We start from the raw sequence: 115,485 nt of genomic DNA, 5'->3' as shown, positions 1-115,485 counted from the left end.
GCCAATGGATGTTTTCCTTCTAATCCCGTTTCTCTGCTCAGTTGACTTGCAGTCTTACTGTACAGGCATGATTTTTGTAACTTAAGCAGTTTCGCCTTTCTATTTTGTAATTAAGAGAAATAAGATCATGTGCGTGAAAGAGTTCTGTGAAAGGTGGTGCTGTCTGTGTGTAGGTTGTTTTCATTTGTAATCTTCATTAAAAATTTCTTGGTTCTGAAGCACTTTCAGTTATAAAAAGCTGTCAAGTAATAGAGTTGTGTGTGTATGAGACTCTTCATATGTTTTCCTTTTGACAGTAGGAAGCCATTCAGCTGACAGATTAGCTGCCTGGAAATAATACCACCTTCATGTTCATCTATTTCAGAATAATAGCTCACATATTTGTAATCCCAGGAATGCAGTTTTAAATTACCAGTGTTAGAGCGGTCACTCTATTGGGCCCTTTTGAGTTGCGTAGCATGCTGCCTGCAGCTTGCCTATGCTCAGTCTTTAGGCCTGTCTGCTCTGGTAACTGATGTGTTTTGCACTCGTGAGAGCTGGTTACCCTTTCTGGCCTGTGTCTCTTTCCCCTGACCTTCCTGAGCACCACCACCACCACCCCTTGCCCACCACCCCCCACTCCCACTGTTCACCTTAAAGCAGTCCTTATCTTTGTTGACTCTGAAAAGTGCAGGGTTTGTAGCAAATAGCTGCCTATGAATAGGCTTCTCTGTAAAGTATAAAACTGCATTTTCTGACTGGATGCTTGACATCTTCCTTAATTTTTTTCTATTGCTTACTGCATGCCTGTTTTAAAGTGGTGGAGCCAAACATCCATCTGTCCAGTTTGTGTCAACCATGATGCTGTAGGGAGCTGCAGACTTGGTCACTTCACTGCCACATTACCCTCCCCAGACCCTGAGCTTGAGCACACTGCTGCTGATTGTTCTGTTTTAGCGAATATTTCTAAGCCTCTACGCATTCCTTAAGTCCTCAGAAAACAACCATATATACTGGGCACTAGTATCATCCCGGTTTGCAGATAAGGAAGGTGATGCTTGGAAAGCTGTCACTTGGGCAGGGTTGCAGGGTCACAGAGTTGGTAAGTACTTGGGAGCACTTGTGTCCAGAGCCCACTAGCTCTTGACTGCTGTGGCATAAGCTGTGGGAGTCCACCATATTCAGCTTTGTTCTCAGTGAACTCAGATGGTTTGGATGATATGTAGTGAGCACAGGATAGAGCTCAGAAGTGCTCTCCAAGATGTCCAGGCAAGGCAGCCTGAGAGGGAGGAGACCTTCCAACTGGGAGCATAGGAAGGGGGCTAGCGTTCAGTCTGGTTCTTCAATGAGGACAGCAGAGGTTTGGACAGAGACCTGGACAGGTCTGAAAGCAAGTACCTGTCCCTTGGAGGTGCTCACCAGTGTGAGGAGACGGTCAGAAGAGGGATGCAGAATGCTGACTGGACAGGTCTCCTTTTCACCCAGACATCTGGTCAGTAAAAACAGTGCTTCCCTCCTGAGGAGTTTCCCATGAAGACATTCACAAGAGTGGAATTTAACTTCATCTTGAAAAAGTTTCCACTACAGAACCAAGTTGCCTTGATTTGGTTTCACTTCTATTTTTTCTTTTTCTTTTTTTTTTTTTGAGATGGAGTTTGGTTCTTGTTGCCCAGGCTGGAATGGAATGGTGTGGTCTCAGCTCACTGCAACCTCCGTCTCCCAGGTTCAAGTGATTCTCCTGCTTCAGCCTCCTGAGTTGCTGGGATTACAGGCATGCGCCACCATGCCCGGCTGTTTTTTTTTTTTTTTGTATTTTTATTGGAGACAGGGTTTCACCATGTTGGCCAGGCTGGTCTCGAACTCCTGACCTCAGGTGATCCACCGCACCGGACTTTCACTTCCATTTTTCCTTTTGCTACTCAGAGCAAGTCTGTGAGTATAGAAGCGGGAGGGTTGGGGGGAAGTCAGTAAACTGGAGTATGTCTTTAGTCCAGGTGCCCCAGGCTTGTTAAAAATATGGTGTGAACTGGATAATCTTTCAGGATTATGGTGAGCTTCTCGGTCTTTTTTGTTTGTTTGTTTGTTTGTTTTTTGAGACGGTGTCTCGCTCTGTCGCTCAGGCTGGAGTGCAGTGGCGTGATCTCGGCTCACTGCAAGCTCTGCCTCCCGGGTTCACGCCATTCTTCTGCCTCAGCCTCCTGAGTAGCTGGGACCACAGGCGCCCACCACCACACCCGGCTAATTTTTTGTATTTTTAGTAGAAGTGGAGTTTCATCGAGTTAGACCAGGATGGTCTCGATCTCCTGACCTCGTGATCCGCCCACCTCGGCCTCCCAAAGTGCTGGGATTACAGGCGTGAGCCATGGCGCCCGGCCGCTTCTGAGTCTTGAGGTGCTTTTTTTTTTTTTGAGACAGAGTCACCCAGGCTGGAGTGCAGTGGTGTGATCTCAGCTCACTGCAGCTTCCACCTCCTGGGTTCGAGTGATTCTCATGCCTCAGCCTCCCAAGTAGCTGGGACTACAAGCGCCTGCCACCACGCCTGGCTGGTTTTTTTGTATTTTTAGTGGAGATGAGGCTTCACTATGTTTTCAGACTGGTCTTTAACTTATGATCTCAAGTGATTCACGTGCCTGGTCCTCCCAACATGCTGGGATTACAGGCATGAGCCACCAAGCCCGGCCCTTGAAGTGCTGCTTACTGTAGGATAGAATTGAGTTCTAGCTCATGGGTGCTTCCTCCTCCATCCCCTTAAGGATTCTGTTTCCAAGAGAATTTCCTGCCTGCCTCAGGCACACCAAATGGGACTCAGTCAACATCCATGTCCAGTGCGTGTGCTGGATGTACTCGGTAATCAGACACTGTTCAGCATTCTGCATGTGCAGACACTGTTCTGCATTCTGCATGTGCATTTGATGGTGAACAGAGGGGTTTCCCGTGTGTGTCCTGCATTCACTGCAGACATGACAGTGAGTGAGGCAGGTGTTTCAGGGATCCTAATGTCTCCAGTGGTGATTGTTGCACAAGATCCTAATATCCCTGTGCTAGAAAGGTGGTGATTCATTTAACAGGTGTGCCATGAAGGATTTTACTTTTACATCTTTTCTTTGACTTTGTAAAATGACACATGATCTCATTCAGTAGGAAATTGGCTCTGAATACCTGTGGGGGAAAAAAAAAAAACCCAATCCAGAGAAAATGGTAGAAGTGGTTAAACTCCACACACAGTGCTACTAGTAAGCTAGTTGAAAAGTACACAATCAAAATAGAATAGATGACTGCAGCATGATTATGCTACCCTGAAACTGCACTGCATGTAGGATAAGACCTACTACACTCCTGTCATGTAGCACCCTGGGCTCCTGGGTTCTGTGACACACTGTTGCCTCATTCAGTTCATTTGATTCTTCTTCCAGACATCCCCCAAACTCCATTTCCTCCATCTTCCAAGGTCTGGTCTGGACCTTACTTATTTTACAGTGTACTACCCAATTTCCAAAGCAGTGCTGTCCAGGGGGACTTTCTGCAGTGTTGGGACTGTTCTGCAGCTTGGTTATCCGGCCTGGTAGCCACTGTCCCCTGTGGTAAGTGGGCCTTTGAAGGGGGCTTGGAACACTCAGTAGTGCTGTTGTCAAACCTGTTTTGACAGGTTTTAGAGAAAATGGGGTCACTTTAGTTCCTTGACCATGTGGAGCTTGTCGACATCCTCATGGATGCTGTCATTGAAGCAGTTGGATGCGCAAGCTTGGAATGCAAGGGTGGATCTAGACCAGACTTGGGGGCATTGGGCATCCCCAGGAGGATGGATGTGAGGGCTCCTCCCAATAGGACGTCGGAAATAAGAGTCCTAGCAGAGTCCCAGACTTGAGAAAGCCAGGCCCGTGTGTAGTAAGAACACAGATTAGTGAATTTGCTTTAATCTGGGGAATGGTGAAAGGCTTTTCTTTCCGAAACAGTGTGTCCTAGAGTGAACTCCAGTGACCTAGATAAGTATCATGTTTAATAGTTTTGTCCTCTGTTCTTGGAGCCTAGAAAATTCCCCACTTCTCTTTGGAATTTGCTTTGGCTGACATCTTTCATTTCATTCATTCTATGCCTCCACACCCCCACGTCCCCCATTTTGTGAGCAGAGTTTTGGGAGCAGGACTGGCTCATTTTGGCACATTATGTTTGTGTGTGGAAAATGTGAAGTGCAAATGAAAGTTCAAGCACATACTCAAGGCTGAGCTGTGGTACTAGAAGGTGCCAGTGGTGGGTCCACCTGGAGTGAGTCAAGCAGTGGTTGAGGTGACTTGAAAATACCCTGCCTGGTTCAGGCAGGATAGCCCCTGAGTTCCTAGGGCAGAGATTCTTAAATTTGGTCTGTGTAATCCTCCCTCTCCTTCATCATGGAGTTTTTCTGACAAGCACTTGATGTTTCTGGTTATTGAGCAGTTACTTGTGCTGAGTGCCAGGGATTGTCTAGGTGCTGGAGGTCAGCGGTAAGCAAGGTGAATGATGCCCACTCTCCTGCCTGCCCATTAGTTCATGTGCTAGGAGACTGCAGGGCAAATGATGCAGCCTGCTTGGCTTTTACTCCATGATTACAGATTATGAAATATAAATATTAATACATTAAATAGTTCTTACTAAATCATGACATTCACACTTTTTTTGAGATGGAGTTTTGCTCTTGTTGCCCAGGCTGGGGTGCAATGGCGCAATCTCGGCTCACTGCAACCTCCGCCTCCCGGGTTCAAGCAATTCTCCTGCCTCAGCCTCCTGAGTAACTGGGATTACAGGCACCCACCACCACGCCTGGCTAATTTTTTTGTAGTTTTAGTAGAGACAGGGTTTCACCATGTCAGCCAGGCTTATTAGTCTTAAACTCCTGACCTCAGATGATCCACCCGCCTCAGCCTCCTAAAGTGCTGGGATTACAGGCATGAGCCACCGCCCAGCCTTTTTTTTTTTTTTTTAAGGTGGAGTCTTGCTTTGTTGCCCAGGCTGGAGTGCAGTGGCGCGATCTTGGCTTACTGCAAGTTCCGCCTTCCGGGTTCATGCCATTCTCCTGCCTCAGCCTCCCAAGTAGCTGGGACTCTAGGTGTCCGCCACCACGCCCGGCTAATTTTTTGTATTTTGAGTAGAGAGACGGGGTTTCACCGTGTTAGCCAGGATGGTCTCGATCTCCTGACCTCGTGATCCACCCGCCTCAGCCTCCCAAAGTGCTGGGATTACAGGCGTGAGCCACCGTGCCCGGCCACCATTCACACTTTTTTTTGGAGACAGGGTCTCCGTCATCCAAGCTGGAGTGCAGTGGCACAGTCTTGGCTCACGGCAACCTCCACCCTCCGGTCTCAAGCTATCCTCTTACCTAAGTCTCCTGAGTAGCTACGCCCGACATCTTTGTTTTGTTTTGAGAGTCTCGCTCTGTCACCCAGGCTGGAGTGCAATGACATGACCTCAGCTCACTGCAACTTCTGCCTCCCGGCTTCTAAGTGATTCTCTTGCCTCAGCCTCCGGGGTAGCTGGAATTACAGGCATGCGCCCCCACGCCCGGCTAATTTTGTATTTTTAGTAGAGATGGGGTTTCCCCATGTTGGCCAGGCTGGTCTAGAACTCCTGACCTCGAGTGATCCACCCACCTCCGCCTCCCAAAGTTCTAGGATTGCAGGTGTGAGCCACCGTGCACAGCCTGTTTTTGGTTGTTGTTTGTTTTTGACGGGTTTTCACTCCTGTTGCCCAGGCTGGAGTGCAATGGTGCGATCTCGGCTCACTGCAACCTCAGCCTCCTGAGTAGCTGGGATTACAGGCGCACACCACCATGCCCAGCTAATTTTTTGTATTTTTAGTAGAGATGGGGTTTCACCATGGCCAGGCTGGTCTTGAACTCCTGATTTCAGGTGATCTGCCCGCCTCGGCCTCCCAGAGTGCTGGGATTACAGGTGTGAGCCACTGCACCCGGCCCCTTTTTTGTTCTTTTAGTAGAGATGGGGTCTCACCACGTTGCCCAGGCTGGTCTCGAACTCCTGAGTTCAAGCAGTGCACCTGTCTTGGCCTCTCAAACTGCAGGGATTACAAATGGGAGCTATGAGCTACTGTGCTTGGCCAATGTTTGCTTTTATTAGTAGCGGGTGTTTACTGAACACTTGCTTTGTGTAGCATTTCATTTGACCCAGCCCTGTGAGGGCATTTTCCCATGTTAGTATTGAGGAATGTGGCCTGAACCCATTTGCCTACATGCACATGCATGTGTTTCAAAACATAAAATGCAACATCCTAACCATTTTACAGCGTAAACTATATGCATATTGTTGTGCAGCAGATCACTAGAAAGTTTTCATCTTGCAAAGCTGACACTGTATCCTTCGAATAACTTCCTTTTCCTTCCTCCCCCCAGCCTGTGGCAGCCAGTCTTCTACTTTCTATGAGTTTGACTACCATAGTTATTCGTATAAGTAGAATCAGACGGTATTTTTTGTTTGTTTGAGATGGAGTTTCATTTTTGTTGCCCAGGCTGGAGTGCAATGGCGCGATGTTGGCTTACTGCAATGTCTGCCTCCCGGGTTCCAGTGATTCTCCTGCCTCAGCCTCTCAAGTAGCTGGGATTACAGGCACCCGCCACCATGCCTGGCTAATTTCTTTTTTTTTGATGTATTTTTAGTAGAGACAGTGTTTCACCATGTTGGCCAGGTTGGTCTTGAACTCCTGATCTCAGGTGATCCACCCACCTCTGCCTCCCAAAGTACTAGGATTACAGGCGTGAGCCACTGCGCCTGGCCGATTCAGACAGTATTTAGAATTTTGTTACTGGCTTATTTCACTGAGCATAATAACCTGTTCTCCAGGTCCATCCGTGTTGTAGCATGTCAGAATTCCACTCCTTTGTTGATGGAGTTGGGTTGCTTCCACCTCTTGGCTGTTGTGAATAATGTAGCAGTGAACATGAGTGTGCAAATATCCACCTGCCTATTGTTTTTTTTTTTTTTTTTTTTTGAGACGGAGTTCTGCTCTGTTGCCCAGGCTGGAGTGCAGTGGCACAATCTCAACTCACCGCAACCTCCGCCTCCTGTGCTCAAGCAATTCTTGTGCCTCAGCCTCTCAAGTAGCTGGGACTACAGGCCCCCTGCCACCATGCCTGGCTCATTTTTGTATTTTTAATACAGACAGGGTTTCACCATGTTGGCCAGGCTGGTCTCAAACTCCTGGCCTCAAGGGATCCACCTGCCTCGGCCTCCCAAAGTGCTGGGATTACAGGCACAAGCCCCTGCTCCCGGCCATCTTGCTTACTTTTTGAACACGTTAGAACTAAGAACTTGGGTGCGGGAGCCTGCTGGGGGGCTTTAAATTCCCCATATTCTGCCTCCACACGGAAACTGATTTTGGGGATGGATATTGGGCATCGGTGAAGAGTAGGCACAAAGGTACGGGAGATGGTTCAAACAGTGGTGCAGCCAGGTGTTTTTCAGGACAGCCTAAAGGACTGTTTAAGGCCAGGCATGGTGGCTCATGCCTGTAATCCTAGCACTTTGGGAGGCCGAGGCAGGTGGATCACCTGAGATCAGGAGTTTGAGACCAGCCTGGCCAGTATGGTGAAACCCCGTCTCTAATAAAAACTATAAAAATTGGCCTGGCACGGTGGCTCACGCCTGTAATCCCAGTACTTTGGGAGGCTGAGGCGGGCGGATCACGAGGTCAGGAGATTGAGACCTCCTGGCTAACACGGTGAAGCCCCATCTTGACTCAAAATAGAAGAAATTAGCCAGGTTTGGTGGTGGGCACCTGTAGTCCCACCTACTGAGGAGGCTGAGGCAGGAGAATGGCGTGAACCCGGGAGGTGGAGCTTGCAGTGAGCCTAGATCGCGCCACTGCACTCCAGCCTGGGCCACAGAGCGAGACGCCTTCTCGGGGGAAAAAAAAAAAAAAATCCAAAAATCAGCCGGACATGGTGGCATGCGCCTATAGTTCCAGCCACCCAGGAGGCGGAGGTTGCAGTGAGCTGAGATCATGCCATTGCACTTCAGCCTGGGCAACAAAGTGAGACTGTCTTTCAAAAATAAATAAATAAATACTGTTTAAAAATGGATTGGATCTCACCCTTTCATCAGCTCCCAGGGGACTCATCCTGTCAGTGGGTTTCTCACTCCTACCCACTTTGTACAATGATTTCCACAGCAAGTAGTTTGTCTTGATGTCACCTTGAAAAGGCTCACAGAATCAACATTTCTTAACATTTCTCTGTGCATTGCCTCAGAATGTAACCAGAAAAGCTTAGGTTTTGGAATGTTTTAAGGGCGAGGGCGCTTACCAGCTCTTGAGCAGACAGAAAAGAGGTGAGAGGAGCCCCCAGTGAAGCCAGATTGGCAAGCTCTGCCTCTCTCCGCACTCAGTGTTCTGTGACTTGTGCCTGTATGACTTCATTGCTTTGTCCTTCACTCCGGCACAGTGATTCTTGGGTACAGTACCTCAGTCCTTGGAAGGGCAGCATGGAGCCTCAAAATTGATTGCCACACTACATGGTTTGCTCCTTGAGAAGGAAACATCTTTGATTCCCTTCCCCTACCCCCAATTTCAGAAAATCTGGTTGTATCCTTAGAAATGACACCATCCGTTCATCAGTTCATGGATATTTTGGTTTCTAGTTTTTGGCTGTTATGAATAATATCTCTGTGAGTGCCTACACACACTTTTTACGTAGAAATGTTTTCCTTTCTCTTGGCATATGCATAGGGGAGGAATTTGTGGGACATTCATTACTTATGTTTAACCTTTTGAGGAACTGCCAGACTGTTGTACAGTGGCTGCCCCATTTTATATTGCTGGACATATGAGGGTTCCAGTTTCTCCACATCCTTGCCGACAATTGTTGTGTTTTAGATGATAGCAAAGATTCCTTTTAAACTTACCAGAGATTTAAAGTTTGTTGATTGTTTTGTTTTGTTTTTTGTTTGTTTTTTGCTTTTTGTTTTGAGATGGAGTCTTGCTCTGTCACAGGCCCAGGCTGGAGTGCAGTGGCACAATATCTGCTCACTGCAAGCTCCGCCTCCTGGGTTCATGCCATTCTTCTGCCTCAGCCTCCCGAGTAGCGCCCACCACCACGCCTGGCTAATTTTTTGTATTTTTAGTAGAGATGGGGTTTCACCGTGTTAGCCAGGAAGGTCTCGATCTGACCTTGTGATCTGCTCGCCTCGGCCTCCCAAAGTGCTGGGATTACAGGTGTGAGCCACTGCACTCAGCCCTAAAGTTTTTGTTTTTGTTTGTTTGTTTGTTGAGATATGGAGTCTTGCTCTGTCTCCCAGGCTGGAGCGCAGTGGTGCAATCTTGGCTCACTGCAATCTTCACCTGCCGGGTTGAAGCAATTCTTCTGCCTCAGGCTCCCAAGTAGCTGGGGCTACAGGCGTGTGCCACCATGCCCGGCTAATTTTTTGTATTTTTAGTAGAGACGGGGTTTCACCGTGCTGGGCAGGCCAGTCTCAAACTCCTGACCTCATGATCCTCCCGCTTCGGCCTCCCAGAGTGCTGGGATTACAGGCGTGAGCCACCGTGCCCAGCCCAGAGGTTTAAAGTTTAAGAAGTTTCAGCCTATGTTTTTTGCCCCCTTTTTAAAAATTTATGTCGTCAATTTTTTTCTTATAAATTTTTATTTTTGCCACTTTCTTCATCCAGTGTCACAGCTTATACTATTAATTTTTTTTTTTTTTTAGGTAGACTCTCGCTCTGTCGCCCAGGCGGGAGTGCAGTGGCGCAATCTTGGCTCACTGCAACCTCCGCCTCCTGGGTTCAAGCGATTCTTCTGCCTCAGCCTCGTGAGTAGCTGGGACTACAGGTGCACGCCACCACACCCAGCTAATTTTTGTATTTTTAGTAGAGACAGGGTTTCACCACATTGGCCAGTCTGCTCTCAAACTCCTGACATCGTGATCCACCTGCCTGGGCCTCCCAAAGTGCTGGGATTACAGGCGTGAGCCACCACACCTGGCCTTTATACTTCTTATTCTCTCCCTTTGATCATCATTTTGAGCAGCAATTGCGGGATAAGTTCTCTGGGTTTTTTTTTTTTTTTTTTTTTTTAATTATTTATTTTCTGAGACTGTCTGGCTCTGTCATCCAGCGTGGAGTGCAGTGGCATGATCTCGGCTCACTGCAACCTCCAGTTAAAGCAGTTCTCCTGCCTCAGCCTCCCAAGTAGCTGGGACTGCAGGCACCTGCCACCACACCTGGCTGATTTTTGTATTTTTAGTAGAGACGGGGTTTCAACACATTGGCAGGCTGTTCTCAAACTCCTGACCTCAGGTGATCCACCTGTCTCTGCCTCCCATAGTGCTGGAATTACAGGCATGAGCCACTGCACCTGGTCTTAATAATTTTTAAAAATATTTTTTCTGTTTTTTATTAATTTTTCTCTTTTTTCTAAAAACTCAGCAGGAAGTCGTGTTTTCTCAGTGGTCTTGGAGGCTGCTCTTGCTCAGGTGAGTCTTGTCAAGTGACATACCGATTGCAGGGTGGCTGTGTGTGCAGACCTGAATGCCATGGTGTGGTCAAGAGGTAGAATTTTAAGTCTCTGTCATGGGAATTTTTTCTCTGTGCTTTTAAAAAAGATTTAATTGATCTTTTTAGGCAATACAGTGCTGACATGTTGGGAGTAAGGGTTTCCAGTCAACATCATTCTCCCTGTTTTTTGCTCACAAGCACACTTGTGTACCTGAGGGTAGAGATATATTTCAGAACCCATTTCGCTCACTGTACTTGTTCCTAACAGATTTTGGTTGAGGGCAGAGAGTGAAGAGTTTTACAGGCAGTGCCTCATTGTTAAACTGCCACATCCTTTTTTTGTTTGTTTGTTTTTCTGTGTGAGACGGAGTCTCACTCTGTCGCTCAGGCTGGAGTGCAATGGCTCACTGCAACTTTGGCCTCCTGGGTTCAAGCAGTTCTCCTTCCTCAGCCTCCCAAGTAGCTGAGATTACAGGCTCCCATGACCATGCCTGGCTAATTTTTGTATTTTTAGTAGAGACAAGGTTTCACCATGTTGACCAGGCTGGTCTCAAACTCCTGACCTCAGTTGATCCTCCCACCTCAGCCTCCCAAAGTGCTGGGATTACAGGCATGAGCTACCACACTTAGCCACACCCAGCTAATTTTTGTAGGGACAGGGATGCACCATGTTTCCCAGGCTGGTCTCAAACTCCTGGGCTCAGGCAGTCCGCCCACCTTGGCCTCCCAAAGTGTTGACAGTACAGACATGAGCCACCATGCCCGGCCTAACCTCAGTGGCGCGATCTCGGCTCACTGCAGCCTCCGCCTCCCAGGTTCATGCCATTCTCCTGTCTCAGCCTCCTGAGTAGCTGGGACTACAGGTGCCTGCTACTTTTTTGTATTTTTAGTAGAGATGGGGTTTTACTGTGTTAGCCAGGATGGTGTCGATCTCCTGACCTCGTGATCCACCCACCTCGGCCTCCCAAAGTGCTGGGATTATAGGCATGAGCCACTGCGCCCAGCTTTTTTTTTTTTTTTTTTGAGATGGAGTCTAGCTCTGTTGCCAGGCTGGAGTGCAATGGTGCAATCTCGGCTCACTGCAACCTCCGCATCCTGGGTTCAAGCGATTCTCCTGCCTCAGCCTCCTGAGTAGCTGGGATTACAGACACGCGCCGCTTCGTCCAGCTAATTTTTGTATTTTTAGTAGAGGCGGGGTTTCACCACGTTAACCAGGATGGTCTCCTGGTCTCGTGATCCGCCCACCTCAGCCTCCCAAAGTGCTGGGATTACAGGGGTGAGCCACCGTGCCCAGCTAACCTGCCCTTTTAAGAGACAGGGTCTCCACTGGGTTGCCCAGGCTGGAGTACAGTGTTGATTCACATGCATGACCCCACTACTGATAGGTGTGGGAGTTTTGACCTGCCCCCTTTCTTTTTTTTCTTCACTACCTGACCCGCCCCTCCCGCCCCCGCCCCCCCCACCCCGCAACTTTTTTTTTTCTTTTTTTTTTTTTTTGAGACGGAGTCTCACTCACTCTGTTGCCCAGGCTGGAGTGCAGTGGCATAGTCTTGGCTCACTGCAACCTGTCTTCTGGGTTCAAGCAGTTCTTGTGCCTCAGCCTCCCGAGTAGCTGAGATTACAGATGCCCGCCACCCTGCCCAGTTAATGTTTGTATTTTAATACAGTTGGGGTTTTGCCTTGTTGGCCAGGCTGGTCTCGAACTCCTGGCCGACCTGGGCTGGTTCACCCCTTCTTAGGCAGTCTGGTAGTACCCACTCCTTGGAGGTCACCACACTGATGCCATACTTAGTGCGGCCACCTGATTGGCACCATGCGATATAGCCCAGAACTCCTGGGCTCAGGCCATCCTCTTCCCTCCTCAGCCTCTCAGGTAGTTGGGACTACAGGTGCTCACTTCCGCGCCCAGGCTTGTTTCGTTTTTGGCATTGTCTTGTCCCGGAAAGGGCATGAGATAGACTCAGTGTTGCATTTTGTGCTTAAAGATCTCTGTACCTCTGACGTGTTTTATGTGGGCAATTAGAACTTGCTGAAAATGGAATATACTACCTAAGCAGGTGCACAGATGAGTACCGTTATGGCTAGTGGTACTGAAGCTCAAAATGGACATTCACCCACTGGAATTCGGAGACATTGGCAGTGATCTGTAACAGGTTGCTTAATCTTTGAGCCTGTTTCCCTGTCAGTGAGATTGGGTAGCAGAAGCACTCCATCCACCTTTCAGGGTTAGCTCTGCTTGTTACTGATGAGGGTCAAGCACAGCAGAAGGAATTGCTCCTACCCACCCTGCAGTGCTCTTACTTCACTGAAGGTTCTGTAGGTGATTGATGGTGCAGTGTTTTGGTTAGCCTTTCAATTTTGAGTGATTCTGATTTGTTCACTCAACTTGAGGAGACTTGGCCTGACCAGTTCAGTCGCCTCTGCTTCCTGTGTGTGTTCCTTTCCCTACTTTGTTTCCTTGTCCATCCTGAATTTTGAGTTTACCAGTTTTGTGTTTGTTGCATGTGTATAGGTATACCTCGTTTTATTGTGCTTTGCAGATAATTGCGGTTTTTTTATTTACAAATTGAGAATTTGTGGTGACCCGGCATTGAGCAAGTCTTTTATCAGTGCCATTTTTCCAATAGCGTGTGCTCACTTCATCTCTGTGTCACATTTTGGTAATGTGACCAATGTTTCAGACTATTATCTGTTATATTTGTGATCAGTGATTTTGGGTATCATCATAGTTTTGGGGAACCACAAACCATGTCCATCTAAGAAGGTAAATTTAATCTGTAAATGTTTGTGTTCTGACTGCCCCAGCTACTGACTATTTCTCATCTCTTTTCCTCTCCTCAGATCTCTCTGTTCCTTGAGACACAACTATCCTAAAATTAGGCCGGTTAGTAACCCTATAATGGCCTTTGAAGTGTTCAAATGAAAGGAAGGATCGCGCGTCTCTCACACCAAGTCAAAAGCTAAAAATGGCCAGGCATGGAGTTCATGCCTGTAATCCTAGCATTTTGGCAGGCTTAGGTGGGAGGATCACTTGAGGACAGGAGTTTGAGACCAGCCTGCGCAGCATGGTGAGGCCTCGTCTTCACAAAAAAAATGGAAAAAGTAGCCAGGTGTGGTGGCACACGCCTGTGGTCCCAGCTACTTGGGAGGCTGAGATGGGAGGATTGCTTGAGCCTAGGAGGTTGAGGCTGCAGCAAGCTGTGATTATGCCACTGCACTCCAGCCTGGATGACAGAGCAATACCCTTTAACAACGATAAAAAGCAATAACATATTTTGAAAGCCAAAAGTTAGGCTGCTTAAGCCAGATAGTTAACCAGATTGTGAATGCAAAGGAGTTCTGGAAGGAAATTAAAAGTGTGACTCCAGTGAATGCCTGAGTGATAAGAAAGTGAAACAACCTTATTGCTGATATGGAGAAAGCTTTAGTGGTCTGGATAGATCAAGCCAGCCGCAATATTCCCTTAAGCCAAAGCCTAATCTAGCAAGGCCATAGTAACTCTATTCAATTCTTTGGAGGCTAAGAGAGGTGAGAAAGCTGCAGAAGAAAAGTTTGAAGCCAGCAGAGGTTGGTTCATGAGGTTTAAGGAAAGAAGCCATCTCCAAAACATAAAAGTACAAGGTGAAGCAGCAAGTGCTGATGGAAAAACTGTAGCAAGTTATCCAGATCTAGCTAAGATAATTGATAAAGGTGGCTACAGTAAACATTTTAGTGTAGACAAAATAGTCTATTGGAAGAAAATGCCATCTAGGCTTTTATAGCTGTAGAAAAATCAGTACTTGGCATCAAAGGACAGGCTGCCTCTCATTAGGGGCTACTGCAGCTGATGACTTTAAGTTGAAGCTACCGCTCATTAGCCATTCTGAATATCCAAGGACCTTAAGAATTATGCTAAATCTACTCTGCCTGTGCTCTGTAAAGGGAAAAACAAAGTCTGAGTGACAGCACATCTGTTTACAGCATCATTTACAGAATATTTTAAGCCTACTGTTGAGACGTATTGCTTAGAAAAAATATTTTTCAAAATATTACAACTCGTTGATAATGCACCTTGTCACGCAAGACCTCTGGTGGACATGCACAAGGAGGTGAGTGTTTTCGTGCCTGCTAAAACATCCATTCGGCAGCCCATGGATCAGTTTCACCCTTCAAGTCTTATTATTAAGAAATAACATTTCAGGCTGGGTGCTGTGGCTCATGCCTCTAATCCCAGCACTTGGATGGCCAAGGCAGGTGGATCACCTGAGGTCAGGAGTTTGAGACCAGCCTAACATGGAGAAACCCTGTCCCCACTAAAAATACAAAATTAGCCAGGCATGGTGGCTCCTGCCTGTAATCCCAGCTACTCGGGAGGCTGAGGCGGGAGAATCGCTTGAACCCAGGAGGCGGAGGTTGTGGTGAGCCGAGATCGCACCATTGCACTCCAGCCTGGGCAGCACCTCTGTCTCAAAAAAAAAAAAAAAAAAAAAATATGGTCTTAATTTTAATGTAGGTGAATTTATGAATCTTTGTTTCACGGTTGGTGGGAAGAACACTATCCTGAAGTGAAATATATTCTATATTTTCTTCTGAAAGTTGTAAGGTTTTGCCCTTCCAATTTATGCCCTTGATCCATCAGGAAATGATTTTTTGGGGGTATAAGGTAAGGAGTCAGGTGTGACCTTAGATGAATTACCGATTTCTTTTAGCATCAGCTTCCTTGGCTGCAAAACTGAGACCCTAATCCCTGCCCTGTGCGAGGTTCTTGTGACGTCGGAATACAGCATACAGACACATTGAGCCCCATGTCTCAGTAAGCATTCAGTAATTGCTTGTTGGTTTAAGTCCAACCTTCTTCCCTAAGCATGTGGACACTCAGGGAAAGTTGGCGCTTAACCGGGAAAGTTGTTGCTCGTACATTGTCTGCCAGCTTACTACAGGCATCGTGGCCAGGCTGGGTTTGGCTGCTCAGCACATCCCCTGGCAGGGCACTGGCGGCCTGGAAAATGTATAGCAGGCAGGTGCTCAGTCAGTCCTAGAGCTGATTTCATGTGATATCTGGTGCATTTATTATAGAAATGAAAGCATAAAAATGTGTTTAAACTGTTTCCTACTCTCCCGGCACAGTGACAAGGCTGATTCCAGGCACAGCTTGGTTAGGCCAGCACTTGTAACCATGGTGGGGAGCCTCGAGGCACTGAGTGAGCTCAGCCTCCTTGGGCAGAAAAGCTTGTTTAGTTATTGCCAGGCACACAATGTGTGTTCCTGTGGGCAAACAAACAGACGGCTGGAGATCGGGGGACCTGGTAGTCGTCAGCATTTATGTCACCACCGTATGCCTTCTGTGAATGACTTGCGGAAGAATAGAGTGGGTTGGGATTATATGGTAAGTGTAAAAAAGTCAGCGATCAGAGGGACTTTGGGTTTACCTCTGGAGAGGACATAATGAAGGTAATCCTTCACTGTGATGGATGAGTGGATATTTTTTTGTACCCTGAGCTCTTTCATCCTACCTTCGTGGTCAAATGTAAGAGCAAGTGCTTTGGGGCTCAGAGGGCATCTCTCCAAGCATTCTGCATGGAGTCTATTGTGGTGAATGTTCTTGCTGGCATCTTGATCAAGGACTTTGTCATAATTAGCCATCAAATGCTTGTTGGTCCTTCTCAACCCTGTAATGTTGATACTTGAAAAACTGGAAACATCCTGACAGAAACAGTTGGGAAGTGGTTGTGTGAGCTCTGGTTATTGCATTACAGTTAAAGTTGGCAGGTTCTGTATACAGTACCCCATCAAAAACAGAACACAGACTATATAAGGGGAATATTGTTTGTAAGTAACTCTGTGGGCTAATTGTGCAAATAGGTGCTTGAATGCTGGGCAGCCGCCTTCCTTCTTCGTGGCTTTGTTGCATTTTATTGTATTGTTGTATTGCATTTTATTGTAATGACAGTTACTCATTTTGATAAGATGATCTCAGTAGATAGGCTGAATTGTCCTGTTTAAAGGCTACTTTTCTCCTCTGAATCTGAAGGTGTTCGCTGTCAGAGCTAGTAGGGAGTTTTGAATTTGGCACTGTGTTGCCTAAGCGTCTTCCCCCCCCCCCCCCCCCGCATAGGCAAATAGTTTTACTAGTTTGACATTTAATCAAAATTTAAACATGGGGCCAAGGAAGGTCCTCCAGGAAGCATTAGTATGAAAAACATTTTAAACAGCTTTGTTCTAGCCACACAATTTGGATTTCTCAAGATTAACTGTCTGTACATAAACACTCTTGAATAGCTATGTGTTAATTTTTGCCTACTTTGAGCTGGGAATAAGCTTCTCTTCTCCAGTTGATGTGAATGCAGGGGGGGTAGTGTACCCCACATGGACTCTGTGTTACTCCTTTAAGATTGTTGGGCTTGCTGCTTTGTTCTCTCAGTGTAAAGCACAAGTCACAGAACCCATGGTTTACCTTAACTAGAGCCCTCCTTTCAGAAAAGCACTTTTTTTTTTTTTTTTTTTTTTTTGAGACGGAGTCTCGCTCTGTGGCCCAGGCTGGAGTGCAGTGGTGCGATCTCGGCTCCCTGCAAGCTCCGCCTCCTGGGTTCACGCCATTCTCCTGCCTCAGCCTCTCGAGTAGCTGGGACTACAGGTGCCCACCACCACGCCTGGCTAATTTTTTTTGTATTTTTTAGTAGAGACGGGGTTTCACCGTTTTAGCCAGGATGGTCTCGATCTCCTGACCTCATGATCCGCCCGCCTCGGCCTCCCAAAGTGCTGAGATTACAGGCATGAGCCACTGCGTCCGGCCCAGAAAAGCACTTTTTAATTTTTTAATCCTTTTTTTTTTTTTTTTTTTTTTTTTTTGAGTCAGAGTCTTGCTCAGTTGTCCAGGCTGGAGTGCAGTGGCACGATCTCAGCTCACTGCAACTTCCGCCTCCTGGGCTCAAGCAATTCTCCTGCCTCAGCCTCCTGAGTTGCTGGGATTACAGGCATGTGCCACGATACCCGGCTAATTTTTGTATTTTTAGTAGAGACAGGGTTTTGCCATGTTGGCCAGGCTGGCCTCGATCTGTTGACCTCGTGAGCCACCGTGACTGGCTGAACTGCTCTGTTTTACAGACAGGAAACACGAGGCTGACAACATCTGTTACTCGGAGTCCCCCAGGTTAGCATGGAAGCTCGTGGTTCAGACCAGGCTGTCCTTGCCTGCTGCACTTGCAGGTCTGTCTGCCTGCCTTCCCTGCAAAGCAGCATCTCCCAGTCCTGGGGGTCTCTTTACCAGGTCTGAAGGGGGTCAGGGTGGGGTACTGCGTGTGGTTTGTTTATTCTCTTAAGTTTATATGCAATAAAATTCCCTTTTTTTTTTTTTTTTTTTTGAGATGAAGTCTCCCTGTGTCTCCCAGACTGGAGGGCAGTGGCGCAATCTCGGCTCACTGCAACCTCTGCCTGCTGGGTTCAAGCAATTCTGCAGTCTCAACCTCTCAAGTAGCTGGAATTACAGGCCTGCACCACCATGTCCAGCTGATTTTTGTATTTTTACTGGAGATGTAGTTTTACCATGTTGGCCAGGCTGGTCTCAAACTCCTGACCTCAAATGATCCTCCTGCCTCATCCTCCTAATGTGCTGGGACCATAGGCATGAGACTCAGCAACTTTTTTTTTTTTTTTTTTTTTCTCTTTGAGATGCAGTCTCACTCTGTCGCCCAGGCTGGAGTGCAGTGGCGCAGTCTCGGCTCACTGCAACCTCTGCCTCCCAGGTTCACGCCATTCTCCTGCCTGAGCCTCCCGAGTAGCTGGGACTACAGGCGCCCACCACCATGCCTAGCTAATTTTTTGTATTTTTAGTAGAGATGAGGTTTCACTGTGTTAGCCAGGATGGTCTCGATCTCCTGACCTCGTGATCTGCCCACCTCAGCTTCCCAAAGTGCTGGGATTACAGGCGTGAGCCACTGTGCCCAGCCTTTTTTTTTTTTTTTTTTTTTTTGAGTTGTAGTCTTGCTCTGTCGCCCAGGCTGAAGTGCAGTGTGGTGCGATCTCGGCTCACTGCAACCTCTGCCTCTCGGGTTCAAGTGATTCTCCTGCTTCAGCCTCCTGAGTAGCTGGGATTACAGGTGCGCACCACCATGCCGGGCTAATTTTTGTATTTAGAGGTGGGGTTTCACCATGTTGGTCAGGCTGGTCTTGAACTCCTGACGTCGTGATTTGCCCGCCTTGGCCTCCCAAAGTGCTGGGATTACAGGCGTGAGCCACCGTGTCCGGCTGCTCAGCAACGATTGATCTGTTTTCTGTGTCTATGATTTTGCTTTTTCTAGAATGTCATATTAAATGGAAAATGGAATCATACAATGCAGGGGAGGTAGGGGTTGAGTCAGGCTTCTTTTCGTTAATATAGTTCATTAGAGTCATCTGACTACTTAGTGGGAGTGTTTCAGTTGTTCGTTTTCATTGTTGAGTAGTGTTTTATTATATGGATAGACCCCAGCTTTTTCTGCATTTCTCAGTTGAAGGAGACATGGGTGGTTTCTAGTTTTTGGTGATTCTTAATGAAGCTGCTAAAGCTGTTCACATGCAGTTCTTTGTGTGAACATGTTTTTCTTTCTTTTGGTTAAAGACCTGCAAGTGAGATGGCTAGGTCATTGGAATAAATACATGTTTAGCTTTACAGGAAACTCTCAGATGTTTCTGGAGGGTCGCATCATTTTTCGCCCTCATCAGCAGTGGATGAGAGTTTTAGTCATTGCACATCTTCACTAGCACTTGGTTTTGTCAGGGTTTTAGGGATGGGAAGCAGTGGAGTCACATAGTCTTGCAGTGGTATCAGTGTGGCTGTGATTTGTATTTCCTCATGACTAGTGACGGGGAGCATCTTCCCAGATGCATTTTGTTTCTTATTTTTGGTATGTATTTGTCTTTTTATTTTGTCTCACGGGTGATTGCCCTACCCCACACATGGTTTTGTTTGATTGATTGTTTTTATTAAGATGGAGTCTCCCACTATCGCCCAGGCTGGAGTGCAGTGGCACGATCTCTGCTCACTGCAACCTCTGCCTCCCAGATTAAAGTGATTCTCCCACCTCAGCCTCCCAAGTAGCTGGGATTACAGGCACCCACCACCACACCTGGCTTTTTGTATTTTTTTTTTAGTGGAGACAGGGTTTCACCATATTGGCCAGGCTAGTCTTGAACTCCTGACCTCAAGTGATTGGCCTCCTAAAGTGCTGGGATTACAGGGGTGAGCCATCACACCCGGCCCACACATGGGGTTTTATTTGTTTTCATTTATTTATCGGGTGAGGGTCTTGCTCTGTCGCCCAGGCAGCAGTTGCAGTGTCTGTGATGTCTCACTGCAGCCTCTGCCTCCCAGGTTCAAGCGGTCCTCCCTCCTCAGCCGCCAGAGTAGCTGGAACTACAGGCACACACCACCACACTCGGCTAATTTTTAAATTTTTTAGTAGAGGTGGGGTTTCACTATGTTGTCCAGTTGGTCTCCAGCTCCTGGGCTCAAGTGATCCTCTCACCTCAGCCTCCCAAAGTGCTGGGATTGTAGGCATGAATCACTGTGCCTGGCCAGGTGCAAACTCCAAGGGATTCTCTTTGTAGATGGAGAGGCAGCTCTTCATACGCTCTCTGTAGAACAGCAGTTCTATAGAGCAGCAGTTAAGTCATGTGTTTTGCTTATGAACCTTAACAGGCCTGGGTGGGTGAGGTGCAGAAGCGGGTGGCCACTTGCTGTAAGAACACATAGCACTGGAATGTTGAGCCCCACTCTCCTGAGTGAAGCCAGCTGGTTAATGCAGCCTTGCCTTAGGGAAGAGGAAACAGAACGTCATACCAAGGAATCCACTCATGCTGGGCCACTGCAGGAACCATGGAAACATGTCCCTATAAATGTGTCCGTGTTCTGTGTGTGTGTCTGCATGTGTCCATATTGAGAGTTGTGCTTGAAGCTGGGGATCACAAAATAAACCGAAAATTGTGTCGACCAGCTTCTTAGCTGGGCTTGGCCATGGCGGGGATGTCCCAGGCCTTACATGTTTTCTTCATTCACCCCCTACCCACCACCACCACCAAGGGACTCTTGAGTTGATTACTTTGCTGTGAGCATAGCATAGCAATCTGTGTGCGGAATGTGTGGAAGTACGTCAGGCTTTGATGGGTAAAACACTTTGATGGGTATATGAGCACATATATCATGAGAAAGGAATAGTGTGAGTTTCTGTGAAAGTTACAGAACTCTCCAGCAACCATTAGTCTTGGGGAATTCTTTTTAAAATGGCAGGGGTCATTCTGTTCATTCTCTGTGTGATGGTCACTTCTCATAGAGTGATGGGGCCTTCTCCCTTAAGACAGACACGTGGATCAGGAATAGACAGGACTGACAAGAGCCCCTCTTCTTTCCCAGATGGAAGACACTGCCTGTTTCTACAAAGTGGGGGATACCTAGCCACCCCGGTGGGCAGCCATGATAGCTGAGCATGTTTGCTCCCCGTGTGTCCACTTACTGCAAGTGTTTGTGGTGCCACCGTGACTGGGGAAGGGCTCTGTGCCAGCAGAAGAGAGTTGTTGCTACACCTGGGGTGTGACCTGTAAAGGTGACACGATGTGCCAGCAGTTACCCAAATGTCAGAATCCTAGGAAATTATCCTGGGCTGCTTGGGGATGTCTTAGTGTGAGACCTGTTTTCTTTCTTTGGGTCTTAGGCGGAGTCAGATTGATTATTTGAATGATTGGGCATTCTTTCTGTTAAGCTGATTTTCTGATTATGGGAAGTAGATTGTTATAATTTTGGCTTAGTTCAAAGTGTTAGGGAAGCTGTATAGAATTTCTTTCATCTCTTTTTCAGAGTGGGGTGAGGAGAGAAGGGAAATAACCACAAGATTTTTTTTTTTTTTTTTTCTTTTTTGAGGTGGAGTCTCGCACTGTTGCCCAGGCCGGAGTGCAGTGATGCAATCTCTGCTCACTGCAACCGCCACCCCCCGGGTTCAAGTGATTCTTCTGCTTCAGCCTCCCGAGTAGCTGGGACTACAGGCGCCTGCCACCATGCCTGGCTAATTTTTGTATTTTTAATAGAGACGGGGATCTCACCATATTGGGCAGGCTGGTCTTGATCTCCTGACCTCGTGATCTGCCCCCCTCAGCCTCCCAAAGTGCTGGGATTACAGGCATGAGCCACCATGCCTGGCCAACCGCAAGCTTTTATATTAAGAATGCAAAGAGCATTTTGCATTTTTCTTGAAAGCTATTGAGTTAACCACAGTCCTGTACATACTTAGCTAAGATTCAAGGAAAAACAAGCCAAATATTCCAGCAGTGCTTACGCTAAGTGTTTTTGTTTGTGGACCTCCACCCATGTTTGTGCCTTTTGCAGAGCCCTCCTTAATAAACTGTTGCTTATAATAAAGTCCAAATTTAGCTATGAGTCATTGGGCCTGCAGAGGCAGGCACAGAGGGATCTTTTCTCAGGATTATTGGGTGCTGCTGTAACCCTTGTGAGGCAGGCCATCATCTTGTGCCTCATCGTGGCTCTCCCAACTGCAGATTCCACTGGTCGTAATAGAATCTCCTGTAATGCTTCCTTTTCTTTCATCTTGCAGGCAAGATTGCAGAAATGCTTGAGGTTGTGGATGGCCACACGTGTAGGCAGCACTCTTTCACTGTGCTGCACCTGGTTCCTTGGGTTTCATGGGCTTGGTCCTTATATGCTGCCATTACCATTTCACCTGCAATTTTCCAGCTGGTTTCTACCTCTTACATCATCTGCTGTGACGAAGGTTGGCTTCATACAGAGGAAGTGAGGACTCCTGGTTAGAGCCCGCAATTGTATTCCATTTGCCAGCAGGTGGGGCATCTGCCACTAAACCTGATTCCTGAGCAAAGGCATGTCCAAAAGCAGATGAGATGTCAACTTGCTCTGAAAGAGGCCCATTAGCTCTGTAAATACAGAGCGTATCTTAGTTCTTTGCATTTGTCCAGTAAACGCTACAAAGAAATGTGTGGAAGTGCGTCAGGCTTTGATGGATAAAAGACTTGAAAAGCAACCGCAGTACCCCAAGGCGATTTTAAACCTCTGTGAAGCCAGGGTTTGGGGGGGTTCGGTGGCGGTGGCTCAGTGCTTCTCTGTATGGTGCGTACGTTGTTTATTCAGGAAGGTAGGGAGCAGCAGTATAGTCCATCAGATGTTTTCTTAGCAACGGCTCTCAAGTAGATTTAGGACTGCAGAAGGAGCAGCTTGGAAGGCTCTGCAGTCTGCGCAGCCTGGTCAACGGGAGGGCACAACTGGAGACCATGCCAGGCCTGGCTGCCATGCTATGTTGTGTCTTTTGTTAAGAATGTAGCTGAGGGCTAATGTAACTGAGGGCTACTGCTGTATCACATCCTGTGACTTTGTGTGTCAAAGGGGAAGGAACTTTTAAACATCTATCTGTTAGAAGCTATGCTGGCTGCTTTTTTGTATCTTTTGTTGACTCCTCACAAAGATACAAGGTAGATGTTACGAAATCCACCTAGAAGATGGACCTGGGGCTGAGGTGCCTCCCCAGGGGCAGGATCTGAACAAAGATCTTCTGGCTTTGAAGTATCTGTTTGTTTCATGTGGTGGCTATTGGTGGAGGGGCTTCTGCCGTCAGAGACTACTCTCCATGAGAGGTGGGCAGAAAGGGTTATATGCCTAGAGAACCAGGGAGAAACAGTTGCTCTTCAGATTAGAGAAGTCTCTGTCAGCACAACTCCTTTGTTAAGGGGATTTTCAGAGGATTTAGAGTAAGTTGATTTGTCTCCCTTTATGCCCCTGGATTTTCCAACTTAAAGCTCTGCTGTTGGACGGAGTGGTGCTTCAGAATCTCGGTGTGGCTGGACAGTCAGGAGACTGCACTTTGGGATGCTACCTCACATCCTAGATCCTTTTGGCTCCTTGTCCACTTTAGCAGCCATGGTTTACTCTCCGCGCCACTGCGGTCTAAAGACACACTGGCTGGTCTGCAGACATCATGCGCTAGCCTCTGCCTCAGGCTTTGGGCTTTGTGTGGCTGACCATCGTGGCTAATCTCTGGCTTTCTTCAAACACACATTGAGGCCTGTCAACCTGCAAAGCACTCACTAGATGCTGTCCACGCCAATATGCACTTGGAAGAAGGGGAACAAACGCGGCCACAGCATTACAGTGTGGTAGATGCTGTGGTTACTTGTAATTGTGCATTGCTGGTATATAAAGAAGCAGTTGATGTTTGTGTATCCCGCAGCCTTGCTTCTTATCCAGGAGTCTTCAGGAATTTTTTTTTTTTTTTATTTTGAGATGGAGTCTCGCTCTGTCACCGGGCTGGAGTACAGCGGCACGATCTTGGCTCACTGCAACCTCTCTCTCCTGGGTTCAAGCAATTCTCCTGCCTCAGCCTCCTGAGTAGCTGGGACTACAGGCGTGCGCCACCACATCCAGCTAATTTTTGTATTTTTAGTAGAGACGGGATATCACCATGTTGGCCAGGATGGTCTTGATCTCCTGGGCTTGTGATGTGCCCGGCTGGAATTCTTTACCTCAACAATCATATCTGTGAACAAAGACAGTTTTTTTGGGGGACTGAGTTTCGCCTTTGTTGCCCAGTCTGGAGTGCAGTGGCACAATCTCAGCTCACTGCAACCTCCACTTGCTGGGTTCAAGCGATTCTCCTGCCTCAGCCTTCCGAATAGCTGGGATCACAGGCATGTGCCACTATGCCTGGCTAATTTTTGTATTTTTAGTAGAGATAGAGTTTCACTATGTTGGCCAGGCTGGTCCTGAACTCCTGACCTCAGGTGATCCACCTGCCTCGGCCTCCCAAAGTGCTGGGATTACAGGCGTGAACCACCGCACGCAGCCCCCACAAAGGCAGTTTTATTTCTTCCTTCCCAATCTGTGCCTCTCTCATTTCCTTTTCTTGTCTTATTACATTAGTTTGGACTTGAAGTATGATTGAAAAGGAGTGGTAAGAAAGAATATGCTTGTCTTGTTCCAGATGCAGGGGGAAAGCATCTAGTTTCTCAGCATTAAGTAGACCCTGTGATTGTGATAAGGCAAATTCTGGCCACAGCAACAGTTGGGAAAGCCACCCAAGGCAGGCTTGAAATTAGTAAAAGTGGAGGACACACGGAAAGCCTTTTGAAGGAAAGATTTTAGCCAGATGGAGTGCCTTGGAGGACAAGGTATTCCCGGCAGAGAAAGCCTAGTGTATTGATAGAAGAAATCAAGGGTCAGGAGGCCACATGAGCTAGCAACAGCAAGTGCATCTGTGAGAGAGATGCGGGAACCTGTCTCTAGTCCCTGGGCTCTTGTTAGATGCCCAGCGCCCTGAGGTGCTAGGGATAATAGTATGCATAGACACCAGACATACACCGTGGCACCCCCAGGCTGCAGTGGGACATGGCACAGGTTTCTCCAGCAAGCTGGTTTTCTGGGATGGGCAGAGGTTCAACTTCAACAATATGGTTTGTTCCCTGGGCTGTTGCCCTCTTTTATGGAACCTTTTATTTAATAGCAGGCTAGAAAATTGTAAACAGCACAAAGTAGTAATATGGCGTTGAGTGTTTAGATGGAAAACATTCATAGCTGAACCGTAGTTTTTATCTTCATTTTGGAGCTGGTCATGTTCTTTGGTCTCTGAATGGCCTTCTGGGCGTGGGGCTTGGGACAGCCTGCACACCTTTCAGTATCCTTGACTGCCTGCTACTTCACCGCACAGGGCTCCAGATGCCCCTCACTGGCTGTCTGTGTCCCAGGCACCTTGAATGTCGGCCAGGCCCTAGGGACCCAGGCTCTGAGGAGACAGCGATTCTGTTCATTTTGGATTAGCCGTGGCACCCAGCCATCATTTACAACATTCTTCCCTGGGAACCTGGCAGAGAAGTCCCAAGAATTGGCTCGATGAACATTTGGATCACGATCCTCTCCTGAGCTGTTGGCTGCCTGTGGTGTATTGAGATTTCTGCAAAAACAGTGGGAAAGGGGAACAAAATTAGCCCTGGATTTCTGGGCCAGTTCTTTTAGTGTCATCCTCCCACACCTAACCTTCCAGGTGGCAAGATAACCGAGCTTTGCTTGCGTTCAGTGCTTGCTGCAAAAATCGCTTACCAACATTCCTCTTCTCATCCCCTTTTGGAGTGGAGAGGAAGCAAATGGGCCCATTCACATGAGGTGTTTCCACCTAACTGGCAGACAGCATCTTGAGGGCTGGGTGCCTGTCCTCCAGATGTGTCCAGAGCAGCCACAGTCTCTCTCCTCTGCTGTGAACTGCACGTCCAGACCTTTATCAGTTACAGCTGCAGAAATGCAAGGGAACAAGAACATTTCGCCTTGGCGTTTATGTTTTGCTCAACACAGAAATGTTTAGTTTCAGAGTATGAGAAAATCGTTACATTTGCGAAAACTCAGACTCATGGTATGTCCTAGCATGGTGCTCCATTTCTTAATTGTTCCTGATTGTGCTATCCAGGAGCCCCCAGCCCTCAGTCTACTCATTAGCATACAAAAAGACACTTAGCGTTTTGGGGATTCCAGGGAGTTGTATGCCAGGAAACAGTGAAGACCAATTATGTATTTTACAATATCACATGCTACAACTTGGATGAATCTTAAGACATTATGCTAAGAGAAAGAAGCCAGACACAAAAGGGCAAATATTGTGATTCAACTTACATGAGATACCAAAAATTGTCAAATACATAGACAAAAAATAGTGGTTACCACGAGCAGCAGGATTAAGGAGTTACTGTTTAGTGGGTAGAGTTTCTTTTTGGAATGATGAAAAAGTTCCAGAGGAGGATAGTGATGATGGTTGCACAACAGTGTAAATGTACTTAATGCCACTGAATTGTACACCTAAAAATGGTTAAAATGGCGGATTTTAGGTTCTGTATATTTTACAATAAACATTTAAAATATAGGTGTGCTTTACCCCTTCTGGGTCGCTAGCTTGGGGACACCTTACTATCAGTCATATCCACCAGAGACTGTAACGAGTGGTGCCTGCACGAGTCGGCTAAAGCTCTTACGCTCTGCCATGGCGGTTAAATTTTTGGCTGATTTTTCTTTTGGCAAAAGGACATAGCTGTCTGCTTTCCTGCTATCAAGTTGCCAGCTGTTGCTTCCTGTCTTGTGCCTTTAACTGCTACTCTCCTTTTAATGGTCTGCTTATGATCTGGTGTCCTGGGAACTGAGATAAGCCTGCCAGTGGCCTTACCCGGGCCACCCTGCTGGGTCTACCCAGTGCCACCCTCCTGGGGCTTCTGGTTTGGGCTCAGGTAGCCAGGAGCCCTTAAAACAACCACTCTAGTGTTTTTAACAAGCGAAACTGTATGGTTTCAGGCTTGTTTTTTAGCTTCGGTTTTTATATTGGCACCTGAGGTTCAGCTAATCTTTTTTTGAGTTAAAGATGACCTTATTTATTTATTTTTTTCTTTCAGCCTGGATGTCACTGTTTTGAGTGGTGCTGCCATTGGCCTCCTTGAACTTTTGGCATCGACAGTAGTCGGCTGTTGTGGAGACACCCAGGTGTGCACTTGGTGTGGTCTGGCAGGAAGCACCCTTTCAGGGACACTTAACTCCAAGAGGAGTTAAGAGGAGTAGGACATTAACTACCAGCAGTGTGAGCAGAGTTACCCTCCTTCTGTTGCTGCAATCCTTTCACATCCAAAATTGTGAGACCTAAAACTAGACTTTTAGTTTGGGGATGTTTCAGGCTTTTCTTTTCTTTCTTTTTTTTTTTTCCTTTCTTTTTTTTTTGAGACAGAGTCTTGATCTGTCACCTAGGCTGGAGTGCAGTGGCACCATCTCGGCTCACTGCAAGCCCCGCCTCCCGGGTTAATACCATTCTCCTGCCTCAGCCTCCTCAGTAGCTGGGACTACAGGTGCCCGCCACCACACCCGGCTAATTTTTTGTATTTTTAGTAGAGATGGGATTTCACCATGTTAGTCAGGATGGTCTCGATCTCCTGACCTCGCGATCCGCCCGCCTCAGCCTCCCAAAGTGCTGGGATTACAGGCGTGAGCCACTGCGCCCGGCCCAGGCTTTTCAAAGAAACATCTACAGGTGTTTTCTCATTTGCTCATGATGCCTTATTAGGCAGGTAGTTTTCCCCATAGTCCATTGTGTGGTCCAAATTAGTGCCAAGGGCTTCTGGGTCCAGCATTTCCAGCAGCAGAGACAGACCCTTTGGGGTTGTAGATAAGTCATCTGAGTCTGCAGCCATAATTGAGTGTCATGAAGGCACCTCCAGATGGCTGTGAAATGAAGCTCTTTTGCCTTTGGCCTATGAGAACTGTATAACTTCTGAGAATTCCAGGATACAGAGAACGCCAGGATGGGATCATTAAGTATGGTGGGATGTTGTGATAACTAGGGAGTCTCCTTTTGGTTTCCTTTCCCAATTAAAGGCGGAACATATTTGTAAAATGAAAAATGTGGCTTTGATTAGCTGAGTGGCTATCATTCAGCACTGCTTACAGTTTATTTAGGGAATCATTTTGTCACTACCTAGCAAAATAACTGGTATACTGGAAGGAATTACCATCCTTTTGGCTGTAACAATGTAAACCTAAGGGTTGCTGACATCATAACCTGCCTGAAGGGTAGAGTCAAGGATGACTGAACCTTCGCTTGACTCAGGAAGATACACATAAGCTTTTTATAATCAATGTCTAGGCAAAGTAGTACAGCATGCAAACCACTGAAGTCGTATGGGATTGCTTAATGAGCTGCTCTTTTACATATGTACATTAATTCTCAAAGGCATATTCAGTCCTTTTTCATTATCTTTAAAGATGATAGTATAAAGATGCTATCACCAAATGGAAGCTGTGGTTTTAAGTAAGCCACAAGCCCCTGTGTTCAAAATAGTTATATATCAGGGGAACCAGCTTTAGAGCAATTTGCACATAAATGAGATGTTCCAGTGGAGAATGTGTATATTCTCTGGGTGGACTGTTACCCTGTTCAGTGCATAATATGGAGGCAATGAGAAGAGATTAGGAACCACAGAGCCTCACTTGTGAAAGTCATAAGGAGTAGGAATTTTAAAAGTGCCATCCCATCTGCCGCCTACATTTTTTTTTTCCATAGGGTTTACCATCTCCTAATTTTAGTTGTTATTTTCATTCTTGATTGTCTATCTGTTCCTGTGAACCCACAAGGGCAGATGTCTTTGTGTTGAATCTCCTGAGCCCACAGTCTCCCAAGAGATGTAGTAGGATGAGTCAGAACTCTCAGTATTTTAATCTAAACCAGGAACATTTCAAATGATGGGGATACCGAATCATCCCCAGGCACCTGCTGGTTGGCTAGCCTCAACTAGGAGCTGATTTGCAGTCTGTTCTTCACCTTAACACCATCTCCTTATAGGCCCACTCCAGGAGCAGGGCATAGCAAGTCAGGAGCAGGCCCAGTAGACACATGTTAGGAACAGGATCGGGGTGGTGGTGGTGGGTGATAAGCAATGGTCAGGTCACAGTTACCATAACCCATTGACTTGGGGATTTTGCAGGGTCTGAAGTGCCATCATACCCACTTTCCATCTGGGACCAGTAAAAAAAAATACCATATGTGTTTTTAATGCAATAGACTCTTTTCTTTTTTATTTATGAAGAACACTTTTTAAAACCTCTCAGATGTCTCCTTGGGTTGAAATCAAATTTATAATAGCCTGTATATCATCCCCTGGAGATAGCAAAACCAACTCATGAGGGAGCCTGTGTTTATGAGGGAAGAGGGGGTACACTTAGGTTTTCATATATATGGGTATGAGATGGAACACACTGGAAACATGAAAACTGCAGGCTTAGATGAGAAGCGGGTGTATGTGTTGTGAGCTTTACCATCTGAGGCAGGGTCCCAGCCTGGCCATATTAGCTGTTTGCCTAGAGCATCTTTATATGGGTTGGTGTTCTGTATGTTGAAATGAATAAAATTGCTTCCCCGGGGCTGGAACACATCTGTTTGGGTGGTGTTCTGGGTGTATACTTGTACCCATTTATTATTAAAGGAGTGGTTTGAGTTTGTACTGGACCTGATGAGAGTTTTTCTTTTTCAGCACTCGTGATGCATTTCTTCACCTGAAAGTATAATGCGTTTTGATTTCTATGGCAACCAGTGAACGCCAAGGGAACAAATTCTATTTCTGTGTTCTAACGTAACAGGATTAGTGGAGGCACATCAAAAATTCCATTCTAAGTCAGTGCTGCGTTTTGAAGAGAATTGAAATGGTCTAGTACTAACTTTTTAACATTGACTTTGAATACACTTCTAATAATCCACATGTCAGTCAGCTCACTCTTGGTGTTAAATGTCATTCAAGCAGGAGGAGGCCTTGATGGGAGCTTCTTTTTAATCTCCAATGGATCCTCAGTAAAGTCCTTACGGATTTCATTTTCTGGGTTTCAGAAGTACACACACCTGTCATTAGGGGTTCATGTGCCCAGCATGTGACCCCCTGCCCTACCCTTAAGCCTAAGGCAGTCATACGGTTTTTAATGTGTCTATTCTGCCTTGAAACCAAACCTCTCCAAGAACTAAAACAAAAATGTGAATTACTCCTTGCCCTTCAGGCTGCTTCGTTGGAAAGCCTTCCCTCACCTGAGCCCCTTGCTGAGAGGCCTGTAGCACCCTGTGAAGTGGCCCCGTTTTCCTTCCTGTCTATGCAGGCAGGGACCTGGCTGTGGGTGTGGTGCCCCGTGGGCAGAACCCAGAGGCTGGGGGACTCCAGTGTCCTTACAGGCACACTTCTTCCATTGCTTGTGAGCCACATCTTTCCTAGCTTCCATTCTCCTGGTTTCATCAGATCTGTTAGGATGGTGCAAAAGTAACTGCTGTTTTGGCTTTTTTTTTTTTTTTTTTTTGGATCAAAACCACAATTACTTTTGCACTAACCTAGCCACCTTGAGAGTAGTTTTGAGTGGGAAGTAATACCCATCTATTTTCTGATTTATTTTATTATTTTATTATTTTTTTACTTTTTTTTAAGATGGAGTTTCGCTCTTGTTGCCCAGGCTGGAGTGCAGTGGCGCGATCTTGGCTCACCGCAACCTCCGCTTCCAGCGTTCAAGCGATTCTCATGCCTCAGCCTCCCGAGTAGCTGGGATTACAGGCATATGCCACCACGCCCGGCCAGTTTTATATTTTTAGTAGAGACAGGGTTTCTCCATGTTGGTCAGGTTGGTCCCGAACTCCTGACCTCAGGTGATCCACCCACCTCGGCCTCCCAAAGTGCTGGGATTACAGGCGTGAGCCACCGCACCCGGCTGTTTTCTGATTTTAAGTAGCTAAAGAGTCTAGCTTTCTACTGGAATCATTTGGAAAGGTCGTGGGAGAAACATCTCAAGCCTGCCTAGGTTGTCTCTTTAGGGCCTGGCCTCTGGCTTGGGCACTAGTTGTCAGAACCCAGAAAACAGAAGTATGGGGTCTGGGTCGGGGAGTGGGGTTACTGAACAAAGGTATTTTGAGGTAAAAGACGTGAAGCATTTCTAACGTGGTTCTGTAGTTTGCTTTCCCTAGGTTGTTATGGACCAAGAGACTGTAGCTGACTTTGTTTAGCTCTCATGTTCAGGGATGGAGGAGGGGGCTTGAGTGTTAACAGCCGCCTTGACACAGTGGGGACCTGGTGGCTGTGGAAGGCTGAGGAGTCGGTGTTTGCGCCTCTGAACTTTCCCTCCCCTCAGCAGATGGTACTGTTGTGTGTTCTCTCTGATGCCAGTGAAAGAGCTCATTCATGCCATTCACAGAGTAGTGTGCTTAGAACTCAGCCCTCCTCCATCTGCAGGGGCAGGCACCCGCCACTGGGCTTAGTGGCAACCCTCGGGCGTTGACGTCCTTCGGCAGCCCTGTGTGTCTGCTGGGCAGCGCACCGGCCTGTGTAGCACCAGCTGCTTGGCTGCTTTGGTAAAAACAAGGGAAGTCTGAAGCTGTTCTGTGCTCTGCACACCAGCAGCAGAAGCCAGCCGAGGGTGTGGATGGGCTTAAGGCAGCGTCTGTAGTTCCGGATGAATTCTGCCTGTGCCTCGTAAACAGCTTCTGGGAAGGAGCTGATTTTTGATGGGTGATTGTCCAAGTTTATAACTGGATCCTGTGTTTCACTCTTCTTCTTCTATTTATTTTTATTTATTATTTTTTGAGACGTGGTCTTGCTCTGTCACCAGTCTGGAGGGCAGATCATAGCTCACTGCAGCCTGAAACTCCTGGCTTCAAGCGATCCTTCCCAGCCCCCCATAAATCCTTTTAAAGTAAGTTGCAGATGTGATATTACCTTGTGTACTTCAGCAAACATTTCTTAAGGGCATTCTCTTTGAAAGCAGGAACTGAAACATATATTTGTATGCCCATGTTCATAGCAGCCCTATACACAGTAGCCAAAAGGTATTATAGAAGCAACCTGTGTCCATTGATGGATGGATAGATAGGCAAAATATGAAGTATTAATCAGCCTCTAAGAAGGAATGAAATTCAGGCCGGGTGCAGTGGCTCACGCCTGTAATCCCAGCACTTTGGGAGGCCGAGGTGGGCAGATCATCTAAGTCAGGAGTTCGAGATCAGCCTGACCAACTTGGTGAAACCCTGTCCCTACTAAAAATACAGAAATTAGCCAGATGTGGTGGCACATGTCTGTAGTCCCAGCTACTCGGGAGGCTGAGGCACAAGAATCGCCGAACCCAGGAGGTGGAGGTTGCAGTGAGCCTAGATCGTACCACTGCACTCCAGCTTGGGCGACAAAGGGAGACTGTCTCAAAAAAAAAAAGAAATTCAGAGGTGCTACAATGTGGATGAACCTAGAAGACATTATGCCAAGTGAAATACGACAATCACAAAAAGACAAATACTTCGTGATTTCACTCACGCTAGGTACCTATAGGAGTCACTTCCACAGAGACAGAAAGTAGAATGGTGGTTGCCAGAGGCAGGGATTGGGAGTTAGTGTTTAGTGGACATATGGGTTACAGAGTTTGTTTTGCAAGGTGAAAGAGTTCTGAAACGCCCAGTTGTGGTGGCTCATCTGTAGTCCCAGCACTTTGGGAGACTGAGGCAGGAATATTGCTTGAGCCCAGGAGTTTGAGACCAGCCTGAGCAACATAGCAAGACCCCATCTTTAAAGAAAATAAATACATAAATTAAAAAGTTCTGGAGCTAGATAGTGGTTGCATAGTAGCGTGAATGTACTTAATGTCACCAAACTATACAGTAAAAAAATAGTTAAAGTGGTAAATTTTATGGTACATATATTTTACCATAATAAAAATAAGATTATTAAAGTTTTTACTGTGTCTTTAAAAAAAAAAAAAGAATAAAGGCATTGTCCTCTAAAACCGCATAAACATTTTTTTGCATACAGGAAACTCAACAATGATTGTATCCTGTGTTGAGATTTCCCATATGTTTCCCCCATTCACACAAGTTCACACATCACAGGTGATGTGTTAATACTCATGCTGTGTTAATGTTTTCTTTTAAATAGATATATTTTAGTTGAGCAGGTTGATTTAAAGCACAGGTGGATCTGTGGGTGATAAAAGTGGTAGGTATGGAAACTGACTGGGTTCTAACCAGCCTGAATGTGTAGTATTCCCCATCCCTGTGGTCCCAGAGCAGAGTTCCTAAAATGCCTGCCCTTGGCCTCCTAGCCAATGAAACCTCTTAGATTTTCACAGTGAGGTCAGCACTAACCCCACGTGGCTCTTGAGCATCAAAAAATGTGGCTAGTGCTACTGAGGAAATGAATTTTTACTTTAATCAAATTCTAATTAATTTTCACAGCTGATGCTCAGTTTAGTTAATGAATCCAGATATGTTGGGGACACCTCGGGTATGTGAATCTACTTTTTCAGCTGCAAGTTTTATGGAATCTAAATACAGATCACATATTTTGCATGAAAATTTAGCACCTGAATTGTGCTGTGACTGTGGGGCATGCACACTTAGATTTCACAGATTTAGTAAGGAAAGAAATGTTACACGTTTACATGTCGAAATGGTATTTTGGGTAAGCATACCTGCTTTCTCTGTTAATGTGGCTCCTAGAAAATTTAAAATGGCATGAGTAGCCACATTATATTTCTGTTGGACATGCGCAGATGTGCAAGTATGGAGTTTCACTTTCTCCATGCAGCAGCCACCTTCCTCTCCCATGCCCTCCACCTGATGTCCCTATTACTTCCCTGTCTCTGCTGCTGAAGGCTCTTTCTCATCTTCTGTGCTAATAAGACCTCCAGCCTGTGAGTACCACGGTGCCTGATTATGGGCTTGCTGCAGCACTGTGTTGGCTTCTCCATGTTAGGCCGGCACAGGGGAGGGGCTATGCTGCTTCTCTCATCTGCTCGGGGTGGAGGGGACTGGACTGATTTGTGTTACTGGATACCTGAGGAAAGACCTTTGTCCCCCTTTGTCTGGCTTTTGGCCTTAGGTCCATAGGACAGAGGCATGGGAAGAATTGGTGGGAGGGTATTGGAACTTAGGAGAGGGTAATGGGGCACCTCCTTGATGTGGCTGCCTCCCTGGATGAGGCAAGCCTAGCATGGCATCTGGGAGAACCTGGGAATGACTTACGGAGCTAGGGAAGGCCAGTGGGCCTCATGCTGCCAGCCTGTTGCTCTCTGGCTCTCCTCACACGCGCCTCCTAAAGCAGTTACTAAACTCAGAGTGGGTACCATCCTAACTAAGCCAGGTGTCTCTCCTGCTGTGCTTCGTGCCCCCACCCACCCCTGGCCATTTAAGTCCTCCTTAAAGTATTTTTTCCCTTTAGTTTCTGATTGATAACTATGTTGATGGTATTTCAGGGAGTTGGAAAAAACAAATGTAAAAAGTAGTAATAAAAAATTAGCCAAAGTTATGTTATCTTGCCATCTCTTTTCTACTCAGGGATGTGCACTTTTTAAAATTTTTTCATTCTGTATGCTAGACCCTAGTCTAAGGCTTTATTTATGTGTGATGCACCTTATTTCTACATCCTTAGATTTTTTTTTCTTTTTTTTGAGACAGGGTCTCACTCTGTCACCCAGGTTGGAGTGCAGTGGTGTGATTTCGGCTCACAGCAACCTCTGTCTCCCAGGCTCAAGCGATCCTCCCTCCTTGGCCTCCCGAGTAGCTGGGCAGAGTAGCTGGGACCACAGGCGTGCACCACCACGCCTGGCTAATCTTTTGTATTTTTGGTAGAGACATGGTTTTCCCATGTTGCCCAGGCTGGGCCTGAACTCTTGAACTTAATCAGATTTTTAGTAGAAAGGTGGTGAGGCATTCCTAGGGACTGCCACAGGTTCCATACGAGTGTGATAGTCGCTGCCCTGGGTTTTGGTTTCTGTTGGTCTGAAAATTCCTTACCAGTTAAGTGGCTGTTACTCCTCAGTGGACTCAAAGGACAAGCTGGCCACATCTGCAGGGGAGTGAACTTAGGTTGTATGATGGACTGTTGAGTCTGCAAGATGCCAGCTTAGCTGCATCCGAGGCTTCCTTGTGGCACAGCACCCAGGGCTGCTCTGAGTGGCTGCTGCCTGCAGGGGCTGGAGACAGGAGGAAGGGTGTGCGCAGTGAGGAGATGAGGCATGCTCTGTGTCTTTTCTCTCCAGCACCTCCATGCACTCGCCTGTCAGTGTGAGAGTTGGGCTGCTTGACTTCTGTGGGTTATTTACTTTGTGGAAGTTAGGTGGAATTAAGGGCAAACAAGAACATGGTTCTCGCAAAGTGATTATGCCTGCCAAGTTTTTTGCTTCCTTAGCTGTTGTTGTCTGAAATGGTGTGGGTTTCATTTTATTCTGCTCATTTACATTCTGAAAGTTACTGAGATGAGAGGGTGACAGCTATTTACTTCCAAGCATCCCTCTCCAGCAGACTCAGTTCAATTGTCTGGACAGAAGTGCACACTGAATGTATGTGGAGGACCTCCCAGCAGTGCATGGAATGGGTTATCTGGGTGGCTTGCTTTTTTACCTAAGGGAAGAGAAGCCTGAAAGTGAAGTTAATGTTGCCTGGAAGGTGGGGACCCCTTGGCCTGTTTCCCTAGGACAGCATTGACCATCAAAGACTTCTGTAAAGTTGTAGGAATGGCCTTTTGTGTACCCTTGGGGGTGTGGATCAGATATAAATCCAGCACCTGAGACCCTGTCAGCTCTCACTGACTGGTCATCTTTGGGTCTTGGGTCAGTCTTCAGTTCCTGCTTTGTCAGCCAGGGACTTGGGGTCTTTGGAAGCTGGAAGCTGTGACATTAATTTAGCGTCACATTGTGTGTTCCCTTTTCTTCAAGAAAAGTGATGCCGTTCCTCCTCCTGATCCCCATAGATTGGATTCTGTACCTGATGAGTGGTGAGGGCAAGATGAGAAGAAAAGTCATCTTGTCTGAAGCCATTTCTTGAGAGTGTCTAGATATTGACTGGTGTAACGTTTTTTCCAGATCTTTCTCTTAAAATCACAATGACGTGCCCAGGGTAATATCATTGAAGAAAAGATAATCCCATTAACGTCAGCTCTTCATCGAGATACCCAGGCTTTGATATCTCTGGACCCTGAGTCAGTGTGTGCTATTGCCTTTCATGCATGTGTCTGTTCCTGGCTCCATCTCTCCTCGTGCCCATCAAAGGTCTAGTTTGGCTTTCCCACCCAGCAAGGGCTCTTGGTAGTCATCATGGCTAAAATGTTGCTGGTGGGGGTGTTGGGTCATGGTGTCTCTAAAAGCACTTGTGCCAGCCCTGTTCTCTTTTGTGTCCCCAGTGAGTGTGGGCAGGTTCCAGGGACACCTTGAGTCAGCTGCTGCTCTGCTGCTTTGAGAAGAAACTTAGAGGCGTGATACACTCTTGCTTACTCACCCGGGCTGCTTCCCAGTGGATGAAATTAGAGCAGTTGATTGGAATGTCACCTTTCCCACTCGTGGATCTGTTTCAGGAGTTCAGTGTTGTTTCCACTTACACGTAACAGGACTGTGTGTTAAGCTGGTGTGTTTTGGAACATTTCAGCCACAGGCATTGTGGTCATGAACCATGCAGATTGTCGTTTGCATTTCACTCATCTCTCTCTTGGCTTCCCAAATTCCCAAAGGGTGTGATTTTGACCACTCACATAGAAGTTGGCATAACATGTTTCCCTGGTGTTTGGTATATAGGAAATTTTTATAGTTTTAAATTTAAATGAGGATTATGAGCTTAGTTTTTATGCTTTTGTTTGCAATGGGAAAATTTCGGAAGACCGGTGTGATGTCATCCGGAGAAATTTTCTGATTGGCACCAGGGGCAGCCCAAGACTGTATTATCAGCTGAGTTTAACTAAACCTGTTTTTCACTCTTAAACTTTCTTCTCATTTTAATTCTTCGTGCCCTCTAAGAAGTGAACTTCCTCTCCCACTCTTGCTGCCTTTGTAGTCTTTCATTCTCCAAGTGTGTCCCCTGTGTTTCCTTCCTCCTAGGAAACACCCCTCTTAAGCAGAGCAAAGTGCCCAGCTCACTGCCAGCCCCTGCTTTGTGATCTACATTGCTCCCTGGCCATCTTGGAGTCTCTCTCAAAGGAGGGTTTTAATCCATAAATTCACAGTCATGTCACATTGTGTTTCATAATTTAATTATTTAATTTATTATTATTTTTAAAGACAGAGTCTTACTCTATCGCCTAGGCTGGAGTGCAGTGACATGATCATAGCTTAACTGCTGCAGCCTCGCTGAGCTCAAGCAGTGCTCCCGCCTCAGCCTCCTAAGAGCTGGGACTGTGTGCCAGCACTTCCAGCTGTGTTTCATATTATGGTGCGGATGAATCTCAGTGCCACATACCCCACAGCTCTGTTGAAAAAGATGAATAGCTGAAAAGGTGTAAAGTGAAGACAGGTAAAGGAGATGGGGAAATGGCTTTAAAGGAGTCAACAAGGAGAAAATGCCACTCTTACCTGAGTCAGTGGGAATGCATAGCTTGAATTAATGACATTTCTATCATAATCTTTCAGCCTGTAATTTGGCCAGGTGTAGTGCCTGAAGGGCCAACTTACCAGGTAGAAGTGGACAGACACCAAGAGGCCAGTACGGGCTTGGGGCTTGTCAAAGGGGATAGATTGCATACAGGCTGAGTAGTTTTTACATGTGTGCCGAGTGGTTGGTTGGTTGGTTTTCAGTGTAAGTAGGTATTGTCATCCACACACCTGCCACCACCTCCGGCTTCATTCTGTGGGTCTTTGTGCCCACCCACCTGGCATTGTTACCTAATTTCATCTGTAATTTTGCATCCTGCATTTCTAATGTAACATCACATTCTCTCTCCTTCACAAAGTCTAGAAATCTATGGAATGGGCTGCAAACTATGGCCTGCAGGCCAGTCATTTTTTTTTTTTGGCACACAGTGAGGCTCATTTGTTTCAGGATTATTTGTGGCTGCTTTCATTTTATGATGATGGCAGAGTGGAATATTTTAACAGGCTGTTTGTCCTGCACAGCTGACAATATTTGCTCTCTGGCCCTTTACAGGAAAAGTTAGCCTAGCCTGCCCCTGCTGGAATACATTTTAACCCAACAGTTTTTGTTTGTTTGTTTTGGAGATAGAGTCTCGCTCTGTTGCCCAGGCTGGAGTGCAGTGGCGCGATCTCGGCTCACTACAACCTCTGCCTCCCAAGTTCAAGCAATTCTTCTGCCTCAGACTCCTGAGTAGCTGGGACTACAGGTGCACGCCGCCATGCCTGGCTAACTGTTTGTATATTAGTAGAGATAGGGTTTCACTGTGTTGCCCATGCTGGTCTTGAACTCCTGAACTCGGGCAATCCACCCGCCTCGGCCTCCCAAAGTGCTGGGATTATAGATGTGAGCCACCATGCCTGGCCAACCCAACAGTTTTGATCTTGTCCATGTCAAAGTTTTGTTTTTGCTACATGCTTCTCACAGGAACATTTTACATTTATGAATCCATCCGCCCAGATTTAACCATCAGCAACATGATGTAACCCACGTGTAACAATGGATCCTTTCACTGTACTTGAGCCACTTGTCCCTCCAGCTGCTGGCAGCTTTTGCAGCGAAAAGATGCTGCAGCATTTTCAGTGTTACTAATTTAATTAGTCTGCTGATGAGTTTCAAAAGCAAAGAGACTGGAATTCTGGTTGGTGAGATTGTGGCCTGCCCAGTTTCCTGGTCCTCCTGGCTGCAAGATCCTTGTGTGCCTGTGTCCCCTCCAGTGGGGAACAGAGAGCTTGAGTGTGGCTCACACTTTCCACTAGCAGGAAGGCCGGTATATCTCTGCCTTGGCTTGTCTGATCCAAGGCAAGCTGCAGGGTCTGGGGTACTGCAGAGTCAAGCGGTAATGGGGCCCCACCACTTGGCTGGTCCAAGGGGTGGGGGGCGGGGTGTATACACAGTGCATGAAGGAGGATTAAGGCCTCTAAGAGCTGCCTCGGCGCACGGCCACTGGCCCGGCTCCAGGCGGCGCAGTCTGGCTGATGACACGAGTGCTGTTCTCACCAGCTGCCTGAGCCGGTCAGATGGAAAAGTAATCCTGTTTGTGCTTCCCCACTGACACAGATTGCACAATTAAACAAGCCGCTGTCATGAATTTGAAGTAGCTGCCACTCTAGCACCTAGGAGGAGAATAGACCTTCTGATATTGATGTTGTGTAATCAGCATTTCAGCAAAGATGTTTCTAGGACAAGATAAGATGTAAATTGCTGTAAATTGAATTGTATTGAGAAATTACCAGGTTTTTACCAGTCAAGGTCCCTCATCCTCTTGTTTTTGTCTCTGGGCAGAATCTAGCATTCCCTGAAAATCATTGTTTATTCAGGAGCCTTGGAGCGGTGGAGAGGTGACCTCCTCTACCTGAAGGGTATGTGTGACTGTGAACTTGTGATTTCATGAGGGGCTGTAGTCAGTTGGCATTGGCTGGCAGTCTGTATGGAATAAAACAAATTTAAGCCATGTCCCCTCAGGCATCTTACTGCTTGGGAAGCATAAATGACAACTTGGTGTCCCTTCCCCTTGCCCCCACACCTCATGGCTTCAGCACGGTGGTATGTTTTAGATTTCAGCTATGACACGGGATATGTCTCATTGTAAGCAGATGGCCAGGTGCTGCAGGGAGAGGTCTCGGCTCAGATTTGTTTATGAGGATGAAATTCTTTGGAAATACTACTGCTAGAAGTCTGACTTAAGACCCAGCTTATGGGCCACGTGGCACTCAGCTGCTTCTGCAGAGAAGGCAGGCCACTGATGGGTACAGCAAAGTGTGGTGCTGCTGGCCAAGCCAAAGACCCTTGTGGGATGACTGGGCCTCTGCCCCTTGTGGGTGTCGCCACTGTGCTTGGTGAGTGGAGACAGCTGTGGAGCAGAGGACTTGAAGCACACGCTGTTCCAAATGACGTCCAGCCAACCAGGCCACCATCCACTCTGCCTCTGTCACCATGGGGATGATGATGAAGATGATAAAGTCACAGCCTGCTTTTTAGGGTTGTTGTGTGGATAACTAAGCCAATACAGATGAAGTGCTCGATAACAGCATCAGCTCAAGAAGTGGCAGGTACCTCCTGTGGAGCTCTTCTAGGCCCTGGTGCAGGTCTGTGTGATGATGGCTTTCATAAAGCTCTGCTAAGTGTGGTTTAACCAGCCATCGTCTTGGTGACTGCTCCTGCCTTCCCTGGCGTCTTTCTGCCTGTGTGCTCCATCACTTTAGGAGAGGGGTGAGTCTGAACAGACCAGACAGAATGAAGGCAGGATTACTGGGTTTCAAGGGGTCCGCTGGGAGGCCAGGACTTCAGGTAGAAATACAAATACAAAATATAGCTGGTCCCAACCCATTGGTTTTCTCTGTGACTTGTGATGGACGGAACTGGGAACTGAATCTCCACCAACCAGCAGATTCTGGGTAGTTGTTTGTGGTCTTTCTCTTTTCCTCTCTGGCTTGCCTTTGGAGTCCCAGAACTAAGCCTGCCCTGCGTGTCTGTATCTATCTATATCCTGCTTTCTAATCTCCTTTCCTGGTCTGGGAACAGGTTGCTTGGGGCCAGGCTGCTTTGTGATGAGTGGGCTCAGAACAAAGCCTGTCTGGAGACCCTGAAAGCCCCTTCGAAGGATAGGAGCTAATTGGGGCGGGCGATGGAGAGAACTATGACTTGATGGAGGATACCAGTGAAGAGGGCTTGCTGCCATCCACTTTGGAAGTAGGGACTACATCATTGCAGAAAGTGTTCAAACTTTCTGAACTGGTTTTGGATTTTTTGTTTTCTATATCTTTTGTTCGATTTCTAATTTGTCTGAACTATTGACTAGATTGTAAATAAAGTTAGTCCAAGGAAACAATTTGTTTCCTGATCAAAGTTATAAAACATTACAGTTGTGTTCTCTGTTAAGTACTGTCTATCCCTAACATTTTCCCAAAATTCACTTAAATATTACAATTGCAAAGAACATCTTTGAAAACAGGCATGCTTAGCCGGGTGCGGTGGCTCACGCCTGTAATCCCAGCACTGTGGGAGGCCGAGGTGGGCGGATCACCTGATGTCGGGAGTTTGAGACCAGCCTGACCAACATGGAGAAACCCCATCTCTACTAAAAATACAAAATTAGCCAGGCGTGGAGGCGCATGCTTGTAATACCAGCTACTCAGGAGGCTGAGGCCGGAGAATTGCTGGAACCTGGGAGGCAGAGGTTACAGTGAGTCGAGATCACACTATTGCGCTCCAGTCTGGGCAACAAGAGCAAAACTCCGTCTCAAAAAAGAAGAAAGAAAAGAAAACAGGCATGCTTAATCAGAGGTCTATGAATTTAGAGGGAAAATTTCCATTTTTATTTTCATTAACCCTTAGAAGTTCCCAAATTTTCTTGGTTCACAACATCCTTAAACGTCTCAATTTTTTCTGTGATGCTCTCAGGCCAAAGGAAATAGCCAACAATATTGTTTATTAGGTGGTTAAGCACAAGCAGCAGAATAAGTACCAGTGTCTTAACAACTGTGTAGCTCTCTGAAAAAAACATAGGAATATATATTTTATCCTTACCTAACCATAGTTACTCTTTTTTTTTTTTTTTTTTTTTTGGCGGGGGGTGGGCAGAGTTTTGCTTTGTTGCCCAGGCTGGAGTACAGTGGCACAATCTCTGCTCACTGCAACCTCCACTTCCCAGGTTCAAGTGATTCTCCTGTCTCAGCCTCTGGAGTAGCTGGGATTACAGGCGTGCGCCACCATACCTGGCTGATTTTTTTTGTATTTTTAGTAGAGATGGGGTTTCACCAGATTGGCAGGCTGGTCTCCAACTCCTGACCTCAAGTGATCTGCCCACCTCGTGTTCCCAGAGTGCTGGGATTACAGGTGTGGCCCGCCATGCCTGGCCCATAGTTACTTTCTAATAGGATGTGTCTGCCTGTTGGATGCTGCACAAATCCTCAAACCTTAGAACCAGGTTGGATGTCACTACCTGCATTTCCTGTTGATGTTGATTTTTTTTTTTTTTTTTTTTTTTTGAGACGGAGTCTTGCTCTGTCTCCCAGGCCGGAATGCAGTTGTGCTGTCTTGGCTCACTGCAAGCTCCGCCTCCCAGGTTCACGCCATTCTCCTGCCTCAGCCTCCCAAGTAGCTGGGACTACAGGCGCCCACTGCCATGCCTGGCTAATTTTTTGTATTTTTAGTAGAGATGGGGTTTCACTGTGTTGGCCAGGATGGTCTCGGTCTCCTGACCTCGTGATCCGCCCACCTCGGCCTCCCAAAGTGCTGGGATTACAGGTGTTCATGTTGATTTTTATATGACCTTTGCTTTTTTTGTTTGTTTTGTTTTGGAGATGGAGTCTTGCTCTGTTGCCCAGGCTGGAGTATAGTGGCGCCATCTCTGCTCACTGCAACCTTCACCTTCTGGGTTTAAGTAATTCTCCTGCCTCAGCCTCCTGAGTAGCTGGGACCACAGGTGTACACCACCATGCCTGGGTACTTTTTTTTTTTTTTGGTAGAGATAGGGTTGCACTATGTTGGCCAGGCTGGTCTCAAATTCCAGACTTAAGATGATCCACCTGCCATGGCCTCCCAAAGTGCTGGGATTACAGGCGTGAGCCACTGTGCCTGGGCAATCTTTGTTTTTTATTACAGCAACTTGCTGATCAAGTGTTGCAGGCTGTGACACTGTTGAAAGGAATATAGTGCAATCTGGTGTTGAAATGATCAATTGCCTTGTGCTGATAGTTCCTGCAATGCCATCTGAGTTTACCATGACATCCCCAAGGCACCTGGGCACTCAGTTTGGGAACTACAGCATTGTCTAACCTTGCTTCATCCTTTTCTTCTACAATGGGAACATGATATAGGGTTTCTATTGGAAGTAGATACAAAAGTAGGACATCAAGTTCAATTATGTAGCCTTCTTTAGATTGGAAACAATAAGCGAAATTCTTTTCCTTTCCTTGACCTTCAGCTAACTCTTAACCTGGTGAATGGTGGCTCCTGCTTTTTGGCCACAGGTCAGTATGAAAATGGAGAGGGAGCAGCAGTTTTTAATCTTTTCAACGGAAAACTTGGAAGATGTTGTCTCCTGTTAACTATGCCAGGCATGCCTTCTCTTGCCGCTGCCTGCCTGACCCCCACCACAGAAGCGCACACACTCTTCCTCCGCCTCTGGTCTCATTCTCTGTCCCTTCTTCAGAGATGCTGCCTGTCCCTCGGGTCAGTGCAGATCCCTCTCCCCATCCATGGCCAGAGCAGCCCTGCCCTTCTCCTCCACGGTATTCACCCCATGTATTGCCTAATCACTCGGGAGAATGCCATGTCAACCGCTGAGTCCTAGGGCAAGGCATGTTAGGACCTGTTGCCTGAGCGAGCGACTGAGTCTGGTGGTCTCCACATTATCCATGTGAGAGTGTGAACTGTTTTGCTTTTCCAGAGCTTTGAGATTGAGCTGGAAGCCCCAGGATGACAATCTGGGTGTGGTCACTAAGGGTTCACCTCCTGTGTGCTGAGAAGATAAAAGTGAAATAAAGATGAGCCTGTCTTCAGGTTCCTAGGAGGCTGACCATGGAACTCACTAGATGGAGATGAGGGAAGCACCAGATGCTATGGGCCAGAGAGAGAGAGAGAGTCTGCGAGCCTATGTCTGCGTCCATCCATCTGTCTGGCAGTAGAGCTAGCAGATCAAAGGCTGAAGGTGACAAGGGTGGCTGACTTGTTGTTAGAGCCTAGATGCTAGGGGCCTGGGGCAGTGTGGGGTTCGGGGGAACCGCTGTGGGAAGAATTCGCCCAAGGAGGCTGACCTCATCAAATCTGGGCCTTAGAAAAGTCATCTGGCTCTCACATAGGACTTCTCACTGTACCTCTCTTTCTTGCCCCCTGACAGACTAAAAGTGGTTGGTTTTCCTCATGTTTCTTGTCACTGCAGTAAGAGTGGGCTCTTGAAGTTTCCCAAGGGTCTTTCTTTCCTGTAGTCATGGGAAGGCTGTGGGCATAGCAATAGGTCAGTGTGGTCCCTTGAGGTGCAGGTACTGCACAGGCCCAGAGTAGGTGCAGGAGTCCCAGGCATCTTATGGTGATCTCTCTTGTGGGGCCATGGATATCACTTTCTTTTCTTTTTCTTTTTTTTTTTTGAGATGGAGTTTTACTCTTGTTGCCCAGGCTGGAGTACAGTGGCACAATCATGGCTCACTGCAGTTTCCGCCTCCCAGGTTCAAGCAATTCTCCGGCTTCGGCCTCTCGAGTAGCTGGCCACCATGCCTGGCTAAATTTTTTGTATTTTTAGTAGAGATGGGGTTTCATCATGTTGGCCAGGCTCGTCTCCAACTCCTGACCTCAAGTGACCCACCCTTCTTGGCCTCCCGAAGTGCTGGGATTACAGGCGTGAGCCACCGTGCCCGGCCAGATGTCACTTTCATTGGTTATCTTCAGAGCCTCCTTAAAGAAACTTTGGGGTACTGGTAGCTACCAGATTTGTCTTATGTGTCGAACATGTCATACCTTCACATTTGAACAGACAACCTCCAGCAGTTTCTTTCCACAGGGACCTGGGTGTGTGTTTGTTAAGGATGGTGGCCACTGTGTCACAACCATCTGTGTTGGACACTTCTGATGTGTGTGTGTGCAGCTCACTGATGAGGACTTCCTTAATTCAAAGGCCAACTTAACTGTCCAGGAATCAGATGCCAGGTTTTGGGCCACTCTATCTGCTTAGACCTGGTGTTTCCACTCCTGGGTCAGGTACTTCTCTCTGCCTTGGTTTCCCTATCTGTAAAGTGGGGATGAGGCCAGAAGCAATGTTAGCATTTTTGAGGATTTAACTGTTACTGTGCATCACTTGTGAGCTGGCTGGCTAGGGAAGGGTGTTTTGGCTTTTGCAATGGCTTAAAACACCAAATGAGGCAAGGTTCAAGAGTCAGGTTTTCTGTAGAAAACTGTTTTTTTCCTCTTGTGAACAGAAAATTCAGCTTCTGTCTGGGCATGGTGGCTCATGCCTGTAACCCCAGCAATTTGGGAGGCCGAGGCGGGCGGATCACCTGAGGTCAGGAGTTTGAGACCAGCCTGGCCAACATGGTGAAACCCCATCTCTACTAAAAATACAAATATTAGCCAGCCATGGTGGCACACGCCTGTAATCCTAGCTACTGGGGAGGCTGAGGTGGGAGAATCACTTGACCCTGGAAGGCAGAGGTTGCAGTGAGCCAAGATTGCACCACTGCACTGCCTGGGCAACAGACCCTGTCTCCAAAAAAAAAAAAAAAAAGAAAAAGAAAAATTCAGCTTCCTCGGCTCAAGGGCCTGTCTAGGCCTGGTGAGAAGGTGAAGAAGAGTGGTCACTGGCCCGGAGCACACATGAGTTTTCATCCCTTGGCTTTGCTGCAAGTCTTTTTGGAAAGAGACAAGCATGGCCCAGCCTAGAAGTTCTAGAAGTCCTTGGCCTCATCTTGCCTCAAGGGCATTGCTTGGAGATTTCCAGAATGTCATTACTTAATGGAAAATTTATAGGGTCTGCTTCCTTTTGGGACAGCTTGGCTCTGCACCCTGGCCTCCTGTGTCCTTGTGGCTGGGCTGCTCCCGCCCCTGCCTGCCATCACTCACCTGGCATGTGCTTGGTGCGCAGCATCAGCTGTATGTTTCTGGAGCTGCTTTCTAGGAGAAATCTAATCATAGAAACCAAACTGAATGGCATTCCTTGGCCTTACTCTTTGTATCCTCCATCCCGGGATCCAGGCTTCCCCAGTGCCTTTAGGCCTCCCCTCCCCTTGACCCCATCACACTTGTCCCCATTGGTCACTTTGGACTTGCTGGTCCTGCTGCATGGAAGCCCTCTCCAGCCTACTCCACATGTGAGTGGGGTTTAAGCCCCACTGACGTGTTTCCTTGTCTGTGATGCTGTCCTTTTACCAATACTTGTGTCCAGTCACTTGGTGTGTCCTGTAATCTATCTGTGTCTGGACCAAGACTGGTACACTGGACCCAAGGTTCCCAGCAAGCTGATATGTGGCTGGTGTCATTTGTCTCTGTGTCTTCTATCTCACTGGCCTCCTTTCTCCACAGCCTAGTCCGTGGAGTTGCTTTATGTAGCAAATTCTCCGTTTGGAGCTTTTAAAATAGGATTATTTGCCAGAACTGCATTTACAAAAAAAAGTTTGTGTAATCCTGGTTTAAATAAATTACACAAAGTAATTCACTGGCAGCTAGGGTGCCTAGTGTGTGCTAGGCATAAAGCTGCTTCTGGACCCACTAAAAGTTCATCCCAGAATGATGTCTCCACTGAGTTCTTAGGTTTATTACTAGAGATGAAAAAAAAAAAATAAGAAAATGGTAGGTCTAGTATGGATTCATTTTTATCGGCAGTAAACATGCAGATTCTTTCCTCAGCAAACCTGCGTTATTTAAGTTACCCAGAAAATATTCTTAGTAAGTTTGTGGCTTTGCCCTGAGCACTTGGCAGTGGACTGGGTGGGCCATCCATGGGTGGACAGACCCAGCCTTCCTGCTTCTCCTTGCCTGGCCCACCAAATGGAATAACTGACGTAGCTCGATGCTTTGTGTGTGATAAATGCAAACAGTTTTAATGTAAATGTCATATGTGGGAACCTGCACATCATCCCCTTCCACACACAGGCAGCATCTCCTAAAAACTCACAGGTGGGAAAAGGGAGGTGCAGGTTTGTGAGACGTGGCTTCATTGTACATCCTTCCCCATGACCTTCATAGTTCCCAGAGCCTTTGCTGGCTCCTAGTGGGCTCTCACCACCTCACTCTGCCTCCTCTGTTGGTTTGTGGTCTCCTCCCTGCTGGAGGGGTAAGTCTTTGGGGAGAGGAGACATTGGAACCCTTTCATTCAAAGCATGGGGTGGCCCTTCTGGCCAACCTGGCTAGCTACCGCCAGGGAACTCAGTCCTTGGAGACCACAGCCAGAGGGACTTGTCATTCTGAGCGGTGCCCATCTGCTGACTGATGTCTCACGGGGGCTCTTCTCTTCCTTTGTAGAGTGCCTGGTGAAGAATGTGATGGGATCACTAGCATGTCTGCGGAGAGCGGCCCTGGGACGAGATTGAGAAATCTGCCAGTAATGGGGGATGGACTAGAAACTTCCCAAATGTCTACAACGCAGGCCCAGGCCCAACCCCAGCCAGCCAACGCAGCCAGCACCAACCCCCCGCCCCCGGAGACCTCCAACCCTAACAAGCCCAAGAGGCAGACCAACCAACTGCAATACCTGCTCAGAGTGGTGCTCAAGACACTATGGAAACACCAGTTTGCGTGGCCTTTCCAGCAGCCTGTGGATGCCGTCAAGCTGAACCTCCCTGTAAGTAGTGTGGGCAGGGCCCAGGGTGGCCGTCCTCGAGGTCTCCTCCTGCATGTCTCCTGGTCAGGGGGAGGGTAGGAGATGCATTTGGAGTCGTGGTGAGAGCTGCAGGGCCCTTAAGTGAGTGGTTTCAGCAGTTCTGATCAGTTGAAATCGGGGAGAAAGAACGAGCTGATTTGGCTTAACAATAACTGGTTTCTTAGATATTGGAATCCTGGGGGAAATTGTGTAGAGGTTGAAGCAGTGGGAGAAAGGAAGGCCCACAGATCTACTTCCAGTTCCATGGTGAGTTGAAGTCAGAGCACTTGGCCATCTTAGCCCCTTCCTTTCTCAGGTGTGGACGTAGTTGATCAAGGATAAGTAGACGTAGTTGATCAAACTATGCTAGAGGGGGATTGGCTTGCTGCAGTAGCGGTCACCTAGCATCATCATCACTGTCACCCGGAGCACACGGTGGGGAAAGGTAGTGGATTACCTTGCAGGGAGTGCAAGTACATGGAGGCGTCCCCAGTTGGAGAAAGGTGGCTGTGGCTGCAGCTGCACGGGTGGTGTTGCCCTCCCTCCCTCTGGCTACAGCACACTTGCTCTTGTGCTTTTGTGAGCCCGCCCCTCTTCTCTTTCCCTAGAGAGTTTTCCATTTGCCCATGTCCTTAGCAAACTGTTGTGCAAGTAAACTTGTATCTCCAGCTGAACCTCAGGGAGCAGATGGAATAAATGCTTTAGTTTTTTTCTTTTCTTCAAAGCACCAAGGACTAATTGTCTTTAAATTGTCCTTTGCTGTTTGCCAAGTCCTGTACACCCCCTGGTAAGTGCATTAGGTGGTTGTAGCCACTGACCCAGGCTGGTGTGTGCACACTAGAGCCACTGGTGTGTAGGAGCAGCCTTAGCCTCTGCCAGGCATCCTTACTCCAAAGTTTAAAGCCATTGTGTCTGTAAGAACTGTCTGGTGCTATTGGTTCACTGAATACATGTCACGCACTCGGGGGAAGATAATCAGAACAGGGCAGTACGTGTCTGGGTCTTGAAATGGCTCAGGAAAGGTATGGAGGCAAAAGAAGGGCCACACTCTCCATTGACCAAGATAAGGAGTGGAGGCAGTCAGCTGTGTTGGCCTGCGGGAGGGAGACTGTTGGGGGAGCTCACTGCACCAATCTCTAACTGGGCTGGACAGGGTCCATAGTTGAGAATGACATTCTCAGAGCAGATGCACAGAACCAGGAGAAAAGGAACTGGGGACTGGAGTGGAACCCAGAGCGCCGTGAGGCCCTTAGCGGTTGGAGGGAAGGCAGAAGGCCTGCAGAAGAGAGCATTTCCCCAGATTCCAACATCAGAAGCTACAGGGAGGTAAAAGAGATGAGGATTCCAACCTGACCGTCCTGTTGACCTTTAGGAGGGCATTGGTGATCTTAGGAAGACGTGACACAGAAGTAGAAACCAGATTTCCGACGGTGTGAAGGAGAAGGTGAGGATGTGAAGCCACCATTTCAAGAAGCTTGGCTTTGAAGGGAAACACATCAGTGCCAGAATAGCAGAGGGGTCAGCTTGTTACAAGAAAACTCAGTAGGAACTGAAGCAGGGAGGGCTGAGAAGGTGAAGACAGGAGAAGGAAGAGCTGGGGGACTTGAGATTGCTGAGAAGCAGCAACATCCCAGTTGAGGTTGAGGGAACAGTGCTGGCCAGCGGGACAGACAAGTATGGGTGGTTGGTTAGGCCATGGGGTTTGGGAGTTCAAGGTCAGTCTCTGAAGTGCAGGCTGGAGAATGGCCAGGACGTTCTTGCTCCAGGCAGAGTGTGAATCTACCTGTCCCTATGACTGTTGACGTCGCCCTCATTAGCACTGACATAAGAAGAAGGGACTGTTCCATGGTGGCCCTGATCTGATGTGTTCAGAGATGGGAGAGTGAGGAGCTGAGGAGGGAGCTTGCTGAGTGAGAGTGGTCTCAGGGCATTTGGTGGGAGCTGAGCCAAAGGGGATGCTTGATCAGGAGCATCATCATGCTAAATCTGTTTTCTGGGGACTTCCTTCTTCAGGAGATGTTAATAAGGCCACCCTAAAAAGTATTCCTTGTCCGTTTTCTTATGCCTTCTAGGTCTTCACCCGCATTTTGATCTCCTGTCATGCCCCCAAACCGTACTATCCAGGCTGGTAGTTCCTCTTCCCCCACCGTTCTCTCTGCCTTCACCCCAATTCCTCTTCACTGTTCTTTTGGCCATTGAGACGTGTGACACACTGTGGCCAATTCAGTGGCCTTTGGCCATAGAATAAAATTTAAATTTCCACTGGGATAGATCTATTCAGACTTGGTTCTCTTGGGAAAGGAGGTCAGAGCATAGAAAGTGGCACCGATAGTCTGCTTCCAGTCTCCCCTCTTGATCACTTGCCTAAGGTGCCTGGCTGTGCACTTGTAGCCCTCACCCCCAGGGCAGTTGCATGACCTGTGCCAAAACCTTACACGTAAGCAGGTGGCCCTTGACTCTTTCTTGTGGATGTCAGAACATCTCAAAAACCCCACACCCATATCCTGTGCTGGCCTTTCCAACACTGTCCACTACCATTCCCGAGCAGGACCTCGGTGCTTGCTCTTAGTATACCTGCTCTCTTCTCCCTGCAGCAGCCTCTTCACCTGCAGCCTGTGGGACTCCACTTGGATTTGGTTCTGATACACCACTCGAACTTAATTACGGGAGCACCTGTCCTCAGTCGGAGTGATGGCTCAGAAAGTTTGGCTATCAGTGGGTCAGGCCAACAGCCTGAGCTGGTCTAGTCACTGGGGGCTTGCTGTCTGGGTGCAGCCCCCTGCCTGGCCCTCTGTGATCCTCACACCTGGAGACCCAGGCACTGCTTGATCTGTCCCCACATTCCTTCTGTGGTTGTTTTTAAAAATGAACTTAGTTTTAGAATAGGTTTAAATTTAGAGAAGAAGTTGTGAGAATAACATGGTTTGATTTCGGGCACTTTAAGACATTTACATCTGTTATCTGGCTCCTTCTGTTTGGCTCTTAGAGAGTAAGATCTGAAGGTTTGAGGGTTGGGATGGTGGATTTTTTTTTTTTTTTTAAGTAAGGATTGTGAAGGCTGTCCAGATTTGTCATTTGGCAGTTAACCTGGTCATTCAGCTGTATCTGGATACTAAAGAATCCTTAGTGGTAGACTGTGTGCAAGTGAAAGAAACGTAAGTCCAGTGAATTTGACTAAGGGTGGAAACTTATGCTCCGCAGCTCTTCATGGTGACAAGGAGGCAGGAGTGCCAGGGTCAAGGGTTACGAGTGGGCTCCAGCATTGGCACCAGGGGAATTTGCATTTTATGGACATGTAAAATTTCAAATGGTGGGGACAAGTAGGACCTGCCATGGGTTGTCTTACTAGGTGAGGATTGCTTTTTAAAAGGCTGCCTGGTTTCCCCCTTATTTATTAAAAGTGAAAGAATATTTTAGCATCCATAAAAAGAAAAAATGTGCATTTCAATGAAGGCAACCTGTTCCAAGATAGAGTGGTTGGAAACTTGTACGTTTCCCTCTGAATTACTCCCCAGCATTCAGGAAACCTTCCCCGCTCCACTTTATTTTGGTGTTCCCCCTCAAGATCACTTGCTGATGCCAGTAGGAGCTGTGGCTCCCGTGGATTTACCTGTGGAGCAGCCAGGGGTGAGGTCCCCAGGCCAGCCTGGCCAGCCTGGCCAGCCCAGCGTTTGTGCTGCCTGGCTGCCTAGGTGACACTGGACTTTTGCTCTCTGCTCTCCAGGATTACTATAAGATCATTAAAACGCCTATGGATATGGGAACAATAAAGAAGCGCTTGGAAAACAACTATTACTGGAATGCTCAGGAATGTATCCAGGACTTCAACACTATGTTTACAAATTGTTACATCTACAACAAGGTGAGATATGGGGGTGGGTGTCCAGCTGCCCTGGGGAGAGAGGAGGGGAGGTGACGGCAGTGGGCATGTCAGGAGCCCGTGGGCAGGCGTGTTGGGTGTGGCTGGGCTTGGAGTCTGGCAAGAGGAGACCCTTGGAGGTAGAGGTAATGAGACCTGTGGTTGTGCCTGTGACTGGGTGTGGGCTTTTTTGCTGGGAGGAGGGTGCTGGCCATGTTGAACTTGCAAGCTGTCCTTGTTAGCCTGAAGCATGTGCTTCTGGTGCCCTTGGGATTTTGGTTCCTGAGCATGTCTAGTAGAGAAGGTGTGAGGAGAATAGTGGCGACTCATGACAGTCCATTTGGGTGATGTAAATTGTTAGGAAAGAGCCTGCTAAAATGTAGTTGTGCAGAGGTGTGCCCAAACAGAGACCTCCACGTGAGAGAGGGTGTGATGGGGCCGGCGCAGAGCTCAGTTGCTCTGTGGGTGATGGTCTGCTGGAACTGTGGACATGACCGTCGATAACTCTTGGTCATAGATGAAGTGTCCCCCCGATCCTACATGTAGACCTGAAGGTCACTTCCTAACCCCGTAGCCAAACCTTTCGGCTCGGCTGTGCCATGAAGCCAGATCATTTGTTTACAGTTCAGACCACAGATGTGATTAAAATCAACCCTTTCAAATAGAACGACTCTGGAGGGAGACACTATACAGAACTCAGCTTTTGACCTCTGCTGGTGTAGTGGGTAAAAATGCCCAGAAGAGATGGGTAGGTGAGTTTCTTGAAGTTTACTGTGTTTTTTAAAGTCTCAGCTCTCACCACTTAGGTTTGAGCAAAATGTGCAGACCAGGCTCTCAGTTTAGAACTGAGTGGGAACAGCATGTTATAGATGAGGTGACAGAGTGGGATCCCTCAACTAGTGTGAGATGTGCAGTGCCCAGAGTCCTGGTGAGCTGCCATGGGGGTACGTTGGGGAGCATTGCTGGGGCCCTGCTAATGTATCATGGCAAGAAATCCTGTGTCATTCACGTATTTCTGGTGAAATTGAATTGTGTCAAAGGAGGGCCCCTTTCAGTGATTGGCTGAGCTTGGTAGATGCTTTAAGGCATTAGGATGGCTTCTCAGATAGGCCAGAGCTTAAAAGATGAGGGAGGTGCAGGTAGACAAGTGTAGGCTCAGTACACCTGTGGGAACACAAGCCTCTGTGATACCTGGTAGTGTAGCCATTGTGGCTCCTTTGGGTGCAGATCGGGGAAGGACCCGGAATACGACGCTTCATGTTTTGGGGGCAGGGGGTGGCATGGGGTGCCCTGTCTACAGAGGTGAGGAGGGGAGGGCCCTCTGACTCTACCCCTGTGTCTCCTTATCCAGCCTGGAGATGACATAGTCTTAATGGCAGAAGCTCTGGAAAAGCTCTTCTTGCAAAAAATAAATGAGCTACCCACAGAAGAAACCGAGATCATGATAGTCCAGGCAAAAGGAAGAGGCCGTGGGAGGAAAGAAACAGGTAGAGTACTGAAATAGCAAGTAAATTGGCTTTCTCCCCAACCTTTGTCCCTTTTCCAAGTTTGGTGGGGGGCTGGGAGTGGCAGAAAGATGGTGACATTATATACTGCATGCCGTGTTGGTGTTTGGACATGTGAGATTGGGTTCGGTGTTGGATCCATCCCACAGGGTCATGTGGCCCTGTGGCCTCTTCTAAGCAGAAATAATTGGGCCCTGCCTTTTCTGAGGGTAGGTGATGGACTTAGGGTAAAAAGAAAGTGTAACTTCTCAAAGCACTTCGATGTTTTTTGAACACTTCACCCTGCCAGTATCATAGGTGGTTTTTACTTTTCCATTTTAAGGACATTAACATGACCAGAAATCATTTTAAGTAACATCTCAGTTCTAAACCTTGAGGTTTGTGATTGGAATTACCTTAATGCACTGGTGTCAGAGCTATCCCTGCTTCTGATGCTCGGTCATCTGAAGTGAAAGCCCTCCTCATCCATCTCTGCCTGTCACCACCCCCAACTGACACAGGATTCCAGGGGCCAGCTGGCAGAGCTGCCCACTCCAGGAAATGATTCTGTCTAGGAAACTCTCCAGCAGCTACTGTCTACATCTTGTCCTTTGCAACTCCATGCTGCAGAAGGGTGACATTTGCGAGGTGGTCCCTGAGTGTGAGTTGTTTGCTTCTCTGAGCAGCAGCCTTTCACCTGGCTTCTCACGCTGTTCTGAAGTGGTGGCAGAAAGGGGGTTGCTACATCCCCTGCTGCACCCAAAGGTAACCAAGGAGAACTAGTCTCACGTGTCTCCCTGTGGCTCTTGTGCATATTAGATCACATCCCTGATCCTCATGTAAGTCATATCCCGTATCCTTACATGAGGATATTGGTCCTCACTCCCTGGGACCAGGGGTTTGGGCTGCACGCTGGGCAGACAGACATGGTGGCATCTCCTGTTCCAGTCTGGGAGAAGCCCAGGAGTTGTGCCTGGGGAAGGAGAATTGGGAAACTCAGCAGAATCTCACCCTTGCTCCTTGAGATGCACAGGGAACATGGATGCTGCTTGAGCTGGTAGATGAAGGCACTGGGTGTCTTTTTCCGTTTTCAAGGCAGCCAGCATGCACACGAAGGATGTGGTGACCCAGCTTATGCTCCTAGACATTCGCACCCTGGTCCACCCACTTTTGTTAGAGCTCCGGCCATAACTCCTCACTTTTTGCAGCTGGTTGGGTGTGCCACGTGACCATTGTGTGTTCGGACTCCCTGCACAGCTGCTGGGAGGCAGCGCGCGAGCCAGTCATGAAGGGCAACAGTCCAGCTGCCCCCTGTGGTTTCAGGAGGTGGGGGCCTGCCAGTTTCCAGAAACCTTGGCAAGGGCGGCTACTGCCAGCTCCCTGCCAGCAGCTCTTACTCAGAAGGCAGTGCTTCTGGGAACAAGGGCAGCTGTGCCTGGAAGCTCTGAGGAGTGTTTTCCCGCTCTCTGTCCCCTGTCAGCATGTGCTTCCTGCTCCTTGAGCCTGGGCCTCCAGGCTTCATGAAGGGGTCTTTGTGCCTGAGTTGGGAGTTGTAGCCAGGACGCCCTAGGAAATGGGAAGTGCGGTTTTCTGCTGTTCTCTGAGTCCCAGGGACAGGTGGACGGGTTTGGCAGAGTGGAGTCTGGGGTGTTTGTCTCTCAGGCAAATGCAACACGCGGATGTGCGTTCACTGTATGTGGTGTATGTCCCCACGAGGTCAGCCAGCATGTGGATGTCAGCATGGCCTCTAACTCCCCATCTTATTGTGATTCGTAGGGACAGCAAAACCTGGCGTTTCCACGGTACCAAACACAACTCAAGCATCGACTCCTCCACAGACCCAGACCCCTCAGCCGAATCCTCCTCCTGTGCAGGCCACGCCTCACCCCTTCCCTGCCGTCACCCCAGACCTCATCGTCCAGACCCCTGTCATGACAGTGGTGCCTCCCCAGCCACTGCAGACGCCCCCGCCGGTGCCCCCCCAGCCACAACCCCCACCCACTCCAGCTCCCCAGCCCGTACAGAGCCACCCACCCATCATCGCGGCCACCCCACAGCCTGTGAAGGTGAGTGTCCTGGACTCCGGAGGGCTGCTGTCACCAGGGAGCAGAGCAGCCCTGTCCTTGCCCATGCTTTACACAGAGCCTGTCCTGGGTCCCGGGCACTGGTGGGTGTTTCTGGGGAGATCTTGCTGTGTTGAAATTGCAGCCCAGAAACAGCTGCCCCGCTGACTCAGAGGTCCCATAATTGTGTCACACCTCCTAGGTGGGTTCCTGCCCCCTGCCCCTCTCTAATTTAGACTGTGCATATTTGCAGATGTGCCATCTAAATAGTCTCTGAATTGTGCCTCCCCTGGGCACTTGGGGAGAGGCCCTGGTGTTAGGTACTAAGCAGCCTCCAGAGGTCCCTTGGCTTCCAAGTGAGCACACAGTTTTATGCTTTCTCCTGCCACAGGCAGGTCCTGTCCCAGCTGCAGAGCAGAGTGGTGGGACACGATCTGCCTGTCCTTGGCCCTTTGCCTGTGCAATTGTCTTTGGGTCCATCCTGTGTGAGCGTTGGGCCCTAAGACAGGGCCTGGCTTTGGGGGTGATCCTGAGGGCAGCTGTGTCGGCTGCCACTTCTGACTGTGCCTGTTGGTGTCCGTGTTCTTGGCAGACAAAGAAAGGAGTGAAGAGGAAAGCAGACACCACCACCCCCACTACCATTGACCCCATTCACGAGCCACCCTCGCTGCCCCCGGAGCCCAAGACCACCAAGCTGGGCCAGCGGCGGGAGAGCAGCCGGCCTGTGAAACCTCCAAAGAAGGACGTGCCCGACTCTCAGCAGCACCCAGCACCAGAGAAGAGCAGCAAGGTCTCGGAGCAGCTCAAGTGCTGCAGCGGCATCCTCAAGGAGATGTTTGCCAAGAAGCACGCCGCCTACGCCTGGCCCTTCTACAAGCCTGTGGACGTGGAGGCACTGGGCCTACACGACTACTGTGACATCATCAAGCATCCCATGGACATGAGCACAATCAAGGTGAGCAGGATGTGCCTGAGGGAAGGGACAAGGTGGGCAGGCTGTCCCTCCACATCAGAACCTTCCTAGACCTTTTAGTCCAAGAGGAGGCCCAGGGCTGGAACGGTGGCTGCTTGGGCTTTTCCTGCCAACTCGAAGAAACTCAGCGCCCCCTGCTGTCTGCTGTGGGACATGCTCTGAGACCTGGTGCTTGGCCATTGTGGCTGCAGATGGCTGTGCTACCCCTTCCCCTAGTCTGAGGAAAAGCAAGACAAGCCCTCTGGCCCTTGGGGCCCAGTGCCCCGGGTACCTTGCCCACACAGTAGATGCTCCATGGGAGTTGGGGCTTGGTGGCCTTGCCAGCCTCTTTGTGGTGGGGAAGGCCTTGCTGTCTCCTCTGTGTGGGAGGTATGCTGTAAGTGCCGACGTTTTCACCATAGTGTTTTGAGGCCTTTTTGGTTTTAAGACTTGTTACGTGTTTCTTCTTCTGGGAGTGGAGTCCCAAGTATGGGGCAGGCAGAGCAGGGAACAGTGCTGTGTCCCTTTGACCAGCTCCTGTACTGTGTCGTCACGATGAGCTGGGCCCAGCCCTCTCCATCAGTTCTCCCCATCATTTCTGTCTCAGGCTGCGCCTCCTGTGGGTTCTGAGTCCACCTGCCTGCGAGCCAGGCAGGTGAGCTGGGATGCTGGCAGGGCCAGTCCCAGCCCTGAGGCTCAGAACTGGGGTGATGGCCTGTCCCCCCACTAGAGTCTTGACCAAACTGAGAGCCAAGAAACCAACTTGCTCTTCTAGGCAGCCCTTTCGTCTGCTACCAGCCACTTCTCCATGGTCACATGGGCAGACACAGCTAACAGGGACCTGTCTTGTTTTCCAGTCTAAACTGGAGGCCCGTGAATACCGTGATGCTCAGGAGTTTGGTGCTGACGTCCGATTGATGTTCTCCAACTGCTATAAGTACAACCCTCCTGACCATGAGGTGGTGGCCATGGCCCGCAAGCTCCAGGTGAGGCTTGGGAGGGCGCAGCCACCCTCAGCAGAGCAGGCTGAAGTCCTCGTGGGAGCAGACCTCTGTGTGCCTTGGCAGAGTTGTTTTTTCTGTCACTTTCCTTAGGATAATGCCATGTTGCTTTTGAAAAGTGCCTAAAGTCAACCTAGTGCATAGATTTTAAGTTGGGGTTATTCAGTTAAAGCAGAGTAGGTGTTCCAGTGCAAGCCCCCTCCCCCATCCTCCACCAGCACTCATTTGCTTTGGGCTGGAAGAGCGGGTGTGTGCTGTGCATGGCCCAGTCTCTTGTACAAAACACACCTGTCTCAAGTGGGTTGGGGGTGGGGGGCACTCTTGCCGAGAAGTCGCTGTCAGAGTCGTGAGCTGAGGACATCTGCACTGTGGACATCCCTCCACCAGAGCCGTAAGAGCCTTCTAGCTGCAGAGTGGTTGTTTCCACATGGCCACAATTCTGATGGGGGGTCCTGGGCCACTTCCTTCAAGTTGAGAGCCTGGGTGGTGCACAGTGTGAACTACACGTGTGGGCAGGGAGGGGAGTTTACAGCATAGACGTGTAAACTAACTCATTTTTTTAAAAAAGGAAAAATACCCAAGTTTAAAAAATGGCTTTCTTTGATTAATAAGATTGAGTTAAAAATTTTGGAGAATAAAGTCAATATTTAGTACTATCATCATCATCTTTTCTATTTTTTTTGTTTTAATTATTGGAGACAGGGTCTCGTTCTGTCACCCAGGCTGGAGTGTAGTGGCACAGTCATAGCTCACGGCAGCCTCTGCCTTCCAGGCTCAAGCGATCCTCCCACCTCAGCCTCCCGAGTAGCTAGGACTACAGGCTTGCACCACCATGCCCAGCTAATTTTGCCTCTTTTCTTTTCTTTTTTTTTTTCTTTTTTTTTTTTAAAGAGATGGGGTTTTGCCATGTTGCACAGGCTGGTCTGGAACCCCTGGGCTTAAGTGATCCACCTGCCTCGGACTCTCAGAGTGCTGGGATTAGAGACTCATCTTCTTTTTTAAATTCTTTAAGACTGTAGATAAATGATCATAAGAATTCCCAGCATCTTCTCCCGAAGGCCATGGGTTGCTTCTGTTCTCAGGGTCAGAGCCATCATGAGGTGCTGATGTGCTCATTGTAGGCCTCAGCGGGCTTCTGCACACCTGGCTGTCGCAGCCATCTGCTTCCAGAGCAGAAGTGAGGACTTGGAAAGGCTTTGGTGACCTGTGGATTGGTGCCAGGCGGAGCCCCACTGCCTGCCTGCCTCCCAGCTGCACTAGTTCCTCATGTTGTCCTAGACTCCCCACCACAGCACCCCGTACCTGCTCCCACTGGACCTAAGGCACTGTCTCTCCTATTCTCTGTGGATCAGGGGCTGCCCTGGGTTCAGAGGACATGTGCTCAAACTCTTGAGGTAGGATAAACACTTCCCTTGTGAAGTTTGTTGGTCTCTTTCTTACTAGTGTGGATGTGGCTCTTGTTATTTAAATGCATGCTCAGGCTTGGAGCTTTTTATTTCTACTTTTTTTTATTCATTTATTTTTGGAAACAGGGTGTCATTCTGCTTACTGTAGCCTCAACCTGCTGTGCTCAATTGAGCCTCCCAAGTAGGTAGGACAGCAAGCGTGTGCCACCATGCCTGGCTAGTTTTTGTATTTTGGTAGAGATGACATGTCACTGTATTGCCCAGGCTGGTCTCAAACTCCTGGGCTTAGGTGATCAATCTGCTTCAGCCTCCCATACTACCAGGATTACAGGCATGAGCCACGGCGCCTGGCCTGTTTCTTAGTTTTATTTTCTGTGACTTGGGGAATTGTTGCCGTCTCTTCACTTTGGTGTTGTCTGTGTGCCTTCTTCACAAACAACATTGCCCCTTCATCATTCATGTTTGCATTTCCCATCCTTGAAGGAGTTCAGGCTTATTTATTTATTTATTTATTTATTTATTTATTTATTTATTTATTTTGAGATGGAGTCTCTTTCTGTCGCCCAGGCTGGAGTGCAGTGGCACAACCTCAGCTCACTGCAACCTCCACCTCCTGGTTCAAGCAATTCTCCTGCCTCAGCCTCCTGAGTAGCTGGGATTACAGGCGCATGCCACCACACCCAGCTAATTTTTGTTTTTTAGTAGAGACGGGGTTTTGCCATATTGGTCAGGCTGGTCTTGAACTCCTGACCTCATGATCTGCCTGCCTGGGCCTCCCAAAGTGCTGGAATTACAGGCGTGAGCCACCGTGCCCGGCCAGGCTTTTTAATTTTAATGCAGTTTTTGTTCAGGGCCACCCGGTGGCAGTGGCGCCCTTAGATTGGTGCCTTCAGCTCCTCCACCGCTCCCTCTCTCCCACTCTCTTGAGAAGACGGGCGCAGCTTTTGCCCACACGGCTCACATTGATACCCATGCCCTTCATCTACCCTCACAGGAAGAACTCAGCAGAAACAAATTCTCTCCCAGCACCAAAGGTGACTGTTTTGAGCTACTTTACTAAGAGAAAGAAAAGAGAAAGCACCATTTGATGTGTTCTAGCCCTTCCTTCCTCATTTTTGTCTCATTTTTTCTGTCCTCTCCTGACACCCTGGAGCCACCTCCTTTTCACAGATTTTCTCCAACAAAGATTTTTGGGTTTTAGGTGTTTTTTTTGTTTTTTGTTTTTTGCATTTTTCTCCTTCTGGGAGGGGAGTAAGCCTGCCTGAATGTAGAGTTTACCAAGGCCACTGGGATGTCTGTCACACCACAGACCCTGCAGCAGAAGAGTTTCTTCCTACATACGGGCTCCAGGTGCCGGACTGGAGTAGACACAGGCCTCAATCTCAAGGGGGCCCAGTGCAGGCAAGGGGCTGGGGGGTGCTGTAGGTGGGCTGCCTGTGGCCCAGCCTGCTTCGCCTGCCCTTGGGAGGGACAGCTCTCTGGCAGTGCTTGGTAGAGGTGTTTCTGTTTGAGCAACAGAGTTGATGGTGGAGGGTTCCAGAGCAGGCTTCTCTTCAGTGGGCAGTTGTGTTTGTTGCATTTCAGGCTTTGTTTTTCTTACTTCTCTCTACTTTCTCTGCATCAGCAGGTAGAGAGCAAATTCTCCATCAGGGAAGGGGAGGGACAAAGCCCCAGCCCTTGCTCACCTCTTCAAGAGCTATTGGGACCTGCTTAATTGGGTCTCTTAATTTGGCTGGGCCCAAGAAGTGGGATTATCTGGAAAGTTACTTGGAAAAGGAGCCACTTTATTTTTCTCTCTGAGCCTCTAAATTCTGGGGTCCTTGAGAAAACCTGTGTTCCACAGCCTGACAGCTGAGATACTTGTCTGAAACCAGTGAGGTGTGCTGAAACTGAGAAGCATGACCTCAGACCCAGACCTCCAGAGGAGTGGGGTGTAGGTTATGGGATGCCGGGCAGGGGGCTGGGCCTCAGCTGGGTCTCAAGAGACTGTCAGCCCAACAGAATGCCTGCACTCGGTGTTCCCTGGCGGATGCTGGTACCTGCTACCCCTCACCATTACCATCCTCCCTTGTGAGAGGCTTGCCCTCGGTGCATCTTGAATCGGGCTTTACTGTCCTCTCGCTGGCCCCATAGCACCCCTGACTGTGTTCTTTCACTCTCAGGTCTCAGCACACTTCCAGTTCATGGCAACCCCTTGCTGCCCATGTGTTCATTCGCCTTTTTGTTTCCAGCTAGACTGTGAGCTCCTTGAACAGGGAGCTCATCATTCCTGTTTACCATCAAGCTGGTACTTGGGGACATGTGACTGTTGCAGCCACAGAGCAAGGTTTTCCTACAGCAGCCCTGGGCCCACTGGCTTGTGGGTTTCCCAGGATGCCCCCCACTCAGGCTACAACAAGATTTCTCACGTCCAAGAGACAGGGAAGGATGACAGGGTCACACAACTGGACACGCCAGGAAGCTGGCAGTTCCCAGTCCCGCCAGTGTTAGTTTCTCGTCCCAGCTGGCTTTTTGTCTTGTATTTTTTGCTGTTTGTTGTTGGGGCCTTTGGAGAGCCAGGGCCATAAGCACCCAGGGAATGGAAGGAGGCCTCAGAGTGAATGCCACACACCCCCACCCCAGCATTTACTCAACAGTCGTCACCTGGCGGGGAGGAACAAGGACATCCTCAAGTCTCGAAGCTGGCCCAGGCTTACAGACCAGTTCGCTGAGGTAGCTACCACTCAGTAGAGGGCACTCCCTTTGTCCTGGGAGGCATAGCTGATAATCTCCCTTCATGATGTCCTGGCACTTCTGAGGCCCACTTCTCTAACCTGCTTCCTGCTGCTTGGCAGCAGGCCTGGCTCTTCCAGAAGCTCATGTGGCCCCAGCTGCCTCTTGGAGTCATTTTGGGACTTGAGCCCACCCACATCCAGGGCACTACCCACCTGGCATGTAGCCGGGTGCTGCAGGGCTAGGGATCTATCTTACTGTCTCGCTGGGGCCTCCACTCTGATGTGAAGCCCCCGACCTTTTCCTCCCTGGGCCCCACTCCTGGGAGGCTAACTGGTGATGGCCTCTGGTCATCCTTTCTTGTGTATCTTCTTCCTTGCCTCAGACCTGTTCAAGGAGTTATTTCTGAATAAAGTTATTTGCTGGGCACAGTGGCTCATGCCTGTAATCCTGGCACTTTTCATTGTAGACCATCTTGTGGGAGGATCCCTTGATCCCAGGAGTTGGAGACCAGCCTGGGCAACATGTCAAAACCCCGTCTGCACAAAAATTTAGCTGGGCATGGTGGTCTCAGTTACTCAGGAGGCTGAGGCAGGAGGATCTCTTGAGCCTACGAGGATGAGGCTGTAGTGAGCCATGATTGAGCCATTGATTGCATTCCACCCTGGGCAACAGAGCAAGGCCCTATCTCCAAAAAGAAAAAGAAGAAGAAAGAAAGAAAAAAAAGTTATTGGGCCAGGCGCAGTGGCTCACGCTGGTCATCCCAACCCTTTGGGAGGCTGTGGCAAGTGGATCTGTTGAGGTCAGGAGTTTGAGACCAGCTTGGCTAACATGGTAGAACCCTGCCTCTGCTAAAAATACAAAAATTAGGTGGGCATGGTGGTGTGCGCCTGTAATTCCAGCTACTTGGGAGGCAGAGGTTACAGTGAGCTGAGATTGCGCCACTGCACTCCAGCCTGGGTGAAGACTGTCTCCAAAAAAAAAGAAAGTTATTGGCTAAAAGAAGTCATACTCCGGGTGTCCTGGAGGGGAGGGAATCAACACCACAGTTATGTGGGATGCCTGCTCCAGCAGTGTGGGAGAGGAAGCCTCAAGGAGTGTTTCCTGAGCCATCATGAGGGGATTCCAGGGCCATGGTCCTCTCTGAAGCATTGACACGTGTGTGGGGGAAGGTCCTTGCCGTGGTGTGTTTCCACAATGATCAGTTTATTCCTGGTTTAAAGCAGGTCCCAGAATCCTGCTGGGAAGCGAGGCCTGTGCTTCTGCCTCTGTCTTGAGCCATCACTGGATTGAGCACAGCGCCCCTGGGGTAGGGCAGGGACTTGACAGCTGGCTGGCAGTATGTGTGGCCAGACCCCATTGTCCATGCATGGCTGCTGTTCCCTGAGCTCCATGACCCCACGTGGTTCCATCTGATTGCTGGATCTTAGCGTTGAAAGGTCTTAGGGTCTCCTGCGCACAGTGGCTCCCTCCTGTAGCCTGTCCTCAGTGCCCCACACCTGCTGCCTAAACCTCTCTTACCTTGTCCTGCGTGTGCTGGAGATGCCTCCTCCAGTGGTGCAGCCCTGCTTGGTTAAGTGCTCCAGGGGCTTTCTGAGGAATGAGGAGACCGACTTAGACCCATGTCTGCTACAGCAGAGCCTAGTCACCTAGAGGAGGTGCGCTTGTGGCAGGTACATTCCCACCAGGGACCTCTGCACGTGCTGTGTCCTCTGCCTGGAATGCCCTCTCAAACCACAGACGACTCCTGCTCCCCTGCACGCATCTGGCGGGAGCCTCGGCTGTTTTGGGGTTTGGGGATGCCCTTGGTCCAGTACCATCTGTCAAGCACCCCCAGACTTCAGTGAGCTGGCTGTCTTAGTGGCCTGGGTCTCATGTCCTTGCCTGGGCGGTGTCCTCCAGGGAGTGAGTGCCCGGCTGTCTCTGGACCACCTTGTTCTTCAAAGTGAGATTTGAGAGAAGAGCGGTGGAAGAGTTGTCAGGCCCTCGGCTGGCCCTTGCCCCTGTCTTGGCAGCAAAGAGACAGGATCACCATCCTCTGTCACCCTTGGTTGCTTTCTGTTGAGTTGGCCCCAGCAGCCAATGAGGACAGGTGATGCTAGACTGCGGCCTGGGTACCCAGCAGCCCTCACAGCATGTCTTTCCCTCACCAGGATGTGTTCGAAATGCGCTTTGCCAAGATGCCGGACGAGCCTGAGGAGCCAGTGGTGGCCGTGTCCTCCCCGGCAGTGCCCCCTCCCACCAAGGTTGTGGCCCCGCCCTCATCCAGCGACAGCAGCAGCGATAGCTCCTCGGACAGTGACAGTTCGACTGATGACTCTGAGGAGGAGCGAGCCCAGCGGCTGGCTGAGCTCCAGGAGCAGGTGAGGGCATTGGTGGCTCCATTCTTAATCCCCACAGTCTGTGGACCAGGGTGGCCTCCCCAGAAGTTTCTAAGAGATGTTCTTGGTTCTGAGTTCCCGAGGGAGCAGAATTCCCACTGGACCACCTGTGGCCTTTTCCCCTTTGCTAGGTCAAGTGCATGTTGATCATACACATATGTATGATATATGTGTTGAGCTTGCGGTTGGGGATGGGGAGGGACATGGCCATTTTCTGGGCAGAGAGGAGGTGGCTTGATCCTTTCAATATCTGGAAGGAGGAGGTTGAGCCAGGATGTTCGTCTTTCCTGGGGCTACTTGGTTGCTCCTCTCCCTATAGCCAGTCATCAGGCCCTTCGTGCCTGACGTGTCTGTGTGCTCTTACTTAGGTTGTTAGGGGCCCTCCTGGGATCAGGATGGCCGTGAGACTTAGTGTCTGTCTGCTTGATCAGCTCCTCTGGTGAGGAGGACACTGGCAATCTTTGGAGTTGAGTGAATGGGTGGAGATAGGCGTGTTAGGAATCTGGTTAACATGACAGGCGCAAAGCTGGGGGCCTTCCCTTCCCCTGCCTCCCCTGTGCCCACACCCTGATGCCCCAGGTGCTGTTGCATGTTTTTTGGAGCAGACGCCTGGGTCTTGGGTGACAGGAAGGTGGTCTCAGCCCTGAGTGTGTGTCTTGCCTGTCTGGTCCACAGCTCAAAGCCGTGCACGAGCAGCTTGCAGCCCTCTCTCAGCCCCAGCAGAACAAACCAAAGAAAAAGGAGAAAGACAAGAAGGAAAAGAAAAAAGAAAAGCACAAAAGGAAAGAGGAAGTGGAAGAGAATAAAAAAAGCAAAGCCAAGGAACCTCCTCCTAAAAAGACGAAGAAAAATAATAGCAGCAACAGCAATGCGAGGTCTGTGTCCCCTGAATTTGCCCTGGGTGGGGACCCTCCTTCCAGGGCCTGCTCTGAGACTGTGTGGGCTACTGCCCCTCCCTGTCCTCGTTGGGTGCGGAGGCTGCCCCTCTGCAGCCGTGGCTCCACAGGCCAGGCTGGTGGCCACTTGCACACAGGACTTAGCTGCACTGTCTCTGCCTCTTTGTAGGATGAGCCTTCGGAGCTCACCATGTTTGGTTGGGGAGGATAGGCGGCAAGGATGGGGCTGTAGCGCAGCCCCCACTCGGGCAGCCTCCAGTCACAGTTTGCTTCGGTCTCCGCTGGGTGCTCCCAGAGATTGAGTTGCCCATGCCCTGTTTCCTGTGAAGGCCGGTGGGTGGGGGGGTATGGGAAGGGCACCCCCTGCACCCCTTCCCCCCAAAATACATGTGGAGGAATGAGTGCCTGGCTTCCTCAGGGGGCCCGTTCTTGATGGTGTCTGCATCGTCCCTTCGTAGCAAGAAGGAGCCAGCGCCCATGAAGAGCAAGCCCCCTCCCACGTATGAGTCGGAAGAAGAGGACAAGTGCAAGCCTATGTCCTATGAGGAGAAGCGGCAGCTCAGCTTGGACATCAACAAGCTCCCCGGCGAGAAGCTGGGCCGCGTGGTGCACATCATCCAGTCACGGGAGCCTTCCCTGAAGAATTCCAACCCCGACGAGATTGAAATTGACTTTGAGACCCTGAAGCCGTCCACACTGCGTGAGCTGGAGCGCTATGTCACCTCCTGTTTGCGGAAGAAAAGGAAACCTCAAGGTGGGCTTGGGCCCCCTGGGCATGGGGGTCCTTCTGTGGGCACCCTCAGAGTAACTTTTCCCTCCTTGCTCAGTCCACTCTTTCTGCGCCCCCCCCCCTTTTTTTTCCCCCCAATTGTAATATCTGTGTTCTTGACACAAACCTCCGAAAGGTTGTGACATCGCACTCGCCCCTAGGCTGTCAGTGCCTTTCTAGATATCTGACTGGTGGTGTCTAGGGCCCCTCTGCACTTTGTTGCCTGCAGCTGTGTTCTAAGCCGGAGCTACTTTCAACCCAGGCTGCCTGCTGCTGAGTCTTCCTCCGGCCTCTTTGGGGAAGGAGGAAAGGCGGGTCTGCAGGGTCCCAGGACCTGTGTACCGATGCGTTATGCAGCACTGAGCCAGCCTCTGTCCCTCTCTAGCAGGGACAGTTCGGTGTGGCATCCTTTCTGGACTCTTCCAGGCAGCTCTTTTGTGTCACACAGCTCATCCTGGCCTACGGCTTTCCTCTGAGGATTGGTGTCAGGGCATTGCACACAGTCTTTGTCCCCAGCCCCGACTGGCTCCTGGGGTCCTTGGGCCCCTACCTGGGGCACACCACATGATGATTCCGGCGTGCATCTGAACAGCTGTTGCTGAGAGACCCCCGGGGGTCTCTCCCTGCCTTGCGTTATCTTTGGGCAGCATGTTCCTTTTGGATCCTCTTCTTCCCCTGCTAGAACAGTAACTGGGAGAATCCAAGCCTTATGCCCAGCAGTACCTTGTGTTAGGAAATTACTCCTCTGCCTGGTCTCTTGAATCCTTGATAAACCCCCCAAAGGAGACTTTTTGAGAGATTGAAGGAACCTTGAAATTCCAGTGTAAGCAGTCTACCCATGGGAACTGTGGGACCACATGGGTTCTGGGAGTGGCAGCTGGCAGTTGGGAGCAGCCCCTGGGCCCACCGTGCACAGGCTCCTCACTGGTCCTTCCTTCAGATGGATGGGGTGTGCCCATGGCTTAGAGCGGCTTCCTGGGCCATGGCCCTGCCTGACCAGCTCCCATTGCTTGGGTTGCAGCTGAGAAAGTTGATGTGATTGCCGGCTCCTCCAAGATGAAGGGCTTCTCGTCCTCAGAGTCGGAGAGCTCCAGTGAGTCCAGCTCCTCTGACAGCGAAGACTCCGAAACAGGTTAGGTGACTTGTGTCCTACGTGTCTTACCAAACGCCTCCCACGTGTGCCTGGCACTAGCTCGGTCCTGTGTCCAGGATGCTAGAGCCCAGAGACGGCACTCCCAGAACTTGCTGGGTTCCTCTGTCTGCCTGTCTCTTTGTTAACTGTCTCCCTGGGGCCATGAATAGCCCTGCACTCTGTGCAGTAGTGTCCATTCTCTCGGCCTGGCCGTCATGCTCTCCCTGCCAGGGGCTGGTAATGGAGGATGAATGGCCAAGGGCGTTGACACTGCGGAGCCCTGGATGGTGGGCGGGGAGGCTGGGCCATGAGGACTGTGGGCGTGGGGGCCCAGGCTGTGCTGTTGACCTTGATGTGACCGCTCCCAGCTTTCTGCCCCAGAGGAGACTTCGTGTCCCCAGGGCCTTCCCCGTATCACAGTCACGTGCAGTGTGGCCGCTTCAGGGAGATGCTTCGCTGGTTTCTGGTGGATGTGGAGCAGACTGTAGCTGGCCAGCCACATTGCCAGTCTGCTGCTGGCCCTGCCATCACCTGGGCCCCGGCCATTGCCTGCCTCTCCCCAGAGTGTGCTCGTTGCTGTGTTGGCTGCTCCTGAATCTGCCCTAACTCCACATGCACCTGGACTTGCGTGTCCCTCCTGCAGTTCTAACTAACAGTCCCTTCTCTTCAAGCCCCGTGGGTCTGCACGTTGAACCCCGGGTTCCCCATTACAGCCCACCTTCTGAGCAGCAGCCTCAGTGGGAGGTGGAGGCAGGTAGCGATGCTGGGTGCCAGGTGGGAGTGGAGAGGGGACTGCTTTCCTCCAAGTATGCACTTTCCTCATTATTCTCAGGGGCGCAGATGCTCAGGCTGGCGCAGGGGAGAGGCTAGGGAGGGAGCCATGGTACCCAGGAGGCCTGGCGACCAGCCCCTGCTGAGAGATGGAGCTAACATCCTGTGTTTATGACCAACGGGGTTGCCGCTAGGCTGGTGCAGCTGTCAGTGAGCTGGCGTGCTGCAGACCACCTGAGAGCTGGCCCAAGGGTCTCAGGCAGACTGGGGAGTGGGGATCCACAGTGGGAAACCTGTGTTTTGGCAGCAGACTACTGCATGTTCTCCCACGGGCCTGTCCCATCCCTGGGATTTTATTCTAACTAGAAATAAATGCTAACCCTCAATAATCAGTGCATGTAAATAACTTGATCATGCCAAGGAAGATTGAGGACCCCTCACCACAGCTGGGGAGAGCCATGTTGCTCTGAGGTGTGTGTGCACAGGTGGGGCAGGGGCAGGTGGCATCTCGGGCCTTGTCAGTATTACTCTTCCCTTGGACAGCCTGGTGCCCTCTGCTTCCCAGGTGAGTGAGGAGACTTGCCTTGAAGTGGGCTGAAGGACCCTCCAGGACTCCAGATGCCCACATTCTCTAGCACAACTGCATGCAGAATGCCGTGGGCAGCTCACTGGCCTCCTGGCCTTCCCTGTCGCCATCCTACACCCTTTCATCTCTAGCCGTTACTCTCCCCACACTGCTTTTGTAATCCATCAGCCAGCAGGAGGCGCTGCACCCCATTGGCTGCCCAGGAAGGGCTGGCTCTGCCACCCGAAGCTAGGGCCCCCACTTGCAGCAGAGTGAGTGGGGTGAATGGCTGTATTCTTGGATCCAATTAGCATTCCTGGTGGCCGCTGACTTTTCACTTTCCGTGCCAGCCAAGCCTCCAGCTTGCCTTCCTCTGGGTTTTTGCACCTCCTGTTTTCTAGTTGACTTCTCCTACCGGAGGTTTTGTAGCCTTTTCATCTGAGGATCTGAGTGACCAAGTGGAAACCCCAGATACTGAAATTGTCAGGGGACCTGATTAACTAAAATGACATGGCGTGGTCGTGGCGGGGTGCTCCTTTAGCCCTCACAAGGCAAGACACCTTAGAGGGCTGTGGACATCACATCCTGATTTCCAGTGTGTGATCGTGGTCTTTGCCCTTGGCCTCTGCGTCCCTCTTCTGGGCTCCTCTGCTTTGGGAGAGGAGTTGGGAATGTTCCTGGTTTCCTGAGCGAGTGCCCCACACCCCTCCTGCCGCTGCCGAGATTTTATTATTTTTTCACTCCCCCACTTTAAAAAAAGTGGAAAGATTGTGCAACAAGTAATCTGAGAGTCCTGGGAACAGCTGTCCTGGCGGGAAGGAGGGAGAGATTTACAGTCTCAGAGCCGCTGGCTCCCAGGCTCCCAGGCTCCCAGGCTCTGGCGGTCCAGCCCTGGCCGCTCATGCAGCTGCCTGGGCTCTGGCCTTCCCCTCTTCCCAGGCACCCTCCCCACCTTGGGTTTTGCCTGGCTCCCTTTTGTCTTCCCAATCCTGGCCAGCAGGGGCTTTCCTTTGCCTTCTGTGTGCACTGAGTGAGCTCTGTCGTGGGCCGGCAGGGTGCTTCTGCTCTCAGGAGGGGCTGCTGCGAGAGTTTCGTGCGGCAGATCCTGAAGTAAGAACCCACACCCTGGCACCAGTAAATACAGCCTTCTGCTGCCCTGTCCCGCACAGGACTCTGCACTCTCAGGGCGGGAGGCAGAGGGGGCATAGCTCCTTCAGCAGCTGCTCTCCTGGGTCCAGGAATCCTGGCAGCCCTGATGTCCATGGCCAGTTACAGGCAGCTCTGCCTTAGCAGGGGAGTGGGTCAGGGTGGGGGAACATTATTTCCCTTTGGTCTTTTGGGGCCTAGTTGATTTGCAGGCCCCCCCCCCCTCCCCCGTTCTTGTGTTTCCAGTTGGATTGGAGCCGAAATTCCTGAAAGGGCTTATTTTTGTCACTTATACTACGGGGTTAGTTCCGCTGACACGGCCCTGAGACATGAATCACCAAAAGAAAACGAATGGAGTCACTAGATTGAGGCTGGGGGGTGTGATACATGAACACCCCTCTTGGCAGCTATCCATAGACCGGGATGCTGTGGACTGATGCAGGCATGAGGTGGTCCTCTGGGACCAGGCTCCAGTTCAGGGAGCCACGGAACACAGGCAGGAGGAGGATGGTGGGGGTGGGTGCTGCTTTCCCAGCTGTGTCCCAGGCCACCATGTATTCCCCACCCTCTGCCCCAGCAGCATGCAGTGCAGTGGGCCAGCCCTACCACTTCCTCTGATTCCAGCTATTGCTTGGGCTGTGGTCTTTCATTGAGCTGTGATTCCAGCTAAAGCCTGGAGCTGCTTGAGGATTCTGTATTGAGACAGGCAGGGGTAGGGCACAAATGCCACCCTCCCACCACCCCTAGGGCATCTGCAGACCTGGGTGGAGCAGCCTGGAGGAAGACACTGTCCCAGGTGGGCTGTGGACAGTACTGTGGCTTTGCTGTCATTAGCACTGGGGTTAGGTCTGCCCAACACATGGGGCAGGGCATGTCCTAGGAATCTTCTAGCTTTCACATGTCACATTGCTGACATCTCGTTCTTCCCAAGTGTCATGGACAGGTCTTTGTGAGCAGAGATGTCCCCACAGCTTATGTCCCTCTTAGGAATACCCCCTTAACCTCAGCTACCTGGGCTGGGACAGGGTCTCAGGGAAGTGTGAGAGATCCTCCTGGGCTTTGGTCTGGTGGTCTAGATGGAGTGGGAGCGCAGTCCAGCTATTTTAGTCTCCTGGCTTCCTTTTCCCAGGATTGGAGCGTGTGGGTGTTTCTTAATAGCTCCAGGGGAAAAAGGAATGCTTGATGTTTTGGAAAGATTTGAGCTGGGAAGTGCAGACAGAGGCCATGGGGCGTTCTTACCACACAACCAGCCTCAGCTTCCTGACCCCCAGGGTCTTTGAGGGACTTAGTCATATCTCCAGGCCTGCTGCTTGCCTGCTCCAGAGTGTGGCACTTACCTAGGGGAATGCTGAGGACCCTGGAGGTGGGGGAGTAGGAAGAGACTTGAAGATGGGGTGGTAGCCTTTCTGTCTGCACAGCCAGGTGACTCCCCCCACAAACAGCAAGCATTTGCAGCTGGAGGGATTCTGGGGCTTCATGGGCGGGTGAGGGCGAGCCTTGTGGAATGTGGCCCAGAGTGAGAGGCCGCCAGTGGGCGGGTTTTTCCCATGCCCGCGCTCAGGGGCTAGGGAGTAGCACATCGGTTGCATCCGTGACTCCAGCAGAGGCATCCGCTCTGCTGCGTGGGTGGGAACAAGCCCAGTGCCCCTCCCTGGTCCAGGGAGCCATGTTGGATACCCCAGAAAAGGAAAGAAAGGACAAGACTTTATTCCTTAGCCTGTTTCTTTTTCTTTTTTTCCTCCTCCTCAACAGTGTATATAATAGGTTCTGCTTTTTAGAGTTTGAGCTTTTTGTTTGGGGGATCTGGAGGAATGCAGAGATGAGGCTGTTTGCTCTTTCCCCTCCACTGGGGGTCCTGCATTCTGGTACCTCCTTTCTTGTAGACCCAGGAGGAAGGGCTGGCATCGCCTTCCTGAGACTAGACAGTGCACAGCCCCTGGGTGAGATGAGCTCAGAGTCAGTAGGGGCCTGGTGGGCTTGCCACACCTGGCTGGTGGGACAGGGCAGGGGCACCACTCAAATTCAAAAGAAGCCACTTGAGGGCAGTAAAGGAAATGCCGGCGTGCGCTCAGGCAGGGCACACGTGGAGCTTGCTAGTGGGAACCAGGGCCACTCTAGAAGCTGAGCAGGCTGGGGGTGGTTTCCGAGGCATCCATGCGTTCTGCCTCCGTGACCTTTCTAAGTGGGTGGTGGGTCTGTCCCTACCCAAGGTTAGCCAGTCACGGGGCAGGGCTCCAGTCTCCAGTGCCGTTCTTGTGCCCATCAGCCACCAGGGCGCAGGAGGTTGGCTCAGTCTGCGGTTCTTCTGTTCTTGTGACTTAAATGGTACATTCCACACCATTTCTCTCACACTGGTTTCTCTCTCCCTCTACGTAGGTCCTGCCTAATCATTGGACACGGACTCTTAATAAAACGGTCTTCAGTTCCAGATTCCTTCCCAGCAAGCTATAGCTTAAGTCCATTTTCTTCCGTGAAAGGGACAGGACTCCATCAAGTTATGGAATTCCTCAGAGCCCTGGGCCTGTCCCCCGGGGTGGATTAGTCATGTCCAGCAGCACACGCCTAGTCCCGCCTTCGGGAAGGCTGCCTGCCTGGCCAGCCGCCCGGGCCTCCCTGTGTAAAGACTGCCTGGCTGTCCTGCCCAGCCTCCCTGGTTCTCTGGGGTCCTCTGGGTGGGTGGCATCTCCTGGAGGGTGGTGACAATCCCCAACACATGCATTCATGTGGTGCTGCTCTTTGTGCAAAGCCAGACCCCAAGTATGTTTTCTCTCTTTGTCCCATCCCTCTTTTTCTGGGACTTTGGACCCTAACTACTTCCCTCCTGAACCTTGCAGTGACATCAGTCCAGGAGAGCTCTCGTTCCGTGTGCAGAAGAACACTCTGACCTCTAGAGCTGTCCTAGATAAGGAGTGGAAGCTTTAGAGGCAAGACCTCTAGACCCTGGAAGGCTCAGTGAGGCTCTTCCCACAGCATGCTTCTCACTGATGCCCTGTAAGGCTCGAGCCACTGCTGACTCTGAGCCTTTTGGAGTCTTTCCTCCTTCGTCTCCATTGTTCCCGTGCATTTCCAAAAGCTTAAGTTGCCTGGCGGGCATTTCCCCAGTTTCTTTGGTCTCCGTCTTCTCAAGTCACGCAGGGAAAGTACCTCCTGGAACCAGGCTGCAGTATGCAGGACCTTCCAGGCAGGCACTGGTGAAGGGCCTTGGGCCCATCATCCTGCCAACCCCACCTCACCCCACCCACCTCCTCTAGTGGGGTGGGTCTGGGCTGGTGGACCAGAGAGGGTGTCACAGACCCTCAGGGACTGCCCCATGGACACCTCTGATTGGTGTTAACGGTGTGAACATTTTCCCCGTCTTCAGTCCCTTAGAATGACGACAGCCCCTGGGGTTGGGGCAGGCAAGGGTGGCCACATCATCCAAGCCCTCCCAGAGGCACAAATAGGCTTTTTTGCTCTAAAAATAAATACCGGCCCTTTTTTGGTCACAAATCCAGCATCTCAGCAGAAAACTGCCTGACATGAAAAGTCCCCTGAGGAACTGCATCTGCGTTTCAGGGGCTTTTCATTTTTTCTCCTTTTTTCAAGTGTAGATTGTGGGTGCTTCCTAAAGGCCTGCCTTCTTGTGAAACTGGAAGTGGGCTATCACCATGGGCAAGCCCTCGGGTGCCGGCTCCCCACCCGCCTGGGAACCCTTCAGCTCTCCTCAGCTCCTTGGGCTTGAGCAGCTGCAACTGCCCCAGATTTGCTGTGGAAGCAGGGGCTAGCCCTGGCCTCACCAGGGCCTCCCGGGGCCCTGCATTGATGCTCAGGAGTTCCTGGGCTGCTCTTGATCCTCTCTGGGCATCCAGCTTCCAGTTAAGCTCCGTTTGCCAAACAAACTGTTCTGAGCTGCCCTTTGGCCTGCGCCTGATGTGTTCCTATTGCAGTCCCGCCTGCCTGAGACAGGAGCAGGCGGGAGAGCCTTCATGCCCAGATTCCCACAGGACAATTGGGGAGCTGCTGGCATTGTCTTTCTGGGAAGATTCTGCTTTCTTGGACCAAATGGCAGCCTGGATTCCCAGTGTCGGGCCTGCATGCTGCCCCCGACACACACACGCACACGGACGCACACACACGTGTGCACATGGGCCGTAGCCACACACACATGTGTGTACACATGGGCCATAGCCACAAGCCAGCTCTCCTCCAGGGTCCTTTCAACCTCGCTGTCCAGGGACCCTGTCCTTCTTGCCCGTGGGGCTTCCATCTGGCAGAGAAGGCTCAGGGCTTGTTGAACTTGAAAGCTCGTTAGACTTAAGCTGTCACCTGTGCTTGGTGCCCCAGGAACAGCCAGAGAGGACAGTGCCCACTCATTGTCCTTGTTGGCAGCCTCCTGTGCAGGAAGTGCCAGCCGGGTCTCGACGCACCAGCTGGCTGTGGGTCCTGAGGAGGGGCGGGAGGCGGCCGCTCAGTGCAGACGGGGACTCCTCTCTGTCCTGACCTTACCCTCCATTACCTCCTTCACTGGAGTGGGGCTGGGGGGTGGGTGGAATCAGTGTTTTAATCGGATTTTTAAAAAACATTTTATTTCTTTGTACAATTACCATCCTATGTAAAGATGAAATTTGTGTTGAGTTGAAGATTGTCATGGAATAAAGATCACACCGTACTTGAGGCCATCTTCATGTAACCCTTTCTAGAGAGTTTTGTGTGGGGGTGTCTTGGGGCTGGTGTGTTGTGAAGCTGTGCACTTCCTGTCTTGTCTTTTACTGGTAACTCTGACACAAGGCTCAGACCACATGGGCCAGATGGGGCTACCTCTACCACCAGCCCCTTCAGGCATCTGGTCCTGGGGGTCTGCCGTGCACATGCCGCCTTCCCTCCCCAACTTTTTAGGCCTGCCTTGCCTGGGGGCCCCAGCACTTGCAAGGGGCCCTGGAGACAAGTCCTCAGGATATTCCCTGTGGCCTTTCCAAGGCAGCTGAGACATGCCCCCTGGAACCCCCCACAGGCCTTGCTGCACTTTGTCCGTACATCTCCTATGGGCCTCTGCTCACAGCCTGCAGGCTGTGAGAGGTTAGAGTGACCATCCCTCTTTTACAACTGAAAAAACAAGGTTTCTTCCAAGGCCACGAGACAACAGGCAAGCCCCAGCACGTCCTTCCCTTGCACACACACTTTCTCCCTGAACTCTACATCTGGACACATCCCTGAGGCTTCTCCTAGTCAGACTTCACACGGTGGCCCTGCTTCTTCCCCCTACCTTCCGCCTTCTGCCCCAGGTCCTCTCCAAGGTGTGCCCAGCATGCCCCCAGACAGCGTGGCTCCATCACCTCCTTGCGCCGGGAGAGAAGCCCTGGCCTTTTCTTCCCAGTTCCCTAGTGTGCAGAGTACCCCTGGTCCTGTGGCTGCCAACCTCTGCAGCCAGTGCTCCTCCCCCCACCACCACAGCAGTCAGACTCCCTGTTGCCCTGACACTGCAAATCTACTCAAGCTTTCCCTTCTGTCATGTCTCGCCCACAACAGTATCTCTCTCACCAGATGTCATACTCTGACCCAGAGCGTCCTGAGCCCTGTATGCAGGTTTGAGGCGGGGCCCCAGGTTCCCCCATGTCCCCAGTTGCAGCCCCTAGTCGTTTGTACGAGGACGTGTGTCTGTAGCTGCGGAGGTCTGTGTCTGTGTCTTGTCTCGTGTGGAGTGGTGAGCTCTTACAGGGCACAAGGTCCTTCCCCATCCCTTTTGGTGTCATGCTGCACTGAGGGCCACGTGCCTCACAGAAGCTTAGCGTGGCCCTCCACGAAGCAGATCCAAGTGGAAGGAGCCTGGATATGGGCAAAGCATGTGTCCTCCAACACCAGCAGCAAGAGGCAGCACCCTGACAAGGAGCTCAGGCGAAGCCAGGCAGTGCCATGAGGTGCTTCTCAGTGACAGGAATCCAAAAGGCGCCATATCATGGGCCCGGCCTCCCATCTGGTGGCGGGCGACTATGTGACCTGCCAGCCCATGAGCACTGACCAGGGCTCATGTCCCCCTCTGGGGCTTGTACACCATCCATGTTTGGTGAGGGGACATCCAACTGGCAAAAGTCCCTTAGTGTAAATCTCTGGGGTGAGGACAGAGGTGGGCACGCTGGCTCTCGAGTACACCTCGCAGGGGCAGACACACCCTGGACCCATCCACCCGACTGTGGTGCCAAGCCATCGGCCCACAGGAGTGGGGGCGCATGCTGCCTTCTGTCTGCAGCATGGTGACTGTGTCCCAAAGCAGGGACTTCTGAGGTCCGTCTACCTCTTTAGTTGCTGGTCATTACCAGGAGGCCAGCCTTCTTTTTTTTTCTCCCGGAGTGGGCTCTCTGTGTTCTCCCTTGCCGATATGTTGCTCCCCGTCCTGTGGCGCTCTCAGCCCCAGCTGAGCCTCTCTCCTTCCCTTTGGAGGATGGAAAGGAGTGGGCCTTAGAGGGCCATGCAGTTGGATGCCCCATGAGAAGCTGCTTTTTAGCCACGTGACCCTAGACAAGTCCCTTCTCTTCTGAAGCCCCACTTTTCTCAACTGTAAGATGAATGTGACCGTTGCAACCATCACAGGTTGTTGGAAAACTGAGCAGGTTGCTGTCCAGGCCATGCACTCAGTCACTATAGTGAGTGACTGACCCTTGAGTAGTGGGAGGCGTTGGGCAAGCTCTCAGCTTCCGGTGCAGCTGTGGTGATCTGAAGCTTGGCAGGGGAGGCTTTTTCAGGCACAGTCCCTGCTAGGAAAAGCAGCAGGCAAGTGGGTAGGTGACGCCTCGCATGTCTCTCCCTCCGCTGTGATGACCAACTCATCCCTCATTGAACTCTGCTGCCCTTTCTCAGGGTCACTGGTCCTTCTCCTGAAAGTGCCCTGTTTTCTCGTCTTTCTCCATCCAAGGCCAGCTCACTCACCTTCTCCCCCAGAGCCTCACTACCTTCTCTTTTCCTCTGCAGAGATGGCTCCGAAGTCAAAAAAGAAGGGGCACCCCGGGAGGGAGCAGAAGAAGGTACATGGGCTCAGGGGCATCCTTCATTAGGTGGGACGTTGGGTCTGGCCCGGGCCAGTTCTGCCTGCCTGACATCAGCCTGTCTGTCTGTCTCTCTGTCTGCAGCACCATCATCACCACCATCAGCAGATGCAGCAGGCCCCGGCTCCTGTGCCCCAGCAGCCTCCCCCGCCTCCCCAGCAGCCCCCACCGCCTCCACCTCCGCAGCAGCAACAGCAGCCGCCACCCCCGCCTCCCCCACCCTCCATGCCGCAGCAGGCAGCCCCGGCGATGAAGTCCTCGCCCCCACCCTTCATTGCCACCCAGGTGCCCGTCCTGGAGCCCCAGCTCCCAGGCAGCGTCTTTGACCCCATCGGCCACTTCACCCAGCCCATCCTGCACCTGCCGCAGCCTGAGCTGCCCGCTCACCTGCCCCAGCCACCCGAGCACAGCACTCCACCCCATCTCAACCAGCACGCAGTGGTCTCTCCTCCAGGTGAGCCGTGGCCTGCCCCAGTGTGGGCTGAGACCCCTTCCTGCCTCGGTTTACCCATGTGGTGTCCGAGCACTCTGGCTGGGCAGCCTCTTAGCCTCAGCTGCTCTGGTCTCTAGAGGGAAGATCCGTGGCTTCTCGGGGCCATCTTTGAAGTTAAAGGAGATGCCTCAAGACAGGTCTTGCATGGAGTTATTAACATGTTGATTCAGAAGATTTTTGTTCTTGTTTTTGTTTTTTAAACACCTGACATCATTTGAGTAACAATCTAGACGATTTTGACTTATTTCTCCTGCTGGGCCAGGCGTCTTGTTAGATGGGAAAAGCTGGGACCCCTCTGCAGCTTTTCTCATCAGGGGTTGGGGGATGCACTCATGTGATGGGATTCCTCCCACGGAACCTGGACAGCACTCGCCTGGGGGATATGGGGACAGGGCCACCATCCTGGGGGCCTGGGGAACGGCCGGGCAACAGCCGGGCAAGTGAGGGACCAAGCTCTGCACTGAGGCCTAAAGGGCCATTGTGAGCATGGGGAGCAGGAGCTGGGGACACAGCATAGGGCAGGACGACACTGCCCTAAAGCTCTCTCTGGAAGCTGTTTGCTGCTCTGGAGTTTGTGGGGGAGGCTACGGTAGATGGGGAGGGAGGCCAGTAGGAGACCACTGGAGTCCAGATGAGGTCAGGATGGAGCAGAAAGGCCAGGCTGGGGCCACAGGTGCTCAGGCCTCACCGCCTCGGTGTTGTGTCCTTCCAGCTTTGCACAACGCACTGCCCCAGCAGCCATCACGGCCCAGCAACCGAGCCGCTGCCCTGCCTCCCAAGCCCGCCCGGCCCCCAGCCGTGTCACCAGCCTTGACCCAAACACCCCTGCTCCCACAGCCCCCCATGGCCCAACCCCCCCAAGTGCTGCTGGAGGATGAAGAGCCACCTGCCCCACCCCTCACCTCCATGCAGATGCAGCTGTACCTGCAGCAGCTGCAGAAGGTGCAGCCCCCTACGCCGCTACTCCCTTCCGTGAAGGTGCAGTCCCAGCCCCCACCCCCCCTGCCGCCCCCACCCCACCCCTCTGTGCAGCAGCAGCTGCAGCAGCAGCCGCCACCACCCCCACCACCCCAGCCCCAGCCCCCGCCCCAGCAGCAGCATCAGCCCCCTCCACGGCCCGTGCACTTGCAGCCCATGCAGTTCTCCACCCACATCCAACAGCCCCCGCCACCCCAGGGCCAGCAGCCCCCCCATCCGCCCCCGGGCCAGCAGCCACCCCCGCCGCAGCCTGCCAAGCCTCAGCAAGTCATCCAGCACCACCATTCACCCCGGCACCACAAGTCGGACCCCTACTCAACCGGTAAGTGGTCCTCACCTGCAGACTCTGGGGAGGCTGGTGCTGGGCCTATAGTTTTGTCCTCAGGAAGCCGGAAGGGTTAACTCATGCTTCAGGCTGCAGTGGGTTCAGAGCTGAGCCTCAGCCTGGAGAGGGACCTGGAAGGGTCATTGGTGCTTCCTACAGTGTGTGTTTATCAGGTGTCTCTCTTGCTTGTGAGTTGAGATCACCCAGAATAAGGTGCCTCTGGTCCCTCTCTTGAGTCGGGAGCACGACAATGCTAGATGACTTCTTGCTAGGTGGGGAAGCTAGGAGCCCAGGGGAGGTACCTGATGCACCTCAGGAGGTCAGGATATGCTTCCAAGAGGCAGTGATCACAGACAGGTAGCAGCTAACTTAGAAAGCAGAGTGAAGAATGAAGTTCAGGGAGAGCCAGAACCATGGTGGGGAGCACTGAGCTGGAAGCTCAAAGGCAGCTCAGAGCCCGTCCGGGACCTGTCCTCATCACCTGTTAGCAACTTCCAGCCCAGTCCAGGCCACCCTTTTCCCATTGACAGCATTGGTCAGGCCACACCCTCTCACTTTCCCTGGGCGCTTAAGTGTCAGTAACCAAAATGTCCTGGCTGGCTCCGGCAGGGGACGTTCAGGTCAGTGCCGCCTGATGTGGTGCTGCAGGGTTAGGATGGAGGGAGGGTCCTGGCCTCAGCAGTGTAGATGGTGCTGCCTGTCTTGGGTGTGTACCGGGTGCTGCCTGCAAATCGAGCAACGAGGCAGGGCTGTGATTACTCCTAACCCAGCAAAAGCTGCTGGATGCGGGCTGGGTGCGGTGGCTCACGCCTGTAATCCCAGCACTTTGGGAGGCCAAGACAGATGGATCACCTGATGTCAGGAGTTTCAAGACCAACCTGACCAAGATGGTGAAACCCTATCTGTACTAAAAATACAAAAATTATCCGGGCGTGGTGGCAGGCACCTGTAACCCCAGCCACTCGGGAGGCTGAGGCGGGAGAATCGCTTGAGTCTGGGAGGCGGAGGTTGCGGTGAGCTGAGTTCGTGTCACTGCACTCCAGTCTGGGCAACAGATTGAGACTCCGTCTCAAAAAAAAAAAAAAGTTGTCAGGTGCCAAGTGGATCGCTGCGTGCCCTGAGCCAAGAACAAGCTGCCTGTCCTCCCTGGGAAACACTGGTGTTGGGCCTGGCAGCTGTGCGGCTGTGCCTGTTAGCTGTGCGGCTGTGCCTGTTCTCATGCGAAGCAGGGCTGGGCACCTGTTGGGGGTGATAGACAGGGGATGCAAGGCATTTAGAAGAGTCAGCACTCGGGTGGGTGCACCAGGCACCTATCGGAGCTGAGGCAGGTCTACTCCAGCCAGCTCTACTTCAGGTCCCTGGCCGTGACCCAAGCCCCAGCAGGCTAGGATGGGGCATCAAGAGCAGTGTGGATTGGGATCCTGCTAGGGGCTTTATGCCAAAAGCCAAGTTGTTAGACTCCCAAAGAGACTTAACAGGCATCCCTGGGCCCCCAGCCAGCTTTCAGGAGTCATCCGTGAGCCATCCTCTGAACCCACCAGCAGGCAGGCGGTTTCTATAAACTACAGCCCCTGGAGCCTACTGTTGCCCAGGTCAGCCTCAGCAGGTGCTGAAGGCACTGCCTCAGGTGAGTGGGAGGCTGTTGCAGTCATGTGCCTGTGGATCCCTGGCAGGCCAGACCTGGCGCCCTCCAGCACTGAATGGAGATGGCAGTGCCCAGAGTGGTCCCTATGTGCTAGAATTGGAGGAGACGTCAAGGCCAGGAAAACCAGCCACACACGGCAGTGGGCTGCGGGGACAGCTTGGGCCTGGCCACCATGTGGGCTCCAAGCAGCTGCAGCGTCTTCTGGCGTTAGGAGTGAGTCCTGGCTCTAGAGAGGCAGGAGGATCTACCACACCTGGGGCATTGTGGTTTGCTCCAGGCCTATGAAAATAGATGCCTCCAGCCAGCAGGGCTCCTGGAGAACCCAAGGGTGCCTATGCTGGCAGACGGTGGAAGGAGATGGGCATGAGGCTAGGCTGGGAGCAAAAGCGTTGCAAAGAGGCAACCTCCTCTGTGGACAGTATGGCTTGTCCCGAGCTGGAGCTAGCCAAAGGGCGATGAGGCCCCTTGCCTGCAGGGATTCCAGCAGAGAGAGGCCACGTGTTGGATGGGTAGCACTCAGCTTCTCCAGCTGCACAGTCCCGAGGTGCTGGTTCACTGTGATTGAGGGCCCAGTAGTCCCTGTGGCTGCTGGATCCTTCCCAGCCTTGGGTTGGATGCAGGTGTCAGGCTGGCCTGTTTCCTAAAAGAGACAGCTCCAGGCCCTGTTCCGCCTGCTCCCCACTCGGCCCAGGTGGAGGCCAATTCCAGGCTTCCCTCTTCCGTGGGGCGTGCAGGCTGAGTGGGGAATAGGACCGTGGGGAGGGTCCTGAGCATCCCCACCCCCAGGACTGGGTCTTGCACCCCCTGCAATCATCTAGGTGGGCCAGGCTAGTTGGCCGGAACCCAGGCTGAGCTTTGTGGGTTTAAAAAGTATTAGGGCCCAGGCCCTGCCAAGCCCACATGTGTCAGGATCTGTGTTTTCCACAGCATCCCAGATGATTCTGATGCACACAGGAGGGTCAAACACCAGGACTGGTGCCACAGGGCCCCAGAAAGCTCTGCTGCACACTGAGTTATACCCCACGTGCAGGGGGACACAGGGCACTCAGCCCTTTGCGGGAGGGGTCATGTCCTCACCAGGCCCAGTCACTTGCATGGGTCTTCACCCTTTCTGAGCTGGGCTGATGGACCCTTGTCCCAGGGCCTGGGCGGCACATGCAGGTTGTCCATACAGCCCATCTTTTCCTTCCCGACAATTCTCTCAGGGCCAGCAGCTCTAAGCCAGCCCCTTGACACATTCCTTGTCCCCTCTCCTAGGTCACCTCCGCGAAGCCCCCTCCCCGCTTATGATACATTCCCCCCAGATGTCACAGTTCCAGAGCCTGACCCACCAGTCTCCACCCCAGCAAAACGTCCAGCCTAAGAAACAGGTAACTGGCAAGGCTGGGCCATAGTCCCGTGGGCCAGGGCCGGGGGTGCCTGCCCACCTCACCGGCCGCTGTGCCTGTGCCATCCCAGGAGCTGCGTGCTGCCTCTGTGGTCCAGCCCCAGCCCCTCGTGGTGGTGAAGGAGGAGAAGATCCACTCACCCATCATCCGCAGCGAGCCCTTCAGCCCCTCGCTGCGGCCGGAGCCCCCCAAGCACCCGGAGAGCATCAAGGCCCCCGTCCACCTGCCCCAGCGTGAGTGCCCTCCCTGCCCACAGCCAGGGCTCAGGCCCCCCCAGGCCCGTGTTGGACATAAGCTTGCTGTGGGGCTGGTGGACCGTGCCCCACCGGGGTGAGGTGGGCCAGGGCCCACCGGCTGTTCATGTTCCAGGGCCGGAGATGAAGCCTGTGGATGTCGGGAGGCCTGTGATCCGGCCCCCAGAGCAGAATGCACCGCCGCCGGGGGCCCCTGACAAGGACAAACAGAAACAGGAGCCGAAGACTCCAGTTGCGCCCAAAAAGGTCGGGATGGAGGTCCATGGGTGTCGCTTGCCCCTTGGCCCTGGAAGGTGCCATGCTGGGCATGCCCCCTGCTATGCCCTTTAGGCACAGCAGACCCATCATCCACCCCAACCTCTCTGTTCTGCAGGACCTGAAAATCAAGAACATGGGCTCCTGGGCCAGCCTAGTGCAGAAGCATCCGACCACCCCCTCCTCCACAGCCAAGTCATCCAGCGACAGCTTCGAGCAGTTCCGCCGCGCCGCTCGGGAGAAAGAGGAGCGTGAGAAGGCCCTGAAGGCTCAGGCCGAGCACGCCGAGAAGGAGAAGGAGCGGCTGCGGCAGGAGCGCATGAGGTGGGCGAGGGCTCTGGGTGGGGCATGGGGACTCTTGGGGCCACACCAGTCCCCAGGCTGACTGGGGACCCTCTGCCCAGGAGCCGAGAGGACGAGGATGCGCTGGAGCAGGCCCGGCGGGCCCATGAAGAGGCACGTCGGCGCCAGGAGCAGCAGCAGCAGCAGCAGCGCCAGGAGCAACAGCAGCAGCAGCAGCAACAGCAAGCAGCTGCGGTGGCTGCCGCCGCCACCCCCCAGGCCCAGAGCTCCCAGCCCCAGTCCATGCTGGACCAGCAGAGGGAGTTGGCCCGGAAGCGGGAGCAGGAGCGAAGACGCCGGGAAGCCGTGAGTCTGGAGGCCTGGTGGGGACCCTGGTCTAAGGATTAGCTCCTGGGGGAGCTGGGAAAGGCGGACTGGAGCCTGGACAGGGGGGGCAGCGGGGGAGCCCAGTCCCTGCTGGTCGGCATGTGGTCCTCTGGACTCAGGTGTAGGACCCTGAGTGCTGTGTGGACGGGGTGGGCGCTATGAGGGGTCAGCCATGGGGAGGGCTACGGGCTGACTGCTGGCAGCGGGTATGAGGGCTTGGAGCTGCAGGGTGGCTAGGTCATCCTCCTGACTCCCTTCTTCCTTTCTCCTCCAGATGGCAGCTACCATTGACATGAATTTCCAGAGTGATCTATTGTCAATATTTGAAGAAAATCTTTTCTGAGCGCACCTAGGTGGCTTCTGACTTTGATTTTCTGGCAAAACATTGACTTTCCATAGTGTTAGGGGCGGCGGTGGAAGTGGGAGCAGCGGCCAGGGGATGCCTCCGGGCCTGGCCCTCCTGCATGCTATGCCCGGGGCAGGCCTGATGGGCAGCTGAGGATTGCAGAGCCTGTCTGCCTTACGGCCAGTCGGACAGACGTCCCGCCACCCACCACCCCTCACAGGACGTCCGCTCAGCGCACGCCTTGTTACGAGCAAGTGCCGGCTGGACCCAAGCCCTGCATCCCCACATGCGGGGCAGAGGCCCTTCTCTCCGCCAAATGTCTACACAGTATACACAGGACATCGTTGCTGCCGCCACCGTGACTGGTTTTCTGTCCCCAAGAACGTGACGTTCGTGATGTCCTGCCCGCCAGGAGTCTTTCCCCACACCCCAGCCGTCGCCGCCCGCTCCCAGGAGGCCAGAGCAGGCCCACGTGGGCTGCAGGCGGGCAAGGCCAGCCCACCCCCTCGCTGGCACTGACTTTGCCTTGAACAGACCCCCCCGACCCTCCCCCACAAGCCTTTAATTGAGAGCCGCTCTCTGTAAGTGTTTGCTTGTGCAAAAGGGAATAGTGCCGTGGAGGTGTGTGTGTCCATGGCATCCGGAGCGAGGCGACTGTCCTGCGTGGGTAGCCCTCGGCCGGGGAGTGAGGCCACCAACCAAAGTCAGTTCCTTCCCACCTGTGTTTCTGTTTTTTTTTTTTTCTTTTTTTCTTTTTTTTTTTCTATATATATTTTTTGTTGAATTCTATTTTATTTTTAATTCTCTCTTCTCCTCCAGACACAATGGCACTGCTTATCTCCGAAATGGTGTGATCGTCTCCTCATTGAGCAGCGGCTGCCACCGCGCTGTGGGTAGTGTGTGACCGTGGCTGTACTGTATAGTGAACATAGTTGGCATACCTTTGTTTGAAGTTTGTTGGTGACTCCACCAAACTGGTGTGAAAAAAGAAAAATGCTCAAAAAAATCCACAAAAACAAAACACACAAAAAAATCCTGCCTATATTTTACTCAGTTTCAAACTTTATTAGTCTATTTTTAATTATAAAACCAGAAAGCTGCAATTTCTTTTCTTTCCCCTCCACCCCACCCCCCTACCCATTTGTTGGCTTTTTTGTTTTTTAATGTCAGATCTGTTGAGTTGGTTTTTTTTGTTTTTGTTTTTGTTTTTGTTTTTGTTTTTACTGAGAAAGGAAGGGCCAAGGGATGAGGTGGGCACCGGGCCCTGGGGGCGCCACAGACTAAGGCAGAGACTCCCCCACCTGGCGCCCAGCCCCAACCAGCTGGCCGCTCCTGCCCATGCTTTTTTTTTTTTTATTTTATTTTTATTTTATAATTGGAGCCCCTGGTGAGGTTACGCGTGCCATGAGAACCCACTCTACACCATGACGCTGGTGCCTCAGTGTTGGCCAAACTCTGGAGTCACTGACTGGTTTGACTTTCATACGGTGAATATGCATTTGGTCTGTACTGATCATGGAATAAACACATCTCTCTTTTTTTAATGCTGGCGTCTCCCTGACATTTCTTTGTGAACCAACTGTTGCCTAGGCTAGGCCCAGGGGACCCCCTGGACCCGAGACCACCTCTGTACAGGAACTATAGCCAGGGATTACCTAGCCCCTCTTCTGTGACCTGTCCCTGTCTGCCCTGGGCGGGAGCCACGCAGGCTCATAGCAACCACCCCAAGCTGAAGCTGTGACGCAGAGCTCGGTACCTATCCTTGTGGACCCTGGCCGAGGTGGAGGGTGTGCCAGCAGAACCCTGGCCGAACTCCAGACAGTATTCTTCCCCTCCGCCCTACTCCATCCTGTCCCCCCACTCACCAAAGGACTCGGGCCACTTCTCCCACCTTGCCTGCCTCAACCTAACTCCTTTCATTTAAGCTCAGGGTTAACCAGATATTCTTAGATGTTAAGTCTACATCCCCCAAAATAGGATCCTCACCCCCTATGCACATACACACACATTCCTGTCCAAGAAAGCCCACAGGTGGCTGCTCTGCCTGTGTGCCCACCTGTGTATGCACATGCCCCAGCCACAAGGCACGGGTGATGCCCAAGAAGAGCCCCTAAGATGTAAGATACAAGTATATAATTTATATGTATGCAGAGACAAACTGATTGAAACATTTCTAGCACTGTTTATTAACCTACATCCCCTCTTTTTGACCTGAAACATTTCTAGCACTGTTTATTAACCTACATCCCCTCTTTTTGACCTGAAACATTTCTAGCACTGTTTATTAACCTACATCCCCTCTTTTTGACCTGGAAGGTCCTTTATTGTCTTTGGATCTGCCAAACCTCCCTGTGAGGGTGTGGTTCAGGCATCCAGCCAGAGGCCCTCTCACTTCTTCGATGTCCCTGCCCACTCAGGCACTTCCTCATATGCCACTGTGCTGCTTCAAGTGTGACATATTTAGGTTCTTTGGGGTTTCTTCCATCTCATCCCACCCCCTCATTTTTGTTCCTTGTTTTGTTCAGACACTTCCCCAGCCTGGGTCCAGCTGCTGAGCTGGATAGTTTTCTCTGCACCTTCCTGCTGAAGATTTAACTCTGCCATGGCCTTCTCCACACTTCCCTGATGGGTGTCTCTCTACCTGGGTTGTAATTAGAACTGGGATCTATTTAATTTCTCCAGCCATTTCCCAACCCTTCCCACAGTACTAGAAATCTTAGTCCTATACCAGAGTAAGAGGTGTGTACAAGCCCCCACTGTACTGTATGCACGGATCGCTTGGCCAATAATTATGTCAGTGAATCTGAGACTTGTATTAAACACTTTAGACATTTGTAGAAGGGAATTCGTAGACTTTTCACTTATATATGAAAGGGTTGTTTTTTTTTTTTTTTGTGCAGTTCTCATTGCAAAAATAAACATTTGTACTGAGTATAAAGTTACTCTCCTGTGACGGCTGCTGTCTTTTTGTTTGAGGGTAGACTTGGGAGAAGTGGGGAGGTGAGGGCGGGGTGTCAGTGATGTGTAGGAGAGGAAGAAGGGAGGTTCCCCAGACACCCACCACCCGTGCGTCCAGATGAGCGCAGTCGGTTGGGAGAGATCCTGGGAACATCAAATTGTGAGATAATTGATTTAATGGAAGGTATAAAAGAAAAGCTGCCAGGCACGGTGGTTCACGCCTGTAATCCCAGCACTTTTGGGAGGCCGAGGTGGGAGGATCGTTTGAGGTCAGGAGTTAAGAGACTAGCTTGGCCAACATGGTGAAACCCCATCTCTACTGAAAAATACAAAAAATTAGCGGGGCACAGTAGCACACACCTGTAGTCCCAGCTACTCCAGAGGCTGAGGCAGGAGAATTGCTTGAACCCTGGAGGCGGAGGTTGCTGTGAGCCGAGATCACACCACTGCATTCCAGCTTGGGTGATAGGTGAGACTCCCATCTCAAAAAAAAAAAAAAAAAAAACAAAGCTTTGATGTAGGCTAATCACCCAACAAAAGAAAGGTAGTGGTTAAGTAGTCCAGGGAGAACAAAAGTTTGTACAGTATGGGTAATGTAATCATAGCAGTCTATTCAGCTCTGAGATGCATTGTTCACTGAGGCAGAACATAAACCACTATTCACCTTTAAGTAGGAACTTCATGGACTTAATTATGGTCCCAGGACAGTATAATGTTTAGCAGCCTTGACAGTACAAAGGTATATGGATAAAAGTGGGAGGTGGAAAGGGGCAAGAGGTGACAAGTGGAGTGTTTTTTAAAAGAAACTAACGGAAACAAAAAATGGCACATCCAGGGGTAGTGATGTGAGCAAGTCAGTGGCTGATGTCACACATTGGTTAACTCAAGAAATAGAGGCCAGGTACGGTGGTTTACATCTGTAATCCCACTTTGGGAGGTGGAGGCTTGAGGATTGCTTGAGGCCAGGAGTTTGAGCCCAGCCTGGACAATATAGCAAGTCGTCTCTCTGAAAAGTTTTTGAAAAATTAGCTGACTCTGGTGGCACAGGCCTGTAGTCCCAACTACAGGTTGTAGTGCTTGAGCCCAGGAGTTCGAGGCTGCAGTGAGCTATGATCGAAACTCCATCTGAAGAAAAAAGAAAAAGCTAAAAACGTTCCAGTGGCTGCTTCCGGGAGGAAGGGGAGGTGTAGCTACAGATTGCTGCCTTTTTCACTACATCTTTGTGGATGGCTATTTTACAGGATGTATGGCTTCAGGCAAATGACTTCATCCTCGAATTTCAGGTTCATGATCTATACTATAGGGATGTGATATGCTACTTAGACTTAATAGGGTTGCTCTATGGGTTAAGTGATGGCTGTCCCTAAAATGTTCAAGGATATCGGGAGAAGGTTGCAAAACACGAGGAAGAAGCTGGCTGCTTTTTTTTTTTTTTTGAGACGGAGTCTCGCCCTGTCGCCCGGGCTGGAGTGCAGTGGCGCAATCTCAGCTCACTGCAGCCTCCGCCTCCTGGGTTCACGCCATTCTCCTGGGTTCACGCCATTCTCCTGCCTTAGCCTCCCGAGAGGCGCCCGCCACCACGCCCGACTAATTTTTTGTATTTTTTATTTTTTTAGTAAAGACGGGGTTTCACCATGTTAGGATGGTCTCGATCTCCTGACCTCGTGATCCGCCCGCCTCGGCCTCCCAAAGTGTTGGGATTACAGGCGTGAGCCACCGCGCCTGGCCATAGGCTGGCTTCTTGCAGGGACAGCAGGGCCGCAAAGTCCCACTTCCTGTTTCGGCCAGAACCCCAGAACTCCAGTCATTCATAGGCTGGGTCCTCCTCGGGGGAACCAGGCCTGCCCTCTAGGAATCAGGGTATCCCCGCCTCCTCGGCCCGCTCTCGGAGCCTGGGCCTCAACATCTGCCGATTGGCTCCTGGGCCAGGACCTGTCGCTTGGACATCAGTGGCCGCCGCCGTCCAATCACAGACGTACAGGAGCGGGCTGGCGGGCCTGTTGGGCCAGCAGGAGGACGGCGCCGTGCCGAGGCCGCTGGACCCGCCGTTGGAACCACAGCTGGGTGAAGTCAGTGCTGCTAGGTCTTTGGAGCCAGACCGAAGGGAGGGTCGCGCGCCCCAGGGTGGGTAGCACCAGGCGGCGGCCGTCGGCCGGGCCTCCTGAAGCCTCCTCGAGCCGCTAATACCGCCCGCGCCTCCCTCCTAGTCCTAGACTTGGCATTGCCTGTCCCTCTTCTTCGGCTTCCAGACCCGCCTGACCCGCCATATTAGGTCCCGACCCCGCCCTCCGTCTCATTGCCCATTGCCCATTGCCCACGCCACCCCCGCAACCCACCGCCCCCCACAACCCGGCCTACCGTCAGCTCATTGGCCCAGGCTCCCGCCTTCTTCGCCCAATGTTAGGCCTCATCTCCTCTGGGATCCACCCTCTCCCCGCCCACCCGCATAAGCCACGCCCACCATTCCAACTCTTTCCCCTTTTTGGCTTGTAGGCCGCACCTACTCTGCATATGCCCCGCCCCTCACTCCAGGTGTCGCCCTCTTAACTGAGGATCCAGGATCCCCTCCTTAAGGTTTGTCTGGGCTCGGAAATGCCTTTTTTTTTTTTTCTTTTTTGAGACGGAGTTTCCCTGTTGTAACCCAGGCTGGAGTGCAATGGCGCGATCTCAGCTCACTGCAACCTCCACGTCCCGGGTTCAAGCGATTCTCCTGCCTCAGCCTCCCAAGTAGCTGGGATTACAGGCGCCCGCCACCACGCCCAGCTAATTTTTGTATTTTTAGTAGAGACGGGGTTTCACCACGTTGCCCAGGCTGGTCTCGAGCTCTTGATCTCAGGTCATCCGCCTGCCTCGGCCTACCAAAATGCTGGGATTACAGGCGTGAGCCACTGCACCCGGCCCGGAATTGCCTTCTTTAGACCCTCACCCACTCGCTGCTGAGTCTTCCTGGGCCCCGCCCCAGCCCTAAGCCTCGCACAGGACCTGCTAGGCCCCGCCCATTTATTTCCCCCCTTTCCAACCCCTTCCTCCCCAGCCTCCGCACCCTACCCTTGTTTCCTGTCCCTGTCGCGCCCAGGTGTTTACCTGGCACTCAGGTGAGTGGTGCGCTCTGGCTGTTTCTGTCGGAGCCGCCCGCCTCTTCCTTCAGCGCGTCCCACAAACCCCGACGGCACGGAGGGGCCCCAGGCCAAAGGCGGTGGGCCCCTGAGCCCTGACACCGCTTCGCCGCTGCTGCAGGTGCCCCTGGCCGGCAGCGCCGCCGTGGTCCCGGAGTGCGGCGACATGCCGGAGCTGGTGGTGACCGCGCTGCTGGCGCCGTCGCGCCTGTCGCTGAAGCTGCTGCGCGCCTTCATGTGGAGCCTGGTGTTCTCGGTGGCGCTGGTGGCTGCGGCGGTCTACGGCTGCATAGCGCTCACGCACGTGCTGTGCCGGCCCCGGCGCGGCTGCTGCGGGAGCCGTCGGAGCGCGCCCCCCGCCTGCCTGAGCGACCCCTCGCTGGGCGAGCACGGTTTCCTGAACCTCAAGGTGATCGCACGGGGGCGCTATCGGGGCTGCGGGGTCGGGTGGGGTCGAGACGGTTCAAGCCTCGGGAGAGAGGGTTCCCCAGGCTTCAGGTCGTGCCCTCCTCCTAGAGCTCGGGCCTGCGTCTGCACTATGTCTCGGCTGGACGAGGTAACGGACCCCTCATGCTGTTTCTGCACGGCTTCCCTGAGAACTGGTACGTCTGGGGCCCAGGGGCCTGAGGCCCACGGGACTCGGGGGCAGGTGGAGCTTGGGCTCCCAAGAGGCAGGGAGGAGGGATGTATAGATCGGGACAAGCTGAACATAGATGGGGATGGGGTACTGAGCCAGCATACCCAGGATCCCTAGGCCCTGAAGGGACAGGATAAAGGGGTATTGAGGTTGATTGAAGTTCCCTGGATTCAGGGTATAGCTGGCTTCAGCCTCTGCCTCTGCCTGGGATTCCCCATCCTCCTTTTAGGGGAAGTTTAGAGCAGGAAGGAGGGGTTGCCAATGGTTGCTGATGGGCGTAGGGTGCAGGTGCAACCTGAGGGCCCTGACTCAGCCTCCCTCCCTCACCCGCCTGGCAGGTTCTCCTGGCGTTACCAGCTCCGGGAGTTCCAGAGCCGCTTCCACGTTGTGGCTGTGGATTTGCGAGGCTATGGCCCCTCGGATGCACCTCGGGATGTGGACTGCTACACAATCGACCTGCTGCTGGTGGACATCAAAGATGTCATTCTAGGCCTGGGTGCAGACATACCCCCATCCTAGGCGTGGCCTCCCTCATCCTGCCCACACACATACCCCCGCTTTCTCCTTGCTGGAACCTACTTCTCCCACCCCAGCTTCAGTCCTACCTGGCACCTCACTTATGCGAGCTCCTTGAATTCCCACAGGTTACTCGAAGTGCATCCTTGTGGCCCATGACTGGGGTGCCCTCCTTGCCTGGCATTTCTCTATCTACTACCCATCCCTGGTCGAGCGGATGGTTGTGGTCAGTGGTGCCCCCATGTCAGTGTACCAAGGTGTGTGTGGGAGTCCGGGACACTGGGATGTACTTATGTGCAAGGGGGCAGGGACATGTGTCTGGGTTTGCAATTCTCTGTATACCTGTCAACACATCAGGGGCTGAGGGTGCAGCAATCAACCCAGGTCCCTTCCCTTGTGGAACTCCTCATTCGGAAATTAATGACACGCCAGACCCAGTGGTTCACACCTGTAATCCCAGCCCTCCGGGAGGCTGAGGTGGGAGGATCACTTGAGGCCAGGAGTTCAAGACCATTCTGGTCAACATAGCAAGACCCCAACTGTCTCTACAAAAAAAAAAAAAAAAAGTAATTGGCCAGGCATTGGTGGTGCATGCCTGTAATCCCAGCTACTCGGGAGGCTGATGCAGGAGAATCTCTTGAACTTGGGAGGTGGAGATTGCAGTGAGCCGAGATCATGCCATTGCACTCCAGCCTAGGCAGCAAGAGCAAAACTCTATCTCAAAAAATAAGATAAAATATGGCCAGGCGTGGTGGCTCCCGCCTGTAATCCCTGCACTTTGGGAGGCCAAAGCCGGTGGATTGCTTGAGCCCGGGGGTTCAAGACCAGCCTGGGCAACATGGCGAAACCCCGTCTCTACTAAAAATACAAAAAAATCAGCCGGGCATGGTGGTGCACGCCTGTAGTCTCAGCTACTCGGGAGGCTGAGGCAAGAGAATCACTTGAACCTGAGAAGTGGAGGTTGCAGTAAGCCAAGATCGCACCACTGCACTCCAGCCTGGATGACAGAGTGAGACTCTGTCTCAAAAATAAAATAAAATAAAATAAATCACAATACATTTAGGAGTAATCCACATTTTTTATAGCACTTACAGTAACAAGGAACGTGCACACAGTAACCTACTTAAGCCTCCTGGGCTTATGAAGGTTGTATTATCCCCATGTTCCAGCAGGAGGAAACTGAGGCTGGGGAGGTTAACAATGCCTATCATATCACCTGATGTTAATATGCAGCATTGTAGTCATAACTGTGCTCTCTCTCTTTCTCTCTTTTGTTGTTTTGTCTTTTCTTTTCTTTTTTTTTTTTTTGAAACAGAGTCTTGCTCTGTCGCCAGGCTGGAGTGCAGTGGCATGATCTCAGTTCACTGCAAACTCCGCCTCCCAGGTTCAAGCGATTCCCCTGCCTCAGCCTCCCAAGTAGCTGAGATTACAGGCCACCATGCCGGGCTAATTTTTTGTATTTTAGTAGAGATGGGGTTTCACCGTGTTGGCCAAGATGGTCTCGATCTCCTGACCTCGTGATCTGCCCACCTCAGCCTCTCAAAGTGCTGGGAGTACAGGCATGAGCCACCACGCCCGGCCACTTTTTTTTTTTTTTTTCTTGAGATGGAGTCTCACTGTGTGCAGTGCAGTGGCGCAATGTTGGCTCACGGCAACCTCCGCCTCTCAGGTTCAAGTGATTCTCTTGCCTCAGCCTCCTCAGTAGCTGAGACTACAGACATGTGCCACCATGACCGGCTAATTATTTTGTATTTTTAGTAGAGATGGGGTTTCAGCATGTCGGCCAGGCTGGTCTTGAACTCCTGGGCTCAAGCGATCCACTGGCCTTGGCATCCCAAAGTGCTGGGATTACAGGAGTGAGCCACCACGCCTGGCAACCTCTACCTCCTGGGTTCAAGTGACTCTCCTTCCTCAGCCTCCAGAGTAGCGGGGACCACAGATATGCCCCACCACGCCCAGCTAATTTTTGTGTTTTTAGTGAAGACAGGGTTTCACTATGTTGCCCAGGTTAGTGTCTAACTCCTGATCTCAAGTGATCCACCCACCTTGGCTTCTCAAAGTGCTGGGATTACAGGCGTGAGCCACAGCACCCAGCCTGTTATTGTTTACTTGTCTGTCTCCCCATCTAGACTGTCAGCTCCCTGAGGGCAGGGAGTTTTTTGTCTTTTGGGGGTGTTTTTTTTTGTTTGTTTGTTTTTTTCCTTTGAGACAGTCTTGTTCTGTGGCCCAAGCTGGAGTGCAATGCTGCAATTGCAGCTCAATGCAGCCTCAGACTCCTGGGCCCAAGCGATCCTCCCACTTCTGCTTCTCAAGTAGCTGGGACTATAGGCACACACCACCACACCCTGCTAATTTTTAAAAAATTATTTTTTGGAGGCTGGGTGTGGTGGTTCACGTCTGTAATCCCAGCACTTTGGGAGGCTGAGGCGGGCGGATCATGAGTTCAGGAGATTGAGACCATCCTGGCTAATACTGTGAAACCCCACCTCTACTAAAAATACAAAAAAATTAGCCGGACGTGGTGGCGGGCGCCTGTAGTCCCAGATACCAGGAGGCTGAGGCAGGAGAATGGCATGAACCCGGGAGGCGGAGCTTGCAGTGAGCCAAGATCGCGCCACTGCACTCCAGCCTGGGCAACAGAGCGAGACTCTGTCTCAAAAAAAAAAAAAAAAATCATAGATACAGGGGTTTCCTTAAGTTGCTTGGGATGAAAGGGGAGTTTTGTCTGTCTCATTCACTGCTGTGTCTAGAACAAGGTCTGACATGCAGTAGTTGCTCAATAAATGTTAGCTGAATAAAGCAGAGGAAAGGCACCCTGGCCTGGGCAGGGGAAGCACACCTTTGGATATGGGGGTTCCCAGAAGATGCCCCCATCCTGTGGATAGTGAAACATGGCAGGAGGGAATGTAGCTGGTGCCCAGGCCAGGAGGGGTGTCTAGTACCTTCACAGACCCAGACAGGCAGCAGTGGCATTCCTGAGGCTTGTGTGCCTGACCTGGGTGTGTGTAGGGGTGCAGGTGTGTGGGGCCACCCCAGGAGCAGGCCTTACATCTCTCCCCCAACCCTCCCACCCCAGACTATTCCCTGCACCACATCAGCCAGTTCTTCCGTTCCCACTACATGTTCCTGTTCCAGCTGCCCTGGCTGCCCGAGAAGCTGCTGTCTATGTCTGACTTCCAGGTACAGAGGATGCAGGTTGAAGGGAGGAGGGAAGCGGGTCGAGGCTGGGCAGGCTGGGCACTGAAGCCAGAGTCCTGCTGTGTACCTAGATTCTGAAGACCACCCTCACCCACCGCAAGACAGGCATCCCATGCTTGACCCCCAACGAGCTCGAGGCCTTCCTTTATAACTTCTCACAGCCTGGTGGCCTCACAGGGCCCCTCAACTACTACCGAAACCTCTTCAGGTGAGACCAGTTGCCAAGCATAAGCTCAGGAGATTTGCAGGGGCAGGGGAGCGGGAGGCAGCCATCCTTCTGCCTGTCTGTCTGCCTGTCTGTCTGTTCTGGCCACAGGAACTTCCCCCTGGAACCCCAGGAGCTGACCACACCCACATTGCTGCTGTGGGGGGAGAAGGACACTTACTTGGAGCTAGGGCTGGTGGAAGCCATCGGCAGCCGCTTTGTGCCGGGCCGCTTGGAGGCCCACATCCTGCCAGGCATAGGGCATTGGATCCCACAGAGCAACCCCCAGGAGATGCACCAGTACATGTGGGCCTTCTTGCAAGACCTGCTGGACTAGTGGTCCTTGCTGGCCTGCCCAGGAGGCATGGTTACTCAGGAAGGAACACACACCCGTTATCTGCGTGTGCCTGGGAGTCCATACAATGTCCATACGTGGGTGAACTCTTGAATCGCTCATAGGCATGGGACTCCTGGATCTCACACAAGTGCACCTATGGGTGCCTGGGGACACACCAACCCCTGTACTTACACACAGGCATGGATGCATGTATGTGTAACAAACACTTTGACCCTGGGAACTGGGTATACCTCTCCTCCAGTGAAGCCAGATGCCGAGACCGAGTGTCCCACCTCCTCCCTTCTTGGGGCCTCACTCTGCGCTTTGCCAAAGTCGGTTCTCTGCCATAGCTGCACAAACCTTAAACCCTGACCTTCCTGTCCTTGCCTTCCACCTCCTGCCTGGGTCTTCAGCTCAGTGCTACTCTAAATACGATACTGCTGACCACATTTGGCTACTTCAACTTAAATGTATGTTAATTGAAATGAAATACAATGAAAATGCAGTGCTCAGTCACACCAGCTGTATTTCATTTTTTTCCCCTTGAGACAGAGTCTTGCTGTGTCGCCCAGGCTGGATGGAGTGCAGTGGACGCAATCTCAGCTCACTGCAACCTCCACCTCCCGGGTTCAAGCGATTCTTGTGCCTCAGCCTCCCGAGTAGCTGGGACTACAGGAGCATCACCAGGCCTGACTAATTTTTGTATTTTCAGTAGAGATGGGGTTTCACCATGTTGGCCAGGCTGGTCTCAAACTGCTGACCTCAAGTGATCTGCCCACCTTGGCCTCCCACAGTGCTGGGATTACAGGCGTGAGCCACTGTGCCTGGCCACACCAGCTGTATTTCAAGTGCTCAATTGCCACATCAGTGAAGAAAGTTGTGTGTGGCAGCGCTGATGAGGGTAATCCTAGCTTAAGAGTAGGGGTCAGGGCCGACTGCAGTGGCTCAAACCTGTAATCCCAGCACTTTGGGAGGCCGAGGCGGGCAGATCACGAGGTCGGGAGATGGAGACCATCCTGGCTAACATGGTGAAATGCTGTCTCTACTAAAAATACAAAAAATTAGCCAGGCGTGGTGGCGGGTGCCTGTAGTCCTAGCTACTCAGGAGGCTGAGGCAGGAGAATGGCATGAACCCGGGAGGTGGAGCTTGCGGTGAGCCGAGATCGCGCCACTGCACTCCAGACTGACAACAGAGTAAGACTCTGTCTCAAAAAAAAAAAAAAAAGAGCAGGGGGCCTCCCTGCCTGGCCCCTGGCAACCTCCCCAAGGGCAGACCCTCATGAGCAGGCAGGTGGGTGTGCAGATTCCTCTCCAGCCAGTCCCAGGAGGGCTCCCACAAGCCCCTTCCTTCACCCCCCGTCATGACCCCAGGCCTGGTCAGGTCAAGTTCTCTTGCCCCAGCCTGGGCTGGCCTGTCTCAGATCCCTGGGAAAACAGCTCTCGTCTCTGTTAGGACAAGTGAGATTCTGGATTCGGGGCAGGAAGGGACCAGCTCCCAGAAAAGCCATCTGGGATCTGAGGCCTGCCTCTCCAGCTCCTGGAAACTTCTGCTCCAAATTAGCCACAGTTTCCGCTGACTCTGGAGCCCTCTGGGGTGGGGGTGGGTGGGGGGTGGGGGTTATATGTGGAGGGTGCACCACCCAGCCCCAGGCTGACCGTAGCATCAGCTTGTATCTCCCTGGCTTGTGCCTGGCTTTTTGGGGATGTTGCCATCATCACCTGTACCATGAGGACTGAGGGGCCCTGAGAAATACATTCTCCTGTCTCTGAGATAGGCCTGCCTGCTGGTCATCCCCCTCTGCCCTCCCTTATCCCCAGCACAATATCGTCTTTTTTTGTTGTTGTTGTTGTTTTGTTTGTTTGTTTTTTGTGAGATGGAGTCTTGCTCTGTCGCCCAGGCTGGAGTGCAATTGCACGATCTTGGCTCACTGCAACCGCCTCCCAGGCTCAAGCGATTCTCCTGTCTCTGCCTCCTGAGCAGCTGGGATTACAGGTGCCCGCCACCACATCCAGCTCATTTTTGTTTTTTTTTTTTTTGAGACAGAGCTCATTCTGTCCCAGGCTGGACTGCGGTGATGCGATCTCGGCTCACTGCAAGCTCTGCCTCCCGGGTTCACGCCATTCTCCTGCCTCAGCCTCCCGAGTAGCTGGGACTACAGGCGCCCACCACCACGCCCGGCTAATTTTTTGTATTTTTAGTAGAGACAGGGTTTCACCGTGTTAGCCAGGATGGTCTCCATCTCCTGACCTCATGATCCGCCCGTCTCGGCCTCCCAAAATGCTGGGATTACAGGCGTGAGCCAACGCACCTGGCCCATTTTTGTATTTTTAGTAGAGATGAAATTTCACCATGTTGGCCAGGCTGGTCTCGAATTCCTGACCTCATTATCCGCCCACCTCGGCCTCCCAAAGTGCTGGGACTACAGGCATGAGCCACTTCGCCTGGCACAACATCCTTTTACTCAACATAGATACCAGGCAGTGTTCTAGGTCCTAGTGATAGAGTGTGAGCCAGAAAGAGTTTAAGGAGGAGAGAGCTGACAGGGCTCAGGGAAGGCGTCACTGAAGACCCACATGTGGGACCCTAGCTGGGGGATGCACTTATTTGTTGTTGTTTTGAGACAGGGGCTCACTCTGTTGCCCAGGCTAGAGTGCAGTGCTGTGATCTAAGCTCACAGCAGCCTCCACCTCCTGGGCTCAATCAATCCTCCTGCTTCAGCTTCCTGAGTAGCTGGGACTATAGGGGCACACCACCATGCCGGGCTAATTTTTAATTTTTTTTTTTTTTTTTTTTGAGAATGGAGGCTTGCTCTATTGCCCAGGCTGGAGTGCAGTGGCGTGATCTCAGCTCACTGCAACCTCCACCTCCTGGGTTCAAGTGATTCTCCTGCCTCAGCCTCCCCAGTAGCTAGGATTACAGACACATGCCACCACACCTGGCTAATTTTTGTAATTTTAGCAGAGATGGGGTTTCACCATGTTGGCCAGGCTGATCTCCAACGCCTGACCTCAAGCAGTCCACCTGCCTCGGCCTCCCAAAAATTTTTTATAGAGACAGACGTCTCACTATGCTGCCCAGGGTGGTCTCAAACTCCTCGGCTCAAGTGATCCTCCCACCTCGGCCTCCCAAAGTGCTGGGATTCCAGGCATGAGCCACCGCTCCCGTCTAGGATGCACTTTTTGGTGGAGTGGGAAGTAGTGACTAGGAAGGTCCCAGGCGGGAAGAAGCTTGGGTCATTGGAGTCACAACACGCAGGCCAGGGGCTTGCTAAGGCAGAGTGAGCGAGGAGGCTTCAGAGAAGAGGCCACACAGCCAGACCGCCAGGGGCTGCGAGGAGCTTGGATTCGATTCTCAAGGGGAGCCAGGGGAGGGTTTTCAGCAGGGAAGGGACATGGCTTGCATTTTGAAGAGCTCCCTGTGGCGGTTGGACAGTCCCACGCAAGAGTGCGAGCGCCGAAGCCTGCGGGGGGCTGCGCGCAGCCACAGCACAGGGCGGTCCCACTGTCCCGACCGAGCAGGGACCCCCCAGAGCCGGGGCCCCCCTGCCAGGGAAGGAGCAATGCCCCCCGCCCCGGGGAGGCGAGAAGACGGGCAGGAGGAGGAGGGAGCCCCTGAGAAATGGGGTCGCGGACGTCGGAGCCCGCGGCGGAGGTTTGGGGCGAGGAGGCCTGTGGACAGGACCAGGACGGCGTCCAGGGGGCGGTAGGTCCGGCGATGGTTGCCGGGGTGACGGGGGACGGGTTGATGGTTGACCGGAACGGGTAGCGGTTGTCCGGGTGACCGGAGGGGCCCAGGCAAAGGCTGACGGGAGGCCTGGGACAGTTGCCCGGGCGACGGGGATCCGCTGACGGTTGCTAGGGCGACGGAAAGGCGCCTTCTTCCGCCTCCGCGGCCGCCCGCGGGAGGGGGGCGGGGTCTCTGGAGAAGGCGATCGCGTCGATTGGGCAGAGTCCTAGCAAGTAAGCCAATAGAAACTCCTATCTCGTCGTAGACCCGCCTCCCCCAGCCTGAGCCAATCCCGGCCCGCTTTTTTTTTTTTTTTTTTTTTTTTTTTTTTTGCGGGCCCAAGGGCTTGGCGCGCGCACTTTTAGGGCGGGAGCGGGGACCTCGGGCGGGGGCTTGGGCTGGGATTCCTCCCATGATCGGCCTGTCCCTCTCCCTGCCTCCAGACCACTTTCCATCACTCACTCACTCACTCACTCATTTAGAGGGCTGCATTGATGGTCCAGTAGTAGAATTCTCACTTCCCATTCATTCATTCATCCATTCATCTGTCCCTGCCACCAGTTCTAGGAGGGGTGGTGGGAGACAAAGCCGGGCTCTGACACTGCCGGCAGGGTGTGATCAGGCCCTGGTGGAATGAGCAACTGGGGAGGAGCACTTACCTGGGGGGAGGGAGGGAAGGCTCCCTGGAGGAAGCAGTCTTGGAGCTGAACCTTGCAAAGCTGGGCTCCGACCCACAGAAGCCTCCCATGCCTGGATGATTTAGCATTTCCGTGAGACTGGGAGGAAAGTTTGGGCTAGGAAGACGTGAGCCTATAAAAGGCTTCACATGCCAGCAGGGGAGGGTCTCGGACAGATCCGTGTGTCTGGAATGTTACTTGGGGGATGGTGAGAAGGCCGGACCAGAGGATGGGAAGGCCTCAGAGGAGGATGGGCGTGGTCCAGGCAGTGGAGAACGAAACTCAAGTCCAGGCGCTGGAAGAGGAGCAGATACGCTGAGAAGGTACAGAGGCAGGTTTGGGATATGTTCAGTCTGAGGGCGCTGGATCCCGGGGTAGGGACCTAGAAGCATGTTATGGGCTAAAGACAAAAATAGCCCAGCAAGCATCGTTGTATTGTGGGGCAGAGAGGCTCTGAAGCTGGGAGCGAGGGTGAAGTCTCCATAGAGCAGAATGGAGAACAAGACTCGAGACTGAGCCCTGAGGACCCCCAACACCTCAGAGACAGGCAGAGGAGAGAGGCTACAAAGGTAGGAGGTGAGGCCGGGAGCGGTGGCTCACGCCTGTAATCCCAGCACTTTGGGAGGCCGAGGCGGGCAGATCACAAGGTCAGGAGATCGAGACCGTCCTGGCTAACATGGTGAAACCCCCATCTCTACCAAAAATATAAAAAATTAGCGGGGCATGGTGGCACACGCCTGTAGTCCCAGCTACTCGGGAGGCTGAGGCAGGAGAATCACTTGAACCCGGGAGGCACAGGTTGCAGTGAGCCAAGATCATGCCACTGCACTCCAGCCTGGGCGACAGAGGGAGACTCCATCTCAAAAAAAAAAAAAGGCTGGGCACAGTGGCTCACACCTGTAATCCCAGCAGTTTGGGAGGCCGGGCCAGGAGGAACACGAGGTCAGGAGTTCGAGACTAGCCTGTCCAGCACAGCCAAACCCCCGTCTCTACTAAAAATACAAATATTAGCCAGGCGTGGTGGCGGGCGCCTGTAATCCCAGCTACTCGGGAGGCTGAGGCAGGAGAATCGCTTGAACCCGGGAGGTGGAGGTTACAGTGAGCCAAGATCACACCACTGCACTGCAGCCCAGCCTGGACGACAGAGCTAGACTCCATCTCAAAAAAAAAAAAAAAGGTAGGAGGTGAACCAGGCAAAAGTGATGCCCCAGCAATGGAGGAGGGAGGAGTGTCAAGGAATAGGGATGTAGTTCCTGGTGTCAAAAGCTGCTGAGAGACAAGCGTGGTGGTTCATGCCTTTAATCCCAGCACTTTGGGAGGCTGAGGAAGGAGGATCACTGCAGACCAAGAGTTTTGAGACCAGCCTTGGAAACATTGCAAGACCCCTTGTCTCTTAAAAAAAAAAAAAAAAAAAAAAAAAATTTAAACTGCTGGGCATGGAGGCGTGTGCCTGTAGTCCTAGCTCCTCAGGAGGCTGAGATGGGAGGATCGCTTGAGCTTGTGAGGTCAAGACTACAATGAGCTGTGATCATACCACTGCACTCCAGCCTGGAGACAGAGCAAGATCCTGTCTTAAAAACAAACAAACAAAAACCCAGGCTGGGCGTAGTGGCTCACTCGTGTAATCCCAGCACTCTGGGAGGCCAAGGTGAGCAGATCACTTGAGGCCAGAGTTCAAGACCAGCCTGGCCAACATGCTGAAACTCCGTCTCTACTAAAAAAAAAAAAAAAAAAAAAAAACAACAACAACAACTTAGCTGGGCGTGGTAGCGGGTCCCTGTAGTCCCAGCTACTCAGGAAACTGAGGCTTGAGAATTGCTTGAACCTGGGAGGTGGAGGTTGCAGTGAGCTGAGATCGTGCCACTGCACTCCAGCCTGGGAGACAAAGCGAGACCTTGTCTCAAATGAAAAACAAAAAACCCCAAAACAAAACAAAACAAAAACAAAAACGACCTCTGAGATAATCAAGCGAGAGCTATGCAAATCTCCAAGTTATGAGGGAGGAAAGCCAGGAGTGAGACTGAAGACAGAGGGCTTGGCTGCTCTGAATGAGGTTAAGCAGGGATGGGCAAGGAAATATTGGAGGCTTGGGGAAAAACAACTGAACACATTCAAACAGTAATGCGGTCAGGCACCCAGGCTCACACCTGTAATCCCAGAGCTTTGGGAGGCTGAGGAGAGATAATCGTTTGAGTTTAGGAGTTCGACACCAGCCTGGGCAACACAGTGAGACCCAGTCTCTAAAAATTAAAAAAAAACAAAAAAACAAACAAACAAAAAAAAACCCGGGAAATTTGAGGCAGATTTGCTGCAAGGACTATACACATTGGCTTGGGCAGAGTTTGGGGAAACCAACAGGAGTTGGTGAGGCACCCAGGGCAAGCACCCTTGGAGATCCCTTATCATTTCTGGATGCTCCCGATGGGGCAAGGGGAAGGATGTTAGCAGAGCCTAGGGAGAGAGTCATGTGGATGATGGACACAGCCAAGTTGAGGCGACCCTACAGGGAGGGATCCGGGAGGATTAGTGTGCCCTATTCACTTTCCTCTGACAACATCTTTTTTTTTTCTTTTTCTTTTTCTTTTTTTTTTTGGAGATGAGGTGTCGCTCTTGTCGCCCAGGCTGGAATGCAGTGACGTGATCTCAGCTCATTGCAACCTCTGCCTCCCAGGTTCAAGCGATTCTCCTGCCTTAGCCTCCCAAGAAGCTGGAATTACAGGCGCCCACCACCACGCCCGGCTAATTTTTGTATTTTTAGTACAGATGGGGTTTCACCATGTTGGCCAGGCTGGTCTCGAACTCCTGACCTCAAGTGATCCGCCTACCTCGGCCTCCCAAAGTGCTGGGATTACAGGCATGAGCCACCAAGCCCGTGCTACATCTTCTGCTAGTGCCTCCAGTTGTCCAAACCCACCGGAAACTGGAGGACAAGAACATCTGTAGAATGCACAGAGTGGAGTGGAGAAGGGAGAGGTGGAGCCAGGGGTCTGGGGAGGTGCAAAGCAGGGAGAGGCGACCAGAGCTGGGGCCGGGCAGATGTGGGATGAGCATTTGCTGTGGATTTTACTCTAGTATTTATTTATTTCTTGTATTTTTTTATTTTTTTGAGATGGAGTCTCGCTCTGTCGCCCAGGCTGGAGTGCAGTGGCACAATCTCGGCTCGCTGCAACCTCCAGCTCCCAGGTTCAAGTGATTCTACTGCCTCAGCCTCCTGAGTAGCTGGGATTACAGGCTCACGCTGCCACGCCCGGCTAATTTTTTGCATTTCAGTAGCGACAGTGTTTCACCATGTTGCCCAGGCTGGTCTTGAACTCCTGAGCTCGGCAATCTGCCCAGCTTGGCCTCCCAAAGTGTTGGGATTACAGATGCGAGCCACCAGGCCCTGCCTATTTAATTTTTTGTAAGGTGGAGTCTCACTCTGTCACCCAGGCTGAAGTGCAGTGGTGAGATCTAAGCTCACTATAACCTCTGCCTCCTGGGTTCAAGTGGTTCTCCTGCCTCAGCCTCCTGCGTAGCTGGGACTACAGGCTCACACTATCACTTCCAGCTAATTTTTGTTTGTTTGTTTGTTTATTGAGACGGAGTCTTGCTCTGTCACCCAGGCTGGAGTGCAGTGGCACAATCTTGGCTCACTGCAACCTCCGCCTCCCGAGTTCAAGCGATTCTCCTGCCTCAGCCTCCCTAGTAGCTGGGATTACAGGTGCCCTCCACCACACCTGGCTAATTTTTGTATTTTTAGTTGAGAGGGGGTTTCACCATGTTGGCCAGGCTGCTCTCGAACTCCTGAACTCAGGCGATCTGCCTGCCTTGCAAATTGCTGGGATTAGAGACATGAACCACCATGCCTGGCCAATTTTTGTATTTTTAGTACAGATAGGGTTTCACCATGCTGGCCAGGTTGGTCTCAAACTCCTGACCTCAAGTGATCTGCCCTCCTCGGCCTCCCAGAGTGCTGGGATTACAGGTGTGGGCCACTGCACCTGGCCAGATTTTTACTTCATCATGGAACAGATTTCAGCCTGTGGCTAAGGAAGGAGGTAATGAAAGCCTAGGGGAGGGGTCCCCTTCTTTCATGTAGGAGGGAAGGTAGTTGGGACAGTGGGGACAAGTGCCACCTCTACAGGAAGGAGGACAAACTTCTGGGGCCAGGGAGCAGTAAGGGCAAGGGTCCTCAAACCTCAGGGCACAGAGAAACAGGACCATACAGCAGGAACTGAGTGGCGGGAGAGCCAGTGAGGCTCCATCTGTATTTACAGCCCCTCCCCCTCTGCGAATTACCACCTGAGCTCTGCCTCCTCTCAGATAAGCAGCAGCATTAGATTCTCATAGGAGTGCAAACCCTACTGTGAACCGCGCATTCGAGGGATCTAGACTGCATGCTCTTTATGAGTATCTAATGCCTGATGATCTGTCACTGTCTCACATAACCCTCTGATGGGACCGTCTAGTTGCAGAAAAACAAGCTCAGAGCTCCCACTGATGCTACATTATGGTTGTATCATTATTTCATCATATAGTACAATGTAATAATAATAGAAATAAAGTGCACAATAAATCTTATGCGTTTGAGGCTGGTCGCAGTGGCTCACGCCTGTAATCCCATCACTTTGGGAGGCCGAGGCGGATGGATCACTTGAGACCATGTGTTAGAGACCAGCCTGGCCAACATGATGAAACCCTGTCTACTGAAAATACAAAAACTAGCTGGGTGTAGTGGCACACACCTGTAATCCCAGCTAATCAGGAAGCTGAGGCACAAGAATCACTTGAACCCAGGAGGCAGAGGTTGCAGTGAGCCGAGATCACGCCACTGCATTCCAGCCTGGGTGACAGAGCAAGACTCTGTCTCAAATACATAAATAAAAATAAAAATGTAGGCCGAGCACGGTGGCTCACTCCTGTAATCCCAGCACTTTGGGAGGCCAAGGCGGGTGAATCGCCTGAGGTCAGGGGCTCAAGACCAGCCTGGCCAACATGGTGAAACTCTGTCTCTACTAAAAATACAAAAATTAGCCGGGTGTGGTGGTGCACGTATATAATCCCAGCTACTCGGGAGGCTGAAGCAGGAGAAATGCTTGAACTCGGGAGGCAGATGTTGCAGTCAGCTGAGATTGTGCCACTACCCTTCAGCCTGGGCAACAGAGTGAGACTCCATCTCAAAAAAAAAAAAAAAGTGGCCAGTGTCCAGGCACGGTGGCTCACACCTGTGATCCCAGCACTTTGGGAGGCCGAGGTGGGAGGATTACCTGAGGTCAGGAGTTTGAGACCAGCCCGACCAACATGGAGAAACCTCATCTCTACTAAAAATACAAAATTAGCCAGTCATGGTGGCACAAGCCTGTAATCCCAGCTACTCGGGAGGCTGAGGCAGGATAATCGCTTGAACCCGGGAGGCGGAGTTTGCAGTGAGCCGAGATCACGCCACTGCACTCCAGCCTGAGCAACAAGAGCGAAACTCCGCCTCAAAAAAGTAAAAAATAAAAAAAGTAATGTACTTGAATCATCCCGAAACCACCCCCTACCCGGTCCGTGGAAAAATTGTCTTTCACAAAACCAGTCCCTGGTGCCAAAGAGGTTGGAGGCCACTGAGTTAGGGGACATCAGAATATCACAGTTCAGAGGTGAGCAAGAGATAAGATCCAGAGTGAGGCCCTGGGCATGGAAGCTTGCTGTGGTCCGGAGCCCAGGGCCTGAGAAGACAGGACAGAGAACAGGGCGTCAGACCCAATGGAAGGTTCTGGGGTGGGGAAACCAGCACCCCCAGAAGGGGTTGAGAATGGCCTCCCCTCTACCCTTTCTCAGAGCCACAGAGCTGCAGATGCTCCATCGAAGTGAATTCCAGGCTGGGCATGGTGGCTCATGCCTGTAATTCCAGCACTTCGGGAGGCGGAGGCAGGAGGATTGCTTGAGGCCAAGAGTTCAAGACCCTATCTCTAAAGAAAAAAAAAAAAAAGGCTCGGCACAGTGGCTCACGCCTGTAATCCCAACACTTTGGGAGGCCAAGGCGGGCAGATCACGAGGTCGAGAGATCGAGACCATCCTGGCCAATATGGTGAAACCCCGTCTCTACTAAAAATACAAAAATCAGCTAGGTGTGGTGGCGCGCATCTGTAGTCCCAGCTACTGGGGAGGCTGAGGCAGGAGAATCGCTTGAACCTGAGAGGCGGAGGTTGCAGTGAGCCGAGATCACGCCACTGCACTCCAGCCTGGCGACAGCGAGAATCCGTCTCAAAAAAAAAAAAAAAAGAAAAAGAAAGAAAAAGAAAAAAAAAATTAGCCGGGCGTGGTGGTGCATGTCTGCAGTCCTAGCCTCTTAGGAGGCTGAGGGGAGGATCGTTTGAGCCCAGGAGTTTGAGGTTACAGTGAGCTATAATTGCGCCACTGCACTCCACCTGGGTGACAAAGAGAGAACCTGTCTCTAACTCCAAAAAAAAAAAAAAAAAAAAGGCCGGGTGCGGTGACTCATGCCTGTAATCCCAACACTTTGAGAGGCAGAGGTGGGCCGATCACCTGAGGTCAGAAGTCCAAGACCAGCCTGGCCAACATAGTAAAACCCGTTCTTTACAAAAATAAAAAAATTAGCTAGGCATGATGGCAGGTGCCTGTAATTCCAGCTACTTGGGAGGCTGAGGCATGAGAATTGCTTGAACCCAGAAGGTGGAAGTTGCAGTTAGCTGAGATGGCACCATTGCACTCCAGCCTGGGCAACAGAGTGAGACTCCGTGAAAAAATAAAAGTAAATAAATAAAAATGGCGGGTGCAGTGGCTCACGCCTGTAATCCCAGCACTTTGTGAGGCCGAGGCGGGTGGATCACCTGAGGTCAGGAGTTCAAGACTAGCCTGACCAACATGGAGAAACCCTGTCTCTACTAAAAATACAAAATTAGCTGGGTGTGGTGGCACACGCCTGTAATCCCAGCTACTTGGGAGGCTGAGGCAGGAGAATAGCTTGAACCCGGGAGGTGGAGGTTGCAGTGACTCGAGATCACACCATTGCACTCCAGCCTGGGTGACAAGAGTGAAATTCTGTCTCAAAGAAAAAAAAAATTACCTGGGCATGGTGGTGTGCATCTGTAGTCCCAGCTACTCGGGAGGCTGAGGCACAAGAATCACTTGAACCCGGGAGGCAGAGGTTGCAGTGAGCTGAGATCGTACCACTGCACTACAGCCTGGGCGACAGAGTGAGACTCTGTCTCCAAAAAAACAAAAAAACCCAAAGTGATTGTTTGCAGACTAAATCAGATCAGCTTCGTGTGCTAAAACCCTCCAGTGGCTTCACTGTACTTGGGCTAGAATCCCAGACCCTCTGGCCCCTTGGGAGTCAGCCCCACCTGCTTCCCTGACCTCCTCACCTTTGCTCATTCTGCACCAGGCACCCAGGCTTCCCTGCTGTTCCTCTCATCCACCCTCTCCTTCCTCCTCTGGGCCTTTGCACTTGCTGTTCACTCTGTCTGGAATACGCTAGCCCTGGATGTTTGCCTTGCAGGCTCCTCTCCTTCTTTAGGTGACCTCCCCCTCTCTCCCTCACATTTAACCATCTTGCCTCAATGGCTCTGTTTTGGTTTCTTTTCTTTTTTCTTTTTTCTTTTTTTGAGATGGAATCTCCCTCCGTCACCCAGGCTGGAGTGCAGTGGTACAATCTCGGCTCATGACAACCTCTGCCTCCCGGGTTCAAGTGATTCTCCTGCCTCAGCCTCCTGCGTAGCTGGGATTACAGGCGCCCGCCACCATGCTCGGCTAATTTTTGTATTTTTAGTAGAGATGAGGTTTCACCATGTTGACCCAGGCTGGTCTCGAATTCCTGACCTCAGGCATTCCACCCACCTCAGCCTCCCAAAGCGCTGGGATTACAGGCATGAGCCATCACACCCAGCCTCTTTATTATTATTTTTTTAAGACAGGGTCTTGCTCTTTTGCCCAGGCTGAAGTGCAATGTAACAGTCATAGCTCTCTGCAGCCTCAAACTCTGGGCTCAAGTGATCCTCCTGCCTTAGCCTTGGGAGTAGATGGGTCTACAGGCATGCAGCACCTATGCCTGGTTAATTTAAAAAATTTTCTTAGGCCAGGCACGGTGGCTCATGCCTGTAATCCCAGCAGTTTGGGAGGCCAAGGCAGGTGGATCACGAGCTCAGGAGTTCGAGACCAGCATGACCAACATGGTGAAACCCTGTCTTTACTAAAATTACAAAAAAAAAAAAAACTAGCCGGACGTGGTGGCGCATGCCTGTAATCCCAGCTACTCAGGAGGCTGAGGCAGGAGAATCACCTGGATCCGGGAGGCGGAGGTTGCAGTGAACGGAGATGGTGACAGAGCGAGACTCTATCTCAAAAAAAAATTTTTTTTTCTTCTGAAGAGACAGGTGGGGTCTCGCTATGTTGACCAGGCTGGTTCTGAACTCCTGGACTCAAGTGATCCTGCTTCCTTGGCTTCCCAAAGTGCTGGGATTACAGGCGTGAGCCACTGCACCCAACCTTGATGGTTCTTGTTTGCCTGTTTTTTTCTTGTCTGTTTCCCTTCTCAGGGCAGGAACTGGCTCTGTCTTGGGTCACCTCTGTCTACAATAAGGCCTGGCACCAAGTAGGTATCCAGTAAATGTTTGTTGAATGACTGAATGAAGGTGAGAAGAGCTGGAGGGTCAGAGTGAGCAGCCAGGGGAAAGAAGCCTTTGTAGTATGAGAAGCATGTTCCTACCAGTGGGAACTTTGCATGCAAAGGCTGGCAAGGCTGAGAGGCAGGGAGATGAAGCTGATGAGGTGGGGAGGAATTGTGTCACTTCAGGCAATGGGGAGCCATGGAAGGTTCAAGTGTTGGAGTGTCCCAGGGAAGCAGTGTCCAGGGGACATGGCTGGGTCCAGCCCTCCCACACTTGCAGAAGGCCCACACTCAACTGCCCTCATTCCTGCTGGTTCTCACTAGGCTCCCACAGCCCACTGCCTGGCTCGAGAACCTGGCCCCAGCTTCCATGCAGAGGGCGGGACTGCAGTCCCAAGAGGAGAAGCCAAGGGCACATTCTCAGGTTCCTGGTCAGCGGGCCGGCAGCTGTGTCTTGGCCTGGCCCCAGGTCCCGCGTCTCCAGGGACTGAGCTCATGGAGGAGAAATGCAGTCCCCAGCCAAGGCAGCCAGCAGGGGCCGGGGAGGGGGCTCAAGCCCACCCCCACCATGTTGGGAACTGTGCGGCCGAAGGCTGCAAGGCCATGGGAAGGGTTGCTCCGACTGCCCCATCCCCTAGGGATCTGGATACCTTGGGTGGGTCCCACCACCGTGGCTGGAGGGTAGTGGCAGGAACCCGCAGCTGAGACCCCATCTTCGGCTGAGCAGGTGCTTTGTAGATGGGTTCTTCTTCTCCTTCTCCTTCTTCCTCTTTTTCTTCTTCCTCTTCTTCTTCTTTTCTTCTCTTATTTTGTTTTTGAGACGGAGTCTTGCTCTGTCTCCCAGGCTGGAGTGCAGTGGCGCAATCTCTGCTCACTGCAAGCTCCGCCTCCCAGGTTCACGCCATTCTCCTGCCTCAGCCTCCCAAGTAGCTGGGACTACAGGGGCCCGTCACCACACCCGGCTAATTTCTTTTGTATTTTTAGTAGAGTCGGGGTTTCACTGTGTTAACCAGGATGGTCTCAATCTCCTGACCTCGTGATCTGCCCACCTCGACCTCCCAAAGTGCTGGGATTACAGGCTTGAGCCACCGCGCCCGGCGGGGTCTTTCTTCTTTTTTTCTTGAGATAGAGTCTTGCTCTGTTGCCCAGGCTGGAGTGCAGTGGTGCGATCTCGGCTCACTGCAACCTCTGCCTCCTGGGTTCAAGTGATTCTCCTGCCTCAGCCTCCCAAGTAGCTGGGATTACAGGCGTCTGCCACCAGGCCTGACTAATTTTTGTATTTTTAGTAGAGATGGGGTTTCACCATATTGGCCAGGCTGGTCTCGAACTCCTGACCTCAAGTGATCCGCACGTCTCAGCCTCCCGAAGTGCTGGGATTACAGGCATGAGCCACCGCTCCTGGCCGGGTCTTTCTTCTTTTAGTCTGTATTCCCCTGTGAAGTACTCTGCCTGTATTTTCACCATTACTGCCCCCTCTCCCACAGACCACAGTGTGCTGTATCAACAGTCACAGACCCTGAACTTCCTGCCTAGTGAAATGTGTGTCCGGGGTCCTTGGTTGCTCCTAGTGATGAGGAACTCAGCACCTCCTACAGCATCCATTCCAGCAGAAAGCCCTTTCTCAATCGCTTAAACCCCAGAAGCGGAGGTTTCAGTGAGCCGAGATCGAGCCACTGCACCCTAGCCTGGGTGACAGAATGACACTCTGTCTCAAAAAAAAAAAAAAAAAGAAAAAAGAAAGCCCCTTCTCAGATGGGCCAAGGGAGGAGCTGACCTTCCTTGAGGGCCCTAACTTTGCCCCTCAATCCCTAGACCCTTCTGTGGAACCATAGACCACCCCCGCCTGCAAAATTATACTGAACAGAGTGGTTTGAGGCCCCTGAAGTGGCTAAGTGGCTTTTTTTTGGGGGGGGACAGGGTGTCACTCTGTCACCAGGCTGGAGTGCAGTGGTGCAATCTTGGGTCACTGCAACCTCCACCTTCCGGGTTCAAGTGATTCTCCTGCCTCAGCCTCCCGAGTAGCTGGGTCTACAGTCGTGTGCCACCACGCCCGGCTAATTTTTTGTATTTTTAGTAGAGACGGGGTTTCACCATGTTAGCCAGGATGGTCTCGATTTCCTGACCTCATGATCCGCCTGCCTTGGCCTCCCAAAGTGCTGGGATTACAGGCGTGAGCCACCTCTCCCGGCCCTGAAGTGGCTCTTCTGGGCTGGGCTTCCCAGCTCCTTCAGCCCCTTCCTGAGTCACCAAACCATCCCATGTCACCTGCTTTGTGCTCACCCCATGCTGGAGGATGCTGGGACCCTCAAGAAGCCTCATCCTCTGTCTAACCCCCAAGGAGCCCTCAGTCTTTTGTATGTTTGTTTGTTTTTTGTTTTTGTTTTGAGACAGGGTCTCAGTCTGTCACCCAGGCTGGAGTGCAGGGGCACAATCTCAGCTCACTGCAACCTCCACCTCCCAGGCTCAAGCGATCCTCCCACCTCAGTCTTCCGAATTGCTGGGACTACAGGTATGCACCAGCATGCCCAGCTAATTTTTGTGTTTTTTGTAGACACAGGGTTTTACCATGTTACCCAGGCTGGTCTGAAATGCCTGTCCTCAGGTGGCCCGCCCGCCTCGTCCTCCTAAAGTGTTGGGATGACAGGCGTGAGCCACTGTGCCCAGCCAGCCCTTAGTCTTTAAATAGGGGACAAACCGGGGTACAGACACCCCCAACCCCTTGTGAACAAGGCTGGGCCATGGAGAAAAAGGGCACCGGGAGAGCGGGGGTGTCGGGGAGAGAGCAGCGCAGACTGAGAGGCAGGGAGGACTTCCCGGAGTGGTATCCCCGAAGAATGGATAGGAGGTAACCAGAAATAGAAATAAGGGGCCAGGCACAGTGGCTCAGGCCTGGAATCCCAGCACTTTGGGAGGCCAAGAGCAGGAGGATCGCTCAAGCTCAGGAGTTTGAGACCAGCCTGGGCAACATAGCGAGACTCTCATCACTACAAAAAATACAAAAATTAGCAGGGTGTGGTGGCGAGCACCTGTAATTCCAACTACTTGGGAGGCCAAGGTGGGACGATCACTTAAGCCTGGGAGGTCAAGGCTGCAATGAGCTGTGATCACGCCACTGCACTCCAGCCTGGACTATAGAATGAGACCCTGTCTCTATTAAAAATAAGTAAATAAAGTAAATAAATAAATAGAAAGAAAGAAAGAAAGAGAGCAGGCCAGGCATGGTGGCTCACGCCTGTAATCCCAGCACTTTGGGAGGCCGAGGCAGGCGGATCACTTGAGGTCAGGAGTTCGAGACCAGCCTGGCCAACATGGTGAAACCCCATCTCTACTAAAAATACAAAAATTAGGCGGGCGTGGTGGCCCGCCCCTATAATTCCATGGGAGGCTGAGGCCGGAGAATCACTTGAACCCGGGAGGTGGAGGCTGCAGTGAGCCAAGATCACACCACTGCACTCCAGCCTGAGTGACAAGAGCGAAACTCCGTCTCAAAAAAAAAAAAAAAAAAAGAAAAGACAAAAAGAAAGAGAGCGGCATGGGCAAAGGGGTGGCCTGTGTGAGAACTGTGTGAGAAACAGCAGAACATTCCCTCTAGCTGGAAGAAAATGCATTTTTGAAGAGGTCACACTGGCTGTGAGTTCCTGCTTGGGGAGGAAGCAAAAGGATGTTTCTGTGCAGCTGGGTGTCTCAGGCAGAGGGAAGCACCCAGGCAAAGACCATGGGAGAGCAAGGCCTGCTGGGTGCATCTGGGGTTTGACATGGTGTGACGATGGTTTTTTGTTTGTTTTTGCTGGGGGTTTGGTGGGGAGGATTAGGAAGGAGAGGGTCAGTCCCGGCCCAAGGGGCCCGAAAGCAGGACTGAGGGTCTTGGATTTCCTTCCTGGGTGGTGGGCATGACGCAGGACTAGATCTGTGCCTGTCCCCATGGGCCTGTTGACTCAGCACAGTCGCCGTAAGTCAGTGTGTGCCCCTTCTTAGGCAACTTTTGTTATTCCTCTGCCCAACCCCTACCCCGCCCCTGTACTCCATGTGGCCGGAAGTCACTGAGACCCAGGTTCATTTATTTTCTTTCTCTTCCTTTTTTTTTGGAAACAAGGTCACTCTGTTGCCCAGGCTGCAGTGCAGTGGTGCGACCATGACTCCCTGCAGTCTGGAACTCCTAGGCTCAGGTGATCCTCCTGCCTCAGACGCCCACATAGCTGGAACTACAGGTGTACAGGGTCTCACTATGTTACCCAGGCTGGTCTCGAACTCTAGGCTCAGGTGATCCTCCCGCCTCAGATGCCCACATAGCTGGAACTACAGGTGTACAGGGTCTCACTATGTTACCCAGGCTGGTCTCGAACTCTAGGCTCAAGTGATCCTCCTGCCTCAGCCTCCTGAGTAGCTGGGACAACAGGTGCACACCACCACACCCAGCTAATTATTTCTTTTCTTTTTTTTTTTTTTTTTGTAGAGACAGAGTCTCACTATGTGGCCCAGTCTGGTCTCAAACTCTGAGCTCAAGTGATCCTTCTGCCTCAGCCTCCCAAAGTTCTGAGATTACAGGTGTTCTACACTGTGCCCAGCCAGTTTTTTTATTTTTCTTTTGAGACAGTCTTGCTCCAAGGCTGGAGTGCAGTGTCATGATCATAGTTCACTGCAGCCTGGAACTCCTGGGCTCAAGCGATGCTCCTGCCTCAGTCTCCCGAGTAGCTGGGACTATAGGCGTGCACCGCTATGCCTGGCTTGAGACTTAGCTTCAAACCTCAACTTTTCTTCCAGAAAGGCTGCAGTGAGTCACTGTCTTTTTTTTTTTGAGACAGAGTTTCACTATTGTTGCCCAGGCTGGAGTGCAGTGGTGCAATCTCGGCTCACTGCAACCTCTGCCTTCCAGGTTCAAGCAATTCTCCTGCATCAGCCTCCTGAGTAGCTGGGATTACAGCCACCCGCCACCATGCCCGGCTAGGTTTTGTATTTTTAGTAGAGACGGGGCTTCACCATGTTAGCCAGGCTGGTCTCAAACTCCTGACCTCAGGTGATCCACCCACCTCAGCCTCCCAAAGTGCTGGAATTCCAGGCGTGAGCCACCGTGCCTGGCCTGTCTTCTCTAAGTTATACAGCTGTACCTATAAGATGGAAATGATCGAACATCTTCACCTCCTGCCCTCTGAGAAGCCAGGGCAAGACCAGGGGTTGTCAGTGATGCTAGCCGCTGGTCCATCATTCAACTTTCTTTCTTATTTTTATTTATTTTTATTTTTTTTGAGACAGAGTCTCGCTTTGTCACCCAGGCTGGGATGCAGTGGCACGATCTTGGCTCACCGCAAGCTGTATCTCCTGGGTTCACACCATTCTCCTGCCTCAACCTCCCGAGTAGCTGGGACTACAGGCGCCCATCACCACGCCTGGCTAATTTTTTGTATTTTTTAATAGAGACAGGGCTTCACCGTGTTAGCCAGGATAGTCTCGATCTCCTGACCTCATGATCCGCCCGCCTCGGCCTCCCAAAGTACTGGGATTACAGATGTGAGCCACCGCGCCCAGCCCCTCAGCCTCTTAAGTAGCTGAGACTACCAGTGTGTGCCCATGCCCAGATAATTTTTGTGTGTGTGTGTGTGACGGAGTCTCACTCTGTCTCCCAGGCTGGAGTGCAGTGGCACAATCTCGGCTCACTGCAACTTCCGCCTCCCGGGTTCAAGCAATTCTCTTGCCTCAGCCTCCGAGTAGCTGGGACTACAGGCACGTGCCACCATGCCTGGCTAATTTTTTGTATTTTTTAGTAGAGACAGGGTTTCACCGTGTTAGCCAGGATGGTCTCGATCTCCTGATCTTGTGATCCTCCCGCCTTGGCCTCCCAAATAGTGGAATTACAGGGGTGAGCCACCGCACCCGGCAATTTTAAAATTTTTTATAGAGATGGGATTTCACTATGTTGCCCAGGCTTATCTGGAACTCCTGAGCTCAAGCAATTCTCCTGCGTCTGCCTCCTAAAGTGTGATTATAGGCGTGAGCCACCATGCCTGGCTGTCTCTCTTTGACAATCCTTCTCTGTCTCCTTTGCTTCCTTCTCTTTCAGCCTTTAAAAATCATCCACCCAGCCGGGCGTGGTGGCTCACCCCTGTAATCCAGCACTTTGGGAGGCTGAGGCGGGCAGATCACAAGGTCAGGAGTTTGAGACCAGCCTGGCCAGTATGGTGAAACCCTGTCCCTACTAAAAATACACAAAGTTATCCGGGAATGGTGGCGCACCTGTAACCCCAGCTACGCAAGAGGCTGAGGGAGGAGAATCTCTTGAACCCGGGAGGCAGAGGTTGCAGTGAGCCGAGATTGCGCCACTGCACTCCAGCCTAGGTGACAGAGCAAGAGTCCGTCAAAAAAAAAAAAAAAATCCATCTGGCCAGGCACAGTGGCTCATGCCTGTAATCCCAGCATTTTGGGAGGCCGAGGCGGGTGGGTCACAAGGTCAGGAGTTCGAGACCAGCCTGGCCAAGATGGTGAAACCCTCGTTTCTACTAAAATACAAAAATTAGTCAGGCATGGTGGTGAGCGCCTGTAATCCCAGCTACTTGAGAGCTGAGGCAGAGCATTGCTTGAATCCAGGAGGTGGAGGTTGCAGTGAGCTGAGATCACACCGCTGCACTCCAGCCTGGGTGACAGAGTGCGACTCCGTCTCAAAAAAAAAAAAAAAAAAATCATCCATCCAAAGTATTAATGGAACACTAGATAAGTAATGTGTGGTATAGCCATTCAATGAAATATTACTTAGTCATAAAAATGAAGGAAGGCCGGGCACAGTGGCTCATGCCTGTAATCCCAGCACTCTGGGAGGCTGAGACCAGCCTGGCCAACATGGTGAGGCTCTATTAAAAACATAAAATTTTTGTATTTTTACAAAATAACTAGAATTATTAACTACTAAAAATACAAAAATTAGCTGGATGTGGTGGCAAGTACCTGTAGTCACAGCTATTCAGGAGGCTGAGGCAGGAGAATCACTTGAACCTGGGAGATGGAGGTTGCAGTCAGCTGAGATCGTGCCACTGCATTCCAGCCTGGGTGCAACAGAGTGAGACCCTGTCTCGAATAATAATAATAATAATAATAATAATAATAAATAATAAAATTAAATTAAAAGGAAGGAAGCTCGGATCCATGCTACAACACAGAACAACCCCAAAAACATGATGTTGAGAAGCCAGACACAAAAGGCTACACAGTGTATGATTCCATTGACACGAAATGCCCAGAATGGATAAATTCATAGAGACAGAAAGTGGATTAGTGGGTTCGAGGGCCTGGAGGAGGGAGAATGGGGAGGTTTCCGTTTGCAGGGATGGAAATGATCTGTAACTAGAGGTGATGGTCACACAGTATGAACACACTTTAAAATGGTCAATGTTTAATTTTACGTTATGTGAATTTTACCTCAATTAAAACAAAAAGCACCAGAGAAGGCCAGGAGTTGTGGGGCATGTCTGTAGTCCCAGCTACTCGGGAGGTTGAGGCAGGAGCGTCACTTGGGCCCAGGAGTTCGAGGCTGCAGTGAGCTATGATTGTGCCACTGGAACCCTGCCCGGGAAACAGAGCAAGACACTGCCTCAAAAAAAAAAGAAAACAACAACAACAACAACAAAAACAACAAAAACAAACAAAAAAAGTAAAAAACAATGTTCAGGAGAAATAATCAAAAGATGCTAAAATCTATGGGGGAAAGCTTAATGGGCACTAGGATATTCACACGGTCTCAATGTATCTCCCTATAGGATAACTGTTCTGTGATGCTAGCCCCTGGTCAGTCATTCAACTTTCATCCCCCTTACAAAGGGGGAGGATGGAAAGGGAGGAAAATGGCACCCTTATAGCAGGGAAACTTGACCAACTTTGCCCCGGTGATGACAGCTGAACATCACCAATGCTGGGAACTAACGTCAGGAACCTCCTGATACGATGCACCCAGGAGGACCCAGCATTGCTTCTGTGGTTTCTGCTGAAGATGCACAGCCTGAACCTGATCACGAGGAAATGGCAGGCCAGCCATTCCTGCACAACTGCAGGCCATTCTGCACAACTGACCTCAGCTCTCCAAAAATGTCAGTGTCATGAAAGACAAAGAAAGGCTGAGGAACCAATTCAGATTAAAGGAGACCAAGAGATATAAGGATTAGAATTAGCCAGGTGTGGTGGCTAGCTACTTGGGAGGCTGAGGCAGGAGAATCCTAGCTACTTGGGAGGCTGAGGCAGGAGAATCAGTTGAACCTGGAAGGTGGAGGTTACAGTGAGTCAAGATCATGCCACTGCACTCCAGCCTGGGTGACAGAGCGAGACTCTGTCTCAAAACAAAAAGATTAGATGCAACTCATGATGCAGCATTAGATCCTGGGCCAGCAAAGAAACATTGCAATAAAGGATTTAATTTTTTTTCTTTACTTTTCTTTTCTTTTTTTTCTTGAGACTGAATCATGCTCTTTCGCCTAGTCTGGAGTGCAGTGTCATGATCTCGGCTCACTGCAACCTCCGCCTCCTGGGTTCAAGCGATTCTCGTGCCTCAGCCTCCCGAGTAGCTGGGATTACAGGCACTCTCCACCACGCCCAGTTAATTTTTGTATTTTTAGTAGAAAAGGGGTTTCACCATGTTGGCCAGGCTGGTCTTGAACTCCTGACCTCAGGTGATCCGCTGGCCTCAGCTTCCCAAAGTGCTGGAATTACAGGTGTGAGCCACCGCGCCCGGCCACTAATTTTTTTTCCCCCTACAGGGTCTTGCTCTGTTATCCAGACTGGAGTGGAGTAGGATGATCACAGCTCACGGCAGCCTCAACCTCCTGGGCTCAAGCAACACTCTCACCTCAGCCTCCTGAGTAGCTGGGACTACAGGTACGCACCACCATATGCTGCTAATTTTTTCTAGTTTTGTAGAGTCAGGGGTCTTACTATGTTGCCCAGGCTAGCCTTGAACTCTTGGCCTCAACCAATCCTCCCTCCTTGGCCCCTCAAAGTGTTGGGATTACAGGTGTGAGCCACTGTACCTGGCCCAATAAAGGATATTATTTGGGCAACTAGCAAACTTTGAATACAGACTGGGGCAAAAACTGTAGTATGTTTATGTAAGAGGATGCCCTTGTTCTCAGGAAACACACAGCAAAGTATTTGAAGGCAAAGGAACATCATATCTACAACTTACTCTCAAATCATTTAGCCAAAAAATGCATATATGCATATGTGTATAACGTATATGTACACATATATGTCAAATGTGGCAAAATGTGGGTGGTTGGTGAATCTGGACAAAGGGCTTATACAAGTTGTTCATGCTATTCTGTAACTCTCAGTTGTTTTTGTTTTTGTTTTGAAGTGGGTTCTTGCTCTGTTGCCCAGGCTGAAGTGCAGCGACATCCAGGCTCAAGTGATCCTCCCACTTCAGCCTCCCAAGTAGCTGGGACTACAGGCGCTCACCACTACACCCTCTTAATTTTCTTTTAATTTTGTATAGAGTTGGAGGTCTTGCTATGTTGCCCAGACTGATTTTGAACTCCTGGCCTCAAACGATCCTCCTGCCTCAGCCTCCCAAAGTGCTGGGATTACAGACATGAGCCACCATGCCTGGCATGCAACTTTGTGTGTTCTAAATTATTTTCGTCTTTTTTTTTTTCCTTTTTGTGGAGAACGGGGTCTCGCTATATTGCCCAGGCAGGTCTCGAACTCCTGGGCTCAAGCTATCCTCCCACCTCTTACCTCCCTGAGAGCTGGGATTACAGGCGTGAGCCACCACGCCCGGCTTAAATTATTTTCAAATAAAAAGTTAAAAAAATTGTGGCCAGGCATGGTGGCTCACGCCTGTAATTCCAGCACTTTGGGAGGCTGAGGTGGGTAGATCACTTGAGGTCAGGAGTTCGAGACCAGCCTGGACAACATGGTGAA

General features: G+C 51.2%; 2 protein-coding genes across 4 annotated transcripts; both read left to right on the top strand.

Moving 5' to 3' along the window:
- The first annotated feature begins 11,457 nt into the window (after positions 1-11,457).
- Positions 11,458-83,171, top strand: BRD4 (bromodomain containing 4). Its single transcript, XM_063658738.1, is given in 20 exon segments — positions 11,458-14,534; positions 46,785-47,103; positions 50,846-50,983; positions 52,332-52,467; positions 54,241-54,530; positions 55,120-55,482; positions 56,337-56,465; positions 62,752-62,961; positions 63,655-63,854; positions 64,334-64,629; positions 65,666-65,776; positions 75,201-75,253; positions 75,359-75,728; positions 76,480-77,067; positions 79,973-80,105; positions 80,107-80,336; positions 80,473-80,603; positions 80,731-80,936; positions 81,017-81,260; positions 81,556-83,171. Coding segments are annotated over 20 exon segments (4,260 nt in total). The 5' UTR covers positions 11,458-14,490; the 3' UTR covers positions 81,625-83,171.
- A 3,220-nt stretch (positions 83,172-86,391) lies between these two features.
- EPHX3 (epoxide hydrolase 3) lies at positions 86,392-93,112 on the top strand. 3 transcript variants are annotated; one of them, XM_054466084.2, is made up of 8 exons: positions 86,392-86,654; positions 87,823-88,110; positions 88,218-88,303; positions 88,677-88,834; positions 88,983-89,111; positions 91,931-92,034; positions 92,124-92,260; positions 92,369-93,112. In XM_054466084.2, exons 2-8 carry the CDS (start codon positions 87,868-87,870, stop codon positions 92,592-92,594), a joined length of 1,083 nt encoding a protein of 360 aa, XP_054322059.2. In that variant the 5' UTR covers positions 86,392-86,654; positions 87,823-87,867; the 3' UTR covers positions 92,595-93,112. The 3 variants fall into 3 exon arrangements, with proteins under 3 accessions (XP_054322059.2, XP_054322060.2, XP_054322061.2); XM_054466085.2 differs by having other exon boundaries at positions 86,632-86,709; positions 92,369-93,103; XM_054466086.2 differs by lacking the exon at positions 86,392-86,654 and adding an exon at positions 87,634-87,680 and having other exon boundaries at positions 92,369-93,103.
- Positions 93,113-115,485: the final 22,373 nt, after the last annotated feature.

The sequence above is a fragment of the Pongo pygmaeus genome, chromosome 20 (assembly GCF_028885625.2).
Source record: "Pongo pygmaeus isolate AG05252 chromosome 20, NHGRI_mPonPyg2-v2.0_pri, whole genome shotgun sequence".
Classification (NCBI taxonomy): domain Eukaryota; kingdom Metazoa; phylum Chordata; class Mammalia; order Primates; family Hominidae; genus Pongo; species Pongo pygmaeus.
Note: the sequence above shows the minus strand (reverse complement) of the source record. Positions and strands in the feature narration are given on the sequence as shown.

What these genes read in the sequence shown, in the direction of transcription:
- EPHX3 (XM_054466084.2), top strand. Translation starts at nt 87,868, where the DNA reads ATGCCGGAGCTGGTGGTGACCGCGCTGCTGGCGCCGTCGCGCCTGTCG. An exon ending in CACGGCTTCCCTGAGAACTG is followed by an intron (nt 88,304 to 88,676) that starts GTACGTCTGGGG and finishes CCCGCCTGGCAG; the next exon opens with GTTCTCCTGGCGTTACCAGC. An exon ending in TGTCTATGTCTGACTTCCAG is followed by an intron (nt 92,035 to 92,123) that starts GTACAGAGGATG and finishes CTGTGTACCTAG; the next exon opens with ATTCTGAAGACCACCCTCAC.